Raw genomic sequence first — 144,179 nt, 5'->3', positions numbered from 1 at the left:
ACTTTCAGGTAATGATCAGTACACTAAGCCCACTTGGTTCCCCAAATTTCGTTCTTCTATGTTGAAGCGTTCGTTTCCACTATCAGTTTGCATTTTGGCGTTTCAGTCTGTTTTCTGCTATATTGATAGATGTATTTGGAACTCTAAATCAAACACGGTTTGTGCTAGTTTCTTGAAACTTGACACAGTAAAGCAGTTTCACATTCTAACTCTATGTTTTGTTTCCTTTTCATGTAGCCCTAAGCAGTGACTGGCGAGTAACACTTTCATTGAAAGGTGTTGCAAGCTTCCAAAAATTACGAGTCTCCAGAAATCTCAGCAAATATTTTTAAAACCAAACTGGATGATACTTTTAGGTAATGATCAGTACACTAATCCCACTTGGTTCCCTAAATTTCGTTCTTCTATGTTGAAGCGTTCGTTTCCACTAACAGATTGAATTTTGGCCTTTCTCTCTGTTTTCTCCTATATTGATAGATGTATTTGGAACTCTAAATCAACATGGTTTGTACTAGCTTCTTGAAACTTGACACAGTAAAGCAGTTTCACATTCTAACTCTATGTTTTGTTTCCTTTTCTTGTAGCCCTAAGCAGTGACTGGTGAGAAACACTTACATTGAAAGGGGTTGCAAGCTTCCAAAAATTACGAGTCTCCAGAAATCTCAGCAAATATTTTTTCACCCAAACTGGATGATACTTTCAGGTAATGATCAGTACACTAAGCCCACTTGGTTCCCCAAATTTCGATCTTCTATGTTGAAGCATTCGTTTCCAGTAACAGTTTCCATTCTTGCATTTTACTCTGTTTTCTCCTATATTGATAGATGTATTTGGAACTCTAAATCAAACACGGTTTGTGCTAGCTTCTTGAAACTTCACAGAGTAAAGCAGTTTCACATTCTAACTCTATCTTTTGTTTCCTTTTCATGTAGCCTTAAGCAGAGACTGGCGAGAAACACTTTCATTGAAAGGGGTTGCAAGCTTCCAAAAATTACGAGTCTCCAGAAATCTCAGCAAATATTTTTTCACCCAAACTGGATGATACTTTCAGGTAATGATCAGTACACTAAGCCCACTTGGTTCTCCAAATTTCGTTCTTCTATGTTGAAGCGTTCCTTTCCAGTAACAGTTTCCATTCTTGCATTTTACTCTGTTTTCTCCTATATTGATAGATATATTTGGAACTCTAAATCAAACACGGTTGGTGCTAGCTTCTTGAAACTTGACACAGTAAAGCAGTTTCACATTCTAACTCTATGTTTTGTTTCCTTTTCAAGTAGACCTAAGCAGTGACTGGCGAGAAACACTTTCATTGAATGGGGTTGCATGCTTCCAAAAATTACGAGTTTCCAGAAATCTAAGCAAATATTTTTAAAACCAAACTGGATGATACTTTTAGGTAATGATCAGTACACTAATCCCACTTGGTTCCCCAAATTTTGTTCTTCTATGTTGAAGCGTTCGTTTCCTGTAACAGGTTGAATTTTGGCCTTTCTCTCTGTTTTCTCCTATATTGATAGATGTATTTGGAACTCTAAATCAAACATGCTTTGTGCTAGCTTCTTGAAACTTGACACAGTAAAGCAATTTCACGTTCTATCTTTATGTTTTGTTTCGTCTTGATGTACCCCTAAGCAGTGACTGGCGAGAAACACTTTCATGGAAAGAGGTTGCAAATTTTCCAAAAATTCCGTGTCTCCAGAAATCTCAGCAAATATTTTTTCACCCAAACTGCATGATACTTTCAGGTAATGATCAGTACACTAAGCCCACTTGTTTCCCCAAATTTCGTTCTTCTATGTTGAAGCGTTAGTTTCCAGTAACAGTTTGAATTTTGGCGTTTCACTCTGTTTTCTCCTATATTGATAGATGTATTTGGAACTCTAAATCAAACACGGTTTGTGCTAGCTTCTTGAAACTTGACACAGTAAAGCAGTTTCACATTCTAACTCTATGTTTTGTTTCCTTTTCATGTAGCCCTAAGCAGTGACTGGCGAGAAACACTTTCATTGAAAGGGGTTGCATGCTTCCAAAAATTACGAGTCTCCAGAAATGTCAGCAAATATTTTTTCACCCAAAGTGGATGATACTTTCAGGTAATGATCAGTACACTAAGCCCACTTGTTTCCCCAAATTTCGTTCTTCTATGTTGAAGCGTTCGTTTCCAGTAACAGTTTGAATTTTGTCGTTTCACTCTGTTTTCTCCTATATTGATAGATGTATTTGGAACTCTAAATCAAACACGGTTTGTGCTAGCTTCTTGAAACTTGACACAGTAAAGCAGTTTCACGTTCTATCTTTATGTTTTGTTTCCTCTTGATGTACCCCTAAGCAGTGACTGGCGAGAAACACTTTCATGGAAAGAGGTTGCAAATTTTCCAAAAATTACGTGTCTCCAGAAATCTCAGCAAATATTTTTTTCACCCAAACTGGATGATACTTTCAGGTAATGATCAGTACACTAAGCCCACTTGGTTCCCCAAATTTCGTTCTTCTATGTTGACGCGTTCGTTTCCACTATCAGTTTGCATTTTGGCGTTTCAGTCTGTTTTCTGCTATATTGATAGATGTATTTGGAACTCTAAATCAAACACGGTTTGTGCTAGTTTCTTGAAACTTGACACAGTAAAGCAGTTTCACATTCTAACTCTATGTTTTGTTTCCTTTTCATGTAGCCCTAAGCAGTGACTGGCGAGAAACACTTTCATTGAAAGGTGTTGCAAGCTTCCAAAAATTACGAGTCTCCAGAAATCTCAGCAAATATTTTTAAAACCAAACTGGATGATACTTTTAGGTAATGATCAGTACACTAATCCCACTTGGTTCCCTAAATTTCGTTCTTCTATGTTGAAGCGTTCGTTTCCAGTAACAGAATGAATTTTGGCCTTTCTCTATGTTTTCTCCTATATTGATAGATGTATTTGGAACTCTAAATCAACATGGTTTGTACTAGCTTCTTGAAACTTGACACAGTAAAGCAGTTTCACATTCTAACTCTATGTTTTGTTTCCTTTTCTTGTAGCCCTAAGCAGTGACTGGTGAGAAACACTTACATTGAAAGGGGTTGCAAGCTTCCAAAAATTACGAGTCTCCAGAAATCTCAGCAAATATTTTTTCACCCAAACTGGATGATACTTTCAGGTAATGATCAGTACACTAAGCCCACTTGGTTCCCCAAATTTCGTTCTTCTATGTTGAAGCGTTCGTTTCCAGTAACAGTTTCCATTCTGGCGTTTCACTCTGTTTTCTCCTATATTGATAGATGTATTTGGAACTCTAAATTAAACACGGTTTGTGCTAGTTTCTTGAAACTTGACACAGTAAAGCAGTTTCACATTCCAACTCTATGTTTTGTTTCCTTTTCATGTAGCCCTAAGCAGTGACTGGCGAGAAACACTTTCATTGAAAGGGGTTGCATGCTTCCAAAAATTACGAGTCTCCAGAAATCTCAGCAAATATTTTTTCACCCAAACTGCATGATACTTTCAGGTAATGATCAGTACACTTGGCACACTTGGTTCTCCAAATTTCGTTCTTCTATGTTGAAGCGTTCGTTTCCAGTAACAGTTTCCATTCTGGCATTTCACTCTGTTTTCTCCTATATTGATAGATGTATTTGGAACTCTAAATCAAACACGGTTTGTGCTAGCTTCTTGAAACTTGACACAGTAAAGCAGTTTCACATTCTAACAATATGTTTTGTTTCCTTTTCATGTAGCTTTAAGCAGTGACTGCGAGAAACACTTTCATTGAAAGGGGTTGCAAGCTTCCAAAAATTACGAGTCTCCAGAAATCTCAGCAAATATTTTTTCACCCAAACTGGATGATACTTTCAGGAAATGATCAGTACACTAAGCCCACTTGGTTCTCCAAATTTCGTTCTTCTATGTTGAAGCGTTCGTTTCCTGTAACAGTTTCCATTCTGGCGTTTCACTCTGTTTTCTCCTATATTGATAGATATATTTGGAACTCTAAATCAAACACGGTTTGTGCTAGCTTCTTGAAACTTGACACAGTAAAGCAGTTTCACATTCTAACTCTATGTTTTGTTTCCTTTTCATGTAGCCCTAAGCAGTGACTGGCGAGAAACACTTTCATTGAAAGGGGTTGGAAGCTTCCAAAAATTACGAGTCTCCAGAAATCTCAGCAAATATTTTTTCACCCAAACTGCATGATACTTTCAGGTAATGATCAGTACACTAAGGCCACTTGTTTCCCCAAATTTCGTTCTTCTATGTTGAAGCGTTCGTTTCCAGTAACAGTTTGAATTTTGGCGTTTCACTCTGTTTTCTCCTATATTGATAGATGTATTTGGAACTCTAAATCAAACACGGTTTGTGCTAGCTTCTTGAAACTTGCCACAGTAAAGCAGTTTCACATTCTAACTCTATGTTTTGTTTCCTTTTCATGTAGCCCTGAGCAGTGACTGGCGAGAAACACTTTCATTGAAAGGGGTTGCATGCTTCCAAAAATTACGAGTCTCCAGAAATCTCAGCAAATATTTTTTCACCCAAAGTGGATGATACTTTCAGGTAATGATCAGTACACTAAGCCCACTTGGTTCCCCAAATTTCGTTCTTCTATGTTGAAGCGTTCGTTTCCAGTAACAGTTTGAATTTTGTCGTTTCACTCTGTTTTCTCCTATATTGATAGATGTATTTGGAACTCTAAATCAAACACGGTTTGTGCTAGCTTCTTGAAACTTGACACAGTAAAGCAGTTTCACGTTCTATCTTTATGTTTTGTTTCCTCTTGATGTACCCCTAAGCAGTGACTGGCGAGAAACACTTTCATGGAAAGAGGTTGCAAATTTTCCAAAAATTACGTGTCTCCAGAAATCTCAGCAAATATTTTTTCACCCAAACTGGATGATACTTTCAGGTAATGATCAGTACACTAAGCCCACTTGGTTCCCCAAATTTCGTTCTTCTATGTTGACGCGTTCGTTTCCAGTAACAGTTTCCATTCTGGCGTTTCACTCTGTTTTCTCCTATATTGATAGATGTATTTGGAACTCTAAATCAAACACGGTTTCTGCTAGCTTCTTGAAACTTGACACAGTAAAGCAGTTTCACATTCTAACTCTATGTTTTGTTTCCTTTTCATGTAGCCCTAAGCAGTGACTGGCGAGAAACACTTTCATTGAAAGGGGTTGCAAGCTTCAAAAATTACGAGTCTCCAGAAATCTCAGTAAATATTTTTTCACCCAAACTGGATGATACTTTCAGGTAATGATCAGTACACTAAGCCCACTTGGTTCCCCAAATTTCGATCTTCTATGTTGAAGCGTTCGGTTCCAGTAACAGTTTCCATTCTTGCATTTCACTCTGTTTTCTCCTATATTGATAGATGTATTTGGAACTCTAAATCAACACGGTTTGTGCTAGCTTCTTGAAACTTGACACAGTAAAGCAGTTTCACATTCTAACTCTATGTTTTGTTTCCTTTTCTTGTAGCCCTAAGCAGTGACTGGCGAGAAACACTTACGTTGAAAGGGGTTGCAAGCTTCCAAAAATTACGAGTCTCCAGAAGTCTCAGCAAATATTTTTTCACCCAAACTGGATGATACTTTCAGGTAATGATCAGTACACTAAGCCCACTTGGTTCCCCAAATTTCGATCTTCTATGTTGAAGCGTTCGTTTCCAGTAACAGTTTCCATTCTTGCATTTTACTCTGTTTTCTCCTATATTGATAGATGTATTTGGAACTCTAAATCAAACACGGTTTGTGCTAGCTTCTTGAAACTTCACAGAGTAAAGCAGTTTCACATTCTAACTCTATCTTTTGTTTCCTTTTCATGTAGCCTTAAGCAGAGACTGGCGAGAAACAGTTTCATTGAAAGGGGTTGCAAGCTTCCAAAAATTACGAGTCTCCAGAAATCTCAGCAAATATTTTTTCACCCAAACTGGATGATACTTTCAGGTAATGATCAGTACACTAAGCCCACTTGGTTCCCCAAAGTTCCATCTTCTATGTTGAAGCGTTCGTTTCCAGTAACAGTTTCCATTCTGGCATTCCACTCTGTTTTCTCCTATATTGATAGATGTATTTGGAACTCTAAATCAAACACGGTTTGTGCTAGTTTCTTGAAACTTGACACAGTAAAGCAGTTTCACATTCTAACTCTATGTTTTGTTTCCTTTTCATGTAGCCCTAAGCAGTGAGTGGCGAGAAACACTTTCATTGAAAGGTGTTGCAAGCTTCCAAAAATTACGAGTCTCCAGAAATCTCAGCAAATATTTTTAAAACCAAACTGGATGATACTTTTAGGTAATGATCAGTACACTAATCCCACTTGGTTCCCTAAATTTCGTTCTTCTATGTTGAAGCGTTCGTTTCCAGTAACAGATTGAATTTTGGCCTTTCTCTCTGTTTTCTCCTATATTGATGGATGTATTTGGAACTCTAAATCAACACGTTTTGTGCTAGCTTCTTGAAACTTGACACAGTAAAGCAGTTTCACATTCTAACTCTATGTTTTGTTTCCTTTTCTTGTAGCCCTAAGCAGTGACTGGCGAGAAACACTTACATTGAAAGGGGTTGCAAGCTTCCAAAAATTACGAGTCTCCAGAAATCTCAGCAAATATTTTTTCACCCAAACTGGATGATACTTTCAGGTAATGATCAGTACACTAAGCCCACTTGGTTCCCCAAATTTCGATCTTCTATGTTGAAGCGTTCGTTTCCAGTAACAGTTTCCATTCTTGCATTTTACTCTGTTTTCTATTATATTGATAGATGTATTTGGAACTCTAAATCAAACACGGTTTGTGCTAGCTTCTTGAAACTTCACAAAGTAAAGCAGTTTCACATTCTAAGTCTATCTTTTGTTTCCTTTTCATGTAGCCTTAAGCAGAGACTGGCGAGAAACACTTTCATTGAAAGGGGTTGCAAGCTTCCAAAAATTACGAGTCTCCAGAAATCTCAGCAAATATTTTTAAAACCAAACTGGATGATACTTTCAGGTAATGATCAGTACACTAAGCCCACTTGGTTCTCCAAATTTCGTTCTTCTATGTTGAAGCGTTCCTTTCCAGTAACAGTTTCCATTCTGGCATTCCACTCTGTTTTCTCCTATATTGATAGATTTATTTGGAACTCTAAATCAAACACGGTTTGTGCTAGTTTCTTGAAACTTGACACAGTAAAGCAGTTTCACATTCTAACTCTATGTTTTGTTTCCTTTTCATGTAGCCCTAAGCAGTGACTGGCGAGAAACACTTTCATTGAAAGGGGTTGGAAGCTTCCAAAAATTACGAGTCTCCAGAAATCTCAGCAAATATTTTTTCACCCAAACTGCATGATACTTTCAGGTAATGATCAGTACACTAAGCCCACTTGTTTCCCCAAATTTCGTTCTTCTATGTTGAAGCGTTCGTTTCCAGTAACAGTTTGAATTTTGGCGTTTCACTCTGTTTTCTCCTATATTGATAGATGTATTTGGAACTCTAAATCAAACACGGTTTGTGCTAGCTTCTTGAAACTTGCCACAGTAAAGCAGTTTCACATTCTAACTCTATGTTTTGTTTCCTTTTCATGTAGCCCTGAGCAGTGACTGGCGAGAAACACTTTCATTGAAAGGGGTTGCATGCTTCCAAAAATTACGAGTCTCCAGAAATCTCAGCAAATATTTTTTCACCCAAAGTGGATGATACTTTCAGGTAATGATCAGTACACTAAGCCCACTTGGTTCCCCAAATTTCGTTCTTCTATGTTGAAGCGTTCGTTTCCAGTAACAGTTTGAATTTTGTCGTTTCACTCTGTTTTCTCCTATATTGATAGATGTATTTGGAACTCTAAATCAAACACGGTTTGTGCTAGCTTCTTGAAACTTGACACAGTAAAGCAGTTTCACGTTCTATCTTTATGTTTTGTTTCCTCTTGATGTACCCCTAAGCAGTGACTGGCGAGAAACACTTTCATGGAAAGAGGTTGCAAATTTTCCAAAAATTACGTGTCTCCAGAAATCTCAGCAAATATTTTTTCACCCAAACTGGATGATACTTTCAGGTAATGATCAGTACACTAAGCCCACTTGGTTCCCCAAATTTCGTTCTTCTATGTTGACGCGTTCGTTTCCAGTAACAGTTTCCATTCTGGCGTTTCACTCTGTTTTCTCCTATATTGATAGATGTATTTGGAACTCTAAATCAAACACGGTTTCTGCTAGCTTCTTGAAACTTGACACAGTAAAGCAGTTTCACATTCTAACTCTATGTTTTGTTTCCTTTTCATGTAGCCCTAAGCAGTGACTGGCGAGAAACACTTTCATTGAAAGGGGTTGCAAGCTTCAAAAATTACGAGTCTCCAGAAATCTCAGTAAATATTTTTTCACCCAAACTGGATGATACTTTCAGGTAATGATCAGTACACTAAGCCCACTTGGTTCCCCAAATTTCGATCTTCTATGTTGAAGCGTTCGTTTCCAGTAACAGTTTCCATTCTGGCATTTCACTCTGTTTTCTCCTATATTGATAGATGTATTTGGAACTCTAAATCAACACGGTTTTTGCTAGCTTCTTGAAACTTGACACAGTAAAGCAGTTTCACATTCTAACTCTATGTTTTGTTTCCTTTTCTTGTAGCCCTAAGCAGTGACTGGCGAGAAACACTTACGTTGAAAGGGGTTGCAAGCTTCCAAAAATTACGAGTCTCCAGAAGTCTAAGCAAATATTTTTTCACCCAAACTGCATGATACTTTCAGGTAATGATCAGTACACTAAGCCCACTTGGTTCCCCAAAGTTCCATCTTCTATGTTGAAGCGTTCGTTTCCAGTAACAGTTTCCAATCTGGCATTCCACTCTGTTTTCTCCTATATTGATAGATGTATTTGGAACTCTAAATCAAACACGGTTTGTGCTAGTTTCTTGAAACTTGACACAGTAAAGCAGTTTCACATTCTAACTCTATGTTTTGTTTCCTTTTCATGTAGCCCTAAGCAGTGACTGGCGAGAAACACTTTCATTGAAAGGTGTTGCAAGCTTCCAAAAATTACGAGTCTCCAGAAATCTCAGCAAATATTTTTAAAACCAAACTGGATGATACTTTTAGGTAATGATCAGTACACTAATCCCACTTGGTTCCCTAAATTTCGTTCTTTTATGTTGAAGCGTTCGTTTCCAGTAACAGATTGAATTTTGGCCTTTCTCTCTGTTTTCTCCTATATTGATGGATGTATTTGGAACTCTAAATCAACACGTTTTGTGCTAGCTTCTTGAAACTTGACACAGTAAAGTAGTTTCACATTCTAACTCTATGTTTTGTTTCCTTTTCTTGTAGCCCTAAGCAGTGACTGGCGAGAAACACTTACATTGAAAGGGGTTGCAAGCTTCCAAAAATTACGAGTCTCCAGAAATGTCAGCAAATATTTTTTCACCCAAAGTGGATGATACTTTCAGGTAATGATCAGTACACTAAGCCCACTTGGTTCCCCAAATTTCGATCTTCTATGTTGAAGCGTTCGTTTCCAGTAACAGTTTCCATTCTTGCATTTTACTCTGTTTTCTATTATATTGATAGATGTATTTGGAACTCTAAATCAAACACGGTTTGTGCTAGCTTCTTGAAACTTCACAGAGTAAAGCAGTTTCACATTCTAAGTCTATCTTTTGTTTCCTTTTCATGTAGCCTTAAGCAGAGACTGGCGAGAAACACTTTCATTGAAAGGGGTTGCAAGCTTCCAAAAATTACGAGTCTCCAGAAATCTCAGCAAATATTTTTAAAACCAAACTGGATGATACTTTCAGGTAATGATCAGTACACTAAGCCCACTTGGTTCTCCAAATTTCGTTCTTCTATGTTGAAGCGTTCCTTTCCAGTAACAGTTTCCATTCTGGCATTCCACTCTGTTTTCTCCTATATTGATAGATTTATTTGGAACTCTAAATCAAACACGGTTTGTGCTAGTTTCTTGAAACTTGACACAGTAAAGCAGTTTCACATTCTAACTCTATGTTTTGTTTCCTTTTCAAGTAGACCTAAGCAGTGACTGGCGAGAAACACTTTCATTGAATGGGGTTGCATGCTTCCAAAAATTACGAGTTTCCAGAAATCTAAGCAAATATTTTTAAAACCAAACTGGATGATACTTTTAGGTAATGATCAGTACACTAATCCCACTTGGTTCCCCAAATTTTGTTCTTCTATGTTGAAGCATTCGTTTCCTGTAACAGGTTGAATTTTGGCCTTTCTCTCTGTTTTCTCCTATATTGATAGATGTATTTGGAACTCTAAATCAAACATGCTTTGTGCTAGCTTCTTGAAACTTGACACAGTAAAGCAGTTTCACGTTCTATCTTTATGTTTTGTTTCGTCTTGATGTACCCCTAAGCAGTGACTGGCGAGAAACACTTTCATGGAAAGAGTTTGCAAATTTTCCAAAAATTCCGTGTCTCCAGAAATCTCAGCAAATATTTTTTCACCCAAACTGCATGATACTTTCAGGTAATGATCAGTACACTAAGCCCACTTGGTTCCCCAAATTTCGATCTTCTATGTTGAAGCGTTCGTTTCCAGTAACAGTTTGAATTTTGGCGTTTCACTCTGTTTTCTCCTATATTGATAGATGTATTTGGAACTCTAAATCAAACACGGTTTGTGCTAGCTTCTTGAAACTTGACACAGTAAAGCAGTTTCACATTCTAACTCTATGTTTTGTTTCCTTTTCATGTAGCCCTAAGCAGTGACTGGCGAGAAACACTTTCATTGAAAGGGGTTGCATGCTTCCAAAAATTACGAGTCTCCAGAAATCTCAGCAAATATTTTTTCACCCAAAGTGGATGATACTTTCAGGTAATGATCAGTACACTAAGCCCACTTGGTTCCCCAAATTTCGTTCTTCTATGTTGAAGCGTTCGTTTCCAGTAACAGTTTGAATTTTGTCGTTTCACTCTGTTTTCTCCTATATTGATAGATGTATTTGGAACTCTAAATCAAACACGGTTTGTGCTAGCTTCTTGAAACTTGACACAGTAAAGCAGTTTCACGTTCTATCTTTATGTTTTGTTTCCTCTTGATGTACCCCTAAGCAGTGACTGGCGAGAAACACTTTCATGGAAAGAGGTTGCAAATTTTCCAAAAATTACGTGTCTCCAGAAATCTCAGCAAATATTTTTTCACCCAAACTGGATGATACTTTCAGGTAATGATCAGTACACTAAGCCCACTTGGTTCCCCAAATTTCGTTCTTCTATGTTGACGCGTTCGTTTCCACTATCAGTTTGCATTTTGGCGTTTCAGTCTGTTTTCTGCTATATTGATAGATGTATTTGGAACTCTAAATCAAACACGGTTTGTGCTAGTTTCTTGAAACTTGACACAGTAAAGCAGTTTCACATTCTAACTCTATGTTTTGTTTCCTTTTCATGTAGCCCTAAGCAGTGAGTGGCGAGAAACACTTTCATTGAAAGGTGTTGCAAGCTTCCAAAAATTACGAGTCTCCAGAAATCTCAGCAAATATTTTTAAAACCAAACTGGATGATACTTTTAGGTAATGATCAGTACACTAATCCCACTTGGTTCCCTAAATTTTGTTCTTCTATGTTGAAGCGTTCGTTTCCAGTAACAGATTGAATTTTGGCCTTTCTCTATGTTTTCTCCTATATTGATAGATGTATTTGGAACTCTAAATCAACATGGTTTGTACTAGCTTCTTGAAACTTGACACAGTAAAGCAGTTTCACATTCTAACTCTATGTTTTGTTTCCTTTTCATGTAGCCCTAAGCAGTGACTGGCGAGAAACACTTTCATTGAAAGGGGTTGGAAGCTTCCAAAAATTACGAGTCTCCAGAAATCTCAGCAAATATTTTTTCACCCAAACTGCATGATACTTTCAGGTAATGATCAGTACACTAAGCCCACTTGTTTCCCCAAATTTCGTTCTTCTATGTTGAAGCGTTCGTTTCCAGTAACAGTTTGAATTTTGGCGTTTCACTCTGTTTTCTCCTATATTGATAGATGTATTTGGAACTCTAAATCAAACACGGTTTGTGCTAGCTTCTTGAAACTTGACACAGTAAAGCAGTTTCACATTCTAACTCTATGTTTTGTTTCCTTTTCATGTAGCCCTGAGCAGTGACTGGCGAGAAACACTTTCATTGAAAGGGGTTGCATGCTTCCAAAAATTACGAGTCTCCAGAAATCTCAGCAAATATTTTTTCACCCAAAGTGGATGATACTTTCAGGTAATGATCAGTACACTAAGCCCACTTGGTTCCCCAAATTTCGTTCTTCTATGTTGAAGCGTTCGTTTCCAGTAACAGTTTGAATTTTGTCGTTTCACTCTGTTTTCTCCTATATTGATAGATGTATTTGGAACTCTAAATCAAACACGGTTTGTGCTAGCTTCTTGAAACTTGACACAGTAAAGCAGTTTCACGTTCTATCTTCATGTTTTGTTTCCTCTTGATGTACCCCTAAGCAGTGACTGGCGAGAAACACTTTCATGGAAAGAGGTTGCAAATTTTCCAAAAATTACGTGTCTCCAGAAATCTCAGCAAATATTTTTTCACCCAAACTGGATGATACTTTCAGGTAATGATCAGTACACTAAGCCCACTTGGTTCCCCAAATTTCGTTCTTCTATGTTGACGCGTTCGTTTCCTGTAACAGTTTCCATTCTGGCGTTTCACTCTGTTTTCTCCTATATTGATAGATGTATTTGGAACTCTAAATCAAACACGGTTTGTTGTAGCTTCTTGAAACTTGACACAGTAAAGCAGTTTCACATTCTAACTCTATGTTTTGTTTCCTTTTCATGTAGCTTTAAGCAGTGACTGGCGAGAAACACTTTCATTGAAAGGGGTTGCAAGCATCCAAAAATTACGAGTCTCCAGAAATCTCAGCAAATATTTTTTCACCCAAACTGTATGATACTTTCAGGTAATGATCAGTACACTTGGCCCACTTGGTTCTCCAAATTTCGTTCTTCTATGTTGAAGCGTTCGTTTCCAGTAAGAGTTTCCATTCTGGCATTTCACTCTGTTTTCTCCTATATTGATAGATGTATTTGGAACTCTAAATCAAACACGGTTTGTGCTAGCTTCTTGAAACTTGACACAGTAAAGCAGTTTCACATTCTAACAATATGTTTTGTTTCCTTTTTATGTAGCTTTAAGCAGTGACTGCGAGAAACACTTTCATTGAAAGGGGTTGCAAGCTTCCAAAAATTACGAGTCTCCAGAAATCTCAGCAAATATTTTTTCACCCAAACTGGATGATACTTTCAGGAAATGATCAGTACACTAAGCCCACTTGGTTCTCCAAATTTCGTTCTTCTATGTTGAAGCGTTCGTTTCCAGTAACAGTTTCCATTCTGGCGTTTCACTCTGTTTTCTCATATATTGATAGATATATTTGGAACTCTAAATCAAACACGGTTTGTGCTAGCTTCTTGAAACTTGACACAGTAAAGCAGTTTCACATTCTAACTCTATGTTTTGTTTCCTTTTCATGTAGCCCTAAACAGTGACTGGCGAGAAACACTTTCATTGAAAGGGGTTGCAAGCTTCCAAAAATTACGAGTCTCCAGAAATCTCAGCAAGTATTTTTTCACCCAAACTGGATGATACTTTCAGGTAATGATCAGTACACTAATCCCACTTGGTTCCCCTAATTTCGTTCTTCTATGTTGAAGCATTCGTTTCCAGTAACAGGTTGAATTTTGGCCTTTCTCTCTGTTTTCTTCTATATTGATAGATGTATTTGGAACTCTAAATCAACACGGTTTGTGCTAGCTTCTTGAAACTTGACACACTAAAGCAGTTTCACGTTCTATCTTTATGTTTTGTTTCCTCGTGATGTACCCCTAAGCAGTGAATGGCGAGAAACACTTTCATGGAAAGAGGTTGCAAATTTTCCAAAAATTCCGTGTCTCCAGAAATTTCAGCAAATATTTTTTCACCCAAACTGGATGATACTTTCAGGTAATGATCAGTATACTAAGCCAAATTGGTTCCCCAAATTTCGTTCTTCTGTGTAGAAGCGTTCGTTTCCAGTAACAGGTTGAATTTTGGCCTTTCTCTCTGTTTTCTCCTATATTGATAGATGTATTTGTAAATCTAAATCAACACGGTTTGTGCTAGCTTCTTGAAACTTGACACAGTAAAGCAGTTTCACGTTCTATCTTTATGTTTTGTTTCCTCTTGATGTACCCCTAAGCAGTGACTGGCGAGAAACACTTTCATGGAAAGAGGTTGCAAATTTTCCAAAAATTACGTGTCTCCAGAAATCTCAGCAAATATTTTTTCACCCAAACTGGATGATACTTTCAGGTAATGATCAGTACACTAAGCCCACTTGGTTCCCCAAATTTCGTTCTTCTATGTTGACGCGTTCGTTTCCACTATCAGTTTGCATTTTGGCGTTGCAGTCTGTTTTCTGCTATATTGATAGATGTATTTGGAACTCTAAATCAAACACGGTTTGTGCTAGTTTCCTGAAACTTGACACAGTAAAGCAGTTTCACATTCTAAGTCTATGTTTTGTTTCCTTTTCATGTAGCCCTAAGCAGTGAGTGGCGAGAAACACTTTCATTGAAAGGTCTTGCAAGCTTCCAAAAATTACGAGTCTCCAGAAATCTCAGCAAATATTTTTTCACCCAAACTGGATGATACTTTCAGGTAATGATCAGTACACTAAGCCCACTTGGTTCCCTAAATTTCGTTCTTCTATGTTGAAGCGTTCGTTTCCAGTAACAGTTTGAATTTTGGCGTTTCACTCTGTTTTCTCCTATATTGATAGATGTATTTGGAACTCTAAATCAAACACGGTTTGTGCTAGCTTCTTGAAACTTGACACAGTAAAGCAGTTTCACATTCTAACTCTATGTTTTGTTTCCTTTTCATGTAGCCCTGAGCAGTGACTGGCGAGAAACACTTTCATTGAAAGGGGTTGCATGCTTCCAAAAATTACGAGTCTCCAGAAATCTCAGCAAATATTTTTTCACCCAAAGTGGATGATACTTTCAGGTAATGATCAGTACACTAAGCCCACTTGGTTCCCCAAATTTCGTTCTTCTATGTTGAAGCGTTCGTTTCCAGTAACAGTTTGAATTTTGTCGTTTCACTCTGTTTTCTCCTATATTGATAGATGTATTTGGAACTCTAAATCAAACACGGTTTGTGCTAGCTTCTTGAAACTTGACACAGTAAAGCAGTTTCACGTTCTATCTTTATGTTTTGTTTCCTCTTGATGTACCCCTAAGCAGTGACTGGCGAGAAACACTTTCATGGAAAGAGGTTGCAAATTTTCCAAAAATTACGTGTCTCCAGAAATCTCAGCAAATATTTTTTCACCCAAACTGGATGATACTTTCAGGTAATGATCAGTACACTAAGCCCACTTGGTTCCCCAAATTTCGTTCTTCTATGTTGACGCGTTCGTTTCCTGTAACAGTTTCCATTCTGGCGTTTCACTCTGTTTTCTCCTATATTGATAGATGTATTTGGAACTCTAAATCAAACACGGTTTGTTGTAGCTTCTTGAAACTTGACACAGTAAAGCAGTTTCACATTCTAACTCTATGTTTTGTTTCCTTTTCATGTAGCTTTAAGCAGTGACTGGCGAGAAACACTTTCATTGAAAGGGGTTGCAAGCATACAAAAATTACGAGTCTCCAGAAATCTCAGCAAATATTTTTTCACCCAAACTGTATGATACTTTCAGGTAATGATCAGTACACTTGGCCCACTTGGTTCTCCAAATTTCGTTCTTCTATGTTGAAGCGTTCGTTTCCAGTAACAGTTTCCATTCTGGCGTTTCACTCTGTTTTCTCATATATTGATAGATATATTTGGAACTCTAAATCAAACACGGTTTGTGCTAGCTTCTTGAAACTTGACACAGTAAAGCAGTTTCACATTCTAACTCTATGTTTTGTTTCCTTTTCATGTAGCCCTAAGCAGTGACTGGCGAGAAACACTTTCATTGAAAGGGGTTGCAAGCTTCCAAAAATTACGAGTCTCCAGAAATCTCAGCAAATATTTTTTCACCCAAACTGGATGATACTTTCAGGTAATGATCAGTACACTAATCCCACTTGGTTCCCCTAATTTCGTTCTTCTATGTTGAAGCATTCGTTTCCAGTAACAGGTTGAATTTTGGCCTTTCTCTCTGTTTTCTTCTATATTGATAGATGTATTTGGAACTCTAAATCAACACGGTTTGTGCTAGCTTCTTGAAACTTGACACACTAAAGCAGTTTCACGTTCTATCTTTATGTTTTGTTTCCTCGTGATGTACCCCTAAGCAGTGAATGGCGAGAAACACTTTCATGGAAAGAGGTTGCAAATTTTCCAAAAATTCCGTGTCTCCAGAAATTTCAGCAAATATTTTTTCACCCAAACTGGATGATACTTTCAGGTAATGATCAGTATACTAAGCCAAATTGGTTCCCCAAATTTCGTTCTTCTGTGTAGAAGCGTTCGTTTCCAGTAACAGGTTGAATTTTGGCCTTTCTCTCTGTTTTCTCCTATATTGATAGATGTATTTGTAAATCTAAATCAACACGGTTTGCGCTAGCTTCTTGAAACTTGACACAGTAAAGCAGTTTCACGTTCTATCTTTATGTTTTGTTTCCTCTTGATGTACCCCTAAGCAGTGACTGGCGAGAAACACTTTCATGGAAAGAGGTTGCAAATTTTCCAAAAATTACGTGTCTCCAGAAATCTCAGCAAATATTTTTTCACCCAAACTGGATGATACTTTCAGGTAATGATCAGTACACTAAGCCCACTTGGTTCCCCAAATTTCGTTCTTCTATGTTGACGCGTTCGTTTCCACTATCAGTTTGCATTTTGGCGTTTCAGTCTGTTTTCTGCTATATTGATAGATGTATTTGGAACTCTAAATCAAACACGGTTTGTGCTAGTTTCTTGAAACTTGACACAGTAAAGCAGTTTCACATTCTAAGTCTATGTTTTGTTTCCTTTTCATGTAGCCCTAAGCAGTGAGTGGCGAGAAACACTTTCATTGAAAGGTCTTGCAAGCTTCCAAAAATTACGAGTCTCCAGAAATCTCAGCAAATATTTTTTCACCCAAACTGGATGATACTTTCAGGTAATGATCAGTACACTAAGCCCACTTGGTTCCCCAAATTTCGTTCTTCTATGTTGAAGCGTTCGTTTCCAGTAACAGATTGAATTTTGGCCTTTCTCTCTGTTTTCTCCTATATTGATAGATGTATTTGGAACTCTAAATCAACACGGTTTGTGCTAGCTTCTTGAAACTTGACACAGTAAAGCAGTTTCACATTCTAACTCTATGTTTTGTTTCCTTTTCTTGTAGCCCTAAGCAGTGACTGGCGAGAAACACTTACGTTGAAAGGGGTTGCAAGCTTCCAAAAATTAGGAGTCTCCAGAAGTCTAAGCAAATATTTTTTCACCCAAACTGGATGATACTTTGAGGTAATGATCAGTACACTAAGCCCACTTGGTTCCCCAAATTTCGATCTTCTATGTTGAAGCGTTCGTTTCCAGTAACAGTTTCCATTCTTGCATTTTACTCTGGTTTCTCCTATATTGATAGATGTATTTGGAACTCTAAATCAAACACGGTTTGTCCTAGCTTCTTGAAACTTCACAGAGTAAAGCAGTTTCACATTCTAACTCTATCTTTTGTTTCCTTTTCATGTAGCCTTAAGCAGAGACTGGCGAGAAACACTTTCATTGAAAGGGGTTGCAAGCTTCCAAAAATTACGAGTCTCCAGAAATCTCAGCAAATATTTTTTCACCCAAACTGGATGATACTTTCAGGTAATGATCAGTACACTAAGCCCACTTGGTTCCCCAAAGTTCCATCTTCTATGTTGAAGCGTTCGTTTCCAGTAACAGTTTTCATTCTGGCATTCCACTCTGTTTTCTCCTATATTGATAGATGTATTTGGAACTCTAAATCAAACACGGTTTGTGCTAGTTTTTTGAAACTTGACACAGTAAAGCAGTTTCACATTCTAACTCTATGTTTTGTTTCCTTTTCATGTAGCCCTAAGCAGTGAGTGGCGAGAAACACTTTCATTGAAAGGTGTTGCAAGCTTCCAAAAATTACGAGTCTCCAGAAATCTCAGCAAATATTTTTAAAACCAAACTGGATGATACTTTTAGGTAATGATCAGTACACTAATCCCACTTGGTTCCCTAAATTTCGTTCTTCTATGTTGAAGCGTTCGTTTCCAGTTACAGATTGAATTTTGGCCTTTCTCTCTGTTTTCTCCTATATTGATAGATGTATTTGGAACTCTAAATCAACACGGTTTGTGCTAGCTTCTTGAAACTTGACACAGTAAAGCAGTTTCACATTCTAACTCTATGTTTTGTTTCCTTTTCTTGTAGCCCTAAGCAGTGACTGGCGAGAAACACTTTCATTGAAAGGGGTTGCAAGCTTCCAAAAATTACGAGTCTCCAGAAATCTCAGCAAATATTTTTTCACCCAAACTGGATGATACTTTCAGGTAATGATCAGTACACTAATCCCACTTGGTTCCCCAAATTTCGTTCTTCTATGTTGAAGCGTTCGTTTCCAGTAACAGTTTCCATTCTGGCGTTTCACTCTGTTTTCTCCTATATTGATAGATATATTTGGAACTCTAAATCAAACACGGTTTGTTGTAGCTTCTTGAAACTTGACACAGTAAAGCAGTTTCACATTCTAACTCTATGTTTTGTTTCCTTTTCATGTAGCCCTAAGCAGTGACTGGCGAGAAACACTTTCATTGAAAGGGGTTGCAAGCATCCAAAAATTACGAGTCTCCAGAAATCTCAGCAAATATTTTTTCACCCAAACTGCATGATACTTTCAGGTAATGATCAGTACACTAAGCCCACTTGGTTCCCCAAATTTCGTTCTTCTATGTTGAAGCGTTCGTTTCCAGTAACAGTTTGAATTTTGTCGTTTCACTCTGTTTTCTCCTATATTGATAGATGTATTTGGAACTCTAAATCAAACACGGTTTGTGCTAGCTTCTTGAAACTTGACACAGTAAAGCAGTTTCACATTCTAACTCTATGTTTTGTTTCTTTTTCATGTAGCCCTAAGCAGTGACTGGCGAGAAACACTTTCATTGAAAGGGGTTGCAAGCTTCCAAAAATTACGAGTCTCCAGAAGTCTAAGCAAATATTTTTTCACCCAAACTGGATGATACTTTCAGGTAATGATCAGTACACTAAGCCCACTTGGTTCCCCAAATTTCGATATTCTATGTTGAAGCGTTCGTTTCCAGTAACAGTTTCCATTCTTGCATTTTACTCTGTTTTTTCCTATATTGATAGATGTATTTGGAACTCTAAATCAAACACGGTTTGTCCTAGCTTCTTGAAACTTCACAGAGTAAAGCAGTTTCACATTCTAACTCTATCTTTTGTTTCCTTTTCATGTAGCCTTAAGCAGAGACTGGCGAGAAACACTTTCATTGAAAGGGGTTGCAAGCTTCCAAAAATTACGAGTCTCCAGAAATCTCAGCAAATATTTTTTCACCCAAACTGGATGATACTTTCAGGTAATGATCAGTACACTAAGCCCACTTGGTTCCCCAAATTTCGTTCTTCTATGTTGAAGCGTTCGTTTCCAGTAACAGTTTCCATTCTGGCATTCCACTCTGTTTTCTCCTATATTGATAGATGTATTTGGAACTCTAAATCAAACACGGTTTGTGCTAGTTTCTTGAAACTTGACACAGTAAAGCAGTTTCACATTCTAACTCTATGTTTTGTTTCCTTTTCATGTAGCCATAAGCAGTGAGTGGCGAGAAACACTTTCATTCAAAGGTGTTGCAAGCTTCCAAAAATTACGAGTCTCCAGAAATCTCAGCAAATATTTTTAAAACCAAACTGGATGATACTTTTAGGTAATGATCAGTACACTAATCCCACTTGGTTCCCTAAATTTCGTTCTTCTATGTTGAAGCGTTCGTTTCCAGTAACAGATTGAATTTTGGCCTTTCTCTCTGTTTTCTCCTATATTGATAGATGTATTTGGAACTCTAAATCAACACGGTTTGGGCTAGCTTCTTGAAACTTGACACAGTAAAGCAGTTTCACATTCTAACTCTATGTTTTGTTTCCTTTTCTTGTAGCCCTAAGCAGTGACTGGCGAGAAACACTTACATTGAAAGGGGTTGCAAGCTTCCAAAAATTACGTGTCTCCAGAAATCTCAGCAAATATTTTTTCACCCAAACTGGATGATACTTTCAGGTAATGATCAGTACACTAAGCCCACTTGGTTCCCCAAATTTCGATCTTCTATGTTGAAGCGTTCGTTTCCAGTAACAGTTTCCATTCTTGCATTTTACTCTGTTTTCTCCTATATTGATAGATGTATTTGGAACTCTAAATCAAACACGGTTTGTGCTAGCTTCTTGAAACTTCACAGAGTAAAGCAGTTTCACATTCTAACTCTATCTTTTGTTTCCTTTTCATGTAGCCTTAAGCAGAGACTGGCGAGAAACAGTTTCATTGAAAGGGGTTGCAAGCTTCCAAAAATTACGAGTCTCCAGAAATCTCAGCAAATATTTTTTCACCCAAACTGGATGATACTTTCAGGTAATGATCAGTACACTAAGCCCACTTGGTTCTCCAAATTTCGTTCTTCTATGTTGAAGCGTTCGTTTCCAGTAACAGTTTCCATTCTGGCATTCCACTCTGTTTTCTCCTATATTGATAGATGTATTTGGAACTCTAAATCAAACACGGTTTGTGCTAGTTTCTTGAAACTTGACACAGTAAAGCAGTTTCACATTCTAACTCTATGTTTTGTTTCCTTTTCAAGTAGACCTAAGCAGTGACTGGCGAGAAACACTTTCATTGAATGGGGTTGCAAGCTTCCAAAAATTACGAGTCTCCAGAAATCTAAGCAAATATTTTTTCACCCAAACTGGATGATACTTTTAGGTAATGATCAGTACACTAATCCCACTTGGTTCCCCAAATTTTGTTCTTCTATGTTGAAGCGTTCGTTTCCTGTAACAGGTTGAATTTTGGCCTTTCTCTCTGTTTTCTCCTATATTGATAGATGTATTTGGAACTCTAAATCAAACATGCTTTGTGCTAGCTTCTTGAAACTTGACACAGTAAAGCAATTTCCCGTTCTATCTTTATGTTTTGTTTCGTCTTGATGTACCCCTAAGCAGTGACTGGCGAGAAACACTTTCATGGAAAGAGGTTGCAAATTTTCCAAAAATTACGTGTCTCCAGAAATCTCAGCAAATATTTTTTCACCCAAACTCGATGATACTCTCAGGTAATGATCAGTACACTAAGCCCACTTGGTTCCCCAAATTTCGTTCTTCTATGTTGACGCGTTCGTTTCCACTATCAGTTTGCATTTTGGCGTTTCAGTCTGTTTTCTGCTATATTGATAGATGTATTTGGAACTCTAAATCAAACACGGTTTGTGCTAGTTTCTTGAAACTTGACACAGTAAAGCAGTTTCACATTCTAACTCTATGTTTTGTTTCCTTTTCATGTAGCCCTAAGCAGTGACTGGCGAGAAACACTTTCATTGAAAGGGGTTGCAAGCTTCCAAAAATTAGGAGTCTCCAGAAATCTCAGCAAATATTTTTTCACCCAAACTGGATGATACTTTCAGGTAATGCTCAGTACACTAAGCCCACTTGGTTCCCCAAATTTCGTTCTTCTATGTTGAAGCGTTCGTTTCCAGTAACAGATTGAATTAGGGCTTTCTCTCTGTTTTCTCCTATATTGATAGATGTATTTGGAACTCTAAATCAACACGGTTTGTGCTAGCTTCTTGAAACTTGGCACACTAAAGCAGTTTCACGTTCTATCTTTATGTTTTGTTTCCTCGTGATGTACCCCTAAGCAGTGACTGGCGAGAAACACTTTCATGGAAAGAGGTTGCAAATTTTCCAAAAATTCCGTGTCTCCAGAAATCTCAGCAAATATTTTTTCACCCAAACTGGATGATACTTTCAGGTAATGATCAGTATACTAAGCCAAATTGGTTCCCCAAATTTCGTTCTTCTGTGTAGAAGCGTCCGTTTCCAGTAACAGGTTGAATTTTGGCCTTTCTCTCTGTTTTCTCCTATATTGATAGATGTATTTGGAAATCTAAATCAACACGGTTTGTGCTAGCTTCTTGAAACTTGACACAGTAAAGCAGTTTCACGTTCTATCTTTATGTTTTGTTTCCTCTTGATGTACCCCTAAGCAGTGACTGGCGAGAAACACTTTCATGGAAAGAGGTTGCAAATTTTCCAAAAATTACGTGTCTCCAGAAATCTCAGCAAATATTTTTTCACCCAAACTGGATGATACTTTCAGGTAATGATCAGTACACTAAGCCCACTTGGTTCCCCAAATTTCGTTCTTCTATGTTGACGCGTTCGTTTCCACTATCAGTTTGCATTTTGGCGTTTCAGTCTGTTTTCTGATATATTGATAGATGTATTTGGAACTCTAAATCAAACACGGTTTGTGCTAGTTTCTTGAAACTTGACACAGTAAAGCAGTTTCACATTCTAACTCTATGTTTTGTTTCCTTTTCATGTAGCCCTAAGCAGTGACTGGCGAGAAACACTTTCATTGAAAGGTGTTGCAAGCTTCCAAAAATTACGAGTCTCCAGAAATCTCAGCAAATATTTTTAAAACCAACCTGGATGATACTTTTAGGTAATGATCAGTACACTAATCCCACTTGGTTCCCTAAATTTCGTTCTTCTATGTTGAAGCGTTCGTTTCCAGTAACAGATTGAATTTTGGCCTTTCTCTCTGTTTTCTCCTATATTGATAGATGTGTTTGGAACTCTAAATCAACACGGTTTGTGCTAGCTTCTTGAAACTTGACACAGTAAAGCAGTTTCACATTCTAACTCTATGTTTTGTTTCCTTTTCTTGTAGCCCTAAGCAGTGACTGGTGAGAAACACTTACATTGAAAGGGGTTGCAAGCTTCCAAAAATTACGAGTCTCCAGAAATCTCAGCAAATATTTTTTCACCCAAACTGGATGATACTTTCAGGTAATGATCAATACACTAAGCCCACTTGGTTCTCCAAATTTCGTTCTTCTATGTTGAAGCGTTCGTTTCCAGTAACAGGTTGAATTCTGGCCTTTCTCTCTGTTTTCTCCTATATTGATAGATGTATTTGGAACTCTAAATCAACACGGTTTGTGCTAGCTTCTTGAAACTTGACACACTAAAGCAGTTTCACGTTCTATCTTTATGTTTTGTTTCCTCGTGTTGTACCCCTAAGCAGTGACTGGCGAGAAACACATTCATGGAAAGAGGTTGCAAATTTTCCAAAAATTCCGTGTCTCCAGAAATCTCCGCAAATATTTTTTCACCCAAACTGGATGATACTTTCAGGTAATGATCAGTATACTAAGCCAAATTGGTTCCCCAAATTTCGTTCTTCTGTGTAGAAGCGTTCGTTTCCAGTAACAGGTTGAATTTTGGCCTTTCTCTCTGTTTTCTCCTATATTGATAAATGTATTTGGAAATCTAAATCAACACGGTTTGTACTAGCTTCTTGAAACTTGACACAGTAAAGCAGCTTCACGTTCTATCTTTATGTTTTGTTTCCTCTTGATGTACCCCTAAGCAGTGACTGGCGAGAAACACTTTCATGGAAAGAGGTTGCTAATTTTCCAAAAATTCCGTGTCTCCAGAAATCTCAGTAAATATTTTTTCACCCAAACTGCATGATACTTTCAGGTAATGATCAGTATACTAAGCCAATTTGGTTCCCCAAATTTCGTTCTTCTGTGTAGAAGCGTTGGTTTCCAGTAACAGGTTGAATTTTGGCCTTTCTCTCTGTTTTCTCCTATATTGATAGATGTATTTGGAAATCTAAATCAACACGGTTTGTGCTAGCTTCTTGAAACTTGACACAGTAAAGCAGTTTCACGTTCTATCTTTATGTTTTGTTTCCTCTTGATGTACCCCTAAGCAGTGACTGGCGAGAAACACTTTCATGGAAAGAGGTTGCAAATTTTCCAAAAATTACGTGTCTCCAGAAATCTCAGCAAATATTTTTTCACCCAAACTGGATGATACTTTCAGGTAATGATCAGTACACTAAGCCCACTTGGTTCCCCAAATTTCGTTCTTCTATGTTGACGCGTTCGTTTCCACTATCAGTTTGCATTTTGGCGTTTCAGTCTGTTTTCTGCTATATTGATAGATGTATTTGGAACTCTAAATCAAACACGATTTGTGCTAGCTTCTTGAAACTTGAAACAGTAAAGCAGTTTCACGTTCTATCTCTATGTTTTGTTTCCTTTTCTTGTAGCCCTAAGCAGTGACTGGCGAGAAACTCTTTCATGGAAAGAGGTTGCAAATTTTCCAAAAATTATGTGTCTCCAGAAATCTCAGCAAATATTTTTTCACCCAAACTGGATGATACTCTCAGGCAATGATAAGTATACTAAGCCAACTTGGTTCCCCAAATTTCGTTCTTCTGTGTTGAAGCGTTCGTTTCCAGTAGCAGTTTGAATTTTGGCCTTTCTCTCTGTTTTCTCCTATATTGATAGATGTATTTGGAACTCTATATCAAACACGGTTTGTGCTAGCTTCTTGAAACTTGACACAGTAAAGCAGTTTCACATTCTAACTCTGTTTTGTTTCCTTTTCTTGTAGCCCTAAGCAGTGACTGGCGAGAAACAGTTTCATTGAAAGGGGTTGCAAGCTTCCAAAAATTACGAGTCTCCAAAAATATCAGCAAATATTTTTTCACCCAAACTGGATGATACTTTCAGGTAATGATCAGTACACAAAGCCCACTTGGTTCCCCAAATTTCGATCTTCTATGTTGGAGCGTTCGTTTCCAGTAACAGTTTCCATTCTGGCTTTTCACTCTGTTTTCTCTTATATTGATTGATGTATTTGGAACTCTAAATCAAACACTGTTTGTGCTAGCTTCTTGAAACTTGACACAGTAAAGCAGTTTCACATTCTAACTCTACGTTTTGTTTCCTTTTCATGTAGCCCTAAGCAGTGACTGGCGAGAAACACTTTCATTGAAAGGGGTTGCAAGCTTCCAAAAATTACGAGTCTCCAGAAATCTCACCAAATATTTTTTCACCCAAACTGGATGATACTTTCAGGTAATGATCAGTATACTAAGCCCACTTGGTTCTCCAAATTTCGTTCTTCTATGTTGAAGCGTTCGTTTCCAGTAAGAGTTTCCATTCTGGCATTTCACTCTGTTTTCTCCTATATTGATAGATGTATTTGGAACTCTAAATCAAACACGGTTTGTGCTAGCTTCTTGAAACTTGACACAGTAAAGCAGTTTCACGTTCTATCTCTATGTTGTGTTTCCTCTTGATGTAGCCATAAGCAGTGACTGGCGAGAAACACTTTCAAGGAAAGGGGTTGCCAAGCTTCCAAAAATTACGAGTCTCCAGAAATCTCAGCAAATATTTTTTCACCCAAACTGGATGATACTTTCAGGTAATGATCAGAACACTAAGCCCACTTGGTTTTCCAAATTTCGTTCTTCTATGTTGATGCGTCCGTTTCCAGAAACAGTTTGCATTCTGGCATTTCACTCTGTTTTCTCCTATATTGATAGATGTATTTGGAACTATAAATCAAACACGCTTTGTGCTAGCTTCTTGAAACTTGACGCAGTAAAGCAGTTTCACATTCTATCTTTATGTTTTGTTTCCTCTTGATGTAACCCTAAGCAGTGACTGGCGAGAAACTCTTTCATGGAAAGAGGTTGCAAATTTTCCAAAAATTCCGTGTCTCCAGAAATCTCAGCAAATATTTTTTCACCCAAACTGGATGATACTTTCAGGTAATGATCAGTATACTAAGCCAACTTGGTTCCCCAAATTTCGTTCTTCTGTGTTGAAGCGTTCGTTTCCAGTAACAGGTTGAATTTTGGCCTTTCTCTCTGTTTTCTCCTATATTGATAGATGTATTTGGAACTCTAAATCAACACAGTTTGTGCTAGCTTCTTGAAACTTGACACAGTAAAGCAGTTTCACGTTCTATCTTTATGTTTTGTTTCCTCTTGATGTACCCCTAAGCAGTGACTGGCGAGAAACACTTTCATAGAAAGAGGTTGCAAATTTTCCAAAAATTCCGTGTCTCCAGAAATCTCAGCAAATATTTTTTCACCAAAACTGGATGATACTTTCAGGTAATGATCAGTATACTAAGCCAACTTGGTTCCCCAAATTTCGTTCTTCTGTGTTGAAGCGTTCGTTTCCAGTAACAGGTTGAACTTAGGCCTTTCTCTCTGTTTTCTCCTATATTGATAGATGTATTTGGAACTCTAAATCAACACGGTTTGTGCTAGCTTCTTGAAACTTGACACAGTAAAGCAGTTTCACGTTCTATCTCTATGTTTTGTTTCCTCTGGATGTACCCCTAAGCAGTGACTGTCGAGAAACACTTTCATGGAAAGAGGTAGCAAATTTTCCAAAAATTCCGTGTCTACAGAAATCTCAGCAAATATTTTTCCACCCAAACACGATGATACTCTCAGGTAATGATCAGTATACTAAGCCAACTTGGTTCCCAAAATTTCGTTCTTCTGTGTTGAAGCGTTCGTTTCCAGTAACAGTTTGAATTTTGGCCTTTCTCTCTGTTTTCTCCTATATTGATAGATGTATTTGGAACTCTAAATCAAACATGGTTTGTGCTAGTTTCTTGAAACTTGACACAGTAAAGCAGTTTCACATTCTAACTCTATGTTTTGTTTCCTTTTCTTGTAGCCATAAGCAGTGACTGGCGAGAAACACTTTCATTGAAAGGGGTTGCAAGCTTCCAAAAATTACGAGTCTCCAGAAATCTCAGCAAATATTTTTTCACCCAAACTGGATGATACTTTCAGGTAATGACCAGTACACTAAGCCCACTTGGTTCCCCAAATTTCGATCTTCTATTTTGAAGCGTTCGTTTCCAGTACCAGTTTCCATTCTGGCTTTTCACTCTGTTTTCTCCTATATTGATAGATGTATTTGGAACTCTAAATCAAACACAGTTTGTGCTAGTTTCTTGAAACTTGACACAGTAAAGCAGTTTCACATTCTAACTCTACGTTTTGTTTCGTTTTCATGTAGCCCTAAGCAGTGACTGGCGAGAAACACTTTCATTTAAAGGTGTTCCAAGCTTCCAAAAATTACGAGTCTCCAGAAATCTCAGCAAATATTTTTAAAACCAAACTGGATGATACTTTCAGGTAATGATCAGTACACTAATCCCACTTGGTTTTCCAAATTTCGTTCTTCTATGTTGACGCGTTCGTTTCCAGTATCAGTTTCCATTCTGGCATTTCACTCTGTTTTCTCCTATATTGATAGATGTATTTGGAACTCTAAATCAAACACGGTTTGTGCTAGCTTCTTGAAACTTGACACAGTAAAGCAGTTTCACATTCTAACTCTATGTTTTGTTTCCTTTTCATGTAGCACTAAGCAGTGACTGGCGAGAAACACTTTCATTGAAAGGGGTTGCAAGCTTCCAAAAATTACAAGTCTCCAGAAATCTCAGCAAATATTTTTTCACCCAAACTGGATGACACTTTCAGGTAATGATCAGTACACTAAGCCCACTTGGTTCCCCAAATTTCGTTCTTCTATGTTGAAGCGTTCGTTTCCAGTAACAGTTTGCATTCTGGCATTTCACTCTGTTTTCTCCTATATTGATAGATGTATTTGGAACTCTAAATCAAACACGGTTTGTGCTAGCTTCTTGAAACTTGACACAGTAAAGCAGTTTCACATTCTAACTCTATGTTTTGTTTCCTTTTCATGTAGCCCTAAGCAGTGACTTTCGAGAAACACTTTCATTGAAAGGGGTTGCAAGCTTCCAAAAATTACGAGTCTCCAGAAATCTCAGCAAATATTTTTTCAACCAACCTGGATGATACTTTCAAGTAATGATCAGTACACTAAGCCCACTTGGTTCCACAAATTACGTTCTTCTATGTTGACGCGTTCATTTCCACTATCAGTTTGCATTTTGGCGTTTCACTCCGTTTTCTGCTATATTGATAGATGCATTTGGAACTCTAAATCAAACACTGTTTGTGCTAGCTTCTTGAAACTTGACACAGTAAAGCAGTTTCACATTCTAACTCTACATTTTGTTTCCTTTTCATGTAGCCCTAAGCAGTGACTGGCGAGAAACACTTTCATTGAAAGGGGTTGCACTCTTCCAAAAATTACGAGTCTCCAAAATCTCAGCAAATATTTTTAAAACCAAACTGGATGATACTTTCAGGTAATGATCAGTACACTAAGCCCACTTGGTTCCCCAAATTTCGTTCTTCTATGTTGAAGCGTTCGTTTCCAGTAACAGTTTGAATTTTGTCGTTTCACTCTGTTTTCTCCTATATTGATAGATGTATTTGGAACTCTAAATCAAACACGGTTTGTGCTAGCTTCTTGAAACTTGACACAGTAAAGCAGATTTCCATTCTATCTCTATGTTGTGTTTCCTCTTGATGTAGCCCTAAGCAGTGACTGGCGAGTAACACTTTCATGGAAAGGGGTTGCCAAGCTTCCAAAAATTACGAGTCTCCAGAAATCTCAGCAAATATTTTTTCTCCCAAACTGGGTGATACTTTCAGGTAATGATCAGAACACTAAGCCCACTTGGTTCCCCAAATTTCGTTCTTCTATGTTGACGCGTTCGTTTCCACTATCAGTTTGCATTTTGGCGTTTCACTCTTTTTTCTGCTATATGGATAGATGTATTTGGAACTCTAAGTCAAACACGGTTTGTGCTAGTCTCTTGAAACTTGACACAGTAAAGCAGTTTCACATTCTAACTCTATGTTTTGTTTCCTTTTCATGTAGCCCTAAGCAGTGACTGGCGACAAACACTTTCATTGAAAGGGGTTGCAAGCTTCCAAAAATTACGTGTCTCCAGAAATCTCAGCAAATATTTTTTCACCCAAACTGGATGATACTTTCAGTTAATGATCAGTACACTAAGCCCACTTGGTTCCCCAAATTTCATTCTTCTATGTTGAAGCGTTCGTTTCCAGTAACTGTTTGAATTTTGTCGTTTCACTCTGTTTTCTCCTATATTGATAGATGTATTTGGAACTCTAAATCAAACACGGTTTGTGCTAGCTTTTTGAAACTTGACACAGTAAAGCAGTTTCACGTTCTATCTCCATGTTGTGTTTCCTCTTGATGTTGCCCTAAGCAGTGACTGGCGAGAAACACTTTCCTGGAAAGGGGTTGCCAAGCTTCCAAAAATTACGAGTCCCCAGAAATCTCAGCAAATATTTTTTCACCCAAACTGTATGATACTTTCAGGTAATGATCAGTACACTAAGCCAACTTGGTTCCCCAAATTTCGTTCTTCTATATTGACGCGTTCGTTTCTACTATCAGTTTGCATTTTGGCGTTTCACTCTGTTTTCTGCATATTGATAGATGTATTTGGAACTCTAAATCAACACGGTTTGTGCTAGCTTCTTGAAACTTGACACAGTAAAGCAGTTTCACATTATATCTTTATGTTTGGTTTCCTCTTTATGTACCCCTAAGCAGTGACTGGCGAGAAACACTTTCATGGAAAGAGGTTGCAAATTTTCCAAATATTACGTGTCTCCAGAAATCTCAGCCAATATTTTTTCAACCAAACTGGATGATACTCTCAGGTAATGATCAGTATACTAAGCCAACTTGGTTCCCCAAATTTCGTTCTTCTGTGTTGAAGCGTTCGTTTCCAGTAACAGTTTGAATTTTGGCCTTTCTCTCTGTTTTCTCCTATATTGATAGATGTATTTGGAACTCTAAATCAAACACGGTTTGTGCTAGCTTCTTGAAACTTGACACAGTAAAGCAGTTTCACATTCTAACTCTATGTTTTGTTTCCTTTTCTTGTAGCCCTAAGCAGTGACTGGCGAGAAACACTTTCATTGAAAGGGGTTGCAAGCTTCCAAAAATTACGAGTCTCCAGAAATCTCAGCAAATATTTTTTTCACCCAAACTGGATGATACTTTCAGGTAATGATCAGTACACTAAGCCCACTTGGTTCCCCAAATTTTGATCTTCTATGTTGAAGCGTTCGTTTCCAGTAACTGTTTGAATTTTGTCGTTTCACTCTGTTTTCTCCTATATTGATAGATGTATTTGGAACTCTAAATCAAACACGGTTTGTGCTAGCTTCTTGAAACTTGACACAGTAAAGCAGTTTCACGTTCTATCTTTATGTTTTGTTTCCTCTTGATGTACCCCTAAGCAGTGACTGGCGAGAAACACTTTCATGGAAAGAGGTTGCAAATTTTCCAAAAATTACGTGTCTCCAGAAATCTCAGCAAATACTTTTTCACCCAAACTGGATGATACTTTCAGGTAATGATCAGAACACTAAGCCCACTTGGTTCCCCAAATGTCGTTCTTCTATGTTGAAGCGTTCGTTTCCAGTAACAGTTTCCATTCTGGCATTTCACTCTGTTTTCTCCTATATTGATAGATGTATTTGGAACTCTAAATCAACACGGTTTGTGCTAGCTTCTCGAAACTTGACACACTAAAGCAGTTTCACGTTCTATCTTTATGTTTTGTTTCCTCTTGATGTACCCCTAAGCAGTGACTGGCGAGAAACTCTTTCATGGAAAGAGGTTGCAAATTTTCCAAAAATCACGTGTCTCCAGAAATCTCAGCAAATATTTTTTCACCCAAAGTGGATGATACTCTCAGGTAATGATCAGTATACTAAGCCAACTTGGTTCCCCAAATTTCGTTCTTCTGTGTTGAAGCGTTCGTTTCCAGTAACAGTTTGAATTTTGGCCTTTCTCTCTGTTTTCTCCTATAATGATACATGTATTTGGAACTCGAAATCAAACACGGTTTGTGCTAGCTTCTTGAAACTTGACACAGTAAAGCACTTTCACATTCTAACTCTATGTTTTGTTTCCTTTTCATGTAGCCCTAAGCAGTGAATGGCGAGAAACACTTTCATTGAAAGGGGTTGCAAGCTTCCAAAAATTACGAGTCTCCAGAAATCTCAGCAAATATTTTTTCACCCAAACTGGATGATACTTTCAGGTAATGATCAGTACACTACGCCCACTTGGTTCCCCAAATTTCGTTCTTCTATGCTGAAGCGTTCGTTTCCAGTAACATTTTGAATTTTGTCGTTTCACTCTGTTTTCTCCTATATAGATAGATATATTTGGAACTCTAAATCAAACACGGTTTGTGCTAGCTTCTTGAAACTTGACACAGTAAAGCAGTTTCACGTTCTATCTCTATGTTGTGTTTCCTCTTGATGTAGCCCTAAGCAGTGACTGGCGAGAAACACTTTCATTGAAAGGGGTTGCAAGCTTCCAAAAATTAAGAGTCTCCAGAAATCTCAGCAAATACTTTTAAAACCAAACTGGATGATACTTTCAGGTAATGATCAGAACACTAAGCCCACTTGGTTCCCCAAATTTCGTACTTCTATGTTGACGCGTTCGTTTCCAGTAACAGTTTGCATTCTGGCATTTCACTCTGTATTCTCCTATATTGATAGATGTATTTGGAACTCTAAATCAAACAAGGTTTGTGCTAGGTTCTTGAAACTTGACACAGTAAAGCAGTTTCACATTCTATCTTTATGTTTTGTTTCCTCTTGATGTACCCCTAAGCAATGACTGGCGAGAAACACTTTCATGGAGAGAGGTTGCAAATTTTCCAAAAATCACGTGTCTCCAGAAATCTCAGCAAATATTTTTTCACCCAAAGTGGATGATACTCTCAGGTAATGATCAGTATACTAAGCCAACTTGGTTCCCCAAATTTCGTTCTTCTGTGTTGAAGCGTTCGTTTCCAGTAACAGTTTGAATTTGGCCTTTCTCTCTGTTTTCTCCTATATTGATAGATGTATTAGGAACTCTAAATCAAACACGGTTTGTGCTAGCTTCTTGAAACTTGACAAAGTAAAGCAGTTTCACATTCTAACTCTATGTTTTGTTTCCTTTTCTTGTAGCCGTAAGCAGTGACTGGCGAGAAGCACTTTCATTGAAAGGGGTTGAAAGCTTCCAAAAATTACGAGTCTCCAGAAATCTCAGCAAATATTTTTTCACCCAAACTGAATGATACTTTCAGGTAATGATCAGTACACTAAGCCCACTTGGTTCTCCAAATTTCATTCTTCTATGTTGAAGCGTTCGTTTCCAGTAACAGTTTCCATTCTGGCATTTCACTCTGTTTTCTCCTATATTGATAGATGCATTTGGAACTCTAAATCAAACACGGTTTGTGCTAGTTTCTTGAAACTTGAATCAGTAAAGCAGTTTCACATTCTAACTCTATGTTTTGTTTCCTTTTCATGTAGCCCTAAGCAGTGACTGGCGAGAAACACTTTCATTGAAAGGGGTTGCAAGCTTCCAAAAATTACGAGTCTCCAGAAATCTCAGCAAATATTTTTAAAACCAAACTGGATGATACTTTCAGGTAATGATCAGTACACTAATCCCACTTGGGTCCCCAAATTTCATTCTTCTATGTTGATGCGTTCGTTTCCAGTAACAGTTTGAATTTTGTCGTTTCACTCTGTTTTCTCCTATACTGATAGATGTATTTGGAACTCTAAATCAAACACGGTTTCTGCTAGCTTCTTGAAACTTGAAATAGTAAAGCAGTTTCACGTTCTATCTCTATGTTGTGTTTCCTTTTGATGTAGCCCTAAGCAGTGACTTGCGAGAAACACTTTCATGGAAAGGGGTTGCCAAGCTTCCAAAAATTACGAGTCTCCAGAAATCTCAGCAAATATTTTTTCACCCAAACTGGATGATACTTTCAGGTAATGATCAGAACACTAAGCCCACTTGGTTCCCCAAATTTCGTTCTTCTATGTTGAAGCATTCATTTCCAGTAACAGTTTGAAATTTGGCGTTTCACTCTGTTTTCTCCTATATTGATAGATGTATTTGGAACTCTAAATCAACACGGTTTGTGCTAGCTTCTTGAAACTTGACACAGTAAAGCAGTTTCACGTTCTATCTTTATGTTTTGTTTCCTCTTGATGTACCCCTAAGCAGTGACTGGCGAGAAACACTTTCATGGAAAGAGGTTACAAATCTTCCAAAAATTACGTGTCTCCAGAAATCTCAGCAAATATTTTTTCACCCAAACTGGATGTTACTCTCAGGTAATGATCAGTATACTAAGCCAACTTGGTTCCCCAAATTTCGTTCTTTTGTGTTGAAGCGTTCGTTTCCAGTAACAGTTTGAATTTTGGCCTTTCTCTGTTTTCTCCTATATTGATAGATGTATTTGGAACTCGAAATCAAACACGCTTTGTGCTAGCTACTTGAAACATGACACAGTAAAGCAGTTTCACATTCCAACTCTATGTTTTGTTTCCTTTTCTTATAGCCCTAAGCAGTGACTGGCGAGAAACACTTTCATTGAAAGGGGTTGCAAGCTTCCAAAAATTACGAGTCTCCAGAAATCTCAGCAAATATTTTTTCACCCAAACTGGATGATACTTTCAGGTAATGATCAGTACACTAAGCCCACTTGGTTCCCCAAATTTCGATCTTCTATGTTGAAGCCTTCGTTTCCAGTAACAGTTTCCATTCTTGCATTTCACTCTGTTTTCTCCTATATTGATAGATGTATTTGGAACTCTAAATCAAACACGGTTTGTGCTAGCTTCTTGAAACTTGACACAGTAAAGCAGTTTCACATTCTAACTCTATGTTTTGTTTCCTTTTCATGTAGCCCTAAGCAGTGACTGGTGACAAACACTTTCATTGAAAGGGGTTGCAAGCTTCCAAAATTACGAGTCTCCAGAAATCTCAGCAAATATTTTTTCACCCAAACTGGATGATACTTTCAGGTAATGATCAGTACACTAAGCCCACTTGGTTCTCCAAATTTCGTTCTTTTGTGTTGAAGCGTTCGTTTCCAGTAACAGTTTGAATTTTGCCTTTCTCTCTGTTTTCTCCTATATTGATAGATGTATTTGGAACTCTAAATCAAACACGGTTTGTGCTAGCTTCTTGAAACTTGACACAGTAAAGCAGTTTCACATTCTAACTCTATGTTTTGTTTCCTTTTCTTGTAGCCCTAAGCAGTGACTGGCGAGAAACACTTTCATTGAAAGGGGTTGCAAGCTTCCAAAAATTACGAGTCTCCAGAAATCTCAGCAAATATTTTTTCACCCAAACTGGATGATACTTTCAGGTAATGATCAGTACACTAAGCCCACTTGGTTCCCCAAATTTCTTTCTTCTATGTTGAAGCGTTCGTTTCCAGTAACAATTTGCATTCTGGCATTTCACTCTGTTTTCTCCTATATTGATAGATGTATTTGGAACTCAAAATCAAACACGCTTTGTGCTAGCTTCTTGAAACTTGACACAGTAAAGCAGTTTCATGTTCTATCTTTATGTTTTGTTTCCTCTTGATGTACCCCTAAGCAGGGACTGGTGAGAAACACTTTCATGGAAAGAGGTTGCAAGTTTTCCAAAAATTCCGTGTCTCCAGAAATCTCAGCAAATATTTTTTCACCCAAACTGGATGATACTTTCAGGTAATGATCAGTACACTAAGCCCACTTGGTTCCCCAAATTTCGATCTTCTATGTTGAAGCGTTCGTTTCCAGTAACAGTTTCCATTCTTGCATTTCTCTCTGTTTTCTCCTATATTGATAGATGTATTTGGAACTCTAAATCAAACACGGTTTGTGCTAGCTTCTTGAAACTTGACACAGGAAAGCAGTTTCACATTCTAACTCTATGCTTTGTTTCCTTTTCATGTAGCCCTAAGCAGTGACTGGCGAGAAACACTTTCATTGAAAGGGGTTGCAAGCTTCCAAAAATTACGAGTCTCCAGAAATCTCAGCAAATATTTTTTCACCCAAACTGGATGATACTTTCAGGTAATGATCAGTACACTAAGCCCACTTGGTTCTCCAAATTTCGTTCTTCTATGTTGAAGCGTTCGTTTCCAGTAACAGTTTCCATTCTGGCATTTCACTCTGTTTCTCCTATATTGATAGATGTATTTGGAACTCTAAATCAAACACGGTTTTTGCTAGCTTCTTGAAACTTGAGACAGTAAAGCAGTTTCACATTCTAACTCTGTGTTTTGTTTCCTTTTCTTGTAGCCCTAAGCAGTGACTGGCGAGAAACACTTTCATTGAAAGGGGTTGCCAAGCTTCCAAAAATTACGAGTCCCCAGAAATCTCAGCAAATATTTTTTCACCCAAACTGGATGATACTTTCAGGTAATGATCAGAACACTAAGCCCACTTGGTTCCCCAAATTTCATTCTTCTATGTTGAAGCGTTCGTTTCCAGTAACAGTTTGCATTCTGGCATTTCACTCTGTTTTCTCCTATATTGATAGATGTATTTGGAATTCTAAATCAAACACGCTTTGTGCTAGCTTCTTGAAACTTGACACAGTAAAGCAGTTTCAGGTTCTATCTTTATGTTTTGTTTCCTCTTGATGTACACCTAAGCAGTGACTGGCGAGAAACACTTTCATGGAAAAAGGTTGCAAATTTTCCAAAAATTCCGTGTCTCCAGAAATCTCAGCAAATATTTTTTCACCCAAACTGGATGATACTTTCAGGTAATGATCAGTATACTAAGCCAACTTGGTTCCTCAAATTTCGTTCTTCCGTGTTGAAGCGTTCGTTTCCAGTAACAGGTTGAATTTTGGCCTTTCTATCTGTTTTCTCCTATATTGATAGATGTATTTGGAACTCTAAATCAACACGATTTGTGCTAGCTTCTTTAAAATTGACACAGTAAAGCAGTTTCACGTTCTATCTTTATGTTTTGTTTCCTCTTGATGTACCCCTAAGCAGTGACTGGCGAGAAACACTTTCATGGAAAGAGGTTGCAAATTTTCCAAAAATTACGTGTCTCCAGAAATCTCAGCAAATATTTTTTCACCCAAACTCGATGATACTCTCAGGTAATGATCAGTACACTAAGCCCACTTGGTTCTCCAAATTTCGTTCTTCTATGTTGAAGCGTTCGTTTCCAGTAACAGTTTGAATTTTGTCGTTTCACTCTGTTTTCTCCTATATTGATAGATGTATTTGGAACTCTAAATCAAACACGGTTTGTGCTAGTTTCTTGAAACTTGACACAGTAAAGCAGTTTCACATTCTAACTCTATGTTTTGTTTCCTTTTCTTGTAGCCCTAAGCAGTGACTGGCGAGAAACACTTTCATTGAAAGGGGTTGCAAGCTTCCAAAAATTACGAGTCTCCAGAAATCTCAGCAAATATTTTTTCACCCAAACTGGATGATACTTTCAGGTAATGATCAGTACACTAAGCCCACTTGGTTCTCCATATTTCGTTCTTCTACGTTGAAGCGTTCGTTTCCAGTAACAGTTTCCATTCTGGCATTTCACTCTGTTTTCTCCTATATTGATAGATGTATTTGGAACTCTAAATCAAACACGGTTTGTGCTAGCTTCTTGAAACTTGACTCAGTAAAGCAGTTTCACATTCTAACTCTATGTTTTGTTTCCTTTTCATGTAGCCCTAAGCAGTGACTGGCGAGAAACACTTTCATTGAAAGGGGTTGCAAGCTTCCAAAAATTACGAGTCTCCAGAAATCTCAGCAAATATTTTTTCACCCAAACTGGATGATACTTTCAGGTAATGATCAGTACACTAAGTCCACTTGGTTCCCCAAATTTCGTTCTTCTATGTTGAAGCGTTCGTTTCCACTATCAGTTTGCATTTTGGCGTTTCACTCTGTTTTCTGCTATATTGATAGATGTATTTGGAACTCTAAATCAAACACGGTTTGTGCTAGTTTCTTGAAACTTGACACAGTAAAGCAGTTTCACGTTCTATCTCTATGTTGTGTTTCCTCTTGATGTAGCCCTAAGCAGTGACTGGCGAGAAACACTTTCATGGAAAGGGGTTGCAAAGCTTCCAAAAATTACGAGTCTCCAGAAATCTCAGCAAATATTTTTTCACCCAAACTGGATGATACTTTCAGGTAATGATCAGAACACTAAGCCCACTTGGTCACAAAAATTTCGTTCTTCTATGTTGAAGCGTTCGTTTCCAGTAACAGTTTGCATTCTGGCATTTCATTCTGTTTTCTCCTATATTGATAGATGTATTTGGAACTCTAAATCAAACATGCTTTGTGCTAGCTTCTTGAAACTTGACACAGTAAAGCAGTTTCACGTTCTATCTTTATGTTTTGTTTCCTCTTGATGTACACCTAAGCAGTGACTGGCGAGAAACACTTTCATGGAAAAAGGTTGCAAATTTTCCAAAAATTCTGTGTCTCCAGAAATCTCAGCAAATATTTTTTCACCCAAACTGGATGATACTTTCAGGTAATGATCATTATACTAAGCCAACTTGGTTCCTCAAATTTCGTTCTTCTGTGTAGAAGCGTTCGTTTCCAGTAACAGGTTGAATTTTGGCCTTTCTATCTGTTTTCTCCTATATTGATAGATGTATTTGGAACTCTAAATCAACACGATTTGTGCTAGCTTCTTTAAACTTGACACAGTAAAGCAGTTTCACGTTCTATCTTTATGTTTTGTTTCCTCTTGATGTACCCCTAAGCAGTGACTGGCGAGAAACACTTTCATGGAAAGAGGTTGCAAATTTTCCAAAAATTACGTGTCTCCAGAAATCTCAGCAAATATTTTTTCACCCAAACTCGATGATACTCTCAGGTAATGATCAGTACACTAAGCCCACTTGGTTCTCTAAATTTCGTTCTTCTATGTTGAAGCGTTCGTTTCCAGTAACAGTTTGAATTTTGTCGTTTCACTCTGTTTTCTCCTATATTGATAGATGTATTTGGAACTCTAAATCAAACACGGTTTGTGCTAGTTTCTTGAAACTTGACACAGTAAAGCAGTTTCACATTCTAACTCTATGTTTTGTTTCCTTTTCTTGTAGCCCTCAGCAGTGACTGGCGAGAAACACTTTCATTGAAAGGGGTTGCAAGCTTCCAAAAATTACGAGTCTCCAGAAATCTCAGCAAATATTTTTTCACCCAAACTGCATGATACTTTCAGGTAATGATCAGTACACTAAGTCCACTTGGTTCCCCAAATTTCGTTCTTCTATGTTGAAGCGTTCGTTTCCACTATCAGTTTGCATTTTGGCGTTTCACTCTGTTTTCTGCTATATTGATAGATGTATTTGGAACTCTAAATCAAACACGGTTTGTGCTAGTTTCTTGAAACATGACACAGTAAAGCAGTTTCACATTCTAACTCTATGTTTTGTTTCCTTTTCATGTAGCCCTAAGCAGTGACTGGCGAGAAACACTTTCATTGAAAGGGGTTGCAAGCTTCCAAAAATTACGAGTCCCCAGAAATCTCAGCAAATATTTTTAAAACCAAACTGGATGATACTTTCAGGTAATGATCAGTACACTAATCCAACTTGGTTCCCCAAATTTCGTTCTTCTATGTTGAAGCGTTCGTTTCCAGTAACAGTTTGAATTTTGGCGTTTTACTCTGTTTTCTCCTATATTGATAGATGTATTTGGAACTCTAAATCAAACAAGGTTTGTGCTAGCTCCTTGAAACTTGACACAGTAAAGCAGTTTCACGTTCTATCTCTATGTTTTGTTTCCTGTTGATGTAGCCCTAAGCAGTGACTGGCAAGTAACACTTTCATGGAAAAGGGTTGCCAGGCTTCCAAAAATTACGAGTCTCCAGAAATCTCAGCAAATATTTTTTCACCCAAACTGGATGATACTTTCAGGTAATGATCAGAACACTAAGCCCACTTGGTTCCCCAAATTTCGTTCTTCTATGTTGATACGTTCGTTTCCAGTAACAGTTTGCATTCTGGCATTTCACTCTGTTTTCTCCTATATTGATAGATGTATTTGGAACTCTAAATCAACACGGTTTGTGCTAGCTTCTTGAAACTTGACACAGTAAAGCAGTTTCACGTTCTATCTCCATGTTGTGTTTCCTCTTGATGTTGCACTAAGCAGTGACTGGCGAGAAACACTTTCATGGAAAGGGGTTGCCAAGCTTCCAAAAATTTCGAGTCCCCAGAAATCTCAGCAAATATTTTTTCACCCAAACTGGATGATACTTTCAGGTAATGATCAGAACACTAAGCCCACTTGGTTCCCCAAATTTCATTCTTCTATGTTGAAGCGTTCGTTTCCAGTAACAGTTTGCATTCTGGCATTTCACTCTGTTTTCTCCTATATAGATAGATGTATTTGGAATTCTAAATCAAACACGCTTTGTGCTAGCTTCTTGAAACTTGACACAGTAAAGCAGTTTCAGGTTCTATCTTTATGTTTTGTTTCCTCTTGATGTACCCCTAAGCAGTGACTGGCGAGAAACACTTTCATGGAAAGAGGTTGCAAATTTTCCAAAAATTACGAGTCTCCAGAAATCTCAGCAAATATTTTTTCACCCAAACTGGATGATACTTTCAGGTAATGATCAGTATACTAAGCCAAATTGGTTTTCTAAATTTCGTTCTTCTGTGTTGAAGCGTTCGTTTCCAGTAACAGGTTGAATTTTGGCCTTTCTCTCTGTTTTCTTCTATATTGATAGATGTATTTGGAACTCTAAATCAACACGGTTTGTGCTAGCTTCTTGAAACTTGACACAGTAAAGCAGTTTCACATTCTAACTCTATGTTTTGTTTCCTTTTCATGTAGCCCTAAGCAGTGACTGGTGACAAACACTTTCATTGAAAGGGGTTGCAAGCTTCCAAAATTACGAGTCTCCAGAAATCTCAGCAAATATTTTTTCACCCAAACTGGATGATACTTTCAGGTAATGATCAGTACACTAAGCCCACTTGGTTCTCCAAATTTCGTTCTTTTGTGTTGAAGCGTTCGTTTCCAGTAACAGTTTGAATTTTGCCTTTCTCTCTGTTTTCTCCTATATTGATAGATGTATTTGGAACTCTAAATCAAACACGGTTTGTGCTAGCTTCTTGAAACTTGACACAGTAAAGCAGTTTCACATTCTAACTCTATGTTTTGTTTCCTTTTCTTGTAGCCCTAAGCAGTGACTGGCGAGAAACACTTTCATTGAAAGGGGTTGCAAGCTTCCAAAAATTACGAGTCTCCAGAAATCTCAGCAAATATTTTTTCACCCAAACTGGATGATACTTTCAGGTAATGATCAGTACACTAAGCCCACTTGGTTCCCCAAATTTCTTTCTTCTATGTTGAAGCGTTCGTTTCCAGTAACAATTTGCATTCTGGCATTTCACTCTGTTTTCTCCTATATTGATAGATGTATTTGGAACTCAAAATCAAACACGCTTTGTGCTAGCTTCTTGAAACTTGACACAGTAAAGCAGTTTCATGTTCTATCTTTATGTTTTGTTTCATCTTGATGTACCCCTAAGCAGGGACTGGTGAGAAACACTTTCATGGAAAGAGGTTGCAAGTTTTCCAAAAATTCCGTGTCTCCAGAAATCTCAGCAAATATTTTTTCACCCAAACTGGATGATACTTTTAGGTAATGATCAGTATACTAAGCCAACTTGGTTCCACAAATTTCGTTGTTCTGTGTTGAAGCGTTCGTTTCCAGTAACAGGTTGAATTTTGGCCTTTCTCTCTGTTTTCTCCTATATTGATAGATGGATTTGGAACTCTAAATCAACACGGTTTGTGCTAGCTTCTTGAAACTTGACACAGTAAAGCAGTTTCATGTTCTATCTTTATGTTTTGTTTTCTCTTGATGTACCCCTAAGCATTGACTGGCGAGAAACACTTTCATGGAAAGAGGTTGCAAATTTTCCAAAAATTACGTGTCTCCAGAAATCTCAGCAAATATTTTTTCACCCAAACTGGATGATACTTTCAGGTAATGATCAGTACACTAAGCCCACTTGGTTCTCCAAATTTCGTTCTTCTATGTTGAAGCGTTCGTTTCCAGTAACAGTTTCCATTCTGGCATTTCACTCTGTTTCTCCTATATTGATAGATGTATTTGGAACTCTAAATCAAACACGGTTTTTGCTAGCTTCTTGAAACTTGAGACAGTAAAGCAGTTTCACATTCTAACTCTGTGTTTTGTTTCCTTTTCTTGTAGCCCTAAGCAGTGACTGGCGAGAAACACTTTCATTGAAAGGGGTTGCCAAGCTTCCAAAAATTACGAGTCCCCAGAAATCTCAGCAAATATTTTTTCACCCAAACTGGATGATACTTTCAGGTAATGATCAGAACACTAAGCCCACTTGGTTCCCCAAATTTCATTCTTCTATGTTGAAGCGTTCGTTTCCAGTAACAGTTTGCATTCTGGCATTTCACTCTGTTTTCTCCTATATTGATAGATGTATTTGGAATTCTAAATCAAACACGCTTTGTGCTAGCTTCTTGAAACTTGACACAGTAAAGCAGTTTCAGGTTCTATCTTTATGTTTTGTTTCCTCTTGATGTACACCTAAGCAGTGACTGGCGAGAAACACTTTCATGGAAAAAGGTTGCAAATTTTCCAAAAATTCCGTGTCTCCAGAAATCTCAGCAAATATTTTTTCACCCAAACTGGATGATACTTTCAGGTAATGATCAGTATACTAAGCCAACTTGGTTCCTCAAATTTCGTTCTTCCGTGTTGAAGCGTTCGTTTCCAGTAACAGGTTGAATTTTGGCCTTTCTATCTGTTTTCTCCTATATTGATAGATGTATTTGGAACTCTAAATCAACACGATTTGTGCTAGCTTCTTTGAAATTGACACAGTAAAGCAGTTTCACGTTCTATCTTTATGTTTTGTTTCCTCTTGATGTACCCCTAAGCAGTGACTGGCGAGAAACACTTTCATGGAAAGAGGTTGCAAATTTTCCAAAAATTACGTGTCTCCAGAAATCTCAGCAAATATTTTTTCACCCAAACTCGATGATACTCTCAGGTAATGATCAGTACACTAAGCCCACTTGGTTCTCCAAATTTCGTTCTTCTATGTTGAAGCGTTCGTTTCCAGTAACAGTTTGAATTTTGTCGTTTCACTCTGTTTTCTCCTATATTGATAGATGTATTTGGAACTCTAAATCAAACACGGTTTGTGCTAGCTTCTTGAAACTTGACACAGTAAAGCAGTTTCACATTCTAACTCTATGTTTTGTTTCCTTTTCTTGTAGCCCTAAGCAGTGACTGGCGAGAAACACTTTCATTGAAAGGGGTTGCAAGCTTCCAAAAATTACGAGTCTCCAGAAATCTCAGCAAATATTTTTTCACCCAAACTGGATGATACTTTCAGGTAATGATCAGTACACTAAGCCCACTTGGTTCTCCATATTTCGTTCTTCTACGTTGAAGCGTTCGTTTCCAGTAACAGTTTCCATTCTGGCATTTCACTCTGTTTTCTCCTATATTGATAGATGTATTTGGAACTCTAAATCAAACACGGTTTGTGCTAGCTTCTTGAAACTTGACTCAGTAAAGCAGTTTCACATTCTAACTCTATGTTTTGTTTCCTTTTCATGTAGCCCTAAGCAGTGACTGGCGAGAAACACTTTCATTGAAAGGGGTTGCAAGCTTCCAAAAATTACGAGTCTCCAGAAATCTCAGCAAATATTTTTTCACCCAAACTGGATGATACTTTCAGGTAATGATCAGTACACTAAGTCCACTTGGTTCCCCAAATTTCGTTCTTCTATGTTGAAGCGTTCGTTTCCACTATCAGTTTGCATTTTGGCGTTTCACTCTGTTTTCTGCTATATTGATAGATGTATTTGGAACTCTAAATCAAACACGGTTTGTGCTAGTTTCTTGAAACTTGACACAGTAAAGCAGTTTCACGTTCTATCTCTATGTTGTGTTTCCTCTTGATGTAGCCCTAAGCAGTGACTGGCGAGAAACACTTTCATGGAAAGGGGTTGCAAAGCTTCCAAAAATTACGAGTCTCCAGAAATCTCAGCAAATATTTTTTCACCCAAACTGGATGATACTTTCAGGTAATGATCAGAACACTAAGCCCACTTGGTCACAAAAATTTCGTTCTTCTATGTTGAAGCGTTCGTTTCCAGTAACAGTTTGCATTCTGGCATTTCATTCTGTTTTCTCCTATATTGATAGATGTATTTGGAACTCTAAATCAAACATGCTTTGTGCTAGCTTCTTGAAACTTGACACAGTAAAGCAGTTTCACGTTCTATCTTTATGTTTTGTTTCCTCTTGATGTACACCTAAGCAGTGACTGGCGAGAAACACTTTCATGGAAAAAGGTTGCAAATTTTCCAAAAATTCTGTGTCTCCAGAAATCTCAGCAAATATTTTTTCACCCAAACTGGATGATACTTTCAGGTAATGATCATTATACTAAGCCAACTTGGTTCCTCAAATTTCGTTCTTCTGTGTAGAAGCGTTCGTTTCCAGTAACAGGTTGAATTTTGGCCTTTCTATCTGTTTTCTCCTATATTGATAGATGTATTTGGAACTCTAAATCAACACGATTTGTGCTAGCTTCTTTAAACTTGACACAGTAAAGCAGTTTCACGTTCTATCTTTATGTTTTGTTTCCTCTTGATGTACCCCTAAGCAGTGACTGGCGAGAAACACTTTCATGGAAAGAGGTTGCAAATTTTCCAAAAATTACGTGTCTCCAGAAATCTCAGCAAATATTTTTTCACCCAAACTCGATGATACTCTCAGGTAATGATCAGTACACTAAGCCCACTTGGTTCTCTAAATTTCGTTCTTCTATGTTGAAGCGTTCGTTTCCAGTAACAGTTTGAATTTTGTCGTTTCACTCTGTTTTCTCCTATATTGATAGATGTATTTGGAACTCTAAATCAAACACGGTTTGTGCTAGTTTCTTGAAACTTGACACAGTAAAGCAGTTTCACATTCTAACTCTATGTTTTGTTTCCTTTTCTTGTAGCCCTCAGCAGTGACTGGCGAGAAACACTTTCATTGAAAGGGGTTGCAAGCTTCCAAAAATTACGAGTCTCCAGAAATCTCAGCAAATATTTTTTCACCCAAACTGCATGATACTTTCAGGTAATGATCAGTACACTAAGTCCACTTGGTTCCCCAAATTTCGTTCTTCTATGTTGAAGCGTTCGTTTCCACTATCAGTTTGCATTTTGGCGTTTCACTCTGTTTTCTGCTATATTGATAGATGTATTTGGAACTCTAAATCAAACACGGTTTGTGCTAGTTTCTTGAAACATGACACAGTAAAGCAGTTTCACATTCTAACTCTATGTTTTGTTTCCTTTTCATGTAGCCCTAAGCAGTGACTGGCGAGAAACACTTTCATTGAAAGGGGTTGCAAGCTTCCAAAAATTACGAGTCCCCAGAAATCTCAGCAAATATTTTTAAAACCAAACTGGATGATACTTTCAGGTAATGATCAGTACACTAATCCAACTTGGTTCCCCAAATTTCGTTCTTCTATGTTGAAGCGTTCGTTTCCAGTAACAGTTTGCATTCTGGCATTTCACTCTGTTTTCTCCTATATAGATAGATGTATTTGGAATTCTAAATCAAACACGCTTTGTGCTAGCTTCTTGAAACTTGACACAGTAAAGCAGTTTCAGGTTCTATCTTTATGTTTTGTTTCCTCTTGATGTACCCCTAAGCAGTGACTGGCGAGAAACACTTTCATGGAAAGAGGTTGCAAATTTTCCAAAAATTACGAGTCTCCAGAAATCTCAGCAAATATTTTTTCACCCAAACTGGATGATACTTTCAGGTAATGATCAGTATACTAAGCCAAATTGGTTTTCTAAATTTCGTTCTTCTGTGTTGAAGCGTTCGTTTCCAGTAACAGGTTGAATTTTGGCCTTTCTCTCTGTTTTCTTCTATATTGATAGATGTATTTGGAACTCTAAATCAACACGGTTTGTGCTAGCTTCTTGAAACTTGACACAGTAAAGCAGTTTCACATTCTAACTCTATGTTTTGTTTCCTTTTCATGTAGCCCTAAGCAGTGACTGGTGACAAACACTTTCATTGAAAGGGGTTGCAAGCTTCCAAAATTACGAGTCTCCAGAAATCTCAGCAAATATTTTTTCACCCAAACTGGATGATACTTTCAGGTAATGATCAGTACACTAAGCCCACTTGGTTCTCCAAATTTCGTTCTTTTGTGTTGAAGCGTTCGTTTCCAGTAACAGTTTGAATTTTGCCTTTCTCTCTGTTTTCTCCTATATTGATAGATGTATTTGGAACTCTAAATCAAACACGGTTTGTGCTAGCTTCTTGAAACTTGACACAGTAAAGCAGTTTCACATTCTAACTCTATGTTTTGTTTCCTTTTCTTGTAGCCCTAAGCAGTGACTGGCGAGAAACACTTTCATTGAAAGGGGTTGCAAGCTTCCAAAAATTACGAGTCTCCAGAAATCTCAGCAAATATTTTTTCACCCAAACTGGATGATACTTTCAGGTAATGATCAGTACACTAAGCCCACTTGGTTCCCCAAATTTCTTTCTTCTATGTTGAAGCGTTCGTTTCCAGTAACAATTTGCATTCTGGCATTTCACTCTGTTTTCTCCTATATTGATAGATGTATTTGGAACTCAAAATCAAACACGCTTTGTGCTAGCTTCTTGAAACTTGACACAGTAAAGCAGTTTCATGTTCTATCTTTATGTTTTGTTTCATCTTGATGTACCCCTAAGCAGGGACTGGTGAGAAACACTTTCATGGAAAGAGGTTGCAAGTTTTCCAAAAATTCCGTGTCTCCAGAAATCTCAGCAAATATTTTTTCACCCAAACTGGATGATACTTTTAGGTAATGATCAGTATACTAAGCCAACTTGGTTCCACAAATTTCGTTGTTCTGTGTTGAAGCGTTCGTTTCCAGTAACAGGTTGAATTTTGGCCTTTCTCTCTGTTTTCTCCTATATTGATAGATGGATTTGGAACTCTAAATCAACACGGTTTGTGCTAGCTTCTTGAAACTTGACACAGTAAAGCAGTTTCATGTTCTATCTTTATGTTTTGTTTTCTCTTGATGTACCCCTAAGCATTGACTGGCGAGAAACACTTTCATGGAAAGAGGTTGCAAATTTTCCAAAAATTACGTGTCTCCAGAAATCTCATCAAATATTTTTTCACCCAAACTGGATGATACTTTCAGGTAATGATCAGTACACTAAGCCCACTTGGTTCTCCAAATTTCGTTCTTCTATGTTGAAGCGTTCGTTTCCAGTAACAGTTTCCATTCTGGCATTTCACTCTGTTTCTCCTATATTGATAGATGTATTTGGAACTCTAAATCAAACACGGTTTTTGCTAGCTTCTTGAAACTTGAGACAGTAAAGCAGTTTCACATTCTAACTCTGTGTTTTGTTTCCTTTTCTTGTAGCCCTAAGCAGTGACTGGCGAGAAACACTTTCATTGAAAGGGGTTGCCAAGCTTCCAAAAATTACGAGTCCCCAGAAATCTCAGCAAATATTTTTTCACCCAAACTGGATGATACTTTCAGGTAATGATCAGAACACTAAGCCCACTTGGTTCCCCAAATTTCATTCTTCTATGTTGAAGCGTTCGTTTCCAGTAACAGTTTGCATTCTGGCATTTCACTCTGTTTTCTCCTATATTGATAGATGTATTTGGAATTCTAAATCAAACACGCTTTGTGCTAGCTTCTTGAAACTTGACACAGTAAAGCAGTTTCAGGTTCTATCTTTATGTTTTGTTTCCTCTTGATGTACACCTAAGCAGTGACTGGCGAGAAACACTTTCATGGAAAAAGGTTGCAAATTTTCCAAAAATTCCGTGTCTCCAGAAATCTCAGCAAATATTTTTTCACCCAAACTGGATGATACTTTCAGGTAATGATCAGTATACTAAGCCAACTTGGTTCCTCAAATTTCGTTCTTCCGTGTTGAAGCGTTCGTTTCCAGTAACAGGTTGAATTTTGGCCTTTCTATCTGTTTTCTCCTATATTGATAGATGTATTTGGAACTCTAAATCAACACGATTTGTGCTAGCTTCTTTGAAATTGACACAGTAAAGCAGTTTCACGTTCTATCTTTATGTTTTGTTTCCTCTTGATGTACCCCTAAGCAGTGACTGGCGAGAAACACTTTCATGGAAAGAGGTTGCAAATTTTCCAAAAATTACGTGTCTCCAGAAATCTCAGCAAATATTTTTTCACCCAAACTCGATGATACTCTCAGGTAATGATCAGTACACTAAGCCCACTTGGTTCTCCAAATTTCGTTCTTCTATGTTGAAGCGTTCGTTTCCAGTAACAGTTTGAATTTTGTCGTTTCACTCTGTTTTCTCCTATATTGATAGATGTATTTGGAACTCTAAATCAAACACGGTTTGTGCTAGCTTCTTGAAACTTGACACAGTAAAGCAGTTTCACATTCTAACTCTATGTTTTGTTTCCTTTTCTTGTAGCCCTAAGCAGTGACTGGCGAGAAACACTTTCATTGAAAGGGGTTGCAAGCTTCCAAAAATTACGAGTCTCCAGAAATCTCAGCAAATATTTTTTCACCCAAACTGGATGATACTTTCAGGTAATGATCAGTACACTAAGCCCACTTGGTTCTCCATATTTCGTTCTTCTACGTTGAAGCGTTCGTTTCCAGTAACAGTTTCCATTCTGGCATTTCACTCTGTTTTCTCCTATATTGATAGATGTATTTGGAACTCTAAATCAAACACGGTTTGTGCTAGCTTCTTGAAACTTGACTCAGTAAAGCAGTTTCACATTCTAACTCTATGTTTTGTTTCCTTTTCATGTAGCCCTAAGCAGTGACTGGCGAGAAACACTTTCATTGAAAGGGGTTGCAAGCTTCCAAAAATTACGAGTCTCCAGAAATCTCAGCAAATATTTTTTCACCCAAACTGGATGATACTTTCAGGTAATGATCAGTACACTAAGTCCACTTGGTTCCCCAAATTTCGTTCTTCTATGTTGAAGCGTTCGTTTCCACTATCAGTTTGCATTTTGGCGTTTCACTCTGTTTTCTGCTATATTGATAGATGTATTTGGAACTCTAAATCAAACACGGTTTGTGCTAGTTTCTTGAAACTTGACACAGTAAAGCAGTTTCACGTTCTATCTCTATGTTGTGTTTCCTCTTGATGTAGCCCTAAGCAGTGACTGGCGAGAAACACTTTCATGGAAAGGGGTTGCAAAGCTTCCAAAAATTACGAGTCTCCAGAAATCTCAGCAAATATTTTTTCACCCAAACTGGATGATACTTTCAGGTAATGATCAGAACACTAAGCCCACTTGGTCACAAAAATTTCGTTCTTCTATGTTGAAGCGTTCGTTTCCAGTAACAGTTTGCATTCTGGCATTTCATTCTGTTTTCTCCTATATTGATAGATGTATTTGGAACTCTAAATCAAACATGCTTTGTGCTAGCTTCTTGAAACTTGACACAGTAAAGCAGTTTCACGTTCTATCTTTATGTTTTGTTTCCTCTTGATGTACACCTAAGCAGTGACTGGCGAGAAACACTTTCATGGAAAAAGGTTGCAAATTTTCCAAAAATTCTGTGTCTCCAGAAATCTCAGCAAATATTTTTTCACCCAAACTGGATGATACTTTCAGGTAATGATCATTATACTAAGCCAACTTGGTTCCTCAAATTTCGTTCTTCTGTGTAGAAGCGTTCGTTTCCAGTAACAGGTTGAATTTTGGCCTTTCTATCTGTTTCTCCTATATTGATAGATGTATTTGGAACTCTAAATCAACACGATTTGTGCTAGCTTCTTTAAACTTGACACAGTAAAGCAGTTTCACGTTCTATCTTTATGTTTTGTTTCCTCTTGATGTACCCCTAAGCAGTGACTGGCGAGAAACACTTTCATGGAAAGAGGTTGCAAATTTTCCAAAAATTACGTGTCTCCAGAAATCTCAGCAAATATTTTTTCACCCAAACTCGATGATACTCTCAGGTAATGATCAGTACACTAAGCCCAATTGGTTCTCTAAATTTCGTTCTTCTATGTTGAAGCGTTCGTTTCCAGTAACAGTTTGAATTTTGTCGTTTCACTCTGTTTTCTCCTATATTGATAGATGTATTTGGAACTCTAAATCAAACACGGTTTGTGCTAGTTTCTTGAAACTTGACACAGTAAAGCAGTTTCACATTCTAACTCTATGTTTTGTTTCCTTTTCTTGTAGCCCTCAGCAGTGACTGGCGAGAAACACTTTCATTGAAAGGGGTTGCAAGCTTCCAAAAATTACGAGTCTCCAGAAATCTCAGCAAATATTTTTTCACCCAAACTGCATGATACTTTCAGGTAATGATCAGTACACTAAGTCCACTTGGTTCCCCAAATTTCGTTCTTCTATGTTGAAGCGTTCGTTTCCACTATCAGTTTGCATTTTGGCGTTTCACTCTGTTTTCTGCTATATTGATAGATGTATTTGGAACTCTAAATCAAACACGGTTTGTGCTAGTTTCTTGAAACATGACACAGTAAAGCAGTTTCACATTCTAACTCTATGTTTTGTTTCCTTTTCATGTAGCCCTAAGCAGTGACTGGCGAGAAACACTTTCATTGAAAGGGGTTGCAAGCTTCCAAAAATTACGAGTCCCCAGAAATCTCAGCAAATATTTTTAAAACCAAACTGGATGATACTTTCAGGTAATGATCAGTACACTAATCCAACTTGGTTCCCCAAATTTCGTTCTTCTATGTTGAAGCGTTCGTTTCCAGTAACAGTTTGAATTTTGGCGTTTTACTCTGTTTTCTCCTATATTGATAGATGTATTTGGAACTCTAAATCAAACAAGGTTTGTGCTAGCTCCTTGAAACTTGACACAGTAAAGCAGTTTCACGTTCTATCTCTATGTTTTGTTTCCTGTTGATGTAGCCCTAAGCAGTGACTGGCAAGTAACACTTTCATGGAAAAGGGTTGCCAGGCTTCCAAAAATTACGAGTCTCCAGAAATCTCAGCAAATATTTTTTCACCCAAACTGGATGATACTTTCAGGTAATGATCAGAACACTAAGCCCACTTGGTTCCCCAAATTTCGTTCTTCTATGTTGATACGTTCGTTTCCAGTAACAGTTTGCATTCTGGCATTTCACTCTGTTTTCTCCTATATTGATAGATGTATTTGGAACTCTAAATCAACACGGTTTGTGCTAGCTTCTTGAAACTTGACACAGTAAAGCAGTTTCACGTTCTATCTCCATGTTGTGTTTCCTCTTGATGTTGCACTAAGCAGTGACTGGCGAGAAACACTTTCATGGAAAGGGGTTGCCAAGCTTCCAAAAATTTCGAGTCCCCAGAAATCTCAGCAAATATTTTTTCACCCAAACTGGATGATACTTTCAGGTAATGATCAGAACACTAAGCCCACTTGGTTCCCCAAATTTCATTCTTCTATGTTGAAGCGTTCGTTTCCAGTAACAGTTTGCATTCTGGCATTTCACTCTGTTTTCTCCTATATAGATAGATGTATTTGGAATTCTAAATCAAACACGCTTTGTGCTAGCTTCTTGAAACTTGACACAGTAAAGCAGTTTCAGGTTCTATCTTTATGTTTTGTTTCCTCTTGATGTACCCCTAAGCAGTGACTGGCGAGAAACACTTTCATGGAAAGAGGTTGCAAATTTTCCAAAAATTACGAGTCTCCAGAAATCTCAGCAAATATTTTTTCACCCAAACTGGATGATACTTTCAGGTAATGATCAGTATACTAAGCCAAATTGGTTTTCTAAATTTCGTTCTTCTGTGTTGAAGCGTTCGTTTCCAGTAACAGGTTGAATTTTGGCCTTTCTCTCTGTTTTCTTCTATATTGATAGATGTATTTGGAACTCTAAATCAACACGGTTTGTGCTAGCTTCTTGAAACTTGACACAGTAAAGCAGTTTCACATTCTAACTCTATGTTTTGTTTCCTTTTCATGTAGCCCTAAGCAGTGACTGGTGACAAACACTTTCATTGAAAGGGGTTGCAAGCTTCCAAAATTACGAGTCTCCAGAAATCTCAGCAAATATTTTTTCACCCAAACTGGATGATACTTTCAGGTAATGATCAGTACACTAAGCCCACTTGGTTCTCCAAATTTCGTTCTTTTGTGTTGAAGCGTTCGTTTCCAGTAACAGTTTGAATTTTGCCTTTCTCTCTGTTTTCTCCTATATTGATAGATGTATTTGGAACTCTAAATCAAACACGGTTTGTGCTAGCTTCTTGAAACTTGACACAGTAAAGCAGTTTCACATTCTAACTCTATGTTTTGTTTCCTTTTCTTGTAGCCCTAAGCAGTGACTGGCGAGAAACACTTTCATTGAAAGGGGTTGCAAGCTTCCAAAAATTACGAGTCTCCAGAAATCTCAGCAAATATTTTTTCACCCAAACTGGATGATACTTTCAGGTAATGATCAGTACACTAAGCCCACTTGGTTCCCCAAATTTCTTTCTTCTATGTTGAAGCGTTCGTTTCCAGTAACAATTTGCATTCTGGCATTTCACTCTGTTTTCTCCTATATTGATAGATGTATTTGGAACTCAAAATCAAACACGCTTTGTGCTAGCTTCTTGAAACTTGACACAGTAAAGCAGTTTCATGTTCTATCTTTATGTTTTGTTTCATCTTGATGTACCCCTAAGCAGGGACTGGTGAGAAACACTTTCATGGAAAGAGGTTGCAAGTTTTCCAAAAATTCCGTGTCTCCAGAAATCTCAGCAAATATTTTTTCACCCAAACTGGATGATACTTTTAGGTAATGATCAGTATACTAAGCCAACTTGGTTCCACAAATTTCGTTGTTCTGTGTTGAAGCGTTCGTTTCCAGTAACAGGTTGAATTTTGGCCTTTCTCTCTGTTTTCTCCTATATTGATAGATGGATTTGGAACTCTAAATCAACACGGTTTGTGCTAGCTTCTTGAAACTTGACACAGTAAAGCAGTTTCATGTTCTATCTTTATGTTTTGTTTTCTCTTGATGTACCCCTAAGCATTGACTGGCGAGAAACACTTTCATGGAAAGAGGTTGCAAATTTTCCAAAAATTACGTGTCTCCAGAAATCTCAGCAAATATTTTTTCACCCAAACTGGATGATACTTTCAGGTAATGATCAGTACACTAAGCCCACTTGGTTCTCCAAATTTCGTTCTTCTATGTTGAAGCGTTCGTTTCCAGTAACAGTTTCCATTCTGGCATTTCACTCTGTTTTCTCCTATATTGATAGATGTATTTGGAACTCTAAATCAACACGGTTTGTGCTAGCTTTTTGAAACTTGACACAATAAAGCAGTTTCACATTCTAACTCTATGTTTTGTTTCCTTTTCATGTAGCCCTAAGCAGTGACTGGCGAGAAACACTTTCATTGAAAGGGGTTGCAAGCTTCCAAAAATTACGAGTCTCCAGAAATCTCAGCAAATATTTTTTCATCCAAACTGGATGATACTTTCAGGTAATGATCAGTACACTAAGCACACTTGGTTCTCCAAATTTCGTTCTTCTATGATGAAGCGTTCGTTTCCAGTAACAGTTTCCATTCTGGCATTTCACTCTGTTTTCTCCTATATTGATAGATGTATTTGGGACTCTAAATCAAACACGCTTTGTGTTAGCTTCTTAAAACTTGACACAGGAAAGCAGTTTCACATTCTAATTCTATGTTTTGTTTCCTTTTCATGTAGCCCTAAGCAGTGACTGGCGAGAAACACTTTCATTGAAAGGGGTTGCAAGCTTCCAAAAATTACGAGTCTCCAGAAATCTCAGCAAATATTTTTTCACCCAAACTGCATGATACTTTCAGGTAATGATCAGTACACTAAGCCCACTTGGTTCCCCAAATTTCGATATTCTATGTTGAAGCGTTCGTTTCCAGTAACAGTTTCCATTCTTGCATTTCACTCTGTTTTCTCCTATATTGTTAGATGTATTTGGAACTCTAAATCAAACACGGTTTGTGCTAGCTTCTTGAAACTTGACACAGTAAAGCAGTTTCACATTCTAACTCTATGTTTTGTTTCCTTTTCATGTAGCCCTAAGCAGTGACTGGCGAGAAAGACTTTCATTGAAAGGGGTTGCAAGCTTCCAAAAATTACGAGTCTCCAGAAATCTCAGCAAATATTTTTTCACCCAAACTGGATGATACTTTCAGGTAATGATCAGTACACTAAGCCGACTTGGTTCCCCAAATTTCGATCTTCTATGTTGAAGCGTTCGTTTCCAGTAACAGTTTCCATTCTTGCATTTCTCTCTGTTTTCTCCTATATTGATAGATGTATTTGGAACTCTAAATCAAACACGGTTTGTGCTAGCTTCTTGAAACTTGACACAGGAAAGCAGTTTCACATTCTAACTCTATGCTTTGTTTCCTTTTCATGTAGCCCTAAGCAGTGACTGGCGAGAAACACTTTCATTGAAAGGGGTTGCAAGCTTCCAAAAATTACGAGTCTCCAGAAATCTCAGCAAATATTTTTTCACCCAAACTGGATGATACTTTCAGGTAATGATCAGTACACTAAGCCCACTTGGTTCTCCAAATTTCGTTCTTCTATGTTGAAGCGTTCGTTTCCAGTAACAGTTTCCATTCTGGCATTTCACTCTGTTTCTCCTATATTGATAGATGTATTTGGAACTCTAAATCAAACACGGTTTTTGCTAGCTTCTTGAAACTTGAGACAGTAAAGCAGTTTCACATTCTAACTCTGTGTTTTGTTTCCTTTTCTTGTAGCCCTAAGCAGTGACTGGCGAGAAACACTTTCATTGAAAGGGGTTGCCAAGCTTCCAAAAATTACGAGTCCCCAGAAATCTCAGCAAATATTTTTTCACCCAAACTGGATGATACTTTCAGGTAATGATCAGAACACTAAGCCCACTTGGTTCCCCAAATTTCATTCTTCTATGTTGAAGCGTTCGTTTCCAGTAACAGTTTGCATTCTGGCATTTCACTCTGTTTTCTCCTATATTGATAGATGTATTTGGAATTCTAAATCAAACACGCTTTGTGCTAGCTTTTTGAAACTTGACACAGTAAAGCAGTTTCAGGTTCTATCTTTATGTTTTGTTTCCTCTTGATGTACACCTAAGCAGTGACTGGCGAGAAACACTTTCATGGAAAAAGGTTGCAAATTTTCCAAAAATTCCGTGTCTCCAGAAATCTCAGCAAATATTTTTTCACCCAAACTGGATGATACTTTCAGGTAATGATCAGTATACTAAGCCAACTTGGTTCCTCAAATTTCGTTCTTCCGTGTTGAAGCGTTCGTTTCCAGTAACAGGTTGAATTTTGGCCTTTCTATCTGTTTTCTCCTATATTGATAGATGTATTTGGAACTCTAAATCAACACGATTTGTGCTAGCTTCTTTAAAATTGACACAGTAAAGCAGTTTCACGTTCTATCTTTATGTTTTGTTTCCTCTTGATGTACCCCTAAGCAGTGACTGGCGAGAAACACTTTCATGGAAAGAGGTTGCAAATTTTCCAAAAATTACGTGTCTCCAGAAATCTCAGCAAATATTTTTTCACCCAAACTCGATGATACTCTCAGGTAATGATCAGTACACTAAGCCCACTTGGTTCTCCATATTTCGTTCTTCTACGTTGAAGCTTTCGTTTCCAGTAACAGTTTCCATTCTGGCATTTCACTCTGTTTTCTCCTATATTGATAGATGTATTTGGAACTCTAAATCAAACACGGTTTGTGCTAGCTTCTTGAAACTTGACTCAGTAAAGCAGTTTCACATTCTAACTCTATGTTTTGTTTCCTTTTCATGTAGCCCTAAGCAGTGACTGGCGAGAAACACTTTCATTGAAAGGGGTTGCAAGCTTCCAAAAATTACGAGTCTCCAGAAATCTCAGCAAATATTTTTTCACCCAAACTGGATGATACTTTCAGGTAATGATCAGTACACTAAGTCCACTTGGTTCCCCAAATTTCGTTCTTCTATGTTGAAGCGTTCGTTTCCACTATCAGTTTGCATTTTGGCGTTTCACTCTGTTTTCTGCTATATTGATAGATGTATTTGGAACTCTAAATCAAACACGGTTTGTGCTAGTTTCTTGAAACTTGACACAGTAAAGCAGTTTCACGTTCTATCTCTATGTTGTGTTTCCTCTTGATGTAGCCCTAAGCAGTGACTGGCGAGAAACACTTTCATGGAAAGGGGTTGCAAAGCTTCCAAAAATTACGAGTCTCCAGAAATCTCAGCAAATATTTTTTCACCCAAACTGGATGATACTTTCAGGTAATGATCAGAACACTAAGCCCACTTGGTCACAAAAATTTCGTTCTTCTATGTTGAAGCGTTCGTTTCCAGTAACAGTTTGCATTCTGGCATTTCATTCTGTTTTCTCCTATATTGATAGATGTATTTGGAACTCTAAATCAAACATGCTTTGTGCTAGCTTCTTGAAACTTGACACAGTAAAGCAGTTTCACGTTCTATCTTTATGTTTTGTTTCCTCTTGATGTACACCTAAGCAGTGACTGGCGAGAAACACTTTCATGGAAAAAGGTTGCAAATTTTCCAAAAATTCTGTGTCTCCAGAAATCTCAGCAAATGTTTTTTCACCCAAACTGGATGATACTTTCAGGTAATGATCAGTATACTAAGCCAACTTGGTTCCTCAAATTTCGTTCTTCTGTGTTGAAGCGTTCGTTTCCAGTAACAGGTTGAATTTTGGCCTTTCTATCTGTTTTCTCCTATATTGATAGATGTATTTGGAACTCTAAATCAACACGATTTGTGCTAGCTTCTTTAAAATTGACACAGTAAAGCAGTTTCACGTTCTATCTTTATGTTTTGTTTCCTCTTGATGTACCCCTAAGCAGTGACTGGCGAGAAACACTTTCATGGAAAGAGGTTGCAAATTTTCCAAAAATTACGTGTCTCCAGAAATCTCAGCAAATATTTTTTCACCCAAACTCGATGATACTCTCAGGTAATGATCAGTACACTAAGCCCACTTGGTTCTCTAAATTTCGTTCTTCTATGTTGAAGCGTTCGTTTCCAGTAACAGTTTGAATTTTGTCGTTTCACTCTGTTTTCTCCTATATTGATAGATGTATTTGGAACTCTAAATCAAACACGGTTTGTGCTAGTTTCTTGAAACTTGACACAGTAAAGCAGTTTCACATTCTAACTCTATGTTTTGTTTCCTTTTCTTGTAGCCCTCAGCAGTGACTGGCGAGAAACACTTTCATTGAAAGGGGTTCCAAGCTTCCAAAAATTACGAGTCTCCAGAAATCTCAGCAAATATTTTTTCACCCAAACTGCATGATACTTTCAGGTAATGATCAGTACACTAAGTCCACTTGGTTCCCCAAATTTCGTTCTTCTATGTTGAAGCGTTCGTTTCCACTATCAGTTTGCATTTTGGCGTTTCACTCTGTTTTCTGCTATATTGATAGATGTATTTGGAACTCTAAATCAAACACGGTTTGTGCTAGTTTCTTGAAACATGACACAGTAAAGCAGTTTCACATTCTAACTCTATGTTTTGTTTCCTTTTCATGTAGCCCTAAGCAGTGACTGGCGAGAAACACTTTCATTGAAAGGGGTTGCAAGCTTCCAAAAATTACGAGTCCCCAGAAATCTCAGCAAATATTTTTAAAACCAAACTGGATGATACTTTCAGGTAATGATCAGTACACTAATCCAACTTGGTTCCCCAAATTTCGTTCTTCTATGTTGAAGCGTTCGTTTCCAGTAACAGTTTGAATTTTGGCGTTTTACTCTGTTTTCTCCTATATTGATAGATGTATTTGGAACTCTAAATCAAACAAGGTTTGTGCTAGCTCCTTGAAACTTGACACAGTAAAGCAGTTTCACGTTCTATCTCTATGTTTTGTTTCCTGTTGATGTAGCCCTAAGCAGTGACTGGCAAGTAACACTTTCATGGAAAAGGGTTGCCAGGCTTCCAAAAATTACGAGTCTCCAGAAATCTCAGCAAATATTTTTTCACCCAAACTGGATGATACTTTCAGGTAATGATCAGAACACTAAGCCCACTTGGTTCCCCAAATTTCGTTCTTCTATGTTGATACGTTCGTTTCCAGTAACAGTTTGCATTCTGGAATTTCACTCTGTTTTCTCCTATATTGATAGATGTATTTGGAACTCTAAATCAACACGGTTTGTGCTAGCTTCTTGAAACTTGACACAGTAAAGCAGTTTCACGTTCTATCTCCATGTTGTGTTTCCTCTTGATGTTGCACTAAGCAGTGACTGGCGAGAAACACTTTCATGGAAAGGGGTTGCCAAGCTTCCAAAAATTTCGAGTCCCCAGAAATCTCAGCAAATATTTTTTCACCCAAACTGGATGATATTTCAGGTAATGATCAGAACACTAAGCCCACTTGGTTCCCCAAATTTCATTCTTCTATGTTGAAGCGTTCGTTTCCAGTAACAGTTTGCATTCTGGCATTTCACTCTGTTTTCTCCTATATAGATAGATGTATTTGGAATTCTAAATCAAACACGCTTTGTGCTAGCTTCTTGAAACTTGACACAGTAAAGCAGTTTCAGGTTCTATCTTTATGTTTTGTTTCCTCTTGATGTACCCCTAAGCAGTGACTGGCGAGAAACACTTTCATGGAAAGAGGTTGCAAATTTTCCAAAAATTACGAGTCTCCAGAAATCTCAGCAAATATTTTTTCACCCAAACTGGATGATACTTTCAGGTAATGATCAGTATGCTAAGCCAAATTGGTTTTCTAAATTTCGTTCTTCTGTGTTGAAGCGTTCGTTTCCAGTAACAGGTTGAATTTTGGCCTTTCTCTCTGTTTTCTTCTATATTGATAGATGTATTTGGAACTCTAAATCAACACGGTTTGTGCTAGCTTCTTGAAACTTGACACAGTAAAGCAGTTTCACATTCTAACTTTATGTTTTGTTTCCTTTTCATGTAGCCCTAAGCAGTGACTGGCGAGAAACACTTTCATTGAAAGGGGTTGCAAGCTTCCAAAAATTACGAGTCTCCAGAAATCTCAGCAAATATTTTAAAAACCAAACTGGATGATACTTTCAGGTAATGATCAGTACACTAATCCCACTTGGTTCCCCAAATTTCGTTCTTCTATGTTGAAGCGTTCGTTTCCAGTAACAGTTTGAATTTTGTCGTTTCTCTCTGTTTTCTCCTATATTGTTAGATGTATTTGGAACTCTAAATAAAACACGGTTTGTGCTAGTTTCTTGAAACTTGACACAGTAAAGCAGTTTCACGTTCTATCTCTATGTTGTGTTTCCTCTTGATGTAGCCCTAAGCAGTGACTGGCGAGAAACACTTTCATGGAAAGGGGTTGCAAAGCTTCCAAAAATTACGAGTCTCCAGAAATCTCAGCAAATATTTTTTCACCCAAACTGGATGATACTTTCAGGTAATGATCAGAACACTAAGCCCACTTGGTCACAAAAATTTCGTTCTTCTATGTTGAAGCGTTCGTTTCCAGTAACAGTTTGCATTCTGGCATTTCATTCTGTTTTCTCCTATATTGATAGATGTATTTGGAACTCTAAATCAAACATGCTTTGTGCTAGCTTCTTGAAACTTGACACAGTAAAGCAGTTTCACGTTCTATCTTTATGTTTTGTTTCCTCTTGATGTACACCTAAGCAGTGACTGGCGAGAAACACTTTCATGGAAAAAGGTTGCAAATTTTCCAAAAATTCTGTGTGTCCAGAAATCTCAGCAAATATTTTTTCACCCAAACTGGATGATACTTTCAGGTAATGATCAGTATACTAAGCCAACTTGGTTCCTCAAATTTCGTTCTTCTGTGTTGAAGCGTTCGTTTCCAGTAACAGGTTGAATTTTGGCCTTTCTATCTGTTTTCTCCTATATTGATAGATGTATTTGGAACTCTAAATCAACACGATTTGTGCTAGCTTCTTTAAACTTGACACAGTAAAGCAGTTTCACGTTCTATCTTTATGTTTTGTTTCCTCTTGATGTACCCCTAAGCAGTGACTGGCGAGAAACACTTTCATGGAAAGAGGTTGCAAATTTTCCAAAAATTACGTGTCTCCAGAAATCTCAGCAAATATTTTTTCACCCAAACTCGATGATACTCTCAGGTAATGATCAGTACACTAAGCCCACTTGGTTCTCCAAATTTCGTTCTTCTATGTTGAAGCGTTCGTTTCCAGTAACAGTTTGAATTTTGTCGTTTCACTCTGTTTTCTCCTATATTGATAGATGTATTTGGAACTCTAAATCAAACACGGTTTGTGCTAGTTTCTTGAAACTTGACACAGTAAAGCAGTTTCACATTCTAACTCTATGTTTTGTTTCCTTTTCTTGTAGCCCTCAGCAGTGACTGGCGAGAAACACTTTCATTGAAAGGGGTTGCAAGCTTCCAAAAATTACGAGTCTCCAGAAATCTCAGCAAATATTTTTTCACCCAAACTGCATGATACTTTCAGGTAATGATCAGAACACTAAGCCCACTTGGTTCTCCAAATTTCGTTCTTCTACGTTGAAGCGTTCGTTTCCAGTAACAGTTTCCATTCTGGCATTTCACTCTGTTTTCTCCTATATTGATAGATGTATTTGGAACTCTAAATCAAACACGGTTTGTGCTAGCTTCTTGAAACTTGACTCAGTAAAGCAGTTTCACATTCTAACTCTATGTTTTGTTTCCTTTTCATGTAGCCCTAAGCAGTGACTGGCGAGAAACACTTTCATTGAAAGGGGTTGCAAGCTTCCAAAAATTACGATTCTCCAGAAATCTAAGCAAATATTTTTTCACCCAAACTGGATGATACTTTCAGGTAATGATCAGTACACTAAGCCCACTTGGTTCCCCAAATTTCGTTCTTCTATGTTGAAGCGTTCGTTTCCACTATCAGTTTGAATTTTGGCGTTTCACTCTGTTTTCTGCTATATTGATAGATGTATTTGGAACTCTAAATCAAACACGGTTTGTGCTAGTTTCTTGAAACATGACACAGTAAAGCAGTTTCACATTCAAACTCTATGTTTTGTTTCCTTTTCATGTAGCCCTAAGCAGTGACTGTCGAGAAACACTTTCATTGAAAGGGGTTGCAAGCTTCCAAAAATTACGAGTCTCCAGAAATCTCAGCAAATATTTTTAAAACCAAACTGGATGATACTTTCAGGTAATGATCAGTACACTAATCCAACTTGGTTCCCCAAATTTCGTTCTTCTATGTTGAAGCGTTCGTTTCCAGTAACAGTTTGAATTTTGGCGTTTCACTCTGTTTTCTCCTATATTGATAGATGTATTTGGAACTCTAAATCAAACAAGGTTTGTGCTAGCTTCTTGAAACTTGACACAGTAAAGCAGTTTCACGTTCTATCTCTATGTTTTGTTTCCTGTTGATATAGCCCTAAGCAGTGACTGGCGAGTAACACTTTCATGGAAAAGGGTTGCCAGGCTTCCAAAAATTACGAGTCTCCAGAAATCTCAGCAAATATTTTTTCACCCAAACTGGATGATACTTTCAGGTAATGATCAGTACACTAATCCAACTTGGTTCCCCAAATTTCGTTCTTCTATGTTGATACGTTCGTTTCCAGTAACAGTTTGCATTCTGGCATTTCACTCTGTTTTCTCCTATATTGATAGATGTATTTGGAACTCTAAATCAACACGGTTTGTGCTAGCTTCTTGAAACTTGACACAGTAAAGCAGTTTCACGTTCTATCTCCATGTTGTGTTTCCTCTTGATGTTGCACTAAGCAGTGACTGGCGAGAAACACTTTCATGGAAAGGGGTTGCCAAGCTTCCAAAAATTACGAGTCCCCAGAAATCTCAGCAAATATTTTTTCACCCAAACTGGATGATACTTTCAGGTAATGATCAGAAAACTAAGCCCACTTGGTTCCCCAAATTTCATTCTTCTATGTTGAAGCGTTCGTTTCCAGTAACAGTTTGCATTCTGGCATTTCACTCTGTTTTCTCCTATATTGATAGATGTATTTGGAATTCTAAATCAAACACGCTTTGTGCTAGCTTCTTGAAACTTGACACAGTAAAGCAGTTTCAGGTTCTATCTTTATGTTTTGTTTCCTCTTGATGTACCCCTAAGCAGTGACTGGCGAGAAACACTTTCATGGAAAGAGGTTGCAAATTTTCCAAAAATTACGAGTCTCCAGAAATCTCAGCAAATATTGTTTCACCCAAACTGGATGATACTTTCAGGTAATGATCAGTACACTAAGCCCACTTGGTTCCCCAAATTTCGATCTTCTATGTTGAAGCGTTCGTTTCCAGTAACAGTTTCCATTCTTGCATTTCACTCTGTTTTCTCCTATATTGATAGATGTATTTGGAACTCTAAATCAAACACGGTTTGTGCTAGCTTCTTGAAACTTGACACAGGAAAGCAGTATCACATTCTAACTCTATGTTTTGTTTCCTTTTCATGTAGCCCTAAGCAGTGACTTGCGAGAAACACTTTCATTGAAAGGGGTTGCAAGCTTCCAAAAATTACGAGTCTCCAGAAATCTCAGCAAATATTTTTTCACCCAAACTGGATGATACTTTCAGGTAATGATCAGTACACTAACCCCACTTGGTTCCACAAATTTCGTTCTTCTATGTTGAAGCGTTCGTTTCCAGTAACAGTTTGAATTTTGTCGTTTCACTCTGTTTTCTCCTATATTGTTAGATGTATTTGGAACTCTAAATAAAACACGGTTTGTGCTAGTTTCTTGAAACTTGACACAGTAAAGCAGTTTCACGTTCTATCTCTATGTTGTGTTTCCTCTTGATGTAGCCCTAAGCAGTGACTGGCGAGAAACACTTTCATGGAAAGAGGTTGCAAATTTTCCAAAAATTACGTGTCTCCAGAAATCTCAGCAAATATTTTTTCACCCAAACTCGATGATACTCTCAGGTAATGATCAGTACACTAAGCCCACTTGGTTCTCCAAATTTCGTTCTTCTATGTTGAAGCGTTCGTTTCCAGTAACAGTTTGAATTTTGTCGTTTCACTCTGTTTTCTCCTATATTGATAGATGTATTTGGAACTCTAAATCAAACACGGTTTGTGCTAGTTTCTTGAAACTTGACACAGTAAAGCAGTTTCACATTCTAACTCTATGTTTTGTTTCCTTTTCTTGTATCCCTAAGCAGTGACTGGCGAGAAACACTTTCATTGAAAGGGGTTGCAAGCTTCCAAAAATTACGAGTCTCCAGAAATCTCAGCAAATATTTTTTCACCCAAACTGGATGATACTTTCAGGTAATGATCAGTACACTAAGCCCACTTGGTTCTCCAAATTTCGTTCTTCTACGTTGAAGCGTTCGTTTCCAGTAACAGTTTCCATTCTGGCATTTCACTCTGTTTTCTCCTATATTGATAGATGTATTTGGAACTCTAAATCAAACACGGTTTGTGCTAGCTTCTTGAAACTTGACTCAGTAAAGCAGTTTCACATTCTAACTCTATGTTTTGTTTCCTTTTCATGTAGCCCTAAGCAGTGACTGGCGAGAAACACTTTCATTGAAAGGGGTTGCAAGCTTCCAAAAATTACGATTCTCCAGAAATCTAAGCAAATATTTTTTCACCCAAACTGGATGATACTTTCAGGTAATGATCAGTACACTAAGCCCACTTGGTTCCCCAAATTTCGTTCTTCTATGTTGAAGCGTACGTTTCCAGTAACAGTTTCCATTCTGGCATTTCACTCTGTTTTCTCCTATATTGATAGATGTATTTGGAATTCTAAATCAAACACGCTTTGTGCTAGCTTCTTGAAACTTGACACAGTAAAGCAGTTTCAGGTTCTATCTTTATGTTTTGTTTCCTCTTGATGTACCCCTAAGCAGTGACTGGCGAGAAACACTTTCATGGAAAGAGGTTGCAAATTTTCCAAAAATTACGAGTCTCCAGAAATCTCAGCAAATATTGTTTCACCCAAACTGGATGATACTTTCAGGTAATGATCAGTATACTAAGCCAACTTGGTTCCTCAAATTTCGTTCTTCTGTGTTGAAGCGTTCGTTTCCAGTAACAGGTTGAATTTTGGCCTTTCTATCTGTTTTCTCCTATATTGATAGATGTATTTGGAACTCTAAATCAACACGGTTTGTGCTAGCTTCTTTAAACTTGACACAGTAAAGCAGTTTCACGTTCTATCTTTATGTTTTGTTTCCTCTTGATGTACCCCTAAGCAGTGACTGGCGAGAAACACTTTCATGGAAAGAGGTTGCAAATTTTCCAAAAATTACGTGTCTCCAGAAATCTCAGCAAATATTTTTTCACCCAAACTCGATGATACTCTCAGGTAATGATCAGTACACTAAGCCCACTTGGTTCTCCAAATTTCGTTCTTCTATGTTGAAGCGTACGTTTCCAGTAACAGTTTCCATTCTGGCATTTCACTCTGTTTTCTCCTATATTGATAGATGTATTTGGAACTCTAAATCAAACACGGTTTGTGCTAGCTTCTTTAAACTTGACTCAGTAAAGCAGTTTCACATTCTAACTCTATGTTTTGTTTCCTTTTCATGTAGCCCTAAGCAGTGACTGGCGAGAAACACTTTCATTGAAAGGGGTTGCAAGCTTCCAAAAATTACGATTCTCCAGAAATCTAAGCAAATATTTTTTCACCCAAACTGGATGATACTTTCAGGTAATGATCAGTACACTAAGCCCACTTGGTTCCCCAAATTTCGTTCTTCTATGTTGAAGCGTTCGTTTCCACTATCAGTTTGAATTTTGGCGTTTCACTCTGTTTTCTGCTATATTGATAGATGTATTTGGAACTCTAAATCAAACACGGTTTGTGCTAGTTTCTTGAAACATGACACAGTAAAGCAGATTCACATTCTAACTCTATGTTTTGTTTCCTTTTCATGTAGCCCTAAGCAGTGACTGGCGAGAAACACTTTCATTGAAAGGGGTTGCAAGCTTCCAAAAATTACGAGTCTCCAGAAATCTCAGCAAATATTTTTAAAACCAAACTGGATGATACTTTCAGGTAATGATCAGTACACTAATCCAACTTGGTTCCCCAAATTTCGTTCTTCTATGTTGAAGCGTTCGTTTCCAGTAACAGTTTGAATTTTGGCGTTTCACTCTGTTTTCTCCTATATTGATAGATGTATTTGGAACTCTACATCAAACAAGGTTTGTGCTAGCTTCTTGAAACTTGACACAGTAAAGCAGTTTCACGTTCTATCTCTATGTTTTGTTTCCTGTTGATGTAGCCCTAAGCAGTGACTGGCGAGTAACACTTTCATGGAAAAGGGTTGCCAGGCTTCCAAAAATTACGAGTCTCCAGAAATCTCAGCAAATACTTTTTCACCCAAACTGGATGATACTTTCAGGTAATGATCAGAACACTAAGCCCACTTGGTTCCCCAAATTTCATTATTCTATGTTGAAGCGTTCGTTTCCAGTAACAGTTTGCATTCTGGCATTTCACTCTGTTTTCTCCTATATTGATAGATGTATTTGGAATTCTAAATCAAACACGCTTTGTGCTAGCTTCTTGAAACTTGACACAGTAAAGCAGTTTCAGGTTCTATCTTTATGTTTTGTTTCCTCTTGATGTACCCCTAAGCAGTGACTGGCGAGAAACACTTTCATGGTAAGAGGTTGCAAATTTTCCAAAAATTACGAGTCTCCAGAAATCTCAGCAAATATTGTTTCACCCAAACTGGATGATACTTTCAGGTAATTATCAGTATACTAAGCCAAATTGGTTTTCCAAATTTCGTTCTTCTGTGTTGAAGCGTTCGTTTCCAGTAACAGGTTGAACTTTGGCCTTTCTCTCTGTTTTCTTCTATATTGATAGATGTATTTGGAACTCTAAATCAACACGGTTTGTGCTAGCTTCTTGAAACTTGACACAGTAAAGCAGTTTCACATTCTAACTCTATGTTTTGTTTCCTTTTCATGTAGCCCTAAGCAGTGACTGGCGAGAAACACTTTCATTGAAAGGGGTTGCAAGCTTCCAAAAATTACGAGTCTCCAGAAATCTCAGCAAGTATTTTAAAAACCAAACTGGATGATACTTTCAGGTAATGATCAGTACACTAACCCCACTTGGTTCCCCAAATTTCGTTCTTCTATGTTGAAGCGTTCGTTTCCAGTAACAGTTTGAATTTTGTCGTTTCACTCTGTTTTCTCCTATAATGTTAGATGTATTTGGAACTCTAAATAAAACACGGTTTGTGCTAGTTTCTTGAAACTTGACACAGTAAAGCAGTTTCAAGTTCTATCTCTATGTTGTGTTTCCTCTTGATGTAGCCCTAAGCAGTGACTGGCGAGAAACACTTTCATGGAAAGGGGTTGCAAAGCTTCCAAAAATTACGAGTCTCCAGAAATCTCAGCAAATATTTTTTCACCCAAACTGGATGATACTTTCAGGTAATGATCAGAACACTAAGCCCACTTGGTCACCCAAATTTCGTTCTTCTATGTTGAAGCGTTCGTTTCCAGTAACAGTTTGCATTCTGGCATTTCACTCTGTTTTCTCCTATATTGATAGATGTATTTGGAACTCTAAATCAAACATGCTTTGTGCTAGCTTCTTGAAACTTGACACAGTAAAGCAGTTTCACGTTCTATCTTTATGTTTTGTTTCCTCTTGATGTACACCTAAGCAGTGACTGGCGAGAAACACTTTCATGGAAAAAGGTTGCAAATTTTCCAAAAATTCCGTGTCTCCAGAAATCTCAGCAAATATTTTTTCACCCAAACTGGATGATACTTTCAGGTAATGATCAGTATACTAAGCCAACTTGGTTCCTCAAATTTCGTTCTTCTGTGTTGAAGCGTTCGTTTCCAGTAACAGGTTGAATTTTGGCCTTTCTATCTGTTTTCTCCTATATTGATAGATGTATTTGGAACTCTAAATCAACACGGTTTGTGCTAGCTTCTTTAAACTTGACACAGTAAAGCAGTTTCACGTTCTATCTTTATGTTTTGTTTCCTCTTGATGTACCCCTAAGCAGTGACTGGCGAGAAACACTTTCATGGAAAGAGGTTGCAAATTTTCCAAAAATTACGTGTCTCCAGAAATCTCAGCAAATATTTTTTCACCCAAACTCGATGATACTCTCAGGTAATGATCAGTACACTAAGCCCACTTGGTTCTCCAAATTTCGTTCTTCTATGTTGAAGCGTACGTTTCCAGTAACAGTTTCCATTCTGGCATTTCACTCTGTTTTCTCCTATATTGATAGATGTATTTGGAACTCTAAATCAAACACGGTTTGTGCTAGCTTCTTGAAACTTGACTCAGTAAAGCAGTTTCACATTCTAACTCTATGTTTTGTTTCCTTTTCATGTAGCCCTAAGCAGTGACTGGCGAGAAACACTTACATTGAAAGGGGTTGCAAGCTTCCAAAAATTACGATTCTCCAGAAATCTAAGCAAATATTTTTTCACCCAAACTGGATGATACTTTCAGGTAATGATCTGTACACTAAGCCCACTTGGTTCCCCAAATTTCGTTCTTCTATGTTGAAGCGTTCGTTTCCACTATCAGTTTGAATTTTGGCGTTTCACTCTGTTTTCTGCTATATTGATAGATGTATTTGGAACTCTAAATCAAACACGGTTTGTGCTAGTTTCTTGAAACATGACACAGTAAAGCAGTTTCACATTCTAACTCTATGTTTTGTTTCCTTTTCATGTAGCCCTAAGCAGTGACTGGCGAGAAACACTTTCATTGAAAGGGGTTGCAAGCTTCCAAAAATTACGAGTCTCCAGAAATCTCAGCAAATATTTTTAAAACCAAACTGGATGATACTTTCAGGTAATGATCACTACACTAATCCAACTTGGTTCCCCAAATTTCGTTCTTCTATGTTGAAGCGTTCGTTTCCAGTAACAGTTTGAATTTTGGCGTTTCACTCTGTTTTCTCCTATATTGATAGATGTATTTGGAACTCTACATCAAACAAGGTTTGTGCTAGCTTCTTGAAACTTGACACAGTAAAGCAGTTTCACGTTCTATCTCTATGTTTTGTTTCCTGTTGATGTAGCCCTAAGCAGTGACTGGCGAGTAACACTTTCATGGAAAAGGGTTGCCAGGCTTCCAAAAATTACGAGTCTCCAGAAATCTCAGCAAATATTTTTTCACCCAAACTGGATGATACTTTCAGGTAATGATCAGAACACTAAGCCCACTTGGTTCCCCAAATTTCATTATTCTATGTTGAAGCGTTCGTTTCCAGTAACAGTTTGCATTCTGGCATTTCACTCTGTTTTCTCCTATATTGATAGATGTATTTGGAATTCTAAATCAAACACGCTTTGTGCTAGCTTCTTGAAACTTGACACAGTAAAGCAGTTTCAGGTTCTATCTTTATGTTTTGTTTCCTCTTGATGTACCCCTAAGCAGTGACTGGCGAGAAACACTTTCATGGTAAGAGGTTGCAAATTTTCCAAAAATTACGAGTCTCCAGAAATCTCAGCAAATATTGTTTCACCCAAACTGGATGATACTTTCAGGTAATGATCAGTATACTAAGCCAAATTGGTTTTCCAAATTTTGTTCTTCTGTGTTGAAGCGTTCGTTTCCAGTAACAGGTTGAATTTTGGCCTTTCTCTCTGTTTTCTTCTATATTGATAGATGTATTTGGAACTCTAAATCAACACGGTTTGTGCTAGCTTCTTGAAACTTGACACAGTAAAGCAGTTTCACATTCTAACTCTATGTTTTGTTTCCTTTTCATGTAGCCCTAAGCAGTGACTGGCGAGAAACACTTTCATTGAAAGGGGTTGCAAGCTTCCAAAAATTACGAGTCTCCAGAAATCTCAGCAAGTATTTTAAAAACCAAACTGGATGATACTTTCAGGTAATGATCAGTACACTAACCCCACTTGGTTCCCCAAATTTCGTTCTTCTATGTTGAAGCGTTCGTTTCCAGTAACAGTTTGAATTTTGTCGTTTCACTCTGTTTTCTCCTATATTGTTAGATGTATTTGGAACTCTAAATAAAACACGGTTTGTGCTAGTTTCTTGAAACTTGACACAGTAAAGCAGTTTCACGTTCTATCTTTATGTTTTGTTTCCTCTTGATGTACACCTAAGCAGTGACTGGCGAGAAACACTTTCATGGAAAAAGGTTGCAAATTTTCCAAAAATTCCGTGTCTCCAGAAATCTCAGCAAATATTTTTTCACCCAAACTGGATGATACTTTCAGGTAATGATCAGTATACTAAGCCAACTTGGTTCCTCAAATTTCGTTCTTCTGTGTTGAAGCGTTCGTTTCCAGTAACAGGTTGAATTTTGGCCTTTCTATCTGTTTTCTCCTATATTGATAGATGTATTTGGAACTCTAAATCAACACGGTTTGTGCTAGCTTCTTTAAACTTGACACAGTAAAGCAGTTTCACGTTCTATCTTTATGTTTTGTTTCCTCTTGATGTACCCCTAAGCAGTGACTGGCGAGAAACACTTTCATGGAAAGAGGTTGCAAATTTTCCAAAAATTACGTGTCTCCAGAAATCTCAGCAAATATTTTTTCACCCAAACTCGATGATACTCTCAGGTAATGATCAGTACACTAAGCCCACTTGGTTTTCCAAATTTCGTTCCTCTATGTTGAAGCGTTCGTTTCCAGTAACAGTTTGAATTTTGTCGTTTCACTCTGTTTTCTCCTATATTGATAGATGTATTTGGAACTCTAAATCAAACACGGTTTGTGCTAGTTTCTTGAAACTTGACACAGTAAAGCAGTTTCACATTCTAACTCTATGTTTTGTTTCCTTTTCTTGTAGCCCTAAGCAGTGACTGGCGAGAAACACTTTCATTGAAAGGGGTTGCAAGCTTCCAAAAATTACGAGTCTCCAGAAATCTCAGCAAATATTTTTTCACCCAAACTGGATGATACTTTCAGGTAATGATCAGTACACTAAGCCCACTTGGTTCTCCAAATTTCGTTCTTCTACGTTGAAGCGTTCGTTTCCAGTAACAGTTTCCATTCTGGCATTTCACTCTGTTTTCTCCTATATTGATAGATGTATTTGGAACTCTAAATCAAACACGGTTTGTGCTAGCTTCTTGAAACTTGACTCAGTAAAGCAGTTTCACATTCTAACTCTATGTTTTGTTTCCTTTTCATGTAGCCCTAAGCAGTGACTGGCGAGAAACACTTTCATTGAAAGGGGTTGCAAGCTTCCAAAAATTACGATTCTCCAGAAATCTAAGCAAATATTTTTTCACCCAAACTGGATGATACTTTCAGGTAATGATCAGTACACTAAGCCCACTTGGTTCCCCAAATTTCGTTCTTCTATGTTGAAGCGTTCGTTTCCACTATCAGTTTGCATTTTGGCGTTTCACTCTGTTTTCTGCTATATTGATAGATGTATTTGGAACTCTAAATCAAACACGGTTTGTGCTAGTTTCTTGAAACATGACACAGTAAAGCTGTTTCACATTCTAACTCTATGTTTTGTTTCCTTTTCATGTAGCCCTAAGCAGTGACTGGCGAGAAACACTTTCATTGAAAGGGGTTGCAAGGTTCCAAAAATTACGAGTCTCCAGAAATCTCAGCAAATATTTTTAAAACCAAACTGGATGATACTTTCAGGTAATGATCAGTACACTAATCCAACTTGGTTCCCCAAATTTCGTTCTTCTATGTTGAAGCGTTCGTTTCCAGTAACAGTTTGAATTTTGGCGTTTCACTCTGTTTTCTCCTATATTGATAGATGTATTTGGAACTCTATATCAAACAAGGTTTGTGCTAGCTTCTTGAAACTTGACACAGTAAAGCAGTTTCACGTTCTATCTCTATGTTTTGTTTCCTGTTGATGTAGCCCTAAGCAGTTACTGGCGAGTAACACTTTCATGGAAAAGGGTTGCCAGGCTTCCAAAAATTACGAGTCTCCAGAAATCTCAGCAAATATTTTTTTCACCCAAACTGGATGATACTTTCAGGTAATGATCAGAACACTAAGCCCACTTGGTTCCCCAAATTTCGTTCTTCTATGTTGATATGTTCGTTTCCAGTAACAGTTTGCATTCTGGCATTTCACTCTGTTTTCTCCTATATTGATAGATGTATTTGGAACTCTAAATCAACACGGTTTGTGCTAGCTTCTTGAAACTTGACACAGTAAAGCAGTTTCACGTTCTATCTCCATGTTGTGTTTCCTCTTGATGTTGCACTAAGCAGTGACTGGCGAGAAACACTTTCATGGAAAGGGGTTGCCAAGCTTCCAAAAATTACGAGTCCCCAGAAATCTCAGCAAATATTTTTTCACCCAAACTTGATGATACTTTCAGGTAATGATCAGAACACTAAGCCCACTTGGTTCCCCAAATTTCATTCTTCTATGTTGAAGCGTTCGTTTCCAGTAACAGTTTGCATTCTGGCATTTCACTCTGTTTTCTCCTATATTGATAGATGTATTTGGAATTCTAAATCAAACACGCTTTGTGCTAGCTTCTTGAAACTTGACACAGTAAAGCAGTTTCAGGTTCTATCTTTATGTTTTGTTTCCTCTTGATGTACCCCTAAGCAGTGACTGGCGAGAAACACTTTCATGGAAAGAGGTTGCAAATTTTCCAAAAATTACGAGTCTCCAGAAATCTCAGCAAATATTTTTTCACCCAAACTGGATGATACTTTCAGGTAATGATCAGTATACTAAGCCAAATTGGTTTTCCAAATTTCGTTCTTCTGTGTTGAAGCGTTCGTTTCCAGTAACAGGTTGAATTTTGGCCTTTCTCTCTGTTTTCTTCTATATTGATAGATGTATTTGGAACTCTAAATCAACACGGTTTGTGCTAGCTTCTTGACACTTTACACAGTAAAGCAGTTTCACATTCTAACTCTATGTTTTGTTTCCTTTTCATGTAGCCCTAAGCAGTGACTGGCGAGAAACACTTTCATTGAAAGGGGTTGCAAGCTTCCAAAAATTACGAGTCTCCAGAAATCTCAGCAAATATTTTAAAAACCAAACTGGATGGTACTTTCCGGTAATGATCAGTACACTAACCCCACTTGGTTCCCCAAATTTCGTTCTTCTATGTTGAAGCGTTCGTTTCCAGTAACAGTTTGAATTTTGTCGTTTCACTCTGTTTTCTCCTATATTGTTAGATGTATTTGGAACTCTAAATAAAACACGGTTTGTGCTAGTTTCTTGAAACTTGACACAGTAAAGCAGTTTCACGTTCTATCTCTATGTTGTGTTTCCACTTGATGTAGCCCTAAGCAGTGACTGGCGAGAAACACTTTCATGGAAAGGGGTTGCAAAGCTTTCAAAAATTACGAGTCTCCAGAAATCTCAGCAAATATTTTTTCACCCAAACTGGATGATACTTTCAGGTAATGATCAGAACACTAAGCCCACTTGGTCACCCAAATTTCGTTCTTCTATGTTGAAGCGTTCGTTTCCAGTAACAGTTTGCATTCTGGCATTTCACTCTGTTTTCTCCTATATTGATAGATGTATTTGGAACTCTAAATCAAACATGCTTTGTGCTAGCTTCTTGAAACTTGACACAGTAAAGCAGTTTCACGTTCTATCTTTATGTTTTGTTTCCTCTTGATGTACACCAAAGCAGTGACTGGCGAGAAACACTTTCATGGAAAAAGGTTGCAAATTTTCCAAAAATTCTGTGTCTCCAGAAATCTCAGCAAATATTTTTTCACCCAAACTGGATGATACTTTCAGGTAATGATCAGTATACTAAGCCAACTTGGTTCCTCAAATTTCGTTCTTCTGTGTTGAAGCGTTCATTTCCAGTAACAGGTTGAATTTTGGCCTTTCTATCTGTTTTCTCCTATATTGATAGATGTATTTGGAACTCTAAATCAACACGGTTTGTGCTACCTTCTTTAAACTTGACACAGTAAAGCAGTTTCACGTTCTATCTTTATGTTTTGTTTCCTCTTGATGTACCCCTAAGCAGTGACTGGCGAGAAACACTTTCATGGAAAGAGGTTGCAAATTTTCCAAAAATTACGTGTCTCCAGAAATCTCAGCAAATATTTTTTCACCCAAACTCGATGATACTCTCAGGTAATGATCAGTACACTAAGCCCACTTGGTTCTCCAAATTTCGTTCTTCTATGTTGAAGCATTCGTTTCCAGTAACAGTTTGAATTTTGTCGTTTCACTCTGTTTTCTCCTATATTGATAGATGTATTTGGAACTCTAAATCAAACACGGTTTGTGCTAGTTTCTTGAAACTTGACACAGGAAAGCAGTTTCACATTCTAACTCTATGTTTTGTTTCCTTTTCTTGTAGCCCTAAGCAGTGACTGGCGAGAAACACTTTCATTGAAAGGGGTTGCAAGCTTCCAAAAATTACGATTCTCCAGAAATCTAAGCAAATATTTTTTCACCCAAACTGGATGATACTTTCAGGTAATGATCAGTACACTAAGCCCACTTGGTTCCCCAAATTTCGTTCTTCTATGTTGAAGCGTTCGTTTCCACTATCAGTTTGAATTTTGGCGTTTCACTCTGTTTTCTGCTATATTGATAGATGTATTTGGAACTCTAAATCAAACACGGTTTGTGCTAGTTTCTTGAAACATGACACAGTAAAGCAGTTTCACATTCTAACTCTATGTTTTGTTTCCTTTTCATGTAGCCCTAAGCAGTGACTGGCGAGAAACACTTTCATTGAAAGGGGTTGCAAGCTTCCAAAAATTATGAGTCTCCAGAAATCTCAGCAAATATTTTTAAAACCAAACTGGATGATACTTTCAGGTAATGATCAGTACACTAATCCAACTTGGTTCCCCAAATTTCGTTCTTCTATGTTGAAGCGTTCGTTTCCAGTAACAGTTTGAATTTTGGCGTTTCACTCTGTTTTCTCCTATATTGATAGATGTATTTGGAACTCTAAATCAAACAAGGTTTGTGCTAGCTTCTTGAAACTTGACACAGTAAAGCAGTTTCACGTTCTATCTCTATGTTTTGTTTCCTGTTGATGTAGCCCTAAGCAGTGACTGGCGAGTAACACTTTCATGGAAAAGGGTTGCCAGGCTTCCAAAAATTACGAGTCTCCAGAAATCTCAGCAAATATTTTTTCACCCAAACTGGATGATACTTTCAGGTAATGATCAGAACACTAAGCCCACTTGGTTCCCCAAATTTCGTTCTTCTATGTTGATACGTTCGTTTCCAGTAACAGTTTGCATTCTGGCATTTCACTCTGTTTTCTCCTATATTGATAGATGTATTTGGAACTCTAAATCAACACGGTTTGTGCTAGCTTCTTGAAACTTGACAAAGTAAAGCAGTTTCACATTCTAACCCTATGTTTTGTTTCCTTTTCTTATAGTTTTAAGCAGTGACTGGCGAGAAACACTTTCATTGAAAGGGGTTGCAAGCTTCCAAAAATTACGAGTCTCCAGAAATCTCAGCAAATATTTTTTCACCCAAACTGGATGATACTTTCATGTAATGATCAGTACACTAAGCCCACTTGGTTCCCCAAATTTCGTTCTTCTATGTTGAAGCGTTCGTTTCCACTATCAGTTTGCATTTTGGCGTTTCACTTTGTTTTCTGCTATATTGATAGATGTATTTGGAACTCTAAATCAAACGCGGTTTGTGCTAGTTTCTTGAAACATGACACAGTAAAGCAGTTTCACATTCTAACTCTATGTTTTGTTTCCTTTTCATGTAGCCCTAAGCAGTGACTGGCGAGAAACACTTTCATTGAAAGGGGTTGCAAGCTTCCAAAAATTACGAGTCTCCAGAAATCTCAGCAAATATTTTTAAAACCAAACTGGATGATACTTTCAGGTAATGATCAGAACACTAAGCCCACTTGGTTCCCCAAATTTCGTTCTTCTATGTTGATACGTTCGTTTCCAGTAACAGTTTGCATTCTGGCATTTCACTCTGTTTTCTCCTATATTGATAGATGTATTTGGAACTCTAAATCAACACGGTTTGTGCTAGCTTCTTGAAACTTGACACAGTAAAGCAGTTTCACGTTCTATCTTTATGTTTTGTTTCCTCTTGATGTACCCCTAAGCAGTGACTGGCGAGAAACTCTTTCATGGAAAGAGGTTGCAAATTTTCCAAAAATTACGTGTCTCCAGAAATCTCAGCAAATATTTTTTCACCCAAACTGGATGATACTCTCAGGTAATGATAAGTATACTAAGCCAACTTGGTTCCCCAAATTTCGTTCTTCTGTGTTGAAGCGTTCGTTTCCAGTAACAGGTTGAATTTTGGCCTTTCTCTCTGTTTTCTCCTATATTGATAGATGTATTTGGAACTCTAAATCAAACACGGTTTGTGCTAGCTTCTTGAAACTTGACACAGTAAAGCAGTTTCACATTCTAACTCTATGTTTTGTTTCCTTTTCTTGTAGCCCTAAGCAGTGACTGGCGAGAAACACTTTCATTGAAAGGGGTTGCAAGCTTCCAAAAATTACGAGTCTCCAGAAATCTCAGCAAATATTTTTTCACCCAAACTGGATGATACTTTCAGGTAATGATCAGTACACTAATCACACTTGGTTCCCCAAATTTCGTTCTTCTATGTTGAAGCGTTCGTTTCCAGTAACAGTTTGCATTCTGGCATTTCACTCTGTTTTCTCCTATATTGATAGATGTATTTGGAACTCTAAATCAAACACGCTTTGTGCTAGCTTCTTGAAACTTGACACAGTAAAGCAGTTTCACGTTCTATCTTTATGTTTTGTTTCCTCTTGATGTACCCCTAAACAGGGACTGGCGAGAAACACTTTCATGGAAAGAGGTTGCAAGTTTTCCAAAAATTCCGTTTCTCCAGAAATTTCAGCAAATATTTTTTCACCCAAACTGGATGATACTTTTAGGTAATGATCAGTATACTAAGCCAACTTGGTTCCAAAAATTTCGTTCTTCTGTGTTCAAGCGTTCGTTTCAAGTAACAGGTTGAATTTTGGCCTTTCTCTCTGTTTTCTCCTATATTGATAGATGTATTTGGAACTTTAAATCAACACGGTTTGTGCTAGCTTCTTGAAATTTGACAGAGTAAAGCAGTTTCACGTTCTATCTTTATGTTTTGTTTTCTCTTGATGTACCCCTAAGCAGTGACTGGCGAGAAACACTTTCATTGAAAGGGGTTGCAAGCTTCCAAAAATTTCGTGTCTCCAGAAATCTCAGCAAATATTTTTTCACCCAAACTGGATGACACTTTCAGGTAATGATCAGTACACTAAGCCCACTTGGTTCTCCAAATTTCGTTCTTCTATGATGAAGCGCTCGTTTCCAGTAACAGTTTCCATTCTGGCATTTCACTCTGTTTTCTCCTATATTGATAGACGTATTTGGAACTCTAAATCAAACACGCTTTGTGTTAGCTTCTTGAAACTTGACACAGTAAAGCAGTTTCACGTTCTATCTTTATGTTTTGTTTCCTCTTGATGTACCCCTAAACAGTGACTGGCGAGAAACACTTTCATGGAAAGAGGTTGCAAATTTTCCAAAAATTCCATGTCTCCAGAAATCTCAGCAAATATTTTTTCACCCAAACTGGATGATACTTTCAGGTAATGATCAGTACACTAATCCCACTTGGTTCCCCAAATGTCGTTCTTCTATGTTGAAGCGTTCGTTTCCAGTAACAGTTTGAATTTTGTCGTTTCACTCTGTTTTCTCCTATATTGATAGATGTATTTGGAACTCTAAATCAAACACGGTTTGTGCTAGCTTCTTGAAACTTGACACAGTAAAGCAGTTTCATGTTCTATCTTTATGTTTTGTTTCCTCTTGATGTACCCCTAAGCAATGACCGGCGAGAAACACTTTCATGGAAAGAGGTTGCAAATTTTCCAAAAATTATGAGTCTCCAGAAATCTCAGCAAATATTTTTTCACCCAAACTGGATGATACTTTCAGGTAATGATCAGTATACTAAGCCAACTTGGTTCCCCAAATTTCGTTCTTCTGTGTTGAAGCGTTCGTTTCCAGTAACAGGTTGAATTTTGGCCTTTCTCTCTGTTTTCTCCTATATTGATAGATGTATTTGGAACTCTAAATCAACACGGTTTGTGCTAGCTTCTTGAAACTTGACACAGTAAAGCAGTTTCACGTTCTATCTTTATGTTTTGTTTCATCTTGATGTACCCCTAAGCAGTGACTGGCGAGAATCACTTTCATGGAAAGAGGTTGCAAATTTTACAAAAATTACGCGTCTCCAGAAATCTCAGCAAATATTTTTTCACCCAAACTGGATGATACTCTCAGGTAATGATCAGTATACTAAGCCAACTTGGTTCCCCAAATTTCGTTCTTCTGTGTTGAAGCGTTCGTTTCCAGTAACAGTTTGAATTTTGGCCTTTCTCTCTGTTTTCTCCTATATTGATAGATGTATTTGGAACTCTAAATCAAACACGGTTTGTGCTAGCTTCTTGAAACTTGACACAGTAAAGCAGTTTCACATTCTAACTCTATGTTTTGTTTCCTTTTCTTGTAGCCCTAAGCAGTGCCTGGCGAGAAACACTTTCATTGAAAGGGGTTGCAAGCTTCCAAAAATTACAGGTCTCCAGAAATCTCAGCAAATATTTTTTCACCCAAACTGGATGATACTTTCAGGTAATGATCAGTACACTAAGCCCACTTGGTTCTCCAAATTTCGTTCTTCTGTGTTGAAGCGTTCGTTTCCAGTAACAGTTTCCATTCTGGCATTTCACTCTGTTTTCTCCTATATTGATAGATGTATTTGGAACTCTAAATCAAACACGGTTTGTGCTAGCTTCTTGAAACTTGAAACAGTAAAGCAGTTTCACGTTCTATCTCTATGTTGTGTTTCCTCTTGATGTAGCCCTAAGCAGTGACTGGCGAGAAACATTTACATGGAAAGGGGTTGCCAAGCTTCCAAAAATTACGAGTCTCCAGAAATCTCAGCAAATATTTTTTCACCCAAACTGGATGATACTTTCAGGTAATGATCAGAACACTAAGCCCACTTGGTTCCCCAAATTTCGTTCTTCTACGTTGAAGCGTTCATTTCCAGTAACAGTTTGCATTCTGGCATTTCACTCTGTTTTCTACTATATTGATAGATGTATTTGGAACTCTAAATCAAACACGGTTTGTGCTAGTTTCTTGAAACTTGACACAGTAAAGCAGTTTCACATTCTAACTCTATGTTTTGTTTCCTTTTCACGTAGCCCTAAGCAGTGATTGGCGAGAAACACTTTCATTGAAAGGGGTTGCAAGATTCCAAAAATTACGAGTCTCCAGAAATCTCAGCAAATATTTTTTCACCCAAACTGGATGATAGTTTCAGGTAATGATCAGTACACGAAGCCCACTTGGTTCCCCACATTTCGATCTTCTATGTTGAAGCGTTGGTTTCCAGTAACAGTTTCCATTCTTGCATTTCACTCTGTTTTCTCCTATATTGATAGATGTATTTGGAACTCTAAATCAAACACGGTTTGTGCTAGCTTCTTGAAACTTGACACAGTAAAGCAGTTTCACGTTCTATCTTTATGTTTTGTTTCCTCTTGATGTACCCCTAAGCAGTGACTGGCGAGAAACACTTTCATGGAAAGAGGTTGCAAATTTTCCAAAAATTACGTGTCTCCAGAAATCTCAGCAAATATTTTTTCACCCAAACTGGATGATACTCTCAGGTAATGATCAGTATAGTAAGCCAACTTGGTTCCCCAAATTTCGTTCTTCTGTGTTGATACGTTCGTTTCCAGTAACAGTTTGAATTTTGGACTTTCTCTCTGTTTTCTCCTATATTGATAGATGTATTTGGAACTCTAAATCAAACACGGTTTGTGCTAGCTTCTTGAAACTTGACACAGTAAAGCAGTTTCACATTCTAACTCTATGTTTTGTTTCCTTTTCTTGTAGCCCTAAGCAGTGACTGGCGAGAAACACTTTCATTGAAAGGGGTTGCAAGCTTCCAAAAATTACAGGTCTCCAGAAATCTCAGCAAATATTTTTTCACCCAAACTGGGTGATACTTTCAGGTAATGATCAGTACACTAAGCCCACTTGGTTCCCCAAATTTCGATCTTCTATGTTGAAGCGTTCGTTTCCAGTAACAGTTTCCATTCTTGCATTTCACTCTGTTTTCTCCTATATTGATAGATGTATTTGGAACTCTAAATCAAACACGGTTTGTGCTAGCTTCTTGAAACTTGACACAGGAAAGCAGTATCACATTCTAACTCTATGTTTTGTTTCCTTTTCATGTAGCCCTAAGCAGTGACTGGCGAGAAACACTGTCATTGAAAGGGGTTGCAAGCTTCCAAAAATTACGAGTCTCCAGAAATCTCAGCAAATATTTTTTCACCCAAACTGGATGATACTTTCAGGTAATGATCAGTACACTAAGCTCACTTGGTTCTCCAAATGTCGTTCTTCTATGTTGAAGCGTTCATTTCCAGTAACAGTTTGAATTTTGGCCTTTCTCTCTGTTTTCTCCTATATTGATAGATGTATTTGGAACTCTAAATCAAACACGGTTTGTGCTAGCTTCTTGAAACTTGACACAGTAAAGCAGTTTCACATTCTAACTCTATGTTTTGTTTCCTTTTCATGTAGCCCTAAGCAGTGACTGGCGAGAAACACTTTCATTGAAAGGGGTTGCAAGCTACCAAAAATTACGAGTCTCCAGGAATCTCAGCAAATATTTTTTTACCCAAACTGGATGATACTTTCAGGTAATGATCAGTACACTAAGCCCACTAGGTTCTCCAAATTTCGTTCTTCTATATTGAAGCGTTCGTTTCCAGTAACAGTTTCCATTCTGGCATTTCACTCTGTTTTCTCCTATATTGATAGATGTATTTGGAACTCTAAATCAAACACGGTTGGTGCTAGCTTCTTGAAACTTGACACAGTAAAGCAGTTTCACATTCTAACTCTATGTTTTGTTTCCTTTTCATGTAGCCCTAAGCAGTGACTGGCGAGAAACACTTTCATTGAAAGGGGTTGCAAGCTTCCAAAAATTACGAGTCTCCAGAAATCTCAGCCAATATTTTTTCACCCAAACTGGATGATACTTTCAGGTAATGATCAGTACACTAAGCCCATTTGGTTCTCAAATGTCGTTTTTCTATGTTGAAGCGTTCATTTCCAGTAACAGTTTCCATTCTGGCATTTCATTCTGTTTTCTCCTATATTGATAGATGTATTTGGAACTCTAAATCAAACACGGTTTGTGCTAGCTTCTTGAAACTTGACACAGTAAAGCAGTTTCACATTCTAACTCTATGTTTTGTTTCCTTTTCTTGTAGCCCTAAGCAGTGACTGGCGAGAAACACTTTCATTGAAAGGGGTTGCAAGCTTCCAAAAATTACGAGTCTCCAGAAATCTCAGCAAATATTTTTAAAACCAAACTGGATGATACTTTCAGGTAATGATCAGTACACTAAACACACTTGGTTCCCCAAATTTCGTTCTTCTATGTTGAAGCGTTCGTTTCCTGTAACAGTTTGAATTTTGTCGTTTCACTCTGTTTTCTCCTATATTGATAGATGTATTTGGAACTCTAAATCAAACACGGTTTGTGCTAGCTCTTGAAACTTGACAGAGTAAAGCAGTTTCACGTTTTATGTCTATGTTGTGTTTCCTCTTGATGTAGCCCTAAGCAGTGACTTGCGAGAAACACTTTCATGGAAAGGGGTTGCCAAGCTTCCAAAAATTACGAGTCTCCAGAAATCTCAGCAAATATTTTTTCACCCAAACTGGATGATACTTTCAGGTAATGATCAGAACACTAAGCCCACTTGGTTCCCAAAATTTCGATCTTCTATGTTGAAGCGTTCGTTTCCAGTAACAGGTTGAATTTTGGCCTTTCTCTCTGTTTTCTCCTATATTGATAGATGTATTTGGAACTCTAAATCAACACGGTTTGTGCTAGCTTCTTGAAACTTGACACAGTAAAGCAGTTTCACGTTCTATCTTTATGTTTTGTTTCCTCTTGATGTACCCCTAAGCAGTGACTGGCGAGAAACACTTTCATGGAAAGAGGTTGCAAATTTTCCAAAAATTACGTGTCTCCAGAAATCTCAGCAAATATTTTTTCACCCAAACTGGATGATACTCTCAGGTAATGATCAGTATACTAAGCCAACTTGGTTCCCCAAATTTCGTTCTTCTGTGTTGAAGCGTTCGTTTCCAGTAACAGTTTGAATTTTGGACTTTCTCTCTGTTTTCTCCTATATTGATAGATGTATTTGGAACTCTAAATCAAACACGGTTTGTGCTAGCTTCTTGAAACTTGACACAGTAAAGCAGTTTCACATTCTAACTCTATGTTTTGTTTCCTTTTCTTGTAGCTCTAAGCAGTGACTGGCGAGAAACACTTTCATTGAAAGGGGTTGCAAGCTTCCAAAAATTACAGGTCTCCAGAAATCTCAGCAAATATTTTTTCACCCAAACTGGATGATACTTTCAGGTAATGATCAGTACACTAAGCCCACTTGGTTCCCCAAATTTCGATCTTCTATGTTGAAGCGTTCGTTTCCAGTAACAGTTTCCATTCTTGCATTTCACTCTGTTATCTCCTATATTGATAGATGTATTTGGAACTCTAAATCAAACACGGTTTGTGCTAGCTTCTTGAAACTTGACACAGGAAAGCAGTATCACATTCTAACTCTATGTTTTGTTTCCTTTTCATGTAGCCCTAAGCAGTGACTGGCGAGAAACACTTTCATTGAAAGGGGTTGCAAGCTTCCAAAAATTACGAGTCTCCAGAAATCTCAGCAAATATTTTTTCACCCAAACTGGATGATACTTTCAGGTAATGATCAGTACACTAAGCTCACTTGGTTCTCAAAATGTCGTTCTTCTATGTTGAAGCGTTCGTTTCCAGTAACAGTTTCCATTCTGGCATTTCATTCTGTTTTCTCCTATATTGATAGATGTATTTGGAACTCTAAATCAAACACGGTTTCTGCTAGCTTCTTGAAACTTGACACAGTAAAGCAGTTTCACATTCTAACTCTATGTTTTGTTTCCTTTTCATGTAGCCCTAAGCAGTGACTGTCGAGAAACACTTTCATTGAAAGGGGTTGCAAGCTTCCAAAAATTACGAGTCTCCAGAAATCTCAGCAAATATTTTTTTACCCAAACTGGATGATACTTTCAGGTAATGATCAGTACACTAAGCCCACTTGGTTCTCCAAATTTCGTTCTTCTATATTGAAGCGTTCGTTTCCAGTAACAGTTTCCATTCTGGCATTTCACTCTGTTTTCTCCTATATTGATAGATGTATTTGGAACTCTAAATCAAACACGGTTGGTGCTAGCTTCTTGAAACTTGACACAGTAAAGCAGTTTCACATTCTAACTCTATGTTTTGTTTCCTTTTCATGTAGCCCTAAGCAGTGACTGGCGAGAAACACTTTCATTGAAAGGGGTTGCAAGCTTCCAAAAATTACGAGTCTCCAGAAATCTCAGCCAATATTTTTTCACCCAAACTGGATGATACTTTCAGGTAATGATCAGTACACTAAGCCCATTTGGTTCTCAAATGTCGTTTTTCTATGTTGAAGCGTTCGTTTCCAGTAACAGTTTCCATTCTGGCATTTCATTCTGTTATCTCCTATATTGATAGATGTATTTGGAACTCTAAATCAAACACGGTTTGTGCTAGCTTCTTGAAACTTGACACAGTAAAGCAGTTTCACATTCTAACTCTATGTTTTGTTTCCTTTTCTTGTAGCCCTAAGCAGTGACTGGCGAGAAACACTTTAATTGAAAGGGGTTGCAAGCTTCCAAAAATTACGAGTCTCCAGAAATCTCAGCAAATATTTTTTCACCCAAACTGGATGATACTTTCAGGTAACGATCAGTACACTAAGCCCACTTGGTTCTCCAAATTTCGATCTTCTATGTTGAAGCGTTCGTTTCCAGTAACAGTTTCCATTCTTGCATTTCACTCTGTTTTTTCCTATATTGATAGATGTATTTGGAACTCTAAATCAAACACGGTTTGTGCTAGCTTCTTGAAACTTGACACAGGAAAACAGTTTCACATTCTAACTCTATGTTTTGTTTCCTTTTCATGTAGCCCTAAGCAGTGACTGGCGAGAAACACTTTCATTGAAAGGGATTGCAAGCTTCCAAAAATTACGAGTCTCCAGAAATCTCAGCAAATATTTTTTCACCCAAACTGGATGATACTTTCATGTAATGATCAGTACACTAAGCCCACTTGGTTCCCCAAATTTCGATCTTCTATGTTGAAGCTTTCGTTTCCAGTAACAGTTTCCATTCTTGCATTTCACTCTGTTTTCTCCTATATTGATAGATGTATTTGGAACTCTAAATCAAACATGGTTTGTGCTAGCTTCTTGAAACTTGACACAGTAAAGCAGTTTCACATTCTAACTCTATGTTTTGTTTCCTTTTCACGTAGCCCTAAGGAGTGATTGGCGAGAAACACTTTCATTGAAAGGGGTTGCAAGATTCCAAAAATTACGAGTCTCCAGAAATCTCAGCAAATATTTTTTCACCCAAACTGGATGATAGTTTCAGGTAATGATCAGTACACCAAGCCCACTTGGTTCCCCACATTTCGATCTTCTAAGTTGAAGCGTTGGTTTCCAGTAACAGTTTCCATTCTTGCATTTCACTCTGTTTTCTCCTATATTGATAGATGTATTTGGAACTCCAAATCAAACACGGTTTCTGCTAGCTTCTTGAAACTTGACACAGTAAAGCAGTTTCACATTCTAACTCCATGTTTTGTTTCCTTTTCATGTAGCCCTAAGCAGTGACTGGCGAGAAACACTTTCATTGAAAGGGGTTGCAAGCTTCCAAAAATTACGAGTCTCCAGAAATCTCAGCAAATATTTTTTCACCCAAACTGGATGATACTTTCAGGTAATGATCAGTACACTAATCCCACTTTGTTCCCCAAATTTCGATCTTCTATGTTGAAGCGTTGGTTTCCAGTAACAGTTTCCATTCTTGCATTTCACTCTGTTTTCTCCTATATTGATAGATGTATTTGGAACTCTAAATCAAACACGGTTTGTGCTAGCTTCCTGAAACTTGACACAGGAAAGCAGTTTCACATTCTAACTCTATGTTTTGTTTCCTTTTCATGTAGCCCTAAGCAGTGACTGGCGAGAAACACTTTCATTGAAAGGGGTTGCAAGCTTCCAAAAATTACGAGTCTCCAGAAATCTCAGCAAATATTTTTCACCCAAACTGGATGATACTTTCAGGTAATGATCAGTACACTAAGCCCACTTTGTTCTCCAAATGTCGTTCTTCTATGTTGAAGCGTTCGTTTCCAGTAACAGTTTGAATTTTGGCGTTTCACTCTGTTTTCTCCTATATTGATAGATGTATTTGGAACTCTAAATCAAACACGGTATGTGCTAGCTTCTTGAAACGTGACACAGTAAAGCAGTTTCACATTCTAACTCTATGTTTTGTTTCCTTTTCATGTAGCCCTAAGCAGTGACTGGCGAGAAACACTTTAATTGAAAGGGGTTGCAAGCTTCCAAAAATTACGAGTCTCCAGAAATCTCAGCAAATATTTTTTCACCCAAACTGAATGATACTTTCAGGTAATGATCAGTACACTAAGCCCACTTGGTTCTCCAAATTTCGTTCTTCTATGTTGAAGCGTTCGTTTCCAGTAACAGTTTCCATTCTGGCATTTCACTCTGTTTTCTCCTATATTGATAGATGTATTTGGAACTCTAAATCAAACACGGTTTGTGCTAGTTTCTTGAAACTTGACACAGTAAAGCAGTTTCACATTCTAACTCTATGTTTTGTTTCCTTTTCTTGTAGCCCTAAGCAGTGACTGGAGAGAAACACTTTCATTGAAAGGGGTTGCAAGCTTCCAAAAATTACGAGTCTCCAGAAATCTCAGCAAATATTTTTTCACCCAAACTGGATGATACTTTCAGGTAATGATCAGTACACTAAGCCCACTTGGTTCCCCAAATTTCGATCTTCTATGTTGAAGCGTTGGTTTCCAGTAACAGTTTCCATTCTTGCATTTCACTCTGTTTTCTCCTATATTGATAGATGTATTTGGAACTCTAAATCAAACACGGTTTGTGCTAGCTTCCTGAAACTTGACACAGGAAAGCAGTTTCACATTCTAACTCTATGTTTTGTTTCCTTTTCATGTAGCCCTAAGCAGTGACTGGCGAGAAACACTTTCATTGAAAGGGGTTGCAAGCTTCCAAAAATTACGAGTCTCCAGAAATCTCAGCAAATATTTTTCACCCAAACTGGATGATACTTTCAGGTAATGATCAGTACACTAAGCCCACTTTGTTCTCCAAATGTCGTTCTTCTATGTTGAAGCGTTCGTTTCCAGTAACAGTTTCCATTCTGGCATTTCATTCTGTTTTCTCCTATATTGATAGATGTATTTGGAACTCTAAATCAAACACGGTATGTGCTAGCTTCTTGAAACGTGACACAGTAAAGCAGTTTCACATTCTAACTCTATGTTTTGTTTCCTTTTCATGTAGCCCTAAGCAGTGACTGGCGAGAAACACTTTAATTGAAAGGGGTTGCAAGCTTCCAAAAATTACGAGTCTCCAGAAATCTCAGCAAATATTTTTTCACCCAAACTGAATGATACTTTCAGGTAATGATCAGTACACTAAGCCCACTTGGTTCTCCAAATTTCGTTCTTCTATGTTGAAGCGTTCGTTTCCAGTAACAGTTTCCATTCTGGCATTTCACTCTGTTTTCTCCTATATTGATAGATGTATTTGGAACTCTAAATCAAACACGGTTTGTGCTAGTTTCTTGAAACTTGACACAGTAAAGCAGTTTCACATTCTAACTCTATGTTTTGTTTCCTTTTCTTGTAGCCCTAAGCAGTGACTGGAGAGAAACACTTTCATTGAAAGGGGTTGCAAGCTTCCAAAAATTACGAGTCTCCAGAAATCTCAGCAAATATTTTTTCACCCAAACTGGATGATACTTTCAGGTAATGATCAGTACACTAAGCCCACTTGGTTCCCCAAATTTCGATCTTCTATGTTGAAGCGTTCGTTTCCAGTAACAGTTTCCATTCTTGCATTTCACTCTGTTTTCTCCTATATTGATAGATGTATTTGCAACTCTAAATCAAACACGGTTTGTGCTAGCTTCTTGAAACTTGACACAGGAAAGCAGTTTCACATTCTAACTCTATGTTTTGTTTCCTTTTCATGTAGCCCTAAGCAGTGACTGGCGAGAAACACTTTAATTGAAAGGGGTTGCAAGCTTCCAAAAATTACGAGTCTCCAGAAATCTCAGCAAATATTTTTTCACCCAAACTGGATGATACTTTCAGGTAATGATCAGTACACTAAGCCCACTTGGTTCTCCAAATTTCGTTCTTCTATGTTGAAGCGTTCGTTTCCAGTAACAGTTTCCATTCTGGCATTTCATTCTGTTTTCTCCTATATTGATAGATGTATTTGCAACTCTAAATCAAACACGGTTTGTGCTAGCTTCTTGAAACTTGACACAGGAAAGCAGTTTCACATTCTAACTCTATGTTTTGTTTCCTTTTCATGTAGCCCTAAGCAGTGACTGGCGAGAAACACTTTCATTGAAAGGGGTTGCAAGCTTCCAAAAATTACGAGTCTCCAGAAATCTCAGCAAATATTTTTTCACCCAAACTGGATGATACTTTCAGGTAATGATCAGTACACTAAGCCCACTTGGTTCTCCAAATTTCGTTCTTCTATGTTGAAGCGTTCGTTTCCAGTAACAGTTTCCATTCTGGCATTTCATTCTGTTTTCTCCTATATTGATAGATGTATTTGCAACTCTAAATCAAACACGGTTTGTGCTAGCTTCTTGAAACTTGACACAGGAAAGCAGTTTCACATTCTAACTCTATGTTTTGTTTCCTTTTCACGTAGCCCTAAGCAGTGATTGGCGAGAAACACTTTCATTGAAAGGGGTTGCAAGATTCCAAAAATTACGAGTCTCCAGAAATCTCAGCAAATATTTTTTCACCCAAACTGGATGATAGATTCAGGTAATGATCAGTACACCAAGCCCACTTGGTTCCCCACATTTCGATCTTCTATGTTGAAGCGTTGGTTTCCAGTAACAGTTTCCATTCTTGCATTTCACTCTGTTTTCTCCTATATTGATAGATGGATTTGGAACTCCAAATCAAACACGGTTTCTGCTAGCTTCTTGAAACTTGACACAGTAAAGCAGTTTCACATTCTAACTCTATGTTTTGTTTCCTTTTCATGTAGCCCTAAGCAGTGACTGGCGAGAAACACTTTCATTGAAAGGGGTTGCAAGCTTCCAAAAATTACGAGTCTCCAGAAATCTCAGCAAATATTTTTTCACCCAAACTGGATGATACTTTCAGGTAATGATCAGTACACTAATCCCACTTTGTTCCCCAAATTTCGATCTTCTATGTTGAAGCGTTGGTTTGCAGTAACAGTTTCCATTCTTGCATTTCACTCTGTTTTCTCCTATATTGATAGATGTATTTGGAACTCTAAATCAAACACGGTTTGTGCTAGCTTCCTGAAACTTGACACAGGAAAGCAGTTTCACATTCTAACTCTATGTTTTGTTTCCTTTTCATGTAGCCCTAAGCAGTGACTGGCGAGAAACACTTTCATTGAAAGGGGTTGCAAGCTTCCAAAAATTACGAGTCTCCAGAAATCTCAGCAAATATTTTTCACCCAAACTGGATGATACTTTCAGGTAATGATCAGTACACTAAGCCCACTTTGTTCTCCAAATGTCGTTCTTCTATGTTGAAGCGTTCGTTTCCAGTAACAGTTTCCATTCTGGCATTTCATTCTGTTTTCTCCTATATTGATAGATGTATTTGGAACTCTAAATCAAACACGGTATGTGCTAGCTTCTTGAAACGTGACACAGTAAAGCAGTTTCACATTCTAACTCTATGTTTTGTTTCCTTTTCATGTAGCCCTAAGCAGTGACTGGCGAGAAACACTTTAATTGAAAGGGGTTGCAAGCTTCCAAAAATTACGAGTCTCCAGAAATCTCAGCAAATATTTTTTCACCCAAACTGAATGATACTTTCAGGTAATGATCAGTACACTAAGCCCACTTGGTTCTCCAAATTTCGTTCTTCTATGTTGAAGCGTTCGTTTCCAGTAACAGTTTCCATTCTGGCATTTCACTCTGTTTTCTCCTATATTGATAGATGTATTTGGAACTCTAAATCAAACACGGTTTGTGCTAGTTTCTTGAAACTTGACACAGTAAAGCAGTTTCACATTCTAACTCTATGTTTTGTTTCCTTTTCTTGTAGCCCTAAGCAGTGACTGGAGAGAAACACTTTCATTGAAAGGGGTTGCAAGCTTCCAAAAATTACGAGTCTCCAGAAATCTCAGCAAATATTTTTTCACCCAAACTGGATGATACTTTCAGGTAATGATCAGTACACTAAGCCCACTTGGTTCCCCAAATTTCGATCTTCTATGTTGAAGCGTTGGTTTCCAGTAACAGTTTCCATTCTTGCATTTCACTCTGTTTTCTCCTATATTGATAGATGTATTTGGAACTCTAAATCAAACACGGTTTGTGCTAGCTTCCTGAAACTTGACACAGGAAAGCAGTTTCACATTCTAACTCTATGTTTTGTTTCCTTTTCATGTAGCCCTAAGCAGTGACTGGCGAGAAACACTTTCATTGAAAGGGGTTGCAAGCTTCCAAAAATTACGAGTCTCCAGAAATCTCAGCAAATATTTTTCACCCAAACTGGATGATACTTTCAGGTAATGATCAGTACACTAAGCCCACTTTGTTCTCCAAATGTCGTTCTTCTATGTTGAAGCGTTCGTTTCCAGTAACAGTTTCCATTCTGGCATTTCATTCTGTTTTCTCCTATATTGATAGATGTATTTGGAACTCTAAATCAAACACGGTATGTGCTAGCTTCTTGAAACGTGACACAGTAAAGCAGTTTCACATTCTAACTCTATGTTTTGTTTCCTTTTCATGTAGCCCTAAGCAGTGACTGGCGAGAAACACTTTAATTGAAAGGGGTTGCAAGCTTCCAAAAATTACGAGTCTCCAGAAATCTCAGCAAATATTTTTTCACCCAAACTGAATGATACTTTCAGGTAATGATCAGTACACTAAGCCCACTTGGTTCTCCAAATTTCGTTCTTCTATGTTGAAGCGTTCGTTTCCAGTAACAGTTTCCATTCTGGCATTTCACTCTGTTTTCTCCTATATTGATAGATGTATTTGGAACTCTAAATCAAACACGGTTTGTGCTAGTTTCTTGAAACTTGACACAGTAAAGCAGTTTCACATTCTAACTCTAGGTTTTGTTTCCTTTTCTTGTAGCCCTAAGCAGTGACTGGAGAGAAACACTTTCATTGAAAGGGGTTGCAAGCTTCCAAAAATTACGAGTCTCCAGAAATCTCAGCAAATATTTTTTCACCCAAACTGGATGATACTTTCAGGTAATGATCAGTACACTAAGCCCACTTGGTTCCCCAAATTTCGATCTTCTATGTTGAAGCGTTGGTTTCCAGTAACAGTTTCCATTCTTGCATTTCACTCTGTTTTCTCCTATATTGATAGATGTATTTGGAACTCTAAATCAAACACGGTTTGTGCTAGCTTCCTGAAACTTGACACAGGAAAGCAGTTTCACATTCTAACTCTATGTTTTGTTTCCTTTTCATGTAGCCCTAAGCAGTGACTGGCGAGAAACACTTTCATTGAAAGGGGTTGCAAGCTTCCAAAAATTACGAGTCTCCAGAAATCTCAGCAAATATTTTTCACCCAAACTGGATGATACTTTCAGGTAATGATCAGTACACTAAGCCCACTTTGTTCTCCAAATGTCGTTCTTCTATGTTGAAGCGTTCATTTCCAGTAAAAGTTTCCATTCTGGCATTTCATTCTGTTTTCTCCTATATTGATAGATGTATTTGGAACTCTAAATCAAACACGGTATGTGCTAGCTTCTTGAAACGTGACAGAGTAAAGCAGTTTCACATTCTAACTCTATGTTTTGTTTCCTTTTCATGTAGCCCTAAGCAGTGACTGGCGAGAAACACTTTAATTGAAAGGGGTTGCCAGCTTCCAAAAATTACGAGTCTCCAGAAATCTCAGCAAATATTTTTTCACCCAAACTGAATGATACTTTCAGGTAATGATCAGTACACTAAGCCCACTTGGTTCTCCAAATTTCGTTCTTCTATGTTGAAGCGTTCGTTTCCAGTAACAGTTTCCATTCTGGCATTTCACTCTGTTTTCTCCTATATTGATAGATGTATTTGGAACTCTAAATCAAACACGGTTTGTGCTAGTTTCTTGAAACTTGACACAGTAAAGCAGTTTCACATTCTAACTCTATGTTTTGTTTCCTTTTCTTGTAGCCCTAAGCAGTGACTGGAGAGAAACACTTTCATTGAAAGGGGTTGCAAGCTTCCAAAAATTACGAGTCTCCAGAAATCTCAGCAAATATTTTTTCACCCAAACTGGATGATACTTTCAGGTAATGATCAGTACACTAAGCCCACTTGGTTCCCCAAATTTCGATCTTCTATGTTGAAGCGTTCGTTTCCAGTAACAGTTTCCATTCTTGCATTTCACTCTGTTTTCTCCTATATTGATAGATGTATTTGGAACTCTAAATCAAACACGGTTTGTGCTAGCTTCTTGAAACTTGACACAGGAAAGCAGTTTCACATTCTAACTCTATGTTTTGTTTCCTTTTCATGTAGCCCTAAGCAGTGACTGGCGAGAAACAGTTTAATTGAAAGGGGTTGCAAGCTTCCAAAAATTACGAATCTCCAGAAATCTCAGCAAATATTTTTTCACCCAAACTGGATGATACTTTCAGGTAATGATCAGTACACTAAGCCCACTTGGTTCTCCAAATTTCGTTCTTCTATGTTGAAGCGTTCGTTTCCAGTAACAGTTTCCATTCTGGCATTTCATTCTGTTTTCTCCTATATTGATAGATGTATTTGCAACTCTAAATCAAACACGGTTTGTGCTAGCTTCTTGAACCTTGACACAGGAAAGCAGTTTCACATTCTAACTCTATGTTTTGTTTCCTTTTCATGTAGCCCTAAGCAGTGACTGGCGAGAAACACTTTCATTGAAAGGGGTTGCAAGCTTCAAAAATTACGAGTCTCCAGAAATCTCAGTAAATATTTTTTCACCCAAACTGGATGATACTTTCAGGTAATGATCAGTACACTAAGCCCACTTGGTTCCCCAAATTTCGATCTTCTATGTTGAAGCGTTCGTTTCCAGTAACAGTTTCCATTCTTGCATTTCACTCTGTTTTCTCCTATATTGATAGATGTATTTGCAACTCTAAATCAAACACGGTTTGTGCTAGCTTCTTGAAACTTGACACAGGAAAGCAGTTTCACATTCTAACTCTATGTTTTGTTTCCTTTTCATGTAGCCCTAAGCAGTGACTGGCGAGAAACACTTTCATTGAAAGGGGTTGCAAGCTTCCAAAAATTACGAGTCTCCAGAAATCTCAGCAAATATTTTTTCACCCAAACTGGATGATACTTTCAGGTAATGATCAGTACACTAAGCCCACTTGGTTCTCCAAATTTCGTTCTTCTATGTTGAAGCGTTCGTTTCCAGTAACAGTTTCGATTCTGGCATTTCATTCTGTTTTCTCCTATATTGATAGATGTATTTGCAACTCTAAATCAAACACGGTTTGTGCTAGCTTCTTGAAACTTGACACAGGAAAGCAGTTTCACATTCTAACTCTATGTTTTGTTTCCTTTTCATGTAGCCCTAAGCAGTGACTGGCGAGAAACACTTTCATTGAAAGTGGTTGCAAGCTTCCAAAAATTACGAGTCTCCAGAAATCTCAGCAAATATTTTTTCACCCAAACTGGATGATACTTTCAGGTAATGATCAGTACACTAAGCCCACTTGGTTCTCCAAATTTCGTTCTTCTATGTTGTAGCGTTCGTTACCAGTAACAGTTTCCATTCTGGCATTTCATTCTGTTTTCTCCTATATTGATAGATGTATTTGCAACTCTAAATCAAACACGGTTTGTGCTAGCTTCTTGAAACTTGACACAGGAAAGCAGTTTCACATTCTAACTCTATGTTTTGTTTCCTTTTCATGTAGCCCTAAGCAGTGACTGGCGAGAAACACTTTCATTGAAAGGAGTTGCAAGCTTCCAAAAATTACGAGTCTCCAGAAATCTCAGCAAATATTTTTTCACCCAAACTGGATGATACTTTCAGGTAATGATCAGTACACTAAGCCCACTTGGTTCTCCAAATTTCGTTCTTCTATGTTGAAGCGTTCGTTTCCAGTAACAGTTTCCATTCTGGCATTTCATTCTGTTTTCTCCTATATTGATAGATGTATTTGCAACTCTAAATCAAACACGGTTTGTGCTAGCTTCTTGAAACTTGACACAGGAAAGCAGTTTCACATTCTAACTCTATGTTTTGTTTCCTTTTCATGTAGCCCTAAGCAGTGACTGGCGAGAAACACTTTCATTGAAAGGGGTTGCAAGCTTCCAAAAATTACGAGTCTCCAGAAATCTCAGCAAATATTTTTTCACCCAAACTGGATGATACTTTCAGGTAATGATCAGTACACTAAGCCCACTTGGTTCTCCAAATTTCGTTCTTCTATGTTGAAGCGTTCGTTTCCAGTAACAGTTTCCATTCTGGCATTTCACTCTGTTTTCTCCTATATTGATAGATGTATTTGGAACCCTAAATCAAACACCGTTTGTGCTAGTTTCTTGAAACTTGACACAGTAAAGCAGTTTCACATTCTAACTCTATGTTTTGTTTCCTTTTCTTGTAGCCCTAAGCAGTGACTGGCGAGAAACACTTTCATTGAAAGGGGTTGCAAGCTTCCAAAAATTACGAGTCTCCAGAAATCTCAGCAAATATTTTTTCACCCAAACTGGATGATACTTTCAGGTAATGATCAGTACACTAAGCCCACTTGGTTCCCCAAATTTCGATCTTCTATGTTGAAGCGTTGGTTTCCAGTAACAGTTTCCATTCTTGCATTTCACTCTGTTTTCTCCTATATTGATAGATGTATTTGGAACTCTAAATCAAACACGGTTGGTGCTAGTTTCTTGAAACTTGACACAGTAAAGCAGTTTCACATTCTAACTCTATGTTTTGTTTCCTTTTCTTGTAGCCCTAAGCAGTGACTGGCGAGAAACACTTTCATTGAAAGGGGTTGCAAGCTTCCAAAAATTACGAGTCTCCAGAAATCTCAGCAAATATTTTTTCACCCAAACTGGATGATACTTTCAGGTAATGATCAGTACACTAAGCCCACTTGGTTCCCCAAATTTCGATCTTCTATGTTGAAGCGTTGGTTTCCAGTAACAGTTTCCATTCTTGCATTTCACTCTGTTTTCTCCTATATTGATAGATGTATTTGGAACTCTAAATCAAACACGGTTGGTGCTAGTTTCTTGAAACTTGACACAGTAAAGCAGTTTCACATTCTAACTCTATGTTTTGTTTCCTTTTCATGTAGCCCTAAGCAGTGACTGGCGAGAAACACTTTCATTGAAAGGGGTTGCAAGCTTCCAAAAATTACGAGTCTCCAGAAATCTCAGCAAATATTTTTTCACCCAAACTGGATGATACTTTCAGGTAATGATCAGTACACTAAGCCCATTTGGTTCTCCAAATGTCGTTCTTCTATGTTGAAGCGTTCGTTTCCAGTAACTGTTTCCATTCTGGCATTTCATTCTGTTTTCTCCTATATAGATAGATGTATTTGGGACTCTAAATCAAACACGGTTTGTGTTAGCTTCTTGAAACGTGACACAGTAAAGCAGTTTCACATTCTAACTCTATGTTTTGTTTCCTTTTCATGTAGCCCTAAGCAGTGACTGGCGAGAAACACTTTCATTGAAAGGGGTTGCAAGCTTCCAAAAATTACGAGTCTCCAGAAATCTCAGCAAATATTTTTTCACCCAAACTGGATGATACTTTCAGGTAATGATCAGTACACTAAGCCCACTTGGTTCTCCAAATTTTGTTCTTCTATATTGAAGCGTTCGTTTCCAGTAACAGTTTCCATTCTGGCATTTCACTCTGTTTTCTCCTATATTGATAGATGTATTTGGAACCCTAAATCAAACACGGTTTGTGCTAGTTTCTTGAAACTTGACACAGTAAAGCAGTTTCACATTCTAACTCTATGTTTTGTTTCCTTTTCTTGTAGCCCTAAGCAGTGACTGGCGAGAAACACTTTCATTGAAAGGGGTTGCAAGCTTCCAAAAATTACGAGTCTCCAGAAATCTCAGCAAATATTTTTTTACCCAAACTGGATGATACTTTCAGGTAATGATCAGTACACTAAGCCCACTTGGTTCTCCAAATGTCGTTCTTCTATGTTGAAGCGTTCGTTTCCAGTAACAGTTTCCATTCTGGCATTTCATTCTGTTTTCTCCTATATTGATAGATGTATTTGGAACTCTAAATCAAACACGGTTTCTGGTAGCTTCTTGAAACTTGACACAGTAAAGCAGTTTCACATTCTAACTCTATGTTTTGTTTCCTTTTCATGTAGCCCTAAGCAGTGACTGGCGAGAAACACTTTCATTGAAAGGGGTTGCAAGCTTCCAAAAATTACGAGTCTCCAGAAATCTCAGCAAATATTTTTTCACCCAAACTGGATGATACTTTCAGGTAATGATCAGTACACTAAGCCCACTTGGTTCTCCAAATTTCGTTCTTCTATGTTGAAGCGTTCGTTTCCAGTAACAGTTTGAATTTTGGCATTTCACTCTGTTTTCTCCTATATTGATAGATGTATTTGGAACTCTAAATCAAACACGGTTTGTACTAGTTTCTTGAAACTTGACACAGTAAAGCAGTTTCACATTCTAAATCTATGTTTTGTTTCCTTTTCTTGTAGCCCTAAGCAGTGACTGGCGAGAAACACTTTCATTGAAAGGGGTTGCAAGCTTCCAAAAATTACGAGTCTCCAGAAATCTCAGCAAATATTTTTTCACCCCAACTGGATGATACTTTCAGGTAATGATCAGTACACTAAGCCCACTTGGTTCCCCAAATTTCGATGTTCTATGTTGAAGCGTTCGTTTCCAGTAACAGTTTCCATTCTTGCATTTCACTCTGTTTTCTCCTATATTGATAGATGTATTTGGAACTCTAAATCAAACACGGTTTGTGCTAGCTTCTTGAAACTTGACACAGTAAAGCAGTTTCACATTCTAACTCTATGTTTTGTTTCCTTTTCATGTAGCCCTAAGCAGTGACTGGCGAGAAACACTTTCATTGAAAGGGGTTGCAAGCTTCCAAAAATTACGAGTCTCCAGAAATCTCAGCAAATATTTTTTCACCCAAACTGGATGATACTTTCAGGTAAAGATCAGAACACTAAGCCCACTTGGTTCCCCAAATTTCGTTCTTCTATGTTGAAGCGTTCATTTCCAGTAACAGTTTGCATTCTGGCATTTCACTCTGTTTTCTCCTATATTGATAGATGTATTTGGAACTCTAAATCAAACACGCTTTGTGCTAGCTTCTTGAAACTTGACACGGTAAAGCAGTTTCACGTTCTATCTTTATGTTTTGTTTCCTCTTGATGTACCCTAAGCAGTGACTGGCGAGAAACACTTTCATGGAAAGAGGTGGCAAATTTTCCAAAAATTCCGTGTCTCCAGAAATCTCAGCAAATATTTTTTCACCCAAACTGGATGATACTTTCAGGTAATGATCAGTATACTAAGCCAACTTGGTACCCAAATTTCGTTCTTCTGTGTTGAAGCGTTCGTTTCCAGTAACAGGTTGAATTTTGGCCTTTCTCTCTGTTTTCTCCTATATTGATAGATGTATTTGGAACTCTAAATCAACACGGTTTGTGATAGCTTCTTGAAACTTGACACACTAAAGTAGTTTCACGTTCTATCTTTATGTTTTGTTTCCTCTTGATGTACCCCTAAGCAGTGACTGGCGAGAAACACTTTCATGGAAAGTGGTTGCAAATTTTCCATAAATTACGTGTCTCCAGAAATCTCAGCAAATATTTTTTCACCCAAACTGCATGATACTCTCAGGTAATGATCAGTATACTAAGCCAACTTGGTTCCCCAAATTTCGTTCTTCTGTGTTGAAGCGTTCGTTTCCAGTAACAGTTTGAATTTTGGACTTTCTCTCTGTTTTCTCCTATATTGATAGATGTATTTGGAACTCTAAATCAAACACGGTTTGTGCTAGCTTCTTGAAACTTGACACAGTAAAGCAGTTTCACATTCTAACTCTATGTTTTGTTTCCTTTTCTTGTAGCCCTAAGCAGTGACTGGCGAGAAACACTTTCATTGAAAGGGGTTGCAAGCTTCCAAAAATTACGAGTCTCCAGAAATCTCAGCAAATATTTTTTCACCCAAACTGGATGATACTTTCAGGTAATGATCAGTACACTAAGCCCACTTGGTTCCCCAAATTTCGATCTTCTATGTTGAAGCGTTCGTTTCCAGTAACAGTTTCCATTCTTGCATTTCACTCTGTTTTCTCCTATATTGATAGATGTATTTGGAACTCTAAATCAAACACGGTTTGTGCTAGCTTCTTGAAACTTGACACAGTAAAGCAGTTTCACATTCTAACTCTATGTTTTGTTTCCTTTTCATGTAGCCCTAAGCAGTGACTGGCGAGAACCACTTTCATTGAAAGGGGTTAAAGCTTCCAAAAATTACGAGTCTCCAGAAATCTCAGCAAATATTTTTTCACCCAAACTGGATGATACTTTCAGGTAATGATCAGTACACTAAGCCCACTTGGTTCTCCAAATTTCGTTCTTCTATGTTGAAGCGTTCGTTTCCAGTAACAGTTTGAATTTTGGCATTTCACTCTGTTTTCTCCTATATTGATAGATGTATTTGGAACTCTAAATCAAACACGGTTTGTACTAGTTTCTTGAAACTTGACACAGTAAAGCAGTTTCACATTCTAACTCTATGTTTTGTTTCCTTTTCTTGTAGCCCTAAGCAGTGACTGGCGAGAAACACTTTCATTGAAAGGGGTTGCAAGCTTCCAAAAATTACGAGTCTCCAGAAATCTCAGCAAATATTTTTTCACCCCAACTGGATGATACTTTCAGGTAATGATCAGTACACTAAGCCCACTTGGTTCCCCAAATTTCGATGTTCTATGTTGAAGCGTTCGTTTCCAGTAACAGTTTCCATTCTTGCATTTCACTCTGTTTTCTCCTATATTGATAGATGTATTTGGAACTCTAAATCAAACACGGTTTGTGCTAGCTTCTTGAAACTTGACACAGTAAAGCAGTTTCACATTCTAACTCTATGTTTTGTTTCCTTTTCATGTAGCCCTAAGCAGTGACTGGCGAGAAACACTTTCATTGAAAGGGGTTGCAAGCTTCCAAAAATTACGAGTCTCCAGAAATCTCAGCAAATATTTTTTCACCCAAACTGGATGATACATTCAGGTAAAGATCAGAACACTAAGCCCACTTGGTTCCCCAAATTTCGTTCTTCTATGTTGAAGCGTTCATTTCCAGTAACAGTTTGCATTCTGGCATTTCACTCTGTTTTCTCCTATATTGATAGATGTATTTGGAACTCTAAATCAAACACGCTTTGTGCTAGCTTCTTGAAACTTGACACGGTAAAGCAGTTTCACGTTCTATCTTTATGTTTTGTTTCCTCTTGATGTACCCTAAGCAGTGACTGGCGAGAAACACTTTCATGGAAAGAGGTGGCAAATTTTCCAAAAATTCCGTGTCTCCAGAAATCTCAGCAAATATTTTTTCACCCAAACTGGATGATACTTTCAGGTAATGATCAGTATACTAAGCCAACTTGGTTCCCCAAATTTCGTTCTTCTGTGTTGAAGCGTTCGTTTCCAGTAACAGGTTGAATTTTGGCCTTTCTCTCTGTTTTCTCCTATATTGATAGATGTATTTGGAACTCTAAATCAACACGGTTTGTGATAGCTTCTTGAAACTTGACACACTAAAGCAGTTTCACGTTCTATCTTTATGTTTTGTTTCCTCTTGATGTACCCCTAAGCAGTGACTGGCGAGAAACACTTTCATGGAAAGTGGTTGCAAATTTTCCATAAATTACGTGTCTCCAGAAATCTCAGCAAATATTTTTTCACCCAAACTGCATGATACTCTCAGGTAATGATCAGTATACTAAGCCAACTTGGTTCCCCAAATTTCGTTCTTCTGTGTTGAAGCGTTCGTTTCCAGTAACAGTTTGAATTTTGGACTTTCTCTCTGTTTTCTCCTATATTGATAGATGTATTTGGAACTCTAAATCAAACACGGTTTGTGCTAGCTTCTTGAAACTTGACACAGTAAAGCAGTTTCACATTCTAACTCTATGTTTTGTTTCCTTTTCTTGTAGCCCTAAGCAGTGACTGGCGAGAAACACTTTCATTGAAAGGGGTTGCAAGCTTCCAAAAATTACGAGTCTCCAGAAATCTCAGCAAATATTTTTTCACCCAAACTGGATGATACTTTCAGGTAATGATCAGTACACTAAGCCCACTTGGTTCCCCAAATTTCGATATTCTATGTTGAAGCGTTCGTTTCCAGTAACAGTTTCCATTCTTGCATTTCACTCTGTTTTCTCCTATATTGATAGATGTATTTGGAACTCTAAATCAAACACGGTTTGTGCTAGCTTCTTGAAACTTGACACAGTAAAGCAGTTTCACATTCTAACTCTATGTTTTGTTTCCTTTTCATGTAGCCCTAAGCAGTGACTGGCGAGAAACACTTTCATTGAAAGGGGTTGCAAGCTTCCAAAAATTACGAGTATCCAGAAATCTCAGCAAATATTTTTTCACCCAAACTGGATGATACTTTCAGGTAATGATCAGTACACTAAGCCCACCTGGTTCCCCAAATTTCGATCTTCTATGTTGAAGCGTTCGTTTCCAGTAACAGTTTCCATTCTGGTATTTCACTCTGTTTTCTCCTATATTGATAGATGTATTTGGAACTCTAAATCAAACACGGTTTGTGCTAGCTTCTTGAACCTTGACACAGTAAAGCAGTTTCACATTCTAACTCTATGTTTTGTTTCCTTTTCATGTAGCCCTAAGCAGTGACTGGCGAGAAACACTTTCATTGAAAGGGGTTGCAAGCTTCCAAAAATTACGAGTCTCCAGAAATCTCAGCAAATATTTTTTCACCCAAACTGGATGATACTTTCAGGTAATGATCAGTACACTAAGCCCACTTCTTTCCCCAAATTTGGATCTTCTATGTTGAAGCGTTCGTTTCCAGTAACAGTTTCCATTCTTGCATTTCACTCTGTTTTCTCCTATATTGATAGATATATTTGGAACTCTAAATCAAACACGGTTTGTGCTAGCTTCTTGAAACTTGACACAGGAAAGCAGTTTCACATTCTAACTCTATGTTTTGTTTCCTTTTCTTGTAGCCCTAAGCAGTGACTGGCGAGAAACACTTTCATTGAAAGGGGTTGCAAGCTTCCAAAAATTACGAGTCTCCAGAAATCTCAGCAAATATTTTTTCACCCAAACTGGATGATACTTTCAGGTAATGATCAGTACACTAAGCCCACTTGATTCTCCAAATTTCGTTCTTCTATGTTGAAACGTTCGTTTCCAGTAACAGTTTCCATTCTTGCATTTCACTCTGTTTTCTCCTATATTGATAGATGTATTTGGAACTCTAAATCAAACACGGTTTGTGCTAGTTTCTTGAAACTTGACACAGTAAAGCAGTTTCATATTCTAACTCTATGTTTTGTTTCCTTTTCTTGTAGCCCTAAGCAGTGACTGGCGAGAAACACTTTCATTGAAAGGGGTTGCAAGCTTCCAAAAATTACGAGTCTCCAGAAATCTCAGCAAATATTTTTTCACCCAAACTGGATGATACTTTCAGGTAATGATCAGTACACTAAGCCCACTTGGTTCTCCAAATTTCATTCTTCTATGTTGAAGCGTTCGTTTCCAGTAACAGTTTCCATTCTGGCATTTCACTCTGTTTTCTCCTATATTGATAGATGTATTTGGAACTCTAAATCAAACACGGTTTGTGCTAGTTTCTTGAAACTTGACACAGTAAAGCAGTTTCACATTCTAACTCTATGTTTTGTTTCCTCTGCTTGTAGCCCTAAGCAGTGACTGGCGAGAAACACTTTCATTGAAAGGGGTTGCAAGCTTCCAAAAATTACGAGTCTCCAGAAATCTCAGCAAATATTTTTTCACCCAAACTGGATGATACTTTCAGGTAATGATCAGTACACTAAGCCCACTTGGTTCCCCAAATTTCGATCTTCTATGTTGAAGCGTTCGTTTCCAGTAACAGTTTCCATTCTTGCATTTCACTCTGTTTTCTCCTATATTGATAGATGTATTTGGAACTCTAAATCAAACACGGTTTGTGCTAGCTTCTTGAAACTTGACACAATAAAGCAGTTTCACATTCTAACTCTATGTTTTGTTTCCTTTTCTTGTATCCCTAAGGAGTGACTGGCGAGAAACACTTTCATTGAAAGGGGTTGCAAGCTTCCAAAAATTACGAGTCTTCAGAAATCTCAGCAAATATTTTTTCACCCAAACTGGATGATACTTTAAGGTAATGATCAGTACACTAAGCCCACTTGGTTCTCCAAATGTCGTTCTTCTATGTTGAAGCGTTCGTTTCCAGTAACAGTTTGAATTTTGGCCTTTCTCTCTGTTTTCTCCTATATTGATAGATGTATTTGGAACTCTAAATCAAACACGGTTTGTGCTAGCTTCTTGAAACTTGACGCAGTAAAGCAGTTTCACATTCTAAGTCTATGTTTTGTTTCCTTTTCTTGTAGCCCTAAGCAGTGACTGGCGAGAAACACTTTCATTGAAAGGGGTTGCAAGCTTCCAAAAATTACGAGTCTCCAGAAATCTCAGCAAATATTTTTTCACCCAAACTGGATGATACTTTCAGGTAATGATCAGTACACTAAGCCCACTTGGTTCCCCAAATTTCGATCTTCTATGTTGAAGCGTTCGTTTCCAGTAACAGTTTCCATTCTTGCATTTCACTCTGTTTTCTCCTATATTGATAGATGTATTTGGAACTCTAAATCAAACACGGTTTGTGCTAGCTTCTTGAAACTTGACACAGGAAAGCAGTTTCACATTCTAACTCTATGTTTCTTTTCCTTTTCATGTAGCCCTAAGCAGTGACTGGCGAGAAACACTTTCATTGAAAGGGGTTGCAAGCTTCCAAAAATTACGAGTCTCCAGAAATCTCAGCAAATATTTTTTCACCCAAACTGGATGATACTTTCAGGTAATGATCAGTACACTAAGCCCACTTGGTTCTCCAAATTTCATTCTTCTATGTTGAAGCGTTCGTTTCCAGTAACAGTTTCCATTCTGGCATTTCACTCTGTTTTCTCCTATATTGATAGATGTATTTGGAACTCTAAATCAAACACGGTTTGTGCTAGTTTCTTGAAACTTGACACAGTAAAGCAGTTTCACATTCTAACTCTATGTTTTGTTTCCTTTTCTTGTAGCCCTAAGCAGTGACTGGCGAGAAACACTTTCATTGAAAGGGGTTGCAAGCTTCCAAAAATTACGAGTCTCCAGAAATCTCAGCAAATATTTTTTCACCCAAACTGGATGATACTTTCAGGTAATGATCAGTACACTAAGCCCACTTGGTTCTCCAAATTTCGTTCTTCTATGTTGAAGCGTTCGTTTCCAGTAACAGTTTCCATTCTTGCATTTCACTCTGTTTTCTCCTATATTGATAGATGTATTTGGAACTCTAAATCAAACACGGTTTGTGCTAGTTTCTTGAAACTTGAAACAGTAAAGCAGTTTCACGGTCTATCTCTATGTTTTGTTTCCTCTTGATGTAGCCCTAAGCAGTGACTGGCGAGAAACACTTTCATGGAAAGCGGTTGCCAAGCTTCCAAAAATACGAGTCTCCAGAAATCTCAGGAAATATTTTTTCACCCAAACTGAATGATACTTTCAGGTAATGATCAGAACACTAAGCCCACTTGGTTCCCCAAATTTCGTTCTTCTATGTTGAAGCGTTCGTTTCCACTATCAGTTTGCATTTTGGCGTTTCACTCTGTTTTCTCCTATATTGATAGATGTATTTGGAACTCTAAATCAAACACGGTTTGTGCTAGCTTCTTGAAACTTGACACAGTAAAGCAGTTTCACATTCTATCTCTATGTTGTGTTTCCTCTTGATGTAGCCCTAAGCAGTGACTGGCGAGAAACACTTTCATGGGAAGGGGGTTCCAAGCTTCCAAAAATTATGAGTCTCCAGAAATATCAGCAAATATTTTTTCACCCAAACTGGATGATACATTCAGGTAATGATCAGAACACTAAGCCCACTTGGTTCCCCGAATTTCGTTCTTCTATGTTGAAGCGTTCGTTTCCACTATCAGTTTGCATATTGGCGTTTCACTCTGTTTTCTCCTATATTGATAGATGTATATAGAACACTAAATCAAACACTGTTTGTGCTAGCTTCTTGAAATTTGACACAGTAAAGCAGTTTCACGTTCTATCTCTATGTTTTTTTTCCTCTTGATGTAGCCCTAAGCAGTGACTGGCGAGAAACACTTTCATGGAAAGAGGTTGCCAATATTCCAAAAATTATGTGTCTCCAGAAATCTCAGCAAATATTTTTACGCCCAAACTGGATGATACTTTCAGGTAATGATCTGAACACTAATCCCACTTGGTTCCCCAAATTTCGTTCTTCTATGTTGAGGCGTTCGTTTCTAGTAACAGTTTGAATTTTGGCGTTTCACTCTGTTTTCTCATATAGTGATAGATGTATTTGGAACTCTAAATCAAACACGGTTTGTGCTAGCTTCTTGAAACTTGACACAGTAAAGCAGTTTCACATTCTAACTCTATGTTTTGTTTCCTTTTCATGTAGCCCTACGCAGTGACTGGCGAGAAAAACTTTCATTGAAAGGGGTTGCAAGCTTCCAAAAATTACGAGTCTCCAGAAATCTCAGCAAATATTTTTTCAACAAAACTGGATGATACTTTTAGGTAATGATCAGAACACTATTCCCACTTGGATCCCAAAATTTCGTTCTTCTATGTTGAAGCGTTCGTTTCCAGTAACAGTTTGAATTTTGGCGTTTCACTCTGTTTTCTCCTATATTGATAGATGTATTTGGAACTCTAAATCAAACACGGTTTGTGCTAGCTTCTTGAAACTTGACACAGTAAAGCAGTTTCACATTCTAACTCTATGTTTTGTTTTCTTTTCATGTAGCCCTAAGCAGTGACTGGCGAGAAACATTTTCATTGAAAGGGGTTGCAAGCTTGCAAAAATTAAGATTCTCCACATATCTCAGCAAATATTTTTTCAACCAAACTGGATGATACATTCAGGTAATGATCACTACACTAAGCCCACTTGGTTCCCCAAATTTCGTTCTTCTATGTTGAAGCGTTCGTTTCCAGTAACAGTTTGAATTTTGGCGTTTCACTCTGTTATCTCCTATATTGATAGATATATTTGGAACTCTAAATCAAACACGGTTTTTGCTAGTTTCTTGAAACTTGATACAGTAAAGCAGCTTCACATTCTAACTCTATGTTTTGTTTCCTTTTCATGTAGCCCTAAGCAGTGACTGGCGAGGAACACTTTCATTGAAAGGGGTTTCAAGCTTCCAAAAATTACGAGTCTCCACATATCTCAGCAAATATTTTTTCAACCAAACTGGATGATACTTTTAGGTAATGATCAGTACACTAAGCCCACTTGGTTCCCCAAATTTCGTTCTTCTATGTTGAAGCGTTCGTTTCCAGTAACAGTTTGAATTTTGGCGTTTCACTCTGTTTTCTCCTATATTGATAGATGAATTTGGAACTCTAAATCAAACACGGTTTGTGCTAGCTTCTTGAAACTTGACACAGTAAAGCAGTTTCATGGTCTATCTCTATGTTTGTTTCATCTTGATGTAGCCATAAGCAGTGACTGGCTAGAAACACTTTCATGGAAAGGGGTTGCCAAGCTTCCAAAAATTACGAGTCTCCAGAAATCTCAGCAAATATTTTTTCACCCAAACTGGATGATACTTTCAGGTAATGATCACAACACGAAGCCCACTTGGTTCCCCAAATTTCATTCTTCTATGTTGAAGCGTTCGTTTCCAGTAACAGTTTCCATTCTGGCATTTCACTCTGTTTTCTCCTATATTGATAGATGTATTTGGAACTCTAAATCAAACACGGTTTGTGCTAGCTTCTTAAAACTTGACACAGTAAAGCAGTTTCACGTTCTATCCCTATGTTGTGTTTCCTCTAGATGTAGGCCTAAGCAGTGACTGGCGAGAAACACTTTCATGGAAAGGGGTTTCCAATCTTCCAAAAATTATGAGTCTCCAGAAATATCAGCAAATATTTTTTCACCCAAACTGGATGATACTTTCAGGTAATGATGAGAACACTAAGCCCACTTGGTTCCCCAAATTTCGTTCTTCTATGTTGAAGCGTTCGTTTCCAATATCAGTTTGCATATTGGCGTTTCACACTGTTTTCTCCTATATTGATAGATGTATTTAGAACTCTAAATCAAACACTGTTTGCGCTAGCTTCTTGAAACTTGACACAGTAAAGCAGTTTCACGTTCTGTCTCTATGTTTTTTTTCCTCTTGATGTAGCCCTAAGCAGTGACTGGCGAGAAACACTTTCATGGAAAGAGGTTGCCAATATTCCAAAAATTATGTGTCTCCAGAAATCTCAGCAAATATTTTTACGCCCAAAGTGGATGATACTTTCAGGTAATGATCAGTACACTAAGCCCACTTGGTTCCCCAAATTTCGTTCTTCTGTGTTGAAGCGTTCGTTTCCAGTAACCGTTTGAATTTTGGCCTTTATCTCTGTTTTCTCCTATATTGATAGATGTATTTGGAACTCTAAATCAAACAGGGTTTGTGCTAGCTTCTTGAAACTTGACACAGTAAAGCAGTTTCATGGTCTGTCTCTATGTTTTGTTTCCTCTTGATATAGCCCAAGCAGTGACTGGCGAGAAACACTTTCATTGAAAGGGGTTTCCAATCTTCCAAATATTACGAGTCTCCAGAAATCTCATCAAATATTTTTTCACCCAAATTGGATGATATTTTCAGGTAATTATCAGTACACTAAGCCCACTTGGTTCCCCAAATTTCGTTCTTCTATGTTGAAGCGTTCGTTTCCACTATCAGTTTGAATTTGGCGTTTCACTCTGTTTTCTCCTATATTGATAGATGTATTTGGAACACTAAATCAAACACGGTTTGTGCTAGTTCTTGAAACTTGACACAGTAAAGCAGATTCACATTCTAACTCTATGTTTTGTTTCCTTTTCATGTAGCCCTAAGCAGTGACTGGCGAGAAACACTTTCATTGAAAGGGGTTGCAAGCTTCCAAAAATTACGAGTCTCCACATATCTCAGCAAATATTTTTTCACCAAACTGGATGATACTTTTAGGTAATCATCAGTACACTCAGCCCTCTTGGTTCCCCAAATTTCGTTCTTCTATCTTGAAGCATTCGATTCCAGTAACAGTTTGAATTTTGGCATTTCACTCTGTTTTCTCCTATATTGATAGATGTATTTGGAACTCTAAATCAAACACGGTTTGTGCTAGCTTCTTGAAACTTGAAACAGTAAAGCAGGTTCACGGTCTATGTCTATGTTTTGTTTCCTCTTGATGTAGCCCTAAGCAGTGACTGGCGAGAAACACTTTCATGGAAAGCGGTTGCCAAGCTTCCAAAAATACGAGTCTCCAGAAATCTCAGGAAATATTTTTTCACCCAAACTGAATGATACTTTCAGGTAATGATCAGAACACTAAGCCCACTTGGTTCCCCAAATTTCGTTCTTCTATGTTGAAGCGTTCGTTTCCACTATCAGTTTGCATTTTGGCGTTTCACTCTGTTTTCTCCTATATTGATAGATGTATTTGGAACTCTAAATCAAACACGGTTTGTGCTAGCTTCTTGAAACTTGACACAGTAAAGCAGTTTCACATTCTATCTCTATGTTGTGTTTCCTCTTGATGTAGCCCTAAGCAGTGACTGGCGAGAAACACTTTCATGGGAAGGGGGTTCCAAGCTTCCAAAAATTATGAGTCTCCAGAAATATCAGCAAATATTTTTTCACCCAAACTGGATGATACATTCAGGTAATGATCAGAACACTAAGCCCACTTGGTTCCCCGAATTTCGTTCTTCTATGTTGAAGCGTTCGTTTCCACTATCAGTTTGCATATGGCGTTTCACTCTGTTTTCTCCTATATTGATAGATGTATTTAGAACACTAAATCAAACACTGTTTGTGCTAGCTTCTTGAAATTTGACACAGTAAAGCAGTTTCACGTTCTATCTCTATGTTTTTTTTCTTCTTGATGTAGCCCTAAGCAGTGACTGGCGAGAAACACTTTCATGGAAAGAGGTTGCCAATATTCCAAAAATTATGTGTCTCCAGAAATCTCAGCAAATATTTTTACGCCCAAACTGGATGATACTTTCAGGTAATGATCAGTACACTAAGCCAAGTTGGTTCCCCAAATTTCGTTCTTCTGTGTTGTAGCGTTCGTTTCCAGTAACCGTTTGAATTTTGGCCTTTCTCTCTGTTTTCTCCTATATTGATAGATGTATTTGGAACTCTACATCAAACAGGGTTTGTGCTAGCTTCTTGAAACTTGACACATTAAAGCAGTTTCACGGTCTGTCTCTATGTTTTGTTTCCTCTTGATATAGCCCTAAGCAGTGACTGGCGAGAAACACTTTCATTGAAAGGGGTTTCCAATCTTCCAAATATTACGAGTCACCAGAAATCTCAGCAAATATTTTTTTCACCCATATTGGATGATACTTTCAGGTAATTATCAGTACACTAAGCCCACTTGGTTCCCCAAATTTCGTTCTTCTATGTTGAAGCGTTCGTTTCCACTATCAGTTTGAATTTGGCGTTTCACTCTGTTTTCTCCTATATTGATAGATGTATTTGGAACTCTAAATCAAACACGGTTTGTGCTAGTTTCTTGAAACTTGACACAGTAAAGCAGTTTCACATTCTAACTCTATGTTTTGTTTCCTTTTCATGTAGCCCTAAGCAGTGACTGGCGAGAAACACTTTCATTGAAAGGGGTTGCAAGCTTCCAAAAATTACGATTCTCCAGAAATCTCAGCAAATATTTTTTCAACCAAACTGGATGATACTTTTAGGTAATGATCTGAACACTAATCCCACTTGGTTCCCCAAATTTCGTTCTTCTATGTTGAGGCGTTCGTTTCTAGTAACAGTTTGAATTTTGGCGTTTCACTCTGTTTTCTCCTATATTGATAGATGTATTTGGAACTCTAAATCAAACACGGTTTGTGCTAGCTTCTTGAAACTTGACACAGTAAAGCAGTTTTACATTCTAACTCTATGTTTTGTTTCCTTTTCATGTAGCCCTACGCAGTGACTGGCGAGAAAAACTTTCATTGAAAGGGGTTGCAAGCTTCCAAAAATTACGAGTCTCCAGAAATCTCAGCAAATATTTTTTCAACGAAACTGGATGATACTTTTAGGTAATGATCAGAACACTAATCCCACTTGGATCCCCAAATTTCGTTCTTCTATGTTGAAGCGTTCGTTTCCAGTAACAGTTTGAATTTTGGCGTTTCACTCTGTTTTCTTTTATATTGATAGATGTATTTGGAACTCTAAATCAAACACGGTTTGTGCTAGCTTCTTGAAACTTGACACAGTAAAGCAGTTTCACATTGTAACTCTATGTTTTGTTTTCTTTTCATATAGCCCTAAGCAGTGACTGGCGAGAAACATTTTCATTGAAAGGGGTTGCAAGCTTGCAAAAATTAAGATTCTCCACATATCTCAGCAAATATTTTTTCAACCAAACTGGATGATACATTCAGGTAATGATCACTACATTAAGCCCACTTGGTTCCCCAAATTTCGTTCTTCTATGTTGAAGCGTTCATTTCCAGTAACAGTTTGAATTTTGGCGTTTCACTCTGTTTTCTCCTATATTGATAGATATATTTGGAACTCTAAATCAAACACGGTTTTTGCTAGTTTCTTGAAACTTGATACAGTAAAGCAGCTTCACATTCTAACTCTATGTTTTGTTTCCTTTTCATGTAGCCCTAAGCAGTGACTGGCGAGAAACACTTTCATTGAAAGGGGTTGCAAGCTTCCAAAAATTAGGAGTCTCCAGAAATCTCAGCACATATTTTTTCACCCAAACTGCATGATACTTTCAGGTAATGATCAGAACACTAAGCCCACTTGGTTCCCCAAATTTCGTTTTTCTATGTTGAAGCGTTCGTTTCCAGTAACAGTTTGAATTTTGGCGTTTCACTCTGTTTTCTCCTATATTGATAGATGTTTTTGGAACTCTAAATCAAACACGGTTTGTGCTCGCTTCTTGAAACTTGAAACAGTAAAGCAGTTTCATGGTCTATCACTATGTTTTGTTTCCTCTTGATGTAGCCCTAAGCAGTGACTGGCGAAAAACACTTTCATGGAAAGGGGTTGCCAAGCTTCCAAAAATACGAGTCTCCAGAAATCTCAGCAAATCTTTTTTCACCCAAACTGGATGATACTTTCAGGTAATGATCAGAACACTAATCCCACTTGGATCCCCAAATTTCGTTCTTCTATGTTGAAGCGTTCGTTTCCAGTAACAGTTTGAATTTTGGCGTTTCACTCTGTTTTCTCCTATATTGATAGATGTATTTGGAACTCTATATCAAACACGGTTTGTGCTAGCTTCTTGAAACATGACACAGTAAAGCAGTTTCACGTTCTATCTCTATGTTTTCTTTCCTCTTGATGTAGCCCTAAGCAGTGACTGGCGAGAAACACTTTCATGGAAAGGGGTTGCCAAGCTTCCAAAAATTACGAGTCTCCAGAAATCTCAGCACATATTTTTTCACCCAAACTGGATGATACTTTCAGGTAATGATCAGAACAATAAGCCCACTTGGTTCCCCAAATTTCGTTCTTCTATGTTGAAGCGTTCATTTTCAGTAACAGTTTCAATTCTGGCATTTCACTCTGTTTTCTCCTATATTGATAGATGTATTTGGAACTCTAAATCAAACACGGTTTGTGCTAGCTTCTTGAAACTTGACACAGTAAAGCAGTTTCACGTTCTATCTTTATGTTTTGTTTCCTCTTGATGTACCCCTAAGCAGTGACTGGCGAGAAACACTTTGATGGATAGAGGTTGCCAATTTTCCAAAAATTACGTGTCTCCAGAAATCTCAGCAAATATTTTTTCACCCAAACTGGATGATACTTTCAGGTATTGATCAGTACACTAAGCCCACTTTTTTCCCCAAATTTCGTTCTTCTATGTTGAAGCGTTCTTTTCTACTATCAGTTTGCATTTTGGCGTTTCATTCTGTTTTCTCCTATATTGATAGATGTATTTGGAACTCTAAATCAAACACGGTTTTTGCTAGCTTCTTGAAACTTGACACAGTAAAGCAGTTTCACATTCTTACTGTATGTTTTGTTTCCTTTTCATGTAGCCCTAAGCAGTGACTGGCGAGAAACACTTTCATGGAAAGGGGTTGCCAAGCTTCCAAAAATTACGAGTCTCCAGAAATCTCAGCAAATATTTTTTCACCTAAACTGGATGATACTTTCAGGTAATGATCAGAACACTAAGCCCACTCTGTTCCCCAAATTTCGTTCTTCTATGTTCAAGCGTTCGTTTCCAGTAACAGTTTGAATTTTGGCCTTTCTCACTGTTTTCTCCCATATTGATAGATGTATTTGGAACTCTAAATCAAACACGGTTTGTGCTAGTTTCCTGAAACTTGACACAGTAAAGCAGTCACATTCTAACTCTATGTTTTGTTTCCTTTTCCTGTAGCCCGAAGCAGTGACTGGCGAGAAACACTTTCATTGAAAGTGGTTGCAAGCTTCCAAAAATTACGAGTCTCCAGAAATCTCAGCAAATATTTTTTCACCCTAACTGGATGATACTTTCAGGTAATGATCAGTACACTAAGCCAACTTGGTTCCCCATTTTTTGGTCTTCTATGTTGAAGCGTTCGTTTCCAGTAACAGTTTGCATATTGGCGTTTCACTCTGTTTTCTCCTATATTGATAATATATTTGGAAATCTAAATCAAACACGGTTTGTGCTAGCTTCTTGAAACTTGACACAGTAAAGCAGTTTCACGTTCTATCTTTATGTTTTGTTTCCTCTTGATGTACCTGTAAGCAGTGACGGGCGAGAAACACTTTCATTGAAAGGGGTTGCAAGCTTCCAAAAATTACGAGTGTCCAGAAATCTCAGCAAATATTTTTTCAACCAAGCTGGATGATACTTTTAGGTAATGATCAGAATGCGAAGCCCACTTGGTTCCCCAAATTTCGTTCTTCTATGTTGATGCGTTCGTTTCCAGTAACAGTTTGCATTCTGGCATTTCGCTCTGTTTTCTCCTATATTGATAGATGTATTTGGAACTCTAAATCAAACACGGTTTGTGCTAGCTTCTTGAAACTTGACACAGTAAAGCAGTTTCACGGTCTATCTCTATGTTTTGTTTCCTCTTGATGTAGCCCTAAGCAGTGACTGGCGAGAAACACTTTCATGGAAAGGGGTTGCCAAGCTTCCAAAAATTACGAGTCTCCAGAAATCTCAGCAAATATTTTTTCACCCAAACTGGATGATACTTTCAGGTAATGATCAGAACACTAAGCCCACTTGGTTTCCCAAATTTCGTTCTTCTATGTTGAAGCGTTCGTTTCAAGTAACAGTTTCCATTTTGGCGTTTCACTGTTTTCTCCTATATTGATAGATGTATTTAGAACTCTAAATCAAACACGGTTTGTGCTAGCTTCTTGAAACTTGACACAGTAAAGCAGTTTCACGTTCTATCTTTATGTTTTGTTTCCTCTTGATGTACCTGTAAGCAGTGACTGGCGAGAAACACTTTCATGGAAAGGGGTTGCCAAGCTTCCAAATATTACGAGTCTCCAGAAATCTCAGCAAATATTTTTTCACCCAAACTGGATGATACTTTCAGGTAATGATCAGTACACAAAGCCCACTGGGTTCCCCAAATTTCATTCTTCTATGTTGAAGCGTTCTTTTCCACTATCAGTTTGCATTTTGGCGTTTCACTTTGTTTTCTCCTATATTGATAGATGTATTTGGAACTCTAAATCAAACACGGTTTGTGGTAGCTTCTTGAAACTTGACACAGTAAAGCAGTTTCACGTTCTATCTTTATGTATTGTTTCCTCTTGATGTACCTGTAAGCAGTGACTGGCGAGAAACACTTTCATTGAAAGAGGTTGCCAATTTTCCCAAAATTACGTGTCTCCAGAAATCTCAGCAAATATTTTTTCACCCAAACTGGATGATACTTTCAGGTAATGATCAGTACACTAAGCCCAGTTGGTTCCCCAAATTTCGTTCTTCTATGTTGAAGCGTTCGTTTCCACTATCAGTTTACATTTTGGCGTTTCACTCTGTTTTCTCCTATATTGATAGATGTATTTGGAACTCTAAATCAAACACGGTTTGTGCTAGTTTCTTGGAACTTGACACAGTAAAGCAGTTTCACATTCTAACTCTATGTTTTGTTTCCTCTTGATGTAGCCCAAAGCAGTGACTGGCGAGAAACACTTTCATGGAAAGGCGTTGCCAAGCTTCCAAATATTACGAGTCTCCAGAAATCTCAGCAAATATTTTTTCACCCAAACTGGATGATACTTTCAGATAATGATCAGTACACGAAGCCCACTTGGTTCCTCAAATTTCATTCTTCTAAGTTGAAGCGTTCGTTTCCACTATCAGTTTGCATTTTGGCGTTTCACTCTGTTTTCTCCTATATTGATAGATGTATTTGGAACTCTAAATCAAACACGGTTTGTGCTAGCTTCTTGAAACTTGACACAGTAAAGCAGTTTCACGGTCTATCTCTATGTTTTGTTTCCTTTTCATGTAGCCCTAATCAGTGACTGGCGAGAAACCCTTTCATGGAAAGGGGTTGCCAAGCTTCCAAAAATTACGAGTCTCCAGAAATCTCAGTAAATATTTTTTCACCCAAACTGGATGATACTTTCAGGTAATGATCAGTACACTAAGCCCAGTTGGTTCCCCAAATTTCGTCTTCTATGTTGAAGCGTTCGTTTCCAGTAACAGTTTGAATTTTGGCGTTTCACTCTGTTTTCTCCTATATTGATAGATGTATTTGGAAGTCTAAATCAAACACGGTTTGTGCTATCTTCTTGAAACTTGACACAGTAAAGCAGTTTCACGGTCTATCTCTATGTTTTGTTTCCTCTTGATGTAGCCCTAAGCAGTGACTGGCGAGAAACACTTTCATGGAAAGGGGTTGCCAAGCTTCCAAAAATTACGAGTCTCCAGAAATCCCAGCAAATATTTTTTCACCCAAACTGGATGATACTTTCAGGTAATGATCAGAACACTAAGCCCACTTGGTTTCCCAAATTTCGTTCTTCTATGTTGAAGCGTTCGTTTCCAGTAACAGTTTAAATTTTGGTGTTTCACTGTTTTCTCCAATATTGATAGATGTTTTAGAACTCTAAATCAAACACGGTTTGTGCTAGCTTCTTGAACCTTGACACAGTAAAGCAGTTTCACATTCTAACTCTATGTTTTGTTTCCTTTTCCTGTAGCCCTAAGCAGTGAATGGCGAAAAACACTTTCATTGAAAGTGGAAGCAAGCTTCCAAAAATTACGAGTCTCCAGAAATCTCAGCAATTATTTTTTCACCCAAACTGGATGATACTTTCAGGTAATGATCAGTACACTACGCCCAGTTGGTTTCCCAAATTTCATTCTTCTATGTTGAAGCGTTCGTTTCCAGTTACAGTTTCCATTTTGGCGTTTCACTCTGTTTTCTCCTATATTGATAGATGTATTTGGAACTCTAAATCAAACACGGTTTATGTTAGCTTCTTGAAACTTGACACAGTAAAGCAGTTTCACGGTCTATCTTTATGTTTTGTTTCCTCTTGATGTAGCCCAAAGCAGTGACTGGCAAGAAACACTTTCATGGAAAGGGGTTGCCAACCTTCCAAATATTACGAGTCTCCAGAAATATCAGCAAATATTTTTTCACCCAAACTGGATGATACTTTCAGGTAATGATCAGTATACTAAGCCCTCTTGGTTCCCCAAATTTTGTTCTTCTATGTTGAAGCGTTCGTTTCCACTATCAGTTTGCATTTTGGCGTTTCACTCTGTTTTCTCCTATATTGATTGATATATTTGGAACTCTAAATCAAACACGGTTTGTGCTAGCTTCTTGAAACTTGACACAGTACAGCAGTTTCACGTTCTATCTTTACGTTCTGTTTCCTCTTGATGTAGCCCTAAGCAGTTACTGGCGAGAAACTCTTTCATGGAAAGGGGTTGCCAAGCTTCCAAAAATTTCGAGTCTCCAGAAATCTCAGCAAATATTTTTTCAACCAAACTGGATGATACTTTTAGGTAATGATCAGTACACTAAGCCCACTTGGTTCCCCAAATTTCGTTCTTCTGTGTTGAAGCGTTCGTTTCGAGTAACAGTTTGAAAATTGGCCTTTCTCTCTGTTTTCGCCTATATTGATAGATGTATTTGGAACTCTAAGTCAAACACGGTTTGTGATAGCTTCTTCAAACTTGACACAGTAAAGCAGTTTCACATTCTATCTTTATGTTTTGTTTCCTCTTCATGTAGCCCTAAGCAGTGACTGGCGAGAAACACTTTCATGGAAATAGGTTGTCAATTTTCCAAAAATTACGTGTCTCCAGAAATGTCAGCAGATATTTCTTCACCCAAACTAGATGATAATTTCAGGTAATGATCAGTACACTAAGCCCACTTGGTTCCCCAAATTTCGTTCTTCTGTGTTGAAGCGTTCGTTTCCAGTAACAGTTTGTATTTTGGCGTTTCACTCTGTTTTCTCCTATATTGATAGATATATTTGGAACTCTGAATCAAACACGGTTTGTGCTAGCTTCTTGAAACTTGACACAGTAAAGCAATTTCACGGTCTATCACTATGTTTTGTTTCCTCTTGATATAGCCCTAAGCAGTGACTTGCGAGAAACACGTTCATTGAAAGGGGTTGCCAAGTTTCCAAAATTACGAGTCTCCAGAAATCTCAGCAAATATTTTTTCAACCAAACTGGATGATAATTTCAGGTAATGATCAGTACACTAAGCCCACTTGGTTCCCCAAATTTCTTTATTCTATGTTGAAGCGTTTTTTTCCACTATCAGTTTGCATTTTGGCGTTTCACTCTGTTTTCTCCTATATTGATAGATGTATTTGGAACTCTAAATCAAACACAGTTTGTGCTGGTTTCATGAAACTTGACTCAGTAAAGCAGTTTCACGTTCTAACTCTATGTTTTGTTTCCTTTTCATGTAGCCCTAAGCAGTGACTGGGGAGAAACACTTTCATTGAAAGGGGTTGCAAGCTTCCAAAAATTACGAGTCTCCAGAAATCTCAGCAAATATTTTTTCACCCAAACTGGATGATACTTTCAGGTAATGATCAGTACACTAAGCCCACTTGGTTCCCCAAATTTCGTTGTTCTGTGTTGAAGTGTTCGTTTCCAGTAGCAGTTTGAATTTTGGCCTTCCTCTCTGTTTTCTCCTATATTGATAGATGTATTTGGAACTCTAAATCAAACACGGTTTGTGCTAGCTTCTTGAAACTTGACACAGTAAAGCAGTTTCAAGTTCTATCTCGATGTTTTGTTTCCCCTTGATGTACCCCTAAGCAGTGACTGGCAAGCAACACTTTCATGGAAAGGGGTTGCCAAGCTTCAAAAACTTACGAGTCTCCAGAAATCTCAGCAAATATTTTTTTCACCCAAACTGGATGATACTTTCAGGTAAGGATCAGAACACTAAGCCCACTTGGTTCCCCAAATTTTGTTCTTCTATGTTCAAGCATTCATTTCCAGTAACAGTTTGCATTCTGGCATTTCACTCTGTTTTCTCCTATATTGATAGATGTATTTGGAACTCTAAATCAAACACGGTTTGTGCTAGCTTCTTGAAACTTGACTCAGTAAAGCAGTTTCACGGTCTATCTCTATGTTTTGTTTCCTCTTGATATAGCCCTAAGCAGTGACTGGCGAGAAACACTTTAATTGAAAGGGGTTGGAAAGCTTCCAAAAATTACGAGTCTCCAGAAATCTCAGCAAATATTTTTTCACCCAAACTGGATGATACTTTCAGGTAATGATCAGTACACTAAGCCCACTTGGTTCCCCAAATTTCGTTCTTCTATGTTGAAGCGTTCGTTTCCACTATCAGTTTGCATTTTGGCGTTTCACTCTGTTTTCTCCTATATTGATAGATGTATTTGGACTTCTAAATCAAACACGGTTTGTGCTAGTTTCTTGAAACTGGACACAGTAAAGCAGTTTCACATTCTATCTCTATGTTTTGTTTCCTTTTCATGTAGCCCTAAGCAGTGACTGGCGAGAAACACTTTCATTGAAAGGGGTTGGAAGCTTCCAAAAAATACGAGTCTCCAGAAATCTCAGCAAATATTTATTCAACCAAATTGGATGATACTTTCAGGTAATGATCAGAACACTAAGCCCACTTAGTTCCACAAATTTCGTTCTTCTATTTTGAAGCGTTCATTTCCAGTAACAGTTTGCATTCTGGCATTTCAATCTGTTTTCTCCTATATTGATAGATGTATTTGAAACTCTAAATCAAACACGGTTTGTGCTAGCTTCTTGAAACTTGACACAGTAAAGCAGTTTCACGTTCTATCTCGATTTTTTGTTTCCCCTTGATGTACCCCTAAGCAGTGACTGGCAAGAAACAATTTCATGGAAAGGGGTTGCCAAGCTTCAAAAACTTACGAGTCTCCAGAAATCTCAGCAAATATTTTTTTCACCCAAACTGGATGATACTTTCAGGTAACGATCAGAACACTAAGCCCATTTGGTTCCCCAAATTTTGTTCTTCTATGTTCAAGCATTCATTTCCAGTAACAGTTTGCATTCTGGCATTTCACTCTGTTTTCTCCCATATTGATAGATGTATTTGGAACTCTAAATCAAACACGGTTTGTGCTAGCTTCTTGAAACTTGACACAGTAAAGAAGTTTCACGTTCTATATTTATGTTTTGTTTTCTCTTGATGTAGCCCTAAGCAATGACTGGCGAGAAACACTTTCATGGAAAGAGGTTGCCAATTTTCCAAAAATTACGAGTCTCCAGAAATCTCAGCAAATATTTTTTCACCCAAACTGGATGATACTTTCAGATAATGATCAGTACACTAAGCCCACTTGGTTCCCCAAATTTCGTTCTTCTGTGTTGAAGCGTTCGTTTCCACTATCAGTTTGCATTTTGGCGTTTCACTCTATTTTCACCTATATTGATAGATGTATTTGGAACTCTAAATCAAACACGGTTTGTGCTAGCTTCTTGAAACTTGACACAGTAAAGCATTTTCACATTCTATCTCGATGTTTTGTTTCCTCTTGATGTAGCCCTAAGCAGTGACTGGCGAAAAACACTTTCATGGAAAGGGGTTGCCAAGCTTCCAAAAATTACGAGTCTACAGAAATCTCAGCAAATATTTTTTCACTCAAAATGGATGATACTTTCAGGTAATGATCAGAACACTAAGCCCACTTAGTTCCACAAATTTCGTTCTTCTATGTTGAAGCGTTCATTTCCAGTAACAGTTTGCATTCTGGCATTTCAATCTGTTTTCTCCTATATTGATAGATGTATTTGGAACTCTAAATCAAACACGGTTTGTGCGAGCTTCTTGAAACTTGTCACAGTAAAGCAATTTCACATTCTATCTCTATGTTTTGTTTACTCTTGATGTAGACCTAAGCAGTGACTGGTGAGAAGCACTTTCATGGAAAGGAGTTGCCAAGCTTCCAAAAATTACGAGTCTCCAGAAATCTCAGCACATATTTTTTCACCCAAACTGGATGACACTTTCAGGTAATGATCAGTACAATAAGCCCACTTGGTTCCCCAAATTTCGTTCTTCTATGTTGAAGCGTTCGTTTCCACTATCAGTTTGCATTTTGGCGTTTCACTCTGTTTTCTCCTATATTGATAGATGTATTTGGAACTCTAAATCAAACACGGTTTGTGATAGCTTCTTGAAACTTGACACAGTAAAGCAGTTTCACGTTCTATCTCGATGTTTTGTTTTCTCTTGATGTAGCCCTAAGCAGTGACTGGCGAGAAACGCTTTCATGGAAAGGGGTTACCAAGCTTCCGAATATTACGTGTCTCCAGAAATCTAAACAATTATTTTTTCACCCAAACTGGATAAAACTTTCAGGTAATGATCAGAACACTAAGCCCACTTGGTTCCCCAAATTTCCTTCTTCTATGTTGATGCGTTCGTTTCCACTATCAGTTTGCATTTTGGCGTTTCACTCTGATTTCTCCTATATTGATAGATGTATTTGGACTCTAAATCAAACACGGTTTGTTCTAGTTTCTTGAAACTTGACACAGTAAAGCAGTTTCACGTTCTAACTCTATGTTTTGTTTCCTTTTCATGTAGCCCTAAGCAGTGACTGGCGAGAAACACTTTCATTGAAAGGGTTGCAAGCTTCCAAAAATAACGAGTCTCCAGAAATCTCAGCAAATATTTTTTCAACCAAACTGGATGATACTTTTAGGTAATGATCAGTACACTAAGCCCACTTGGTTCCCCAAATTTCGTTTTTCTATGTTGAAGCGTTCGTTTCCACTATCAGTTTGAATTTTGGCGTTTCACTCTGTTTTCTCCTTATTGATAGATGTATTTGGAACTCTAAATCAAACACGGTTTGTGCTAGCTTCATGAAACTTGACACAGTAAAGCAGTTTCACGTTCTATCTTTATGTTTCGTTTCCTCTTCTTGTAGCCCAAAGCAGTGACTGGCGAGAAACACTTTCATGGAAAGGGGTTGCCAAGCTTCCAAAAATTACGAGTCTCCAGAAATCTCAGCAAATATTTTTTCAACCAAACTGGATGATACTTTTCGGTAATGATCAGAACACTAAGCCCACTTGGTTCCCCAAATTTCGTTCTTCTATGTTGCAGCGTTCGTTTCCAGTAACAGTTTGCATTCTGGCGTTTCACTCTGTTTTCTCCTATATTGATAGAAGTATTTGGAACTCTAAATCAAACATGGTTTGAGCTAGCTTCTTGAAACTTGACACAGTAAAGCAGTTTCACGTTCTATCTCTATGTTTTGTTTCCTCTTGATGTAGCCCTAAGCAGTGACTGGCGAGAAACACTTTCATGGAAAGGGGTTGCCAAGCTTCCAAAAATTACGAGTCTCCACTAATCTCAGCAAATATTTTTTCACCCAAACTGGATTATACTTTCAGGTAATGATCAGAACACTAAGCCAACTTGGTTCCCCAAATTTGGTTCTTCTATGTTGAAGCGTTCGTTTCCAGTAACAGTTTGCATTCTGGCATTTCAATCTATTTTCTCCTATATTGATAGATGTATTTGGAACGCTAAATCAAACACGGTTTGTGCTAGCTTCTGAAACTTGACAGAGTAAAGCAGTTTCATGTTCTATCTCTATGTTTTGCTTCCTCTTGATGTAGCCCTAAACAGTGACTGGCGAGAAACAATTTCATTGAAAGGGGTTGCCAAGCTTCCAAAAATTACGAGTCTCCAGAAATCTCAGCAAATATTTTTTCAACCAAACTGGATGATACTTTTAGGTAATGATCAGAACACTAAGCCCACTTGGTTCCCCAAATTTCGTTCTTCTATGTTGCAGCGTTCGTTTCCAGTAACAGTTTGCATTCTGGCATTTCACTCTGATTTCTCCTATATTGATAGATGTATTTGGAACTCTAAATCAAACATGGTTTGTGCTAGCTTCTTGAAACTTGACACAGTAAAGCAGTTTCAGGTTCTATCTCTATGTTTTGTTTCCTCTTGATGTAGCCCTAAGCAGTGACTGGCGAGAAACACTTTCATGGAAAGGGGTTGCCAAGCTTCCAAAAATTACGAGTCTCCACTAATCTCAGCAAATATTTTTTCACCCAAACTGGATTATACTTTCAGGTAATGATCAGAACACTAAGCACACTTGGTTCCCCAAATTTCGTTCTTCTATGTTGAAGCGTTCGTTTCCAGTAACAGTTTGCATTCTGGCATTTCAATCTATTTTCTCCTATATTGATAGATGTATTTGGAACGCTAAATCAAACACGGTTTGTGCTAGCTTCTGAAACTTGACAGAGTAAAGCAGTTTCATGTTCTATCTCTATGTTTTGCTTCCTCTTGATGTAGCCCTAAACAGTGACTGGCGAGAAACACTTTCATTGAAAGGGGTTGCCAAGCTTCCAAAAATTACGAGTCTCCAGAAATCTCAGCAAATATTTTTTCAACCAAACTGGATGATACTTTTAGGTAATGATCAGAACACTAAGCCCACTTGGTTCCCCAAATTTCGTTCTTCTATGTTGCAGCGTTCGTTTCCAGTAACAGTTTGCATTCTGGCATTTCACTCTGTTTTCTCCTATATTGATAGATGTATTTGGAACTCTAAATCAAACACGGTTTGTGCTAGCTTCTTGAAATCTGACACAGTAAAGCAGTTTCACGGTCTATCTCTATGTTTTGTTTCCTCTTGATGTAGCCCTAAGAAGTGACTGGCGAGAAACACTTTCATGGAAAAAGGTTGCCAATTTCCAAAAAATTACGTGTCTCCAGAAATCTCAGCAAATATTTTTTCACCCAAACTGGATGACACTTTCAGGTAATGATCAGTACACTAAGCCCACTTGGTTCCCCAAATTTCGTTCTTCTGTGTTGAAGCGTTCATTTCCAGTAGCAGTTTGAATTTTGGCCTTTCTCTCTGATTTCTCCTATATTGATAGATGTATTTGGAACTCTAACAAACACGGTTTGTGCTAGCTTCTTGAAACGTGACACAGTAAAGCAGTTTCATGGTCTATCTCTATGTTTTGTTTCCTCTTGATATAGCCCTAAGCAGTGACTGGCGAGAAACACTTTCATTGAAAGGGGTCACCAAGCTTCTAAAAATTACGAGTCTCCAGAAATCTCAGCAAATATTTTTTCACCCAAACTGGATGTTACTTTCAGGTAATGATCAGTACACTAAGCCCACTTGGTTCCCCAAATTTCGTTCTTCTATGTTGAAGTGTTCGTTTCCACTATCAGTTTGCATTTTGGCGTTTCACTCTGTTTTCTCCTATATTGATAGATGTATTTGGAACTCTAAATCAAATACGGTTTGGCTAGTTTCTTGAAACTTGACACAGTAAAGCAGTTTCACATTCTAAATCTATGTTTTTTTTTTCCTTTTCATGTAGCCCTAAACAGTGACTGGCAAGAAACACTTTCATTGAAAGGGGTTGCAAGCTTCCAAAAATTACGAGTCTCCAGAAATCTCAGCAAATATTTTTTCAACCAAACTGGATGATACTTTTAGGTAATGATCAGTACACTAAGCCCACTTGGTTCTCCAAATTTCGTTCTTCTATGTTGATGCCTTTGTTTCCAGTAACAGTTTGAATTTTGGCGTTTCACTCTGTTTTCTCCTATATTGATGGATGTATTTGGAACTCTAAATCAAACACGGTTTGTGCTAGCTTCTTGAAATTTGACACAGTAAAGCAGTTTCACGTTCTATCATTATGTTTTGTTTCCTCTTGATATAGCCCTAAGCAGTGACTGGCGAGAAACACTTTCATTGAAAGGGGTTGCCAAGCTTCCAAAAATTACGAGTCTCCACAAATCTCAGCAAATATTTTTTCACCCAAACTGGATGATACTTACAGGTAATGATCAGTACACTAAGCCCACTTGGTTCCCCAAATTTTGTTCTTCTGTGTTGAATCGTTCGTTTCCAGTATCAGTTTGAATTTTGGCCTTTCTCTCTGTTTTTTCCTATATTGATAGATGTATTTGGAACTCTAAATCAAACACGGTTTGTGTTAGCTTCTTGAAACTTGACACAGTAAAGCAGTTTCATGGTCTATCTCTATGTTTTGTTTCCTCTTGAAATAGCCCTAAGCAGTGACTGGCGAGAAACACTTTCAATGAAAGGGGTTGCCAAGCTTCCAAATATTACGAGTCTCCACAAATCTCAGCAAATATTTTTTCGACCAACCTGGATGATACTTTCAGGTAATTATCAGTACACTAAGCCCACTTGGTTCCCCAAATTTCGTTCTTCTATGTTGAAGCGTTCGTTTCCAGTAACAGTTTCCACTCTGGCATTTCACTCTGTTTTCTCCTATATTGATAGATGTATTTAGAACTCTAAATCAAACACGGTTTGTGGTAGCTTCTTGAAACTTGACACAGTAAAGCAGTTTCACGTTCTATCTCTATGTTTTGTTTCCTCTTGATGTAGCCCTAAGCATTGACTGGAGAGAAACTGTTTCATGGAAAGGGGTTGTCAAGCTTCCAAAAATTACGAGTCTCCAGAACTCTCAGCAAATATTTTTTCACCCAAAATGGATGATACTTTCAGGTAATGATCAGAACACTGAGCCCACTTGGTTCCCCAATTATCATTCTTCTATGTTGAAGCGTTCGTTTCCATTATCAGTTTGCATTTTGGCGTTTCATTCTGTTTTCTCCTATATTGATAGATGTATTTGGAACTGTAAATCAAACACGGTTTGTGCTAGTTTCTTGAAACTTGACACAGTAAAGCAGTTTCACATTCTAAATCTATGTTTTGTTTCTTTTTCATATACGCCTAAGCAGTGACTGGCGAGAAACTCTTTCATGGAAAGAGGTTGCCAATTTTCCAAAAATTACGTGTCTCCAGAAATCTCCGCAAATATTTTTTCACCCAAACTGGATGACACTTTCAGGTAATGATCAGTACACAAAGCCCACTTGGTTCCCCAAATTTCGTTCTTCTGTGTTTAATCGTTCGTTTCCAGTAACAGTTTGAATTTTGGCCTTTCTCTCTGTTTTCTCCTATATTGATAGATGTATTTGGAACTCTAAATCAAACACGGTTTGTGCTAGCTTCTTGAAACTTGACACAGTAAAGCAGTTTCACGGTCTATCTCTATGTTTTGTTTCCTCTTGATGTAGACCTAAGCAGTGACTGGCGAGAAACACTTTCATGGAAAGGGGTTTGCCAATGTTCCAAAAATTACGTGTCTCCAGAAATCTCAGCAAATATTTTTTCACCCAAACTGGATGACACTTTCCGGTAATGATCAGTGCACTAAGCCCACTGGGTTCCCCAAATTTCGTTCTTCTGTGTTTAATCGTTCGTTTCCAGTAACAGTTTGAATTTTGGCCTTTCTCTCTGTTTTCTCCTATATTGATAGATGTATTTGGAACTCTAAATCAAACACGGTTTGTGCTAGCTTCTTGAAACTTGACACAGTAAAGCAGTTTCAAGTTCTATCTCTATATTTTGTTTCCTCTTCATGTAGCCCTAAGCAGTGACTGGCGAGAAACACTTTCATGGAAAGGGGTTGCCAAGCTTCCAAAAATTATGAGTCTCCCGAATCTCAGCAAATATTTTTTCACACAAACTGGATGATACTTTCAGGTAATGATCAGAACACTAAGCCCACTTGGTTCCCCAAATTTCGTTCTTCTATGTTGCAGCGTTCATTTCCAGTAACAGTTTGCATTCTGGCATTTCACTCTGTTTTCTCCTATATTGATAGATGTATTTGGAACTCTAAATCAAACACGGTTTGTGCTAGCTCCTTGAAACTTGACACAGTAAAGCAGTTTCACGTTCTATCATAATGTTTTGTTTCCACTTGATATAGCCCTAAGCAGTGACTGGCGAGAAACACTTTCATTGAAAGGGGTTGCCAAGCTTCCAAAAATTACGAGTCTCCACAAATCTCAGCAAATATTTTTTCACCCAAACTGGATGACACTTTCAGGTAATGATCAGAACACTAAGCCCACTTGGTTCCCCAAATTTCGTTCTTCTATGTTGCAGCGTTCGTTTCCAGTAACAGTTTGCATTCTGGCGTTTCACTCTGTTTTCTCCTATATAGATAGATGTATTTGGAATTCTAAATCAAACAAGGTTTGTGCTAGCTTCTTGAAACTTGACATAGTAAAGCAGTTTCATGTTCTATCATTATGTTTTGTTTCCTCTTGATATTGCCCTAAGCAGTGACTGGCGAGAAACACTTTCATTGAAAGGGGTCGCCAAGCTTCTAAAAATTACGAGTCTCCAGAAATCTCAGCAAATATTTTTTCAACCAAACTGTATGATACTTATAGGTAATGATCAGTACACTAAGCCCACTTGGTTCCCCAAATTTCGTTCTTCTATGTTGCAGCATTCGTTTCCAGTAACAGTTTGCATTCTGGCATTTCACTCTGTTTTCTCCTATATTGATAGATGTATTTGGAACTCTAAATCAAACACGGTTTGTGCTAGTTTCTTGAAACTTGACACAGTAAAGCAGTTTCACATTCTAACTCTATGTTTTTTTTTTCCTTTTCATGTAGCCCTAAACAGTGACTGGCAAGACACACTTTCATTGAAAGGGGTTGCAAGCTTCCAAAAATTACGAGTCTCCAGAAATCTCAGGAAGTATTTTTTCAACCAAACTGGATGATACTTTTAGGTAATGATCAGTACACCAAGCCCACTTGGTTCCCCAATTTCGTTCTTCTATGTTGATGCGTTTGTTTCCAGTAACAGTTTGAATTTTGGTGTTTCACTCTGTTTTCTCCTATATTGATGGATGTATTTGGAACTCTAAATCAAACACGGTTTGTGCTAGCTTCTTGAAACTTGACACAGTAAAGCAGTTTCACGTTCTATCTCTATGTTTTGTTTCCTCTTGATGTAGCCCTAAGCAGTGACTGGCGAGAAAAACTTTCATGGAAAGGGGTTGCCAAGCTTCCAAAAATTACGAGTCTCCACTAATCTCAGCAAATATTTTTCACCCAAACTGGATTATACTTTCAGGTAATGATCAGAAAACTAAGCACACTTGGTTCCCCAAATTTCGTTCTTCTATGTTGAAGCGTTCGTTTCCAGTAACAGTTTGCATTCTGGCATTTCAATCTATTTTCTCCTATATTGATAGATGTATTTGGAACCCTAAATCAAACACGGTTTGTGCTAGCTTCTGAAACTTGACAGAGTAAAGCAGTTTCATGTTCTATCTCTATGTTTTGCTTCCTCTTGATGTAGCACTAAACAGTGACTGGCGAGAAACACTTTCATTGAAAGGGGTTGCCAAGCTTCCAAAAATTACGAGTCTCCAGAAATCTCAGCAAATATTTTTTCAACCAAACTGGATGATACTTTTAGGTAATGATCAGAACACTAAGCCCACTTGGTTCCCCAAATTTCGTTCTTCTATGTTGCAGCGTTCGTTTCCAGTAACAGTTTGCATTCTGGCATTTCACTCTGTTTTCTCCTATATTGATAGATGTATTTGGAACTCTAAATCAAACATGGTTTGTGCTAGCTTCTTGAAACTTGACACAGTAAAGCAGTTTCAGGTTCTATCTCTATGTTTTGTTTCCTCTTGATGTAGCCCTAAGCAGTGACTGGCGAGAAACACTTTCATGGAAAGGGGTTGCCAAGCTTCCAAAAATTACGAGTCTCCACTAATCTCAGCAAATATTTTTTCACCCAAACTGGATTATACTTTCAGGTAATGATCAGAACACTAAGCACACTTGGTTCCCCAAATTTCGTTCTTCTATGTTGAAGCGTTCGTTTCCAGTAACAGTTTGCATTCTGGCATTTCAATCTATTTTCTCCTATATTGATAGATGTATTTGGAACGCTAAATCAAACACGGTTTGTGCTAGCTTCTGAAACTTGACAGAGTAAAGCAGTTTCATGTTCTATCTCTATGTTTTGCTTCCTGTTGATGTAGCCCTAAACAGTGACTGGCGAGAAACACTTTCATTGAAAGGGGTTGCCAAGCTTCCAAAAATTACGAGTCTCCAGAAATCTCAGCAAATATTTTTTCAACCAAACTGGATGATACTTTTAGGTAATGATCAGAACACTAAGCCCACTTGGTTCCCCAAATTTCGTTCTTCTATGTTGCAGCGTTCGTTTCCAGTAACAGTTTGCATTCTGGCATTTCACTCTGTTTTCTCCTACATTGATAGATGTATTTGGAACTCTAAATCAAACACGGTTTGTGCTAGCTTCTTGAAATCTGACACAGTAAAGCAGTTTCACGGTCTATCTCTATGTTTTGTTTCCTCTTGATGTAGCCCTAAGAAGTGACTGGCGAGAAACACTTTCATGGAAAAAGGTTGCCAATTTCCAAAAAATTACGTGTCTCCAGAAATCTCAGCAAATATTTTTTCACCCAAACTGGATGACACTTTCAGGTAATGATCAGTACACTAAGCCCACTTGGTTCCCCAAATTTCGTTCTTCTGTGTTGAAGCGTTCATTTCCAGTAGCAGTTTGAATTTTGGCCTTTCTCTCTGATTTCTCCTATATTGATAGATGTATTTGGAACTCTAACAAACACGGTTTGTGCTAGCTTCTTGAAACGTGACACAGTAAAGCAGTTTCATGGTCTATCTCTATGTTTTGTTTCCTCTTGATATAGCCCTAAGCAGTGACTGGCGAGAAACACTTTCATTGAAAGGGGTCACCAAGCTTCTAAAAATTACGAGTCTCCAGAAATCTCAGCAAATATTTTTTCACCCAAACTGGATGTTACTTTCAGGTAATGATCAGTACACTAAGCCCACTTGGTTCCCCAAATTTCGTTCTTCTATGTTGAAGTGTTCGTTTCCACTATCAGTTTGCATTTTGGCGTTTCACTCTGTTTTCTCCTATATTGATAGATGTATTTGGAACTCTAAATCAAATACGGTTTGGCTAGTTTCTTGAAACTTGACACAGTAAAGCAGTTTCACATTCTAAATCTATGTTTTTTTTTTCCTTTTCATGTAGCCCTAAACAGTGACTGGCAAGAAACACTTTCATTGAAACTGGTTGCAAGCTTCCAAAAATTACGAGTCTCCAGAAATCTCAGCAAATATTTTTTCAACCAAACTGGATGATACTTTTAGGTAATGATCAGTACACTAAGCCCACTTGGTTCTCCAAATTTCGTTCTTCTATGTTGATGCCTTTGTTTCCAGTAACAGTTTGAATTTTGGCGTTTCACTCTGTTTTCTCCTATATTGATGGATGTATTTGGAACTCTAAATCAAACACGGTTTGTGCTAGCTTCTTGAAATTTGACACAGTAAAGCAGTTTCACGTTCTATCATTATGTTTTGTTTCCTCTTGATATAGCCCTAAGCAGTGACTGGCGAGAAACACTTTCATTGAAAGGGGTTGCCAAGCTTCCAAAAATTACGAGTCTCCACAAATCTCAGCAAATATTTTTTCACCCAAACTGGATGATACTTACAGGTAATGATCAGTACACTAAGCCCACTTGGTTCCCCAAATTTTGTTCTTCTGTGTTGAATCGTTCGTTTCCAGTAACAGTTTGAATTTTGGCCTTTCTCTCTGTTTTTTCCTATATTGATAGATGCATTTGGAACTCTAAATCAAACACGGTTTGTGTTAGCTTCTTGAAACTTGACACAGTAAAGCAGTTTCATGGTCTATCTCTATGTTTTGTTTCCTCTTGAAATAGCCCTAAGCAGTGACTGGCGAGAAACACTTTCATTGAAAGGGGTTGCCAAGCTTCCAAATATTACGAGTCTCCACAAATCTCAGCAAATATTTTTTCGACCAACCTGGATGATACTTTCAGGTAATTATCAGTACACTAAGCCCACTTGGTTCCCCAAATTTCGTTCTTCTATGTTGAAGCGTTCGTTTCCAGTAACAGTTTCCACTCTGGCATTTCACTCTGTTTTCTCCTATATTGATAGATGTATTTAGAACTCTAAATCAAACACGGTTTGTGGTAGCTTCTTGAAACTTGACACAGTAAAGCAGTTTCACGTTCTATCTCTATGTTTTGTTTCCTCTTGATGTAGCCCTAAGCATTGACTGGAGAGAAACTCTTTCATGGAAAGGGGTTGCCAAGCTTCCAAAAATTACGAGTCTCCAGAACTCTCAGCAAATATTTTTTCACCCAAAATGGATGATACTTTCAGGTAATGATCAGAACACTGAGCCCACTTGGTTCCCCAATTATCATTCTTCTATGTTGAAGCGTTCGTTTCCATTATCAGTTTGCATTTTGGCGTTTCATTCTGTTTTCTCCTATATTGATAGATGTATTTGGAACTGTAAATCAAACACGGTTTGTGCTAGTTTCTTGAAACTTGACACAGTAAAGCAGTTTCACATTCTAAATCTATGTTTTGTTTCTTTTTCATATACGCCTAAGCAGTGACTGGCGAGAAACTCTTTCATGGAAAGAGGTTGCCAATTTTCCAAAAATTACGTGTCTCCAGAAATCTCCGCAAATATTTTTTCACCCAAACTGGATGACACTTTCAGGTAATGATCAGTACACAAAGCCCACTTGGTTCCCCAAATTTCGTTTTTCTGTGTTTAATCGTTCGTTTCCAGTAACAGTTTGAATCTTGGCCTTTCTCTCTGTTTTCTCCTATATTGATAGATGTATTTGGAACTCTAAATCAAACACGGTTTGTGCTAGCTTCTTGAAACTTGACACAGTAAAGCAGTTTCAAGTTGTATCATTATGTTTTGTTTCCTCTTGATGTAGCCCTAAGCAGTGACTGGCGAGAAACACTTTCATGGAAAGGGGTTGCCAATGTTCCAAAAATTACGTGTCTCCAGAAATCTCAGCAAATATTTTTTCACCCAAACTGGATGACACTTTCCGGTAATGATCAGTGCACTAAGCCCACTGGGTTCCCCAAATTTCGTTCTTCTGTGTTTAATCGTTCGTTTCCAGTAACAGTTTGAATTTTGGCCTTTCTCTCTGTTTTCTCCTATATTGATAGATGTATTTGGAACTCTAAATCAAACACGGTTTGTGCTAGCTTCTTGAAACTTGACACAGTAAAGCAGTTTCAAGTTCTATCTCTATATTTTGTTTCCTTTTCATGTAGCCCTAAGCAGTGACTGGCGAGAAACACTTTCATGGAAAGGGGTTGCCAAGCTTCCAAAAATTATGAGTCTCCCGAATCTCAGCAAATATTTTTTCACACAAACTGGATGATACTTTCAGGTAATGATCAGAACACTAAGCCCACTTGGTTCCCCAAATTTCGTTCTTCTATGTTGCAGCGTTCATTTCCAGTAACAGTTTGCATTCTGGCATTTCACTCTGTTTTCTCCTATATTGATAGATGTATTTGGAACTCTAAATCAAACACGGTTTGTGCTAGCTCCTTGAAACTTGACACAGTAAAGCAGTTTCACGTTCTATCATAATGTTTTGTTTCCTCTTGATATAGCCCTAAGCAGTGACTGGCGAGAAACACTTTCATTGAAAGGGGTTGCCAAGCTTCCAAAAATTACGAGTCTCCACAAATCTCAGCAAATATTTTTTCACCCAAACTGGATGACACTTTCAGGTAATGATCAGTACACTAATCCCACTTGGTTCCCCAAATTTCGTTCTTCTATGTTGCAGCGTTCGTTTCCAGTAACAGTTTGCATTCTGGCGTTTCACTCTGTTTTCTCCTATATAGATAGATGTATTTGGAATTCTAAATCAAACAAGGTTTGTGCTAGCTTCTTGAAACTTGACATAGTAAAGCAGTTTCACGTTCTATCATTATGTTTTGTTTCCTCTTGATATTGCCCTAAGCAGTGACTGGCGAGAAACACTGTCATTGAAAGGGGTCGCCAAGCTTCTAAAAATTACGAGTCTCCAGAAATCTCAGCAAATATTTTTTCAACCAAACTGTATGATACTTATAGGTAATGATCAGTACACTAAGCCCACTTGGTTCCCCAAATTTCGTTCTTCTATGTTGAAGTGTTCGTTTCCACTATCAGTTTGCAATTTGGCGTTTCATTCTGTTTTCTCCTATATTGATAGATGTATTTGGAACTCTAAATCAAACACGGTTGGTGCTAGTTTCTTGAAACTTGACACAGTAAAGCAGTTTCACATTCTAACTCTATGTTTTTTTTTTTTTTTTTTTTCATGTAGCCCTAAACAGTGACTGGCAAGAAACACTTTCATTGAAAGGGGTTGCAAGCTTCCAAAAATTACGAGTCTCCAGAAATCTCAGCAAATATTTTTTCACCCAAACTGGATGATACTTCAGGTAAGGATCAGTACACCAAGCCCACTTGGTTCTCCAAATTTCGTTCTTCTATGTTGATGCGTTTGTTTCCAGTAACAGTTTGAATTTTGGTGTTTCACTCTGTTTTCTCCTATATTGATGGATGTATTTGGAACTCTAAATCAAACACGGTTTGTGCTAGCTTCTTGAAACTTGACACAGTAAAGCAGTTTCACGTTCTATCTCTATGTTTTGTTTCCTCTTGATGTAGCCCTAAGCAGTGACTGGCGAGAAAAACTTTCATGGAAAGGGGTTGCCAAGCTTCCAAAAATTACGAGTCTCCACTAATCTCAGCAAATATTTTTCACCCAAACTGGATTATACTTTCAGGTAATGATCAGAACACTAAGCACACTTGGTTCCCCAAATTTCGTTCTTCTATGTTGAAGCGTTCGTTTCCAGTAACAGTTTGCATTCTGGCATTTCAATCTATTTTCTCCTATATTGATAGATGTATTTGGAACCCTAAATCAAACACGGTTTGTGCTAGCTTCTGAAACTTGACAGAGTAAAGCAGTTTCATGTTCTATCTCTATGTTTTGCTTCCTCTTGATGTAGCCCTAAACAGTGACTGGCGAGAAACACTTTCATTGAAAGGGGTTGCCAAGCTTCCAAAAATTACGAGTCTCCAGAAATCTCAGCAAATATTTTTTCAACCAAACTGGATGATACTTTTAGGTAATGATCAGAACACTAAGCCCACTTGGTTCCCCAAATTTCGTTCTTCTATGTTGCAGCGTTCGTTTCCAGTAACAGTTTGCATTCTGGCATTTCACTCTGTTTTCTCCTATATTGATAGATGTATTTGGAACTCTAAATCAAACATGGTTTGTGCTAGCTTCTTGAAACTTGACACAGTAAAGCAGTTTCACTTTCTATCATTATGTTTTGTTTCCTCTTGATATAGCCCTAAGCAGTGACTGGTGAGAAACACTTTCATTGAAAGGGGTTGCCAAGCTTCCAAAAATTACAAGTCTCCACAAATCTCAGCAAATATTTTTTCACCCAAACTGGATGATACTTTCAGGTAATGATCAGTACACTAAGCCCACTTGGTTCCCCAAATTTCGTTCTTCTGTGTTGAATCGTTCTTTTCCAGTAACAGTTTGAATTTTGGCCTTTCTCTCTGTTTTCTCCTATATTGATAGATGTATTTGGAACTCTAAATAAAACACGGTTTGTGCTAGCTTCTTGAAATTTGACACAGTAAAGCAGTTTCACGGTCTATCTCTATGTTTTGTTTCCTCTTGATGTAGCCCTAAGCAGTGACTGGCGAGAAACACTTTCATGGAAAAAGGTTGCCAATTTCCAAAAAATTACGTGTCTCCAGAAATCTCAGCCAATATTTTTTCACCCAAACTGGATGACACTTTCAGGTTATGATCAGTACACTAAGCCCACTTAGTTCCCCAAATTTCGTTCTTCTGTGTTGAAGCGTTCATTTCCAGTAGCAGTTTGAATTTGGCATGTCTCTCTGATTTCTCCTATATTGATAGATGTATTGGAACTCTAACAAACACGGTTTGTGCTACCTTCTTGAAACGTGACACAGTAAAGCAGTTTCATGGTCTATCTCTATGTTTTGTTTCCTCTTGATATACCCCTAAGCAGTGACTGGTGAGAAACACTTTCATTGAAAGGGGTCGCCAAGCTTCTAAAAATTACGAGCCTCCAGAAATCTCAGCAAATATTTTTTCACCCAAACTGTATGATACTTTCAGGTAATGATCAGTACACTAAGCCCACTTGGTTCCCCAAATTTCGTTCTTCTATGTTGAAGTGTTCGTTTCCACTATCAGTTTGCATTTTGGCGTTTCACTCTGTTTTCTCCTATATTGATAGATGTATTTGGAACTCTAAATCAAACACGGTTTGTGCTAGTTTCTTGAAACTTGACACAGTAAAGCAGTTTCACATTCTAACTCTATGTTTTTTTTTTTCCTTTTCATGTAGCCCTAAACAGTGACTGGCAAGAAACACTTTCATTGAAAGGGGTTGCAAGCTTCCAAAAATTACGAGTCTCCAGAAATCTCAGCAAATATTTTTTCAACCAAACTCGATGATACTTTTAGGTAATGATCAGCACACTAAGCCCACTTGGTTCTCCAAATTTCGTTCTTCTATGTTGATGCGTTTGTTTCCAGTAACAGTTTGAATTTTGGCGTTTCACTCTGTTTTCTCCTATATTAATGGATGTATTTGGAACTCTAAATCAAACACGGTTTGTGCTAGCTTCTTGAAACTTGACACAGTAAAGCAGTTTCACGTTCTATCTCTATGTTTTGTTTCCTCTTGATGTAGCCCTAAGCAGTGACTGGCGAGAAACACTTTCATGGAAAGGGGTTGCCAAGCTTCCAAAAATTACGAGTCTCCACTAATCTCAGCAAATATTTTTCACCCAAACTGGATTATACTTTCAGGTAATGATCAGAACACTAAGCACACTTGGTTCCCCAAATTTCGTTCTTCTATGTTGAAGCGTTCGTTTCCAGTAACAGTTTGCATTCTGGCATTTCAATCTATTTTCTCCTATATTGATAGATGTATTTGGAACCCTAAATCAAACACGGTTTGTGCTAGCTTCTGAAACTTGACAGAGTAAAGCAGTTTCATGTTCTATCTCTATGTTTTGCTTCCTCTTGATGTAGCCCTAAACAGTGACTGGCGAGAAACACTTTCATTGAAAGGGGTTGCCAAGCTTCCAAAAATTACGAGTCTCCAGAAATCTCAGCAAATATTTTTTCAACCAAAGTGGATGATACTTTTAGGTAATGATCAGAACACTAAGCCCACTTGGTTCCCCAAATTTCGTTCTTCTATGTTGCAGCATTCGTTTCCAGTAACAGTTTGCATTCTGGCATTTCACTCTGTTTTCTCCTATATTGATAGATGTATTTGGAACTCTAAATCAAACATGGTTTGTGCTAGCTTCCTGAAACTTGACACAGTAAAGCAGTTTCACGTTCTATCATTATGTTTTGTTTCCTCTTGATATAGCCCTAAGCAGTGACTGGCGAGAAACACTTTCATTGAAAGGGGTTGCCAAGCTTCCAAAAATTACGAGTCTCCACAAATCTCAGCAAATATTTTTTCACCCAAACTGGATGATACTTCAGGTAATGATAAGTACACTAAGAGAACTTGGTTCACCAAATTTCGTTCTTCTATGTTGAAGCGTTCGTTTCCACTATCAGTTTGCATTTTGGCGTTTCATTCTGTTTTCTCCTATATTGATAGATGTATTTGGAACTCTAAATCAAACACGGTTTGTGCTAGCTTCTTGAAATTTGACACAGTAAAGCAGTTTCAGGGTCTATCTCTATGTTTTGTTTCCTCTTGATGTAGCCCTAAGCAGTGACTGGCGAGAAACACTTTCATGGAAAAAGGTTGCCAATTTCCAAAAAATTACGTGTCTCCAGAAATCTCAGCAAATATTTTTTCACCCAAACTGGATGACACTTTCAGGTTATGATCAGTACACTAAGCCCACTTGGTTCCCCAAATTTCGTTCTTCTGTGTTGAAGCGTTCATTTCCAGTAGCAGTTTGAATTTGGCCTTTCTCTCTGATTTCTCCTATATTGATAGATGTATTGGAACTCTAACAAACACGGTTTTTGCTACCTTCTTGAAACGTGACACAGTAAAGCAGTTTCATGGTCTATCTCTATGTTTTGTTTCCTCTTGATATACCCCTAAGCAGTGACTGGCGAGAAACACTTTCATTGAAAGGGGTCGCCAAGCTTCTAAAAATTACGAGTCTCCACAAATCTCAGCAAATATTTTTTCACCCAAATTGTTTGACACTTTCAGGTAATGATCAGTACACTAAGCCCACTTGGTTCCCCAAATTTCGTTCTTCTATGTTGAAGTGTTCGTTTCCACTATCAGTTTGCATTTTGGCGTTTCACTCTGTTTTCTCCTATATTGATAGATGTATTTAGAACTCTAAATCAAACACGGTTTGTGCTAGTTTCTTGAAACTTGACACAGTATAGCAGTTTCACATTCTAACTCTATGTTTTTTTTCCTTTTCATGTAGCCCTAAACAGTGACTGGCGAGAAACACTTTCATTGAAAGGGGTTGCAAGCTTCCAAAAATTACGAGTCTCCAGAAATCTCAGCAAATATTTTTTCAACCAAACTGGATGATACTTTTAGGTAATGGTCAGTACACTAAGCCCACTTGGTTCCCCAAATTTCCTTCTTCTATGTTGAAGCGTTTGATTCCAGTAACAGTTTGAATTTTGGCGTTTCACTCTGTTTTCTCCTATATTGATAGATGTATTTGGAACTCTAAATCAAACACGGTTTGTGCTAGCTTCTTGAAACTTGACACGGTAAAGCAGTTTCACGGTCTATCTCTATGTTTTGTTTCCTCTTGATGTAGCCCTAAGCAGTGACTGGCGAGAAACACTTTCATGGAAAAAGGTTGCCAATTTCCAAAAAATTACGTGTCTCCAGAAATCTCAGCAAATATTTTTTCACCCAAACTGGATGATACTTTTAGGTAATGATCAGTACACTAAGCCCACTTGGTTCTCCAAATTTCGTTCTTCTATGTTGATGCGTTTGTTTCCAGTAACAGTTTGAATTTTGGCGTTTCACTCTGTTTTCTCCTATATTGATAGATGTATTTGGAACGCTAAATCAAACACGGTTTGTGCTAGCTTCTTGAAACTTGACACAGTAAAGCAGTTTCAAGTTGTATCATTATGTTTTGTTTCCTCTTGATGTAGCCCTAAGCAGTGACTGGCGAGAAACACTTTCATTGAAAGGGGTTGCCAAGCTTCCAAAAATTACGAGTCTCCACAAATCTCAACAAATATTTTTTCACCCAAACTGGATGATACTTTCAGGTAATGATCAGTACACTAGGCCCACTTGGTTCCCCAAATTTCGTTCTTCTGTGTTGAATCGTTCGTTTCCAGTAGCAGTTTGAATTTTGGCCTTTCTCTCTGTTTTCTCCTATATTGATAGATGTATTTGGAACTCTAAATCAAACACGGTTTGTGCTAGCTTCTTGAAGCTTGACACAGTAAAGCAGTTTCAAGGTCTATCTCTATGTTTTGTGTCCTCTTGATGTAGCCCTAAGTAGTGACTGGCGAGAAACACTTTCATGGAAAGGGGTTGCCAATTTTCCAAAAATTACGTGTCTCCAGAAATCTCAGCAAATATTTTTTCACCCAAACTGGATGACACTTTCAGGTAATGATCAGAACACTAAGCCCACTTGGTTCCCCAAATTTCGTTCTTCTATGTTGAAGCGTTCGTTTCCACTATCAGTTTGCATTTTGGCGTTTCACTCTGTTTAGTCCTATATTGATAGATGTATTTGGAACTCTAAATCAAACACGGTTTGTGCTAGTTTCTTGAAACTTGACACAGTAAAGCAGTTTCACATTCTAACTCTATGTTTTTTTTTTCCTTTTCATGTAGCCCTAAACAGTGACTGGCAAGAAACACTTTCATTGAAAGGAGTTGCAAGCTTCCTAAAATTACGAGTCTCCAGAAATCTCAGCCAATATTTTTTCAACCAAACTGGATGATACTTTTAGGTAATGATCAGTACACTAAGCCCACTTGGTTCCCCAAATTTCGTTCTTCAATGTTGAAGCGTTTGTTTCCAGTAACAGTTTGAATTTTGGCGTTTCACTCTGTTTTCTCCTATATTGATAGATGTATTTGGAACTCTAAATCAAACACGGTTTGTGCTAGCTTCTTGAAACTTGACACAGTAAAGCAGTTTCATGGTCTATCTCTATGTTTTGTTTCCTCTTGATGTAGCCCTAAGCAGTGACTGGCGAGAAACACTTTCATGGAAAAAGGTTGCCAATTTTCCAAAAATTACGTGTCTCCAGAAATCTCAGCAAATATTTTTTCACCCAAACTGTATGACACTTTCAGGTAATGATCAGTACACTAAGCCCACTTGGTTCCCCAAATTTCGTTCTTCTGTGTTGAATCGTTCGTTTCCAGTAACAGTTTGAATTTTGGCCTTTCTCTCTGTTTTCTCCTATATTGATAGATGTATTTGGAACTCTAAATCAAACACGGTTTGTGCTAGCGTCTTGAAACTTGACACAGCAAAGCAGTTTCACATTCTAACTCTATGTTTTGTTTCCTTTTCATGTAGCCCTAAGCAGTGACTGGCGAGAAACACTTTCATTGAAAGGGGTTGCAAGCTTCCAAAAATTACGAGTCACCAGAAATCTCAGCAAATATTTTTTCACCCAAACTGGATGATCCTTTCAGGTAATGATCAGTACACTAAGCCCACTTGGTTCCCCAAATTTCGTTCTTCTATGTTGAAGCCTTCGTTTCCAGTAACAGTTTTCATTCTGGCATTTCACTCTGTTTTCTCCTATATTGATAGATGTATTTGGAACTCTAAATCAAACACGGTTTGTGCCAGCTTCTTGAAACTTGACACAGTAAAGCAGTTTCACATTGTAACTCTATGTTTTGTTTTGTTTTCATGTAGCCCTAAGCAGTGACTGGCGAGAAACACTTTCATTGAAAGGGGTTGCAAGCTTCCAAAAATTACGAGTCTCCAGAAATCTCAGGAAGTATTTTTTCAACCAAACTGGATGATACTTTTAGGTAATGATCAGTACACCAAGCGCACTTGGTTCTCCAAATTTCGTTCTTCTATGTTGATGCGTTTGTTTCCAGTAACAGTTTGAATTTTGGTGTTTCACTCTGTTTTCTCCTATATTGATGGATGTATTTGGAACTCTAAATCAAACACGGTTTGTGCTAGCTTCTTGAAACTTGACACAGTAAAGCAGTTTCACGTTCTATCTCTATGTTTTGTTTCCTCTTGATGTAGCCCTAAGCAGTGACTGGCGAGAAAAACTTTCATGGAAAGGGGTTGCCAAGCTTCCAAAAATTACGAGTCTCCACTAATCTCAGCAAATATTTTTCACCCAAACTGGATTATACTTTCAGGTAATGATCAGAACACTAAGCACACTTGGTTCCCCAAATTTCGTTCTTCTATGTTGAAGCGTTCGTTTCCAGTAACAGTTTGCATTCTGGCATTTCAATCTATTTTCTCCTATATTGATAGATGTATTTGGAACCCTAAATCAAACACGGTTTGTGCTAGCTTCTGAAACTTGACAGAGTAAAGCAGTTTCATGTTCTATCTCTATGTTTTGCTTCCTCTTGATGTAGCCCTAAACAGTGACTGGCGAGAAACACTTTCATTGAAAGGGGTTGCCAAGCTTCCAAAAATTACGAGTCTCCAGAAATCTCAGCAAATATTTTTTCAACCAAACTGGATGATACTTTTAGGTAATGATCAGAACACTAAGCCCACTTGGTTCCCCAAATTTCGTTCTTCTATGTTGCAGCGTTCGTTTCCAGTAACAGTTTGCATTCTGGCATTTCACTCTGTTTTCTCCTATATTGATAGATGTATTTGGAACTCTAAATCAAACATGGTTTGTGCTAGCTTCTTGAAACTTGACACAGTAAAGCAGTTTCACTTTCTATCATTATGTTTTGTTTCCTCTTGATATAGCCCTAAGCAGTGACTGGTGAGAAACACTTTCATTGAAAGGGGTTGCCAAGCTTCCAAAAATTACAAGTCTCCACAAATCTCAGCAAATATTTTTTCACCCAAACTGGATGATACTTTCAGGTAATGATCAGTACACTAAGCCCACTTGTTTCCCCAAATTTCGTTCTTCTGTGTTGAATCGTTCTTTTCCAGTAACAGTTTGAATTTTGGCCTTTCTCTCTGTTTTCTCCTATATTGATAGATGTATTTGGAACTCTAAATAAAACACGGTTTGTGCTAGCTTCTTGAAATTTGACACAGTAAAGCAGTTTCACGGTCTATCTCTATGTTTTGTTTCCTCTTGATGTAGCCCTAAGCAGTGACTGGCGAGAAACACTTTCATGGAAAAAGGTTGCCAATTTTCCAAAAATTACGTGTCTCCAGAAATCTCAGCAAATATTTTTTCACCCAAACTGTATGACACTTTCAGGTAATGATCAGTACACTAAGCCCACTTGGTTCCCCAAATTTCGTTCTTCTGTGTTGAATCGTTCGTTTCCAGTAACAGTTTGAATTTTGGCCTTTCTCTCTGTTTTCTCCTATATTGATAGATGTATTTGGAACTCTAAATCAAACACGGTTTGTGCTAGCGTCTTGAAACTTGACACAGCAAAGCAGTTTCACATTCTAACTCTATGTTTTGTTTCCTTTTCATGTAGCCCTAAGCAGTGACTGGCGAGAAACACTTTCATTGAAAGGGGTTGCAAGCTTCCAAAAATTACGAGTCACCAGAAATCTCAGCAAATATTTTTTCACCCAAACTGGATGATCCTTTCAGGTAATGATCAGTACACTAAGCCCACTTGGTTCCCCAAATTTCGTTCTTCTATGTTGAAGCCTTCGTTTCCAGTAACAGTTTTCATTCTGGCATTTCACTCTGTTTTCTCCTATATTGATAGATGTATTTGGAACTCTAAATCAAACACGGTTTGTGCCAGCTTCTTGAAACTTGACACAGTAAAGCAGTTTCACATTCTAACTCTATGTTTTGTTTCGTTTTCATGTAGCCCTAAGCAGTGACTGGCGAGAAACACTTTCATTGAAAGGGGTTGCCAAGCTTCCAAAAATTACGAGTCTCCAGAAATCTCAGGAAGTATTTTTTCAACCAAACTGGATGATACTTTTAGGTAATGATCAGTACACCAAGCCCACTTGGTTCTCCAAATTTCGTTCTTCTATGTTGATGCGTTTGTTTCCAGTAACAGTTTGAATTTTGGTGTTTCACTCTGTTTTCTCCTATATTGATGGATGTATTTGGAACTCTAAATCAAACACGGTTTGTGCTAGCTTCTTGAAACTTGACACAGTAAAGCAGTTTCACGTTCTATCTCTATGTTTTGTTTCCTCTTGATGTAGCCCTAAGCAGTGACTGGCGAGAAACACTTTCATGGAAAGGGGTTGCCAAGCTTCCAAAAATTACGAGTCTCCACTAATCTCAGCAAATATTTTTCACCCAAACTGGATTATACTTTCAGGTAATGATCAGAACACTAAGCACACTTGGTTCCCCAAATTTCGTTCTTCTATGTTGAAGCGTTCGTTTCCAGTAACAGTTTGCATTCTGGCATTTCAATCTATTTTCTCCTATATTGATAGATGTATTTGGAACCCTAAATCAAACACGGTTTTTGCTAGCTTCTGAAACTTGACAGAGTAAAGCAGTTTCATGTTCTATCTCTATGTTTTGCTTCCTCTTGATGTAGCCCTAAACAGTGACTGGCGAGAAACACTTTCATTGAAAGGGGTTGCCAAGCTTCCAAAAATTACGAGTCTCCAGAAATCTCAGCAAATATTTTTTCAACCAAAGTGGATGATACTTTTAGGTAATGATCAGAACACTAAGCCCACTTGGTTCCCCAAATTTCGTTCTTCTATGTTGCAGCATTCGTTTCCAGTAACAGTTTGCATTCTGGCATTTCACTCTGTTTTCTCCTATATTGATAGATGTATTTGGAACTCTAAATCAAACACGGTTTGTGCTAGCTTCTTGAAATTTGACACAGTAAAGCAGTTTCACGGTCTATCTCTATGTTTTGTTTCCTCTTGATGTAGCCCTAAGCAGTGACTGGCGAGAAACACTTTCATGGAAAAAGGTTGCCAATTTCCAAAAAATTACGTGTCTCCAGAAATCTCAGCAAATATTTTTTCACCCAAACTGGATGACACTTTCAGGTTATGATCAGTACACTAAGCCCACTTGGTTCCTCAAATTTCGTTCTTCTGTGTTGAAGCGTTCATTTCCAGTAGCAGTTTGAATTTGGCCTTTCTCTCTGATTTCTCCTATATTGATAGATGTATTGGAACTCTAACAAACACGGTTTTTGCTACCTTCTTGAAACGTGACACAGTAAAGCAGTTTCATGGTCTATCTCTATGTTTTGTTTCCTCTTGATATACCCCTAAGCAGTGACTGGCGAGAAACACTTTCATTGAAAGGGGTCGCCAAGCTTCTAAAAATTACGAGTCTCCAGAAATCTCAGCAAATATTTTTTCACCCAAATTGTTTGACACTTTCAGGTAATGATCAGTACACTAAGCCCACTTGGTTCCCCAAATTTCGTTCTTCTATGTTGAAGTGTTCGTTTCCACTATCAGTTTGCATTTTGGCGTTTCACTCTGTTTTCTCCTATATTGATAGATGTATTTAGAACTCTAAATCAAACACGGTTTGTGCTAGTTTCTTGAAACTTGACACAGTATAGCAGTTTCACATTCTAACTCTATGTTTTTTTTTCCTTTTCATGTAGCCCTAAACAGTGACTGGCGAGAAACACTTTCATTGAAAGGGGTTGCAAGCTTCCAAAAATTACGAGTCTCCAGAAATCTCAGCAAATATTTTTTCAACCAAACTGGATGATACTTTTAGGTAATGATCAGTACACTAAGCCCACTTGGTTCTCCAAATTTCGTTCTTCTATGTTGATGCGTTTGTTTCCAGTAACAGTTTGAATTTTGGCGTTTCACTCTGTTTTCTCCTATATTGATAGATGTATTTGGAACGCTAAATCAAACACGGTTTGTGCTAGCTTCTTGAAACTTGACACAGTAAAGCAGTTTCAAGTTGTATCATTATGTTTTGTTTCCTCTTGATGTAGCCCTAAGCAGTGACTGGCGAGAAACACTTTCATTGAAAGGGGTTGCCAAGCTTCCAAAAATTACGAGTCTCCACAAATCTCAACAAATATTTTTTCACCCAAACTGGATGATACTTTCAGGTTATGATCAGTACACTAGGCCCACTTGGTTCCCCAAATTTCGTTCTTCTGTGTTGAATCGTTCGTTTCCAGTAGCAGTTTGAATTTTGGCCTTTCTCTCTGTTTTCTCCTATATTGATAGATGTATTTGGAACTCTAAATCAAACACGGTTTGTGCTAGCTTCTTGAAGCTTGACACAGTAAAGCAGTTTCAAGGTCTATCTCTATGTTTTGTTTCCTCTTGATGTAGCCCTAAGTAGTGACTGGCGAGAAACACTTTCATGGAAAGGGGTTGCCAATTTTCCAAAAATTACGTGTCTCCAGAAATCTCAGCAAATATTTTTTCACCCAAACTGGATGACACTTTCAGGTAATGATCAGAACACTAAGCCCACTTGGTTCCCCAAATTTCGTTCTTCTATGTTGAAGCGTTCGTTTCCACTATCAGTTTGCATTTTGGCGTTTCACTCTGTTTAGTCCTATATTGATAGATGTATTTGGAACTCTAAATCAAACACGGTTTGTGCTAGTTTCTTGAAACTTGACACAGTAAAGCAGTTTCACATTCTAACTCTATGTTTTTTTTTTTCCTTTTCATGTAGCCCTAAACAGTGACTGGCAAGAAACACTTTCATTGAAAGGAGTTGCAAGCTTCCTAAAATTACGAGTCTCCAGAAATCTCAGCCAATATTTTTTCAACCAAACTGGATGATACTTTTAGGTAATGATCAGTACACTAAGCCCACTTGGTTCCCCAAATTTCGTTCTTCAATGTTGAAGCGTTTGTTTCCAGTAACAGTTTGAATTTTGGCGTTTCACTCTGTTTTCTCCTATATTGATAGATGTATTTGGAACTCTAAATCAAACACCGTTTGTGCTAGCTTCTTGAAACTTGACACAGTAAAGCAGTTTCACGGTCTATCTCTATGTTTTGTTTCCTCTTGATGTAGCCCTAAGCAGTGACTGGCGAGAAACACTTTCATGGAAAAAGGTTGCCAATTTTCCAAAAATTACGTGTCTCCAGAAATCTCAGCAAATATTTTTTCACCCAAACTGTATGACACTTTCAGGTAATGATCAGTACACTAAGCCCACTTGGTTCCCCAAATTTCGTTCTTCTGTGTTGAATCGTTCGTTTCCAGTAACAGTTTGAATTTTGGCCTTTCTCTCTGTTTTCTCCTATATTGATAGATGTATTTGGAACTCTAAATCAAACACGGTTTGTGCTAGCTACTTGAAACTTGACACAGTAAAGCAGTTTCACGGTCTATCTCTATGTTTTGTTTCCTCTTGATGTAGCCCTAAGCAGTGACTGGCGAGAAACACTTTCATTGAAAGGGGTTGCAAGCTTCCAAAAATTACGAGTCTCCAGAAATCTCAGCAAATATTTTTTCAACCAAACTGGATGATACTTTCAGGTAATGATAAGTACCCTAAACCCACTTGGTTCCCCAAATTTCATTCTTCTATGTTGAAGCGTTCGTTTCCACTATCAGTTTGCATTTTGGCGTTTCACTCTGTTTTCTCCTTTATTGATAGATGTATTTGGAACTCTAAATCAAACACGGTTTGTGCTACTTTCTTGAAACTTGACACAGTAAAGCAGTTTCAGATTCTAACTCTATGTTTTGTTTCCTTTTCATGTAGCCCTAAGCAGTGACTGGCGAGAAACACTTTCATTGAAAGGGGTTGCAAGCTTCCAAAAATTACGAGTCTCCAGAAATCTCAGCAAATATTTTTTCACCCAAACTGGATGATACTTTCAGGTAATGATCAGTACACTAAGCCCACTTGGTTCCCTAAATTTCGTTCTTCTATGTTGAAGCGTTTGTTTCCAGTAACAGTTTCCATTCTGGCATTTCACTCTGTTTTCTCCTATATTGATAGATGTATTTGGAACTCTAAATCAAACACGGTTTGTGCTAGTTTCTTGACTTGACACAGTAAAGCAGTTTCACATTCTAACTCTATGTTTTTTTTTCCTTTTCATGTAGCCCTAAACAGTGACTGGCAAGAAACTCTTTCATTGAAAGGGGTTGCAAGCTTCCAAAAATTACGAGTCTCCAGAAATCTCAGCAAATATTTTTTCAGCCAAACTGGATGATACTTTTAGGTAATGATCAGTACACTAAGCCCACTTGGTTCTCCAAATTTCGTTCTTCTATGTTGATGCGTTTGTTTCCAGTAACAGTTTGAATTTTGGCGTTTCACTCTGTTTTCTCCAATATTGATAGATGTATTTGGAACTCTAAATCAAACACGGTTTGTGCTAGCTTCTTGAAACTTGACACAGTAAAGCAGTTTCACGTTCTATCTCTATGTTTTGTTTCCTCTTGATGTAGCCCTAAGCAGTGACTGGCGAGAAACACTTTCATGGAATAGGGTTGCCAAGCTTCCAAAAATTACGAGTCTCCACTAATCTCAGCAAATATTTTTTCAACCAAACTGGATGATACTTTCAGGTAATGTTCAGTACCCTAAGCCCACTTGGATCCCCAAATTTCGTTCTTCTATGTTCAAGAGTTCGTTTCCAGTAACAGTTTGCATTCTGGCATTTCAATCTATTTTCTCCTATATTGATAGATGTATTTGGAATGCTAAATCAAACACGGTTTGTGCTAGCTTCTGAAACTTGACAGAGTAAAGCAGTATCATGTTCTATCTCTATGTTTTGCTTCCTCTTGATGTAGCCCTAAACAGTGACTGGCGAGAAACACTTTCATTGAAAGGGGTTGCCAAGCTTCCAAAAATTACGAGTCTCCAGAAATCTCAGCAAATATTTTTTCAACCAATCTGGATGATACTTTCAGGTAATGATCAGTACCCTAAGCCCACTTGGTTCCCCAAATTTCGTTCTTCTATGTTGAAGCGTTCGTTTCCACTATCAGTTTGCATTTTGGCGTTTCACTCTGTTTTCTCCTATATTGATAGATGTATTTGGAACTCTAAATCAAACACGGTTTGTGCTAGCGCCTTGAAACTTGACCCAGTAAAGCAGTTTCACATTCTAACTCTATGTTTTGTTTCCTTTTCATGTAGCCCTAAGCAGTGACTGGCGAGAAACACTTTTATTGAAAGGGGTTGCAAGCTTCCAAAAATTACGAGTCTCCAGAAATCTCAGCAATATTTTTTCAACCAAACTGGATGATACTTTTAGGTAATGATCAGTACACTAATACCACTTGGTTCCCCAAATTTCGTTCTTCTATGTTGAAGCGTTCGTTTCCAGTAAGAGTTTGAAATTTGGCGTTTCACTCTGTTTTCTCCTATATTGATAGATGTATTTGGAACTCTAAATCAAACACGGTTTGTGCTAGCGTCTTAAAACTTGACACAGCAAAGCAGTTTCACATTCTAACTCTATGTTTTGTTTCCTTTTCATGTAGCCCTAAGCAGTGACTGGCGAGAAACACTTTCATTGAAAGGGGTTGCAAGCTTCCAAAAATTACGAGTCACCAGAAATCTCAGCAAATATTTTTTCACCCAAACTGGATGATCCTTTCAGGTAATGATCAGTACACTAAGCCCACTTGGTTCCCCAAATTTCGTTCTTCTATGTTGAAGCCTTCGTTTCCAGTAACAGTTTTCATTCTGGCATTTCACTCTGTTTTCTCCTATATTGATAGATGTATTTGGAACTCTAAATCAAACACGGTTTGTGCCAGCTTCTTGAAACTTGACACAGTAAAGCAGTTTCACATTCTAACTCTATGTTTTGTTTCGTTTTCATGTAGCCCTAAGCAGTGACTGGCGAGAAACACTTTCATTGAAAAGGGTTGCAAGCTTCCAAAAATTACGAGTCTCCAGAAATCTCAGCAAATATTTTTTCACCCAAACTGGATGATACTTTCAGGTAATGATCAGTACACTAAGCCCACTTGGTTCCCCAAATTTCGTTCTTCTATGTTGTAGCCTTCGTTTCCAGTAACAGTTTCCATTCTGGCATTTCACTCTGTTTTCTCCTATATTGATAGATGTATTTGGAACTCTAAATCAAACACGGTTTGTGCCAGCTTCTTGAAACTTGACACAGTAAAGCAGTTTCACATTCTAACTCTATGTTTTGTTTCCTTTTCATGTAGCCCTAAGCTGTGACTGGCTAGAAACACTTTCATTGAAAGGGGTTGCAAGCTTCCAAAAATTACAAGTCTCCAGAAATCTCAGCAAATATTTTTTCACCCAAACTGGATGATACTTTTAGGTAATGATCAGAACACTAAGCCCACTTGGTTCCCCAAATTTCGTTCTTCTATGTTGAAGCGTTCGTCTCCAGTAACAGTTTCCATTCTGGCATTTCACTCTGTTTTCTCCTATATTGATAGATGTATTTGGAACTCTAAATCAAACACGGTTTCTGCTAACTTCTTGAAAATTGACACAGTAAAGCAGTTTCACATTCTAACTCTAGGTTTTGTTTCCTCTTCATGTAGCCCTAAGCAGTGACTGGCGAGAAACACTTTCATTGAAAGGTGTTGCAAGCTTCCAAAAATTATGAGTCTCCAGAAATCTCAGCAAATATTTTTTCACCCAAACTGGATGATACTTTCAGGTAATGATCAGTACACTAATCCCACTTGGTTCCCCAAATTTCGTTATTCTATGTTGAAGCGTTTGATTCCAGTAACAGTTTGAATTTTGGCGTTTCACTCTGTTTTCTCCTATATTGATAGATGTATTTGGAACTCAAAATCAAACACAGTTTGTGCTAGCGTCTTGAAACTTGTCAGAGTAAAGCAGTTTCACGTTCTATCTCTATGTTTTGTTTCCTCTTGATGTAGCCCTAAGCAGTGTCTGGCGAGAAACACTTTCATGGAAAGGGGTTGCCAAGCTTCCAAAAATTACGAGTCTCCAGAAATCTCAGCAAATACTTTTTCACCCAAACTTGATGATACTTTCAGGTAATGATCAGAAAACTAACCCACTTGGTTCCCCAAATTTCGTTCTTCTATGTTGAAGCGTTCGTTTCCAGTAACAGTTTGCATTTTGGCCTTTCTCTCTGTTTTCTCCTATATTGATAGATGTATTTGGAACTCTAAATCAAACACGGTTTTTGCTAGTTTCTTGAAACTTGACACAGTAAAGCAGTTTCACATTCTAACTCTATGTTTTGTTTCGTTTTCATGTAGCCCTTAGCAGTGACTGGCGAGAAACACTTTCATTGAAAGGGGTTGCAAGCTTCCAAAAATTACGAGTCTCAAGAAATCTCAGCAAATATTTTTTCACCCAAACTGGATGATACTTTCAGGTAATGATCAGTACACTAAGCCCACTTGGTTCCCCAAATTTCGTTCTTCTATGTTCAAGCCTTAGTTTCCAGTAACAGTTTTCATTCTGGCATTTCACTCTGTTTTCTCCTATATTGATAGATGTATTTGGAACTCTAAATCAAACATGGTTTGTGCTAGCTTCTTGAAACTTGACAGAGTAAAGCAGTTTCACGTTCTATCATAATGTTTTGTTTCCTCTTGATATAGCCCTAAGCAGTGACTGGCGAGAAACACTTTCATTGAAAGGGGTTGCCAAGCTTCCAAAAATTACGAGTCTCCACAAATCTCAGCAAATATTTTTTCACCCAAACTGGATGATACTTTCAGGTAATGATCAGTACCCTAATCCCACTTGGTTCC

This window comes from Spermophilus citellus (assembly GCF_964194105.1).
Source record: "Spermophilus citellus genome assembly, chromosome: 4".
In the NCBI taxonomy this organism is placed as follows: Eukaryota; Metazoa; Chordata; class Mammalia; order Rodentia; family Sciuridae; genus Spermophilus; species Spermophilus citellus.
This window is presented reverse-complemented; position numbering follows the sequence as displayed.